We start from the raw sequence: 144179 nt of genomic DNA, 5'->3' as shown, positions 1-144179 counted from the left end.
AGGGTGAAGACTTATTTGCATATGGCTGGGTCCAAACTGGAATGGCATGGTGAGCAAAAAACGATGGATTTAGGCCCAGATCTCTGTACTGGAGTGAATGTATGACATTGTTCTACATTCTGTCCATCAATAGTTCTTTTTGCATTTGTCACCCCGAGTGGGACGGGTATGCTCTGACGTGAGACCTGTGCTCTACATGCCACTGGAATCAAGCTATCCTGGCTGAAGAGGGGTGAAACCCTGAAACCGGTCCTAAGATGCTTGTTTTCAGTCCAGGGAGGACCTGGCCTGGCAGTTCGGTCTGGACTTTTCCCATTGGGCACAGGGTCAAGACTGATTTGCATATGGCTGGGTCCAAACTGGAATGGCATGGTGAGCAAAAAAACATGGATTTAGGCCCAGATCTCTGTACTGGGGTGAATGTATGACGTTGTTCTACATTCTGTCCATCAATAGTTCTTTTTGCGTTTGTCACCCCGAGTGGGACGGGTATGCTCAGACGTGAGTCCCGTGCTCTACATGCCACTGGAATCAAGCTATCCTGGCTGAAGAGGGGTGAAACCCCGAATCTGGTCCTAGGATGCTTGTTTTCAGTCCAGGGAGGACCTGGCCTGGCAGTTCGGGCTGGACTGTTCCCATTGGGTACAGGGTCAAGACTGATTTGCATATGGCTCGGTCCAAACTGGAATGGCATGGTGAGCAAAAAAACGATGGATTGAGGCCCAGATCTCTGTACTGGGGCGAATGTATGACATTGTTCTACACTCTGTCCATCAATAGTTCTTTTTGCATTTGTCACCCCGAGTGGGACGGGTATGCTCAGACGTGAGTCCCATGCTCTACAAGCCACTGGAATCAAGCTATCCTGGCTGAAGAGGGATGAAACCCCGAAACCGGTCCTAGGATGTTTGTTTTCAGTCCAAGGAGGTCGTGGCCTGGCAGTTCGGGCTGGACTGTTCCCATTGGTCACAGGGTCTAGACTGATTTGCATATGAGTCGGTCCAAACTGGAATGGCATGGTGAGCAAAAAAACGGTGGATTTAGGCCCAGATCTCTGTACTGGGGTAAATGTATGACAATGTTCTACATTCTGTCCATCAATAGATCTTTTTGCATTTGTCACCCCGAGTGGGACGGGTATGCTCAGACGTGAGTCCTGTGCTCTATATGCCACTGGAATCAAGCTATCCTAGCTGAAGAGGGGTGAAATCCAGAAACCGGTCCAAGGATGCTTGTTTTCAGTCTAGGGAGGACCTGGCCTGGCAGTTCGGGCTGGACTGTTCCCATTGGGCACAGGGTGAAGACTTATTTGCATATGGCTGGGTCCAAACTGGAATGGCATGGTGAGCAAAAAACGATGGATTTAGGCCCAGATCTCTGTACTGGGGTGAATGTATGACATTGTTCTGCATTCTGTCCATCAATAGTTCTTTTTGCGTTTGTCACCCCGAGTGGGACGGGTATGCTCAGACGTGAGTCCCGTGCTCTACATGCCACTGGAATCAAGCTATCCTGGCTGAAAAGGGGTGAAACCCCGATACCGGTCATAGGATGCTTGTTTTCAGTCCGGGGAGGACCTGGCCTGGCAGTTCGGGCAGGACTGTTCCCATTGGGCACAGGGTCAAGACTGATTTGCATATGGCTGGGTCCAAACTGGAATGGCATTTTGAGCAAAAAAACGATGGATTTAGGCCCAGATCTCTCTACTTGGGTGGATGTATGACATTGTTCTACATTCTGTCCATCTATAGTTCATTTTGCATTTGTCATCCCGAGTGGGACTGGTATGCTGAGACGTGAGTCCCGTGCTCTACATGCCACTGGAATCAAGCTATCCTGGCTGAAGAGGGGTGAAACCCCGAAGCCGGTCCTAGGATGCTTGTTTTCAGTCCAGGGAGGACCTGGCCTGGCAGTTCGGGCTGGACTGCTCCCATTGGTTACAGGGTCAAGACTGATTTGCATATGGCTGGGTCCAAACTGGAATGGCATGGTGAGCAAAAAAACAATGGATTTAGGCCCAGATCTCTGTACTGGGGTGAATGTATGACATTGTTCTACATTCTGTCCATCAATAGTTCTTTTTGCATTTGTCACCCCGAGTGAGACGGGTATGCTCAGACGTGAGTCCCGTGCTCTACATGCCACTGGAATCAAGCTATCCTAGCTGAAGAGGGGTGAAACCCCGAAACCGGTGCTAGGATGCTTGTTTTCAGTCCAGGGAGGACCTGGCCTGGCAGTTCGGGCTGGACTGTTCACATTGGGCACAGGATCAAGACTGATTTGCATATGGCTGGGTCCTAACTCGAATGGCATGGTGAGCAGAAAAACGATGGAATTAGGCCCAGATCAATGTACTGGGGTGAATGTATGACATTGTTCTACATTTTGTCCATCAATAGTTCATTTTGCATTTGTCACCCCGATTGGGACGTGTATGCTCAGATGTGAGTCTTGTGCTCTACATACCACTGGAATCAAGCTATCCTGGCTGAAGAGGGGTGAAACCCAGAAACCGTTCCTAGGATGCTTGCTTTCAGTCCAGGGAGGACCTAGCCTGGCAGTTCGGCCTGGACTGTTCCCATTGGGCACAGGGTCAAGGCTGATTTGCATATGGCTGGGTCCAAACTGGAATGGCATGGTGAGCAAATAAACGATGGATTTAGGCCCAGATCTCTGTACTGGGGTGAATGTATGACATTGTTCTACATTTTGTCCATCAATAGTTCATTTTGCATTTGTCACCTCGATTGGGACGTGTATGCTCAGATGTGAGTCTTGTGCTCTACATACCACTGGAATCAAGCTATCCTGGCTGAAGAGGGGTGAAACCCCGAAACCGGGCCTAGGATGCTTGTTTTCAGTCCAGGGAGGTCCTGGCTTGGCAGTTCGGGCTGGACTGTTCCCATTGGGCACGGGGTCAAGACTGATTTGCATATGGCTGGGTCCAAACTGGAATGGCATGGTGAGCAAAAAAACGATGGATTTAGGCCCAGATCTCTGTACTGGGGTGAATGTATGACAATGTTCTACATTCTGTCCATCAATAGTTCTTTTTGCATTTGTCACCCCGAGTGGGATGGGTATGCTCAGACGTGAGTCCCGTGCTCTACGTGCCACTGGAATCAAGCTATCCTGGCTGAAGAGGGGTGAAACCCTGGAGCCGGTCCTAGGATGCTTGTTTTCAGTCCAGGGAGGACCCGGCCTGGCAGTTCGGGCTGGACTGTTCCCATTGGGCACAGGGTCAAAACTGATTTGCATATGGCTGGGTCCAAACTGGAATGGCATGGTGAGCAAAAAAAGGATGGATTTAGGCCCAGATCTCTGTACTGGGGTGAATGTATGACATTGTTCTGCATTCTGTCCATCAATAGTTCTTTTTGCATTTGTCACCCCGAGTGGGACGGGTATGCTCAGACATGAGTCCCGTGCTCTACATGCCACTGGAATCAATCTATCCTGGCTGAATAAGGTGAAACCCCGAAACCGGTCCTAGGATGCTTGTTTTCAGTCCAGGGAGGACCTGGCCTGGCAGTTCGGGCTGGACTGTTCCCATTGGGCACAGGGTCAAGACTGATTTGCATATGGCTGGATCCAAACTGGAATGGCATGGTGAGCAAAAAAAGGATGGATTTAGGCCCAGATCTCTGTACTGGGGTGAATGTATGACATTGTTCTACATTCTGTCCATCAATAGTTCTTTTTGCTGCTCTCCCCTGTGGGCATGCAGAAAAAGTGGAGGGTTGGAGCCCATTCCTGGCATGTGACACGTGTCATTCTGTCATGTGCCAGATTTTTTACATGGTCTTTCATGATTATCAGTTGATGATTTCCAAAGGACTATCTTTCACTCTGCTGAAATAAAAAAATTATTTAAAAAAAGAAAAACAATATAAAAAAAGAATTTCCCCAGGTGGGGTTTGAACCCTTTGTCAAAAAGCATTCAGAGCCCCTGTTGGCTACCACTAGACCCTCCATTCTGCGCTGGTTTACTTTGCCCAAAGCCTTTTTGTCATGAATAAGGGTGACGTCCTTCTTCTGTTTCTATGCCGTTTTTCCTTTTACATGCCACTAATCTACACTTGATTTTCGTTATTTATAAACAAAGAGCCCTTCCTTTCTCTTACTCTGGCACTTGGCCCATGCATTTCTTTTTCTTACACAACCATTCCCAAAGTCTCATTCCACAAATTATGGGATTTCTTTCATAGCAAACCTTGCCCCCCTTCCACGTGCCACAGCATGTCACATATGTCTGATATGCACTGGCTTGACTAAAAAGGCCACAAATCTCCCAGACACTGCCAGGGGTGATTTACAAAAGGGCAACTTTCATTTGGATAAGATAGAAAAAAAAATAGAAAAGAATATAAAAATCGATTTTCCCCAGCTGGGGTTTGAACCCTTGTCAAAAAGCATTCATAGCCCCTGTTACCTACCACTGTACCATCTGTCCTGCAGGGATTTCTTTTGACCAAAGCCTTTGTGTCTTGGAAAAAGGGTGATGTCCTTCTTCTGTTTCCATGCCGTTTTTATTTTTACATGCCACAAATCTACACTTGAATTTCGTTATTAATAAACAAAGAGCCCTTCCTTCCTCTCACTCTGGCACTTGGCCCATGCATTTCTTTTTCTTACACAACCATTCCCAAAGTCTCATTCCACAAATTAAGGGATTTTTTTCATAGCAAACCTTGCCCCCCCTTCTATGTGTCCCAGCGTGTCACAAATGTCTGACTAAAAAAGGCCACAAATCTCCCAGACACTGCTAGGGGTGATTTACAAAAGGGCATCTTTTATTTGGGTAAAATAGAAAAAATGGAAAAGAATATCAAAATTGAATTTCCCCAGAAGGGTGTGGCTTGGCGCCGATGGAGTGAACAGCACAGCTCGCAAGCTGCTGTCAGCCAGCCGCCATCGAATGCCATCCTGACCCCCTGAACGGGACAGCTTCTGCAGCGTGCCCTCATAATCATACAGAGAGTGAGGTGTGTGTTAGAGACGGAGAAACCCGTCCCAAAGACCTAAAACGGGGGAATAACAAAATCTGAACATAGCCATAAGGTGAGCCAGATGGCAGCGCCCATGATGATGTTGCAGAGCTGAGAGGAAAACCCAGCCGACAGCACTGATCAAGCGGTAGTGTACTGAGATCTAGAGTGTCCCCTTCTGTCCCGCTACAAGCCCTGGAACAGGGCCTGGAGACTCCCCAGGGCCGCACCATAGGAGCAGAGCGGTTGTGGACGCAGAACTGCCAGGGATCCCACGTGGTAGGCCTGAGTACAGAGCTTGATAATCACTGGGGAAAGCGAGCGGGGCAAATCCTGGGGAACGTGGAGCTGGTCCCCAGGAGGTGAGCGGACTGCAGCGGTATGGATGTGACCAGCAGAGGCAGAGGAGGCCTCCCCTCTCCTTCAGTGCGACAGAGCGAGTGCGGCCCTCGAAACTTTGGTGGGCGCTCGAAGGAGAGGGAGGCCCAGAGAAACCAGGTAAGAGCAGCAGAGACAAGGGATCAGGACGGCGCTGTAGAGGGGCCTGAGCATCCTGGAGACTGGGGGGCGCCCGAAGATTTTATGGGAGTGAGCCCCTGCGGGGATCCTAGAAGCACATTCAGAGCCCCAGCACAGGCAACTGGCAATGAGAGTCCAGAGAAGCGGCAGGCCTCCCCAAGTAAGCCGTGAGCAGCAACTCAGGCATTGAGACCTGGGGAGAAGGGCAGACAATCAGCCACACCAACAAGGAGGCCTACTATAGCGGAGTGGGCCCAGTGGCGTTGACGAGGTCGGTGAGCGGGCCTGGGGTTCGCCTATGCCAGGGACTAAATATGCAAAACAGGGGAGAGACCCCCAGGGCACGCGACCTCAGGGATCATGCCGGTGGAACGCAAAGCCCCGCAGGTGGGGAAGAAGGGTGAAGCAAGTGTAGCGGGCAAGCTAACTAGAGTGCGGCCTGAGAGCTTGAGGTGGTGCAAGCGATAACCTGAACAGTGCATAATGGTGCATAAGGCCAGAACACGGCATAATCCGGAGCCCCTTGGCAGACATTGAGGAGAGTAGACTCCGGCCCACACTGAGAATATAAAGTGCGCTGGAAAGGCCTGGTGAAGAGTGGCGGGAACATTAGGCAGAAACAGATGCGACTAGCCTAAGTGTGAGTCGGACTACATAACAGAACGTAGAGCGCTCACCAGAAGAAGAGAATCCACGTACAACGAGGACTACCTGGAGCGTCCTATGAGCACACGCTGAACCAGAAGCGCCGCAGATCAAGAGGACATGATAGGGAAGATTCCCCAAAAAAGGACAGATAATAGGCTCCAACCGAAAAATCAATGAGGGAGAGGGGAATACCCAACCACAGGCGGAGCACTCTGGAGATCCTACGCTGCAGGACATTCTACAGGCCATCACCTCCTCTAGCGAGCGCCTGTAAACCAAAATTGACTTGCTGGGTCTAGATTTGGCCCTGCTCAGAGAAGATCCCAAAATGTTGGCAGACCGCGTTAAGACAAACGAGGGCCAATTATCCGAGACTCTGCCGGACATAGTCATAATGAAGCAAAGATTAGTGGCGCTTGCACATTGGAATTCCGAGCCAAAGACTCAGAAAATACATCGCGAGGAAGCAACCTTAGAATCATAGGTCTACCGGAAAAAATAGAAGGCCGCAACATGATAGACTACCGGGAAAGATGGCTGCGAGAGGGAGTAGCGCCAGACGGCCTATCTAGCTTCTACGCCCTGGAGAGGACGCATTGAGTACCTGCGAAACCACCTGTACCAGGAGCGCCGCCGCGGGTGGTGATAGCGCAGCTCCTCCATTACAGGGACAGGGACCACATCCTTGCCCAGGCACGCCACAAAGGGGACATAGCGGTGGGTAATTCAATGGTGCAAATCTTCCCAGATTGTAAACCGGGAGGTACAAAGATAGAGAGGCTCCTACCGGGATGTGAAACCGAGGTTGCAGCAACAAATATGTAACGCAATACCGGGCCACATTAGGAGTAACCACGGAGAATGGTATGGAGTTCTTCAAGACCTCGCAGGAGACATCAGACTGGCTGGAGAACACGAAGGGATGGCACCTCTATGGGATCCGGAGAGGAGAAGAAGAAGAGAGAATAGCATCCGAGGCCGGGAAGTCTAGAGAGAGACTCTAGCCCCCACGCATGAAGAGGCACAGCTTGCGCGTTAAACTTGATCCATGTGGTGGCGTTGATCAGTGGTACAGGGAGAAGCCCAGCACCCCCTAGGAGCAGTGAGACTGCAGCAGATTCTGGCACGGAGCAAGGGTCCAGTGACTCAGAGGCACAGAGTGTGGCACTACCAGACGTAATTCCGCAGATGGCGGACGATATCACCAAGATGAAGAGGGCTGAGACCCACTACGAGCAGGTCTGGAATAACACTGGACGCACCTGACCCAACAATGAGGTACTGGGGTTGATGGAGGGGGAGCGCTGTGGGGGTTCCTTTGGGACCACTGAACTGAAGGGCAGCTGTAGAGACTGGGAGAGCGGCGGACGAGCAGCCTTCACCCTTTGCAATTGACTGATAGGACTTCAAGCAGTCCCTTGCAGACTTATAAGCTTAGTTTGGATGGGGGGTGTTTTCCTGCTTATCCTGGGGAGTGAGATTTGGGGGAAATGTTTAAAGTTAATATGGGGTGGACACCTTGAGTTGCAGCACACAAAGTGCTATATGGGATCGAGTGGAGAGAGGAGGCAGATGATGGTGCATTGGGAGGGTGGCTGGCCAAGAATCGTAACATCATCTAATGGCTGATGCGCAAGAGTACAAATGCATGACTTGGAATGTTCGAGGTATGCACACAATGACGAAATGCCATAAAGTCCTCCTATACATTAGAAGGCGGGGAGCCCAGATAGCCCTATTACAAGAGACACACTTAACACAGAAAGAGGCGGTGGTGGGGCCTGCTCTTTTATACTACCTACTCGGATATGGATCCAAGCAAGGGTCCCATTCCAATTGACGGACTCGCTGATAGACCCAGAATGCCGCTTCGTAGCCATAGAAGGACCGAGAAATAAGTATAATTAGCATATAAGCCCCCAATGCGGAACAACCAGCCTTCTTTGCGAGACTGAATTACTGCCTGATACAATATCTGATGGGCAATACCCTAGTAGGGGGCGACTTTAATAGTGTGGACAACAGGCTCCTAGATAGATCTCAGCCTCCACTGTGAAATTCCCAAGCAGCGCGCATCTCGCATGCGTTCACCACCTGGAGACAGAGTTGGGGACGGATAGATGCCTGGAGGACCTTACACCCCCAAGATAGAGACTACTCCTATTTCTCTGCGGTGCATGAGGCACATGCGCGACTAGACACTTTCTTATGTGCAGCAGAAATCCAACGCTATGTTGTTGCTGCGGAATATCTTGCATGCACGATATCAGATCACAACCCAATGGTCCTGTCCCTGAGATGGAGGCAGCCTGTATCAACGATCCCCACATGGAGGCTCCGCCCGTACACCCTGGAAGACCCTGGAAGACCAGGTCTTCTGAGAAGAGATTAGGGGGGAGATAGCGCACTACTTTGAGGCCCATGCAGGGATGGCCTCTTCGCCGAATGCAGAGTTGGATGCTTTTAAGGTGGTCCTGTGGGGCCAATGTATAACGCGTACCACCGGGGTTAGGTGCGTTATCCTGAGAGAAGTAGAGGGAGCAGAGACAATCCTTAGGGGACAGGAATGTAAAAGACCAGAACACCCTGAGCTTCAGCAGGCAGTTTTAGAGGCCAAGAAGGAGGTGGCAAGACAGAGAGACTTAGATGCTTCGACTATAAGAACTATCTTGAGAGCACCCACGCAGAGCAGGACAAATCGGGATCACTCCTGGCGTGGTTGCCAAAAGTGGTGAGCAGGAGCCTGCCGCTGGTGGAAATAGAGGATGAGGAAGGGATCAGGCACTATACGCAGGCGAAGATTAATGAGGTCTTCGCCCGCTACTATGTAAAGCTATACAGAAAGTCGCAAGAAGGTGAACATGCGTAAGCAAGGGAATACCTCGCAGGCCTGCAGATGACGAAGCCGAACCCTGAGGAGGCAGAAGAGCTAGGAGCGGACATTACACAGCAGGAGGTACGAGCCGCCATCAAGGGCATGGCAAGGAATAAGACCCTGGGCACGGATGGCCTACCGGCAGAATTCTATGCAACCTATGTGGAGGAGCTGGCCCCCGACTGGTCACAGTGTACCAGGAGGCTCGGGAAGCAGGCATACCGCCGGAGAGCACTAGGGAGGCCCTCACTATTCCGGTGTCTAAGCCAGGGAAAGAGCTACACGACTATACAGCCTATAGATCTTTATCCATGCTAAACATGGATTACAAAATCGTAAGCAAGGTCTTTGCGATGCTCCTTCTCCCCCACATGCCCGAATTGGTCCACGCAGACCAAGCAGGGTTTATCCCGGGGCGGAATACGGCCATAAATATCAGACGACTCCTAGCTGTCATGGGCTCCAACGAGTACGACAGGCAGGAAGCGGCGGTGCTCGCGGTAGACATAGAGAAGGCCTTTCATAGCCTTGAGTGGCCCCACCTCTGCGAAGTACTGACCAATATGGGACTGGGAGGAGGCTTTCTGGCATGGGTGCGACTACTGTACACATCCCCACGGCCTATGTGCCACACGGAGGACCATCTCACCCAGACAGGGGGTGGAGAGGGGTATGAGACAGGGATGCCCCTGGAGTGCAGGGCAAGGAGTGGGCAGGACTATAACGGCCTGGGGACAGGAGCGGTACAACATTCCATAGCCCTGTACGCAGACAACCTCTTGCTGTTTCTCAGTGACACAGCAGGTGAATTGAGAGGGGCGTGGGGCATGCTAGCCAGGTTCGGTACCATATCTGGGCTCAAAGTTAACTAGTGGAAATCCAGCTTATATGCTATGATGCCCAATGCCCTTCCGCCACTTCTCACTGAACTACGGCCAAAAACAAGGCGACAGGGAAGTTTCAAGACCTGGCCTATGTTCTGGCCAAAAGAGAGATTGCCAGGAATTGGAAGGCACCGGGGGGTGGGGGCGGATTGCTTCCTGGGAAAAAGAACATGAAAAGTGGGCGGGAGCAGAAGGTAGACTACTGCTTAGGGAGGCCAGTCGAGGGATAGGTAAAATTGATAGGGCTAGGGCGTGGGAAAACCTAGTGAGTGAAATGACGGCAGATAGACAGGATAATAGTGGGAAGGGCTCCTGTCAGCTGGTGACGCCTGTGAGAAGGTGGCCTGATATATGCTGTCCACTGGTTCTAGTGGGCACCTTTTATCAGTCCATACAACCCCTTATCGTGAATGGTTAAAGACAACCTTATGTGAAATCTATCCTAGTGGTAGCTATGGAGAGCAGCCTTCAGGCTAAGTCTTGAAGGAATGTAAAGCAGCTTGTTTTACCAGTCTATAATCTCTTGAATGATCAACTGAAAGGACAACCACACCAGGTATATATTTAAAATATATGTATTTAGGTTAACACACACCCCTCTAGTCTCTTTATGAGACTGGAGTTCGAAGTACTTTAGTTACAAGTGATCAAGCATCAGTAAAAGCACAAATACACGTTTGGGCCCTAGGGGCGTACCAAACCATATACCAAAAAAGTGGTATAAGAACCACGACTGGAATAGGCACTAGGCCTATTGCCTCTAGAATCACTGGGACCCCAAGGAACCACCCAAGGTAGTGACACAGGGGACCCACGGGAGCTGTATGCAGTGTGAAAACACAATCGCGGGTTCCTATTATCTTCTAAGGGCAATGACGTAGTTGGAAATTTAAAGATTAGGGACACTTCTAATCGAGTCTAGACCAAACCCTTTTGGACTTAAGAAGTTCTAGGTCTAGCACCCACGAGAGCACCTGAGTACTCGAGTTACCTCACCCAGGGAAGCCTAGGTGTCTTTTGGGTCGGGTCGCGTCGTCGATTCCAATGGAATGAGGAAATATGAATTTTGTGATCAGTTATGTCCCCTATCGTAGACCCCAACGGCTCCATGTGCATGCTATAAGTACATGTATGTTCCCTCCAGTTCCAGTTTTGAAGACGCAAATATATGTGCGTCCACCGTCAACATGTCCTCTTTCAGATCCCCCATGAATGGGTCAGATATTCCATTCCTAAGTATGAAAGGCCACCGACTTTATGTGGTTCACTTTCCACATTTTACAGATTCAGGCGAGTAGGCCCAGAATTCTGTCATCAAGCCTTTTTCCTGCCTTCTGCCTCTGAAAGCTCCAGTCTGAGCCTGCATCTGTATCCATGAACTTTGTCCTACTCCCTGCGCGGCTAACGGTGCCTGATCCAGCATATTGTCTGCCAAAAACTGTATTTCACCTTCAAGATTATCTACTCCGCTCCTCATCCGATGCATTCCTGTCTAGTAGTTTAGGTAAACATTCCTCCAGCTACCGTGCAAAAGGGCCAGGCCTCGCTGTCCTCATGCAAGTAATTCATAGCCCCGTTACCATGGAATATTCCTACCCCCTCGCATCTCATGTAGACACTTAGACGCTTGTACACGCACTAACAGTCAGTATAGAATAGATTCTATCCTAGAGACCTTTCCTTTTGGATAACACAGTTCTTTAAACATAGGATATTAGATATGATTTGGGATTAGGTTGACATGACCCCCAGACTTCTGTCTCCACATGTAGAGCTAAATGTCAAGTCCCCTTCACCCTCTAGTTGCACGTCAATCACACGTCATGTGGCTGCGCGCGCATCTCTGCCAAATATTTCTGCTGACATTGCAGGATTCTTTTATGGATCCACCCACTTGTGACATCATGTATAATGACGTTTATTAAATTACGCCCATATGACCGCCTCTATTAGTTACGTATGCACCTTTTATCTGTACTATCAACTGTTACGCCTCTTGCATCTGTTTCACTGTAATGCATTTTCTATAAAACTGCTTATCTGTCAATAATGTATGCCCTTCCTTCCTGAACTCTCGTGGTGATGGAATAGAAAGCCTACAATTCGAATTGTATTCCTTTGTATAGGAATAAAGCCTTTTAAAAACCTCTAATACCACGGATTCTGCCTCTTATATTTACTGAGTTATTCTTAATAGACTTTACCGCATAAAAAATAGTACCGGTAATGAAATATTTACCACATAAATTGGCGCCCGAATAGGGACACTTTCTCATCTCACGCGCCGGAGGTGCGTTGCAGGCCCGGTCTCCTGCCACAGCCGAACGGACAAAAACGCGTACCTGCAGGATTTCCTGTATCTCCCTCCGGCCAAGCGGGGGCAACTGAGGCTGCGATCAACACCCAGACGAGGCGGTGAGAAGTGCGAAGTATCCCGACCAGAGCCTAGCTGAGAGAGCAAGATCCGAGGTATACAGAGGACCACCAGGTTCCGAAGTTCCGAGTCCAGTCGAGTCGAGTCCAGTCCGGTCCAGTTTCAGTTCCGTTCCGAGGCCTTCCGTTCCGAGCTACCCGGTGAGTACCATTACCGGGGAGGCATTTTACGTGCACATAGTCTGTGCCGGTCAAGACGGGTTTGGGTACACAAATCCGGTCTGCACTGTTTCAGCAGTGTATCTGTACTGTTTAGCAGTATATATAGTATGTCTTGCATATAAATAAGTATTATCTAGTGTCAGTATTATGTCAGTAACTAGTTTTCTATTAGTTATCATTGTTCGTTAAAACTGTTAAATGTTAAATGTTTTAATACGTTCTATACATTGTGGTGTGAATAACTGTTCATTATTGTGTTTATTGTATAAAGTGTGTTCTAGTAATAAGGTCTAAAAATGCCGCTCTTTTCGAAACTAAGACAGATCAAAACTAGAAAAGGTGTACTCGAAGAAGCTGTTCCCATCCCACCTAGGGACACTCCCGGGTACTTTATGTATCATAAGCATGGCCTAGATGCCGTATTATTTCTTGATTTATGGGTGGACTACACCAAAGAATTACCAGAGAATCAGAGATGGCCCGCAGCGGGGACCTGGGATGCAGATAGCATCATGAGAGTAGAAGAAGAATTATGGAAAAAGAAAGCCAGACAGTCACAGAAAGATGCCATTGAATTATGGCGTAAAGAATCATATAGACGTACAGAAAAAGCGCTCAGACAGGAAGAGAAAGGTAGAGAGAATTCAAATAAAACCCGAGAAAATCTATTACTTGAGGAAGGTACCCGAGTAAACTCAGAACAAGTAGATAGACAAAGAAACACTCTTATGAATGGTATGTATCCTCTTCTGGCCGAAGGGTTACCTAAGGCTACCCCGGAAATACCAAAAGACTTAACTCCTCCATTACTCCCGATAAAAGCACATCCCAAAACACATCCCAAAACACATCCCAAAACAGCAAAGGACGTTTTCCTTTCTTCCTATTTAGATGACGTAGCTCCCGAGTATGCTAATGCCATGCCACCCACACCGCTTGCCGATGGTGTTCTACACCAAGAGCATCCGTCTGTATCCCCGCAACTACAAACTCCTACACAAATTCCCACAGGTCCGTCCGTTTCTACAGTTTTTCCCACATCTACAATCTCTATCCTACGTCCAACGAATCCTTTCGTGCCTAGCACCTCAGACGGTACTACAGGAGGTACGACAGACATGTTTGCCACCCCGCTGCGAAACAAACAGACCCTTAGAGATTTAGCACTCCAACGTACACCCCAATTAGCGACGTCCGACATGTTTAAAGAACAGCTTGTGGATTGTAGATACGATCCAGTACCAGGTAGACAGGACAAATTGCTCATATCATCACTACGTATACGACGAGCTACATTATATTTAATGACGATACCAGGAATGGGTGAACACCTAGACGAAATATATCGCTTTGTCCAAACAGGACGAGGGTCAGAAAGTATTAACGAAGCTATGGAATACCAGAAAGTGGATGTACAAAGACAACTACTACGTTTTTTCATAAATTGTGTAATTAGGAATCAAGACAGGCCCGGGGCAGATCACGATACCATGCAAAGACTTGTCAAATGGGGTCAGAATATATCAGAAGAGAAACATGATAGACAGGCGTGTATAATCGCCATGTGTCGAAAGATCCGCAAGGAAGTAGAACGAATACATAAAGAAAGACGAGAAACAGACAGAGTAGAATCAGAAGAAGAGGAGGAGCAAGAATCAGAACAATTGGAAACGATAGCTTATGTAGGTAGAGGACGACCCCATAATAATACTAGAGGCTTTAATGATCAGATACGTCCAATACGTCCAGAATATAATAGACATTTTCCAAACCCTATGTTAAATACAAAATCCCCCGAACACCTATTCCAAGCCGCTGATAAATTACTCCGAAATCGAAGGGGATACCATATGCTCGATTCCATGGACGAACAAGAATTAGCCAGGTCAGCAGTACAATGGGCTGACAGTCCCTGCGAATACAATGATGATGTACTTGCACACACATTTCTGAATCTTGACCCCTACGAACAGCGTTTAGCTAGTATATACATGATTCAACACCTCCTTATATTATATAAAAGCCAACACTCCGATCCAGGACCCTTACCTGACATACTGACAGAACTACTCACGAACATATGGAGAGGGTCAGGTACTGATTTGATTAGGGAAATTCTAGAATTCCGAAACCAATATTTAAATTTCGTATGCCCAGAACACGTTCCAGTTCCCATCATGGGAAGAAAAATGTATCACATAGATAGACAGAACCCGTTACGCGAAGTGCACCCAATCAGAGGTGACGGTAATAACTTTACACGCGTGTTTGTGTACACGCCTATAACTAAACTGGAATTATTAGAAATGAAGAAAGTAGTACCCAGCCATGACAAGGATCCAGCAGGTTTCCACCGTGAAATAAAAGACATGTTACTCATGGGAGAGTATACCTACCCCGACATTATGAAAATATTAAAAGTCCTATTACCCGCCGGTGTTTATGAGAAACTCAAAGAAAAGGAATGGGAGGTGGGAGACCAAAAGATAGATTGGACAGCATTAGAAAACGAAGAAAGGGCCCGAGCTGCAGGAGCAGGACTTGGGGAAAAGACTACAGCACTAGCAGGGCTACTAGTGCAGGTACTGCCACGTTTATTGACTACGAAAAAGGAAGACTGGGGTGCAATATCAGCCTGTAAACAAAAGCCAGATGAAGACACTAGTGATTTCTATTCCCGATTTGAAAAATGTTTTGGTATAAATAGTGGCATAAAAGCCAGTAGTGAGTCATATCCACATCTGTTTGTGACAAAATTAGTTGAAAATTCTCTGCTACAAGTCAAGAATAGAGTATTGAAATTCGAAAGTACCTGGCAAGGTAATACCCCATCACAGATGTTACAGATGTTACAATATCACCATAATAGAATTAGAGAGGAACAAGAACACGAACAAAGACGTATGAAAGATACAAAAATGAAAATGCTTGTTGCTCAGTCAGTTCCAGCTGATGGTCATCATAAGGGTGATTCCGCAGGTCCTACAAAAGGGACATGCAACTATTGTAAACAACTAGGTCATTATATACACGATTGTCCAGTCCTGAAACATAATATTGCTACAGGTAGAACCCAGGAGAGACCACGTCCACCTAGACAGGATCAGAATCAACAACAAATCCCTCAGCATGCACAACGTAGGTTAGCTCCGCAACAACTAGCTCCGCAACAGGGAGCTCCACAACAGACCGTAGCACCACCACAAGCGCAGCCTATTGCTGCAACACAAGCAACAACACAACAGATGTATCAGTATGCACAAGCAGATTATCCCGATTATCAGCGATATACATGACATAGCCTAGAGAGGGAAGTTGGCTTACCCCTTATAGAGGTTCCTGTAGACCAAGAGGGACCTTATGTACATAGTGAACTATTAGGGGAAGACAGAAAGTTTTTACTTGATACAGGGGCAAGCAGAACAACTATAAGACGCAGTGAAGTTCCAGGGGCACCCCTCTCAGGCTCACAGAATATTTCCCTTGGATTCTCAGGAAAACCCATAATTAATGACGTAACACAACCTCTTCCACTTACGATCGGTCCATTGACACGTACTACAGATTTATTGCTTACTAAATCATGTCCAGAAAACTTGTTAGGTATAAAAACATTGAAAGCTCTAGGAGCTATAATATGTTGTTCTCCGGAAGGAGTACGATTATTTCTACGTGACTTCAAAGGTCACTACGTGTCCAGAGATATGGATCACCGACTGGAGAATTTACCTACACATTTATGGGCACAAGGCCCCACTGATGTTGGTTGCATGAATATTACACCATATCGTGTCACACTAAAAACAGGAGTAATACTACCACGAATGCGACAATACAAGTTACCACCCGATGCTGTTGTGGCTTTGCTGCAAATCATTGACGAGCTCATTGCACAAGGAGTGGTTGTCGAAACCGACTCCAATGTATGTAATTCCCCGATAATTCCGATTCTTAAAAGAACGGATCCAAAAGCACCACCAGTATATCGATTAGTTGTTGATCTGCGCGAATTAAATAAATGTATTGTACCACAATACCCTGTGGTCCCAGATATCTCTTCATTACTAACAGCTATTGACTCAGAAGCAACGTTCTTCACTGTAATTGATCTCAAGAATGCTTTCTTTAGTGTCCCAATCGATCCGGAAAGTCAATATCTGTTCGGATTCAGTTTAAATGGACGAAGTTTTAAATTCACACGCGCACCTCAAGGATTTACAGAAAGCCCTAGCATCTATAGCCAAGCACTGAAACGAGAACTTGACAGTATCCACATGCCAGTTAACACCGCCTTGCTTCAATATGTCGATGATCTGCTGATCACCGCCCGAAGCGAACCTGAATGTGAAACAGCGTCACTGACGGTTTTAAAATTTTTGGCTGACAAGGGACACAAGGTGTCCCCTTCTAAGCTGCAATTCTGTGTCCAGCGAGTTGTTTACCTTGGGCACTCGCTGTCCAAGGAGGGAAGGCAGCTTACACCCGACCGCATCCAGTTAATCGCTAACATGCCACCACCCAAGACACAAAAGGAGGTGCGGGCTTTTATAGGCCTCACTTCATACTGTAGGCAGTGGATCCCTCAATATGCATTTCTAGCAAAACCACTCATCCAGTTGACAACACAGGAGGCAGCCACATCGACTGTCCTCCCTTGGACTCAAGAACATACACACGCCTTTGAAAGCTTAAAGAAAGCTTTATGCCAAGCACCTGTTTTAGCAACACCATGTTACAGTAAACAGTTTACACTCTTTGTTACAGAACGCGAAGGTACTGCTTTGTCAGTACTCACTCAGGAACAAGCAGGATCACACAAACCATGTGCTTATTTCTCTAGTACATTAGATCCAGTAGCTCAGGCTCTTCCTGCGTGCCTGAAATCGGTGGCAGCAACAGCTTTAGCAATCAGACAAAGCGATGCCATAGTGTTAGGACACCAATTGACAGTACAAGTACCACACGCAGTAGAGGTTCTTTTGAACCGCACACAAACACAACACTTGACTATAGCGAGACTCACCGGTTACGAATTGACATTGTTTCAGCCACACATAGAAATCAGACGTTGTAATACGTTAAATCCTGCCACACTGTTACCAGTGGGCGGAACAGATCCATTGGCACATGATTGTGTCGAAATCATTACTATCACGACGAAACCCAGACAAGACTTGACAGATATCCCTTTGTCAGATCCAGACTTGACATTGTATGTAGATGGGTCATGTATGAGAACAAGTACAGGAGAGTTAGTGGCCGCTTACGCAGTCACAACAGACACTGAAGTCATTGAAACAAATTGTATTAACACTTTGTCAGCTCAAGCAGCAGAGCTCATCGCTCTGACACAAGCCTGTATTCAAGCCAAAAATAAGAAAGTCAACATATACACAGATTCACGTTATGCATTCGGAGTCGTCCATGACTTCGGCGTACTGTGGCGAGAGAGAGGTTATTTAACTTCTCACGGTGCCCACATCCAGCACGGACCCCTCATTCAAACCCTATTGGACGCGATTCATCTACCTACTGCAATATCGATTATGAAATGCAAAGCCCATACCAAAGTTACCGACATCATTTCTCAGGGTAATGACCTAGCTGACAGAACAGCTAAACAGACTGCTCAGAATCAGACTCACACAACTGACATGACAAAGACAATAGTTCTGACACCAACACATTGCATGACAGTTAAGGATCCCGCCCTTGATGTAATTGACATACAGACACATGCTACACCAGATTAAATAAAGAAATGGACTGAATTAGGAGGGATCCAAACGGATCAAGGATGGATGACGAAGGAAAAATCTATATGGTTTCTTCCCGACTCTATGGTTTAAGTCATCATTAACACAATACATAGTCCAGCGCACCTAGGAGAAAAAGCTATGCTAGACAGCATTCAACACATTTGGTTCAACAAACACTTGCGAGCAGCAGCTAAACAGAAAGTTCGTACCTGTATGATATGTTGTCAGTTCAATCCAGGTAAAAGCATCCCCGTAGAGCAGGGTGGATTTCAACCTCCCGATCATGCTTTTGAAGTCCTCCAGATGGATTATATCCAGATGGAACGATGTCGAGGATTCAAATATGTTCTCGTAGTTGTCTGTGCTCTTTCCCGTTGGACAGAAGCCTACCCGGTCTCAGATTACACCGCCCCGACTACTGCCAAACAGTTAGTTCGAGAATTCTTCCCACGGTACGGTTTACCACGTGTTGTCTACTCAGATAACGGCCAGCCGTTCACATCCGAACTAATGAAACACGTTTCCCTTTTGTTAGGCTACCAATGGAAATTCCACTGTGTCCGACATCCCGAGGCAGCAGGTCTCGTGGAACGCCATAATCAAACCCTGAAAATTAGATTGTCCAAAATATGTAGGGAAAAAGGTGTCGATTGGATAGTAGCCTTACCAGTTGCGCTCTTTTACATGAGAATGGTAGCACATTCTCGAACAGGGCTATCCCCGTATGAGGTGATCTTCGGTAGACCACCAAATATGTGGGGGACGCCTATACCTCGCAAAATCACTGATGTTGACTGTAATATGCTGACAGATTACCTGGCTTCCTTGATGTCTGCACTACAATCTTGTCGTTCACAGGTAACCGCAGCTTTTCCCGATAATACTGAGGGGAAGCCCCATGACGTGGTTCCTGGTGACCTGGTTTTGGTCAGGAATTTCGACCGGAAGACCCAACTGGAGCCTAGGTGGAAGTCGCCTAAGTTGGTTCTACTCACTACAAGGACAGCCGTGAAGATTGAGGGTCGCAAAGGGTGGTTGCACTCGAGTCATATCAAGAAATTTTATGGACTACCATCCAGTGTGAATACTCAACCTTGTATTCCCTCACAGACAGACTCAAAGCTCCCCTTGGTTGAGCAATCAAAACCAGAACTGTACAAACTAAAATTGAGGTCTAGCAAGTCAGACAATTTGATTGTTTAAGTCCTCTCCAAGGTGAATCGGTTGAATTTGTCTCTGACATGTATCCTCTAGACCGGAATAGAGAAAGAAATCAACAGATACAGCTGAAAAAGCATGCGTATTGTAAATCACTTCGTAGTCACTGCATAGTAACATTATTAATTTTGTTTTTTCTAAGTCTTCTGATCATTATTTCTAGCATACTATTGCATATGTATTACCCTATTCTTAAGCATGTTTACAATATAACTGCAGAACATTCTTTTAGCGAATTACCTCCGCATGAGTTGTCCTATAGATTTGCGCTGCGCAACAACACATTCATTAGTATGTTACATCATTCCCATCAAACCAGCAATGCCACAAATTGTTGGATATGTGGCCGACTCCCTCCCTATCAAAACTATAAGGGAGTTTTGCCCCTCTTTCCATATCCGTTCACACACAATGGCTCCTGTGGAGCATGGTTTAGTTTGATTAATTCCCTAGATTCGAATTCCGCAGCTTATCAAGACTACTGGGTGTGGGGAAACCTGAACCTAGTTTTGCTTAAAGTCTGCTACCCTAACAAGGAGGGACTCCCCAAAAGAACAGGAACTGATCTAGAAAATGAAGTATATGGATTAGGTAATTTTACACTTAACCTCATGATCCTGAACGTTGAATCTGAAGCTACACCAATCTTGCCTGCCATGTCAGTATTCCCAGTAAAAGGGGAATTATGTGTAAGAAAGAATGGTTCCATACACATGGGCCATAGTAAATGCAACACTGTAATAAAATTCAGTGATCAAGGCAAGTCTACATTTAGAGCTTCCCATCATTCCTACTTCATATGTGGCCAGACCGCATATATATGTCTACCTTTAGATTGGGATGGTACCTGTTACATAGCATTCCTTCTGCCGCCTGTTTTCCTAGCCCCTCCTGATTATCACAGAAATACCCATTTAGTACACAATAGACAACAGAGAGATCTCCCAATTGTCGATTACACTGAAACAGCATGGGAAAAATACACAGATTTCAATAAAGGGTTCTTTCCCTATATAGGTACAGTCACTAATAGTAAGCTGATACGTAGATTAACCAGAACCCTTGAAGCAGTAGTGAACGAGACTATTTCCGCCTTAGGCAATTTAACAGAAGAGCAGTCTGCTATGCGGATTGTTGTGCTTCAAAATCGTCTTGTCCTTGACGTCATCCTGGCCGATAGGGGCGGAGCTTGTAGGGTCATCGGATCAAGTTGTTGCATTTTCATACCAGAAAATTCGCCGTCAGTATATAAAGCCATAACCCGCCTTCATAAGATTATAAGCCAGATACACCAGAGTCCAGGCACCTGGACTTGGTCCGGTTGGTTCTGGGGCGTGTTGTCAGCCTGGGGATGGAGAATCCTATCCTTCCTAGGTATTGGCTTTCTCATACTATTCAGTTGCTGCTTATGTCTACAATGTGGGCCAGCGATTTGTGGTCTGTGTGCCACATCGTGTATCCCACATCCAAGTTTTCATTCAAGATCCCTGAAGAAGAAAGAAGAACAAATGATGCTATATGAACAGATCGATGGATTGATGAAGATCGATATCTCCTGAGGGTCCGTAGGGGACAAGGAGGGAATGAGGAAATATGAATTTTGTGATCAGTTATGTCCCCTATCGTAGACCCCAACGGCTCCATGTGCATGCTATAAGTACATGTATGTTCCCTCCAGTTCCAGTTTTGAAGACGCAAATTTATGTGCGTCCACCGTCAACATGTCCTCTTTCAGATCCCCCATGAATGGGTCAGATATTCCATTCCTAAGTATGAAAGGCCACCGACTTTATGTGGTTCACTTTCCACATTTTACAGATTCAGGCGAGTAGGCCCAGAATTCTGTCATCAAGCCTTTTTCCTGCCTTCTGCCTCTGAAAGCTCCAGTCTGAGCCTGCATCTGTATCCATGAACTTTGTCCTACTCCCTGCGCGGCTAACGGTGCCTGATCCAGCATATTGTCTGCCAAAAACTGTATTTCACCTTCAAGATTATCTACTCCGCTCCTCATCCGATGCATTCCTGTCTAGTAGTTTAGGTAAACATTCCTCCAGCTACCGTGCAAAAGGGCCAGGCCTCGCTGTCCTCATGCAAGTAATTCATAGCCCCGTTACCATGGAATATTCCTACCCCCTCGCATCTCATGTAGACACTTAGACGCTTGTACACGCACTAACAGTCAGTATAGAATAGATTCTATCCTAGAGACCTTTCCTTTTGGATAACACAGTTCTTTAAACATAGGATATTAGATATGATTTGGGATTAGGTTGACATGACCCCCAGACTTCTGTCTCCACATGTAGAGCTAAATGTCAAGTCCCCTTCACCCTCTAGTTGCACGTCAATCACACGTTATGCGGCTGCGCGCGCATCTCTGCCAAATATTTCTGCTGACATTGCAGGATTCTTTTATGGATCCACCCACTTGTGACATCATGTATAATGACGTTTATTAAATTACGCCCATATGACCGCCTCTATTAGTTACGTATGCACCTTTTATCTGTACTATCAACTGTTACGCCTCTTGCATCTGTTTCACTGTAATGCATTTTCTATAAAACTGCTTATCTGTCAATAATGTATGCCCTTCCTTCCTGAACTCTCATGGTGATGGAATAGAAAGCCTACAATTCGAATTGTATTCCTTTGTATAGGAATAAAGCCTTTTAAAAACCTCTAATACCACGGATTCTGCCTCTTATATTTACTGAGTTATTCTTAATAGACTTTACCGCATAAAAAATAGTACCGGTAATGAAATATTTACCACAGGAAGCATGCAAAGAACTGCTGCTGCCGTGAAGAGAAGTGTCCGAAGAGATCCAAGCCTGGATCTAGGATGTAAGGAACCTGAAAGCAGAGGGGACAGAGTCTGGGTCACTAGCCAGTGACCGAGGGCAGGATGGACCAATGCCCACAGATGTTGGGTGCTTCAGGTGAGTTGATGGGTGTCTTGACTCTTCAGTCACGAGGTCCAGGAGGTGTCGACGAAGTCCACGAGCCGGATTCGATCCGTGCCGCGAAGTCTGTTGAGTGCTGCAGTGTCAGCGACCAGAAAGGACCCAACAAGCCTTGGCAACGGCAAGTCACTGGAAATCAGAGAAAGGACTGCACTGCAGACCAGCAAGGTCTGAGATACTCACCCAGCAAGGGTAAGTGAGGGCACGTCTGGAGCAACCAGGTAAGCCCAATCAGGAAAGGAGTTGCTTTTGTGGGGACCTGCTAGCCAATGGGCTAGTGATCGCAAAGGAGCCTCGAACGATGGAACTTGAAGCTGGCCCATGGGTCACTCGTGAAGTGGAGGCCAACAATCTTCGGTGCAGGAGGTGCTCAAGGTTGGAGCTACTCGGAGCCTAAAGCACAACTTCGAGGAGGACCAGGAAGATAGTGTTGCTGCAAAAGTTCAGGGTGTCCAGGGGTCACGGTTCCACGTCACCCACGATAGCCACGGGCCTCAGCTTTGCTGTGGACTCAGGGTAGCCCCGGGGAAGTCTGGAAATCCACCTCTGGGAATGCAGAGACTTCGGCGTCCGGTGGGAGCTTCAGAATTGCAGACCGGGGGCGTCACTCCTTGACCCCAAGGGAGATTTCTTCAGTCTTCTAGTCAGGATAGAACGTCGAAGGTCCAGGATGTACATAACAGAGTTTCGCCCAGGGTAATCTAAAGTCCTAGGGACTGAATTCATATACTTATACTAAGTTTAGGGGATGGGCTAACTCTAAGGCCCCACCTATGGGTGGGCCAGGAAAGAGGGGTGGTTACACCCATTTCCTTTGTCCAGTTTCGCGCCAGAGCAGGGGCAGGTAGCCCCTGCAACCGGTTTGAACTGGAGTATGCACAGGGACACCAAGGTTGCCCCAGTGCAGGAATTCAAAGCACCAGAGAGTGTTCCCGCCCAGCCCCAATACACATCAGCCTGTCTAGGGAGGTGGGGACACCTCCCCTCGACAGGAAACCTATTGTCCAGGCCTCCCCTGCTGGAGTTACGGTCAGCAGCAGGAGGCCAGACCCGTGTCTGTGGCAGAGGCATCCATTTTGTGATGCCAGGGCTCAGGAAAGTCCGACCGGGTTTAGCTAGTGTGAACATGTCTCTCCCTCTAGAAGGATGGAATGCTACCCCCACCACCAGGACTGGCGGGGGGGGTAGTATTCCAAAGCGTTTGACACCAAACACTACATGTTTTGAAGCAGCCATCCCAAAGTTAGCATTTACCGCGAGGTTATAATGCACTTAAGAGTATATGGTATGGCTATATCACAGAACAGCCATAAGGAAGTATTTCCGAAAGCTGCAGCGGGGCTCAGCTCATGCTTGGGTACCCTCTCACATAAAACCAAGCACTCTGCCTTCAGTATTGTCAAGGCCTACCATAGGAGTGGCTTATAGGTTTATATGTGTCTGTATAAGGTAGTGATATAGGTAGCCTATACCACTGTAAGGGGTGCAAGCACACCCTTGCCCAGGCTGCAGTAGCAGACCTGTGGTGTCATTTTGGAGTGCTTCCCAGGGGTGGCATAATATATGCTGCAGCCCCTGGTAGGCCTCTGAGGTACCTATGCCCTAGGTACATAGTATACCATATACTAGGGGCTTATAAGGCACTCCAGAATCCAATTAGATATGTACCTAATGTACATGCAAACCATTTTACAGAGAAAGCAGATAGACTGGGGCCCTGAATAGCAGGATCCCAGTCCAACTAAGTCATAAACCAGCAAACAAAACAGGCAAAAAGTGGGGGCAACCATATAGTCAGATTCCACCTTCCTACATAACCCCCCTGCCCAAACAAAAGGAGTTAAGCTTAACCTTGGCCAGTTGAGCCTTTATTGACTAAGTGGCCATATAAGGAAGCACCTGCACTAGCATGGTTGCCCCCTGTCTTATGGTCTACTAAGCTATTCCTCACCCTAAGGGCATTAGAGGATCTCCACCATGGGGAATTACTACCTGTGGTGTGTTTTGGCTAAGTAGAAGGCTGGTGAGGTGTCTGAGTAGAGAAGTGAGGCCCTACTAAAGTTGGCCTCAGCTTCCTCAGATCACTGGTCATCATGGATGCCTTACTTTCCATGACTGAGTTGTTCTTTGCTCTAAGGGTCAACCTCTGGCTGCCTACAGCTGGGGGTTGGGTCCCTTTGGTTGGAACACTGGAGGGGCTGGGCAGGTTTGGAACCTTTGGGTCCCATGTTTGCCCTTGCCCAACAGAGTCCTGCTGGGGGAGGTCTCTACACAATGGTAATGGGGATCCCTCAGTGTGTTGCTAGGGCTACTAGACTGGGTGCCCCTAATCTGCTGATGGGGGGGTTCCTCTGGACAGGGGGCCCTGTGGGGTCCACTGACCTTCCTGACCTCTGCAGCCCTGGGCTGACTGAGGCAGGGTAGAGAGGGGCAGGTTACCTGCCCCAGACTGGGTACCACCTTGGAAGATTCCACTGCCATCAGGGGTGTTGCCAGGCCAGGCCTGACTACCTCTGGGGCAGTTCCTTCATAAGGGGTAGGATAGCTCCCTGAGGAGGCTGACCCTTACCTATTTTCTGGGGGGAAGAAGACTTTTCTTCAACCCTTGTGCTCTCTTGTGGAGAAGAGTGGGCTATTATTTCAGGCTCCATCACTCCAAACATTTTCTGGGTTTGGGCTGTGACCATCACAGCCTCACTAACTCTTTCAAGGATGCCCAACATTCTTAGATGAGTTTGGTGTTCAACTTCAGCCCAGGCTGAAATTTCCAGATCATTGCCCATCAGGCAATCTACAGGCAAGTTTGGGGACACTGCCACTCTTTATGGGCCTGTGAACCCTCCCCAGCTGAGATTGACTATGGACATGGGGAGATCTGTTCTGACACCATCAATGTTGGTTACCTGGTATTTAAACTCAGGTAAAATCTGCTGAGGGGGGACTAGTTTCCCTGTCACCATGGTGACACTAGCCCCTGTGTCCCTGAAGGCCACAGCTTTCTGACCATTAATCAGTGGCTCCAATCTGTACCTGCCCAATGCATTGGGACCTATGGTAAAAGTGGCAAATCCCATGCCACCATCAGAGTCCGAGGAGTCAGGTGAGGAGGCCCTTCCGAAATTGGGGCATACCTCTGTTCCACTTGCAAAAGCACCTAACGTTCTGGGTGCACTACTCCCAACTGGGGGATTACTACTGGTAGTACCAGGAAGGGTGGTAGTGTTAGTTGGCGGAACATTTTCTTTATTGACAATCCTGGGGCAACTGGGATCAGTTTTCCAGTGCCCAGGCTTTTTACAGACATGGCAATAGGGTTTCTTTTCAGGAGAGGAAGGAGTTTGGGACTAACCCCCAGAAGAGGACTTTTGGGGCCCTGTAGTGGACTTATCTTTAGATTTGTCCCCACCTTTCTCTTGGGGCTTGGTAGAATCCTTCTTCTGGTCACCCCCCTGATTCTTAGGCCTTACCCTGGTTCTGACCCATTTGTCTGCCTTCTTTCCCAATTCTTGGGGAGAGGCCAGATCAGAGTCCACCAGGTACTGGTGTAAAAGCTGGTTTTGACAATTACTAAGGATCTGCTCCCTCATAATCAAATTGTGCTATCCTGAAAAGTCATGCACTTTGCTGCAATGTATCCAACCTTCCGGAGCCTTAGTAGCACAATCAACAAAGTCTACCCAGTCTTGAGTCTGAGCTTTTTGGGTGTCTCTGAACTTCAACCTATACTGTTCAGTGGTTAGGCCAAACCCATCAATCAGAGCACTCTTCAAGACCTTGTAATCATCAGCATCCTCTTCTCTTACAGTGAGGAGCTTGTCTCTACCTTTGTCTGCAAAGGAGAGCCATAAGATTGCTGCTCACTGACCTTGAGGGACCTTCTGTGCTTTACAGGCCCTCTCCAAGGCAGTTATCCACTTGTGGATGTCATTCCCACTCTGGTAGGGAGGGACAATCTTACTTAGGTTTCCATGGTCATAAGCCCTCTCCCTATCTCTAGGGAAATTGCTGCCACCAAGGGACTCTAATCCCTCCTTTTTACTAGCTCTGTAGAGCTCCAGGGCTTCCCTATCTAAGGCCATCTGCTGCTTTCTGAGGTTGAACTTGTCTTGATCATACTTCAGCAGTCTCTCTCTCCTCTCCTGGGAGGTTTCCCTCCCTCTGTGAGAAGAAACGGAGGTTCCAATAGAGGAGTTCGACTGGATAGATCTCCTTGTCAGAGATCTATCCCTTCTAGCCCTGTGGTCAGGCCTACCAGGAGGAATAACGGAAGTGGCATTATTGTCATCCTCCTCATCCTCATCCTGGTGGTCTGTGTTCACCAGAGTCTGGTCATTGTCACCAGTCTGGTCAGCATTAGAGTTAGGGTCAGGGTAGTTTCCACCCCTAGACCCACCCTCAGGTGCTGCCCCACCCACACTGTCTACATCATCAGGCCCACTAGGACTTGTGATATCATCCAGTTTCAGTATCTTTATGAGATGTTGGGTGGATGGACTTTTGCCTGTCTTCAGCTTCCTAATGGTACATTAGGCCCTAAGCTGAGCAAAGGAGAGATCCTCATATTTATAGGGAAGGAGCTCACTGGTTCCTGGTAGGGACCCACTGGTTCCTGGCTGGTTAGACATTACTAATGTGGTGTGGTGTATTGCACTACCTACACTAGTGTGGTCTACTAAACTCTCTTGAGTTGCAGAAAGGGTGTGCTATCCCTTCACACACAACTCTAAGTTCAGTAGAACTTACTGTAGCTAAACTTGATATTATATGTACCTCAGGTACCTTTAGTGGTTTTCAGTTGATCAATTCAATTGAGATTATCTGGTAAAAGAATAGCAAGCTGGAATCCCACACGCTGCCACCAATGTGAGAAGGTGGCCTGATATATGCTGTCCACTAGTTCTAGTGGGCACCTTGTATCAGTTCAAACAACCCCTTATGGTGAATGGTTAAAGACAACCTTATGTGAAAGCTATCCTAGTGGTAGAGATGGAGAGCAGCCTTCAGGCAAAGTCTTAAAGGAATGTAAAGCAGCTTGTTTTACCAGTCTATAATCACTTGAATGGTCAAATGAAAGAACAACCACACCAGGTATATATTTAAAATATATGTATTTAGGTTAACACACACCCCTCTAGTCTCTTTATGAGACTGGAGTTCGAAGTACTTTAGTTACAAGTGATCAAGCATCAGTAAAAGCACAAATACACGTTTGGGCCCTAGGGGCATACCAAACGATATACCAAAAAAGTGGTATAAGAACCACGACTGGAATAGGCACTAGGTCTATTGCCTCTAGAATCGCTGGGCCCCAAAGAACCACCCAAGGTAGTGACACAGGGGACCCCCGGGAGCTGTATGCAGTGTGAAAACACAACCGCGGGTTCCAATTATCTTCTATGGGGAATGTCGTGGTTGGAAATTTAAAGATTAGGGACACTTCTAATCGAGTTTGGACCAAACCCTTTTGGACTTAAGAAGTTCTAGGGCTCGCACCCACGAGAGCACCGGAGTACTCGAGTTACCTCACCCAGGGAAGCCGGGTGCATAGGTGTCTTTTGGTGTCAGGTCGCGTCGTCGATTCCAATGGAAGCCTGCAAAGGACTGCTGCTGCCGTGAAGAGGAGAAGTGCCCGAAGATATCCAAGCCTGGATCTAGGATGTAAGGAACCTGAAATCAGAGGGAACAGAGACTGGGTCCCTAGCCAGTGACCGAGGGCAGGATGGACCAATGCCCACAGATGTCGGGTGCTTCAGGTGAGTTGATGGGTGTCTTGACTCTTCAGCCACGAGGTCCAGGAGGTGTCGACGAAGTCCATGAGCTGGATTCAAGCTGTCCCACAAAGTTTGTCGAGTGCTGCGGTGTCGGCGACCAGAAAGGACCCAACAAGCCTTGGCAACGGCATGTCACTGGAAATCAGAGAAAGGACTGCGGTGCAAACCAGCAAGGTCTGAGGGACTCACCCAGCAAGGGTAAGTCAGGGCACATATGGAGTAACCAGGTAAGCCTAATCAGGAAAGGAGTCACCTTCGTGGGGACCTGCTAGCCAATGGGCTAGTGATCGCAAAGGAGCCTCGAACGATGGAACTTGAAGCTGGCCCACGGGTCACTCGTGGAGTGGAAGCCAACAATCTTCGGTGCAGGAGATGCTCAAGACTGGGGCTACTAGGAGCCCAAAGCACAACTTTGAGGAGGACCAGGAAGATAGTGTTGTTGCAAAAGTTCACAGTGTCCAGGGGTCCCAGTTCCACGTCACCCACGATAGCCATGGGCCTCACCTTTGCTGTGGACTCAGGGTAGCCTCGGGGAAGTCTGGAAATCCACCTCTGGGGATGCAGAGACTTTGGCGTCCCGCAGCAGGAGCTTCAGAATTGCAGACTGGTCCGTTGCTTCTTTGGTGCCTGCCAAGCAGCGGAGTCACTCCTTGACCCCAAGGGAGATTTCTTCAGTCTTCTAGTCATGATAGAACGTCAAAGGTAAAGGATGTATGTTGCAGAGTTACGTCCAGGGTAATCTAAAGTCCTAGGGACTGGTTTCCTATACTTATACTAAGTTTAGGGGATGGACTAACTCTAAGGCCCCACCTATGGGTGGGCCAGGAAAGAGGGGTGGTTACACCCATTTCCTTTGTACAGTTTCGTGCCAGAGCAGGGGCAGGTAGTCCCTGCAACTGGTTTGAACTGGAGTATGCACAGGGACACCAAGGGTGCCCCCAGTGCAGGACTTCAAGGCACCAGAGAGTGCTCCCGCCCAGCCCCAATACACATCAGCCTGTCTGGGGAGGTGGGGACACCTCCCCTCGACAGGAAACCTATTTTCCAGGCCTCCCCTGCTGGAGTTTCGGTCAGCAGCAGGAGGCCAGACCCGTGTCTGTGGCAGAGGCATCCATTTTGTGATGCCAGGGCTCAGGAAAGTCCTACCGGGTTTTGCCAGTGTGAACATGTCTCTCCCTCTAGAAGGGTGGAATGCTACCCCCGCCACCAGGACTGGCGGAGGGGGTAGTATTCCAAAGCGTTTGACACCAAACACGACAAGTTTTGATGCAGCCATCCCAAAGTTAGCATTTACCGCGAGGTTATAATGCACTTAAGAGTATATGGTATGGCTGTATCACAGAACAGCCATAAGGAAGTATTTCCGAAAGCTGCAGAGGGGCTCAGCTCATGCTTGGGCACCCTCTCACATAAAACCAAGCCCCCTGTCTTCAGGATTGTCAAGGCATTCCATAGGAGTGGCTTATAGGTTTATATGTGTCTGTATAAGGTAGTGATATAGGTAGCCTACACCACTGTAAGGGGTGCAAGCACACCCTTACCCAGGCTGCAGTAGCAGACCTGTGGTGTCAATTTAGAGTGCTTCCCAGGGGTGGCATAATATATGCTGCAGCCCCTGGTAGGCCTCTGAAGTACCTATGCCCTAGGTACATAGTATACCATATACTAGGGGCTTATAAGGCACTCCAGAATCCAATTAGATATGCACCTAATGTACATGCAAACCATTTTACAGAGAAAGCAGATAGACTGGGGCCCTGAATAGCAGGATCCCAGTCCAACTAAGTCATAAACCAGCAAAACACCAGGCAAAAAGTGGGGGCAACCATATAGTCAGATTCCACCTTTCTACAACGCCGGAACGGGAAAGGGAGAGAGGTGAGCACCCGGAACAGGGACAATAGGCACCACATCACACTGAAACTAAAAGACTAACTCACGAGAACCCAACAATACCTAGGGATTACATTATGACCACTTCAGCGCAACACAAGGGGGGACTGTTATGTTAATAGGGGTGTTAAATTAAATATACCAGAGAGTAATAATCTTGCGTAAAGTATACTGGATATGATATGAATAATGTTTATGTATGTCAATGAAGTCTTAAAACTCAATAAAATCTGGTGGTGAAAAGAAAAATTGAATTTCCCCAGCTGGGGTTTGAACCCTTGTCAAAAAGCACTCATAGCCCCTGTTAGCTACCACTGTACCAACTATTCTACGTGCAGTTACTGTGCCCAAAGCTTTTGTGTCATGGAAAAAGGGTGCTTTCCTTATTCCATTTTCAGGTCATGTTGCTTTTACATGCCACAAATCTACACTTGATTTTCGTTATTTATAAACAAAGACCCCTTCCTTTCTCTCACTTTGGCACTTGGCCCATGCATTTCTTTTTCTTACACAACCATTCCCAAAGTCTCATTCCACAAATTAAGGGATTTCTTTCATAGCAAACCTTACCCCCCCTTCTACATGCCACAGCATGTCACAAATGTCTGACATGCACTGGCTTGACTAAAAAGGCCACAGATCTCACAGACACTGATAGGGGTGATTTACAAAGGGACATCTTTAATTTGGCTAAAAAATGGAAAAGAATATAAAAATCGAATTTTCCCAGCTGGGGTTTGAACGTTTGTTGAAAAGCACTCATACCCCCTAAGAGCTACCACTGTACAATCTATTGTCCTAAAAGAATGTTTTGGCCCAAAGCCATTTTGTCATGGAAGGAGTGTTGCCATCCTTCTTCTATTTCTATGTCATTTTGTTTTTACATGCCACAAATTCTATGTCATGACCGGAGGCTCTGATTATGCTTCTCATTTCTTTACTACTAATTTCAGCAGCCATTCACAATAAAGTAAAACACAAACTACATAACCCATGTTTCCCTGTACCTCCCATGTCACATGCTCCAATTATATATGAGCTACCTATATAACTGTAGACGTCACCATTTTGTGTCCTCTTTCTTTGCTGCTTCGCAGCTAGATAAGTGCAGTTTAATTATTTATGCTTGTACTGTCGTAATTATAGATATATCATATCCCTATTGCGTAGAATGTTTCTTTTCTATATGCTTGTTATGCCGTAATTATAGGTATTTCATACCTCTATTTGCTGTGAATGTCATGCTTTCTACGTGTTGCGGTTCTATGAGGGCAGGAGTGGTAAGGTTACCAATCACCCACTGCGTCCCACTGGGACTCTGCCTTCATTTTTTTAACACAGCAGTCGGACTCCGACGCTGCTTGCTGCCTCAGTGGAGCGGGGAGTGGACAGCGCACGTCTCGCTGATGTGCACAGCATCTTTTACTTGTAAACAAGGGCCACACAACACGCATGTGCAGAAATCGAATGCGACGCTCAGGGATATTGATCAGAGCGTTTGCTGGCTTTTTCTACATATAATGTGACCCGGCTCTGTATGTGGTGGCAGGGGTGAATGCTCCCCTACGCCCTGTCTCACAAGTGTGTGCAGGGCTGTATACATTTGCATAGGCTCTGAATAGAGTGGATTTTTTGGTGCAGGCAGCTCCCTCCACATTTAAATTAAGGCACAATCCTTGGCCTGGCAGGGCTTTTTCCACTCCCCCCTTACTCTCTCAACTCCCAGTAAATTGAGTGTGCATGCAGAGAGAATTGCACAACGGGAGCCCTATATGGTGGAGGCAGACAACTACCATGAAGAAGGTGATGACCAGCTAGAGCTGGATTTTGTGGATGCGCTGGACTGCAGTGTACAGCGATCTGTGAATAAGGCCCTGGTACGGGCACTAGGTCCCATCACGGCGCAGCTGTGTGAGTTTGCATGCCAACAAGGCTGGCAACCCCAACTTCCTCCGGCCAACAATGAGGTGGGCCCATCAAAAAAGAGCAAAGTCAAGAGTAAATCACAGCCAGAGGTACATGGAGATGCTTTTGAAAAGCTAAGGGGCAAGAAAGAGACTGAACACTATTATTGCGCCAACCCACAGGGAGAGTCCTCTCAGTCTCACAGCTCACAGTATGCAGAGGCCCTAGACTCAGACTGCTCATCCCACACTGAGGACAGTGATGAGGGTGAGAAGACAAGACCCAGTAAGAAGAAATGGGCTCCAGTCCATACCCATCGGGTGCTCCAATTCGAGCCCACCGAAGTAGGTCACCCCAGGGAGTCAATTTATTTATTTTTATTTATTTAGCAAGTTTTATATAGCGCGAACAAGATCCCGAAGGATATCTGAGCGCTTTACAAGAAGGATGGAAGGAGGGTGATACATACATTATCAACCTTAAGTAGTAATAAAAACAAGAATAATCACATAATTCCAAGAAGAATAGGTCAAAGTAGCGTAATACAGTAAGCAGGTACATAGCAGACTAAACGGGGGGAACACAATGAGATAAAGAAGAGCATCATCCAAAGATGGTCCAATGGTTGTAGGATCAATGACCTAGTGCAGGTGACCCTAACCCAATTAAGATAGGAATTTGTTCATTAAGAATCTTTTGACTTCCCGTTTGAAAGCAACCGTTGAGGAGATTCTGCGTATTTCCGGTGGCAGAAAGTTCCATATCGTTGGGGCGCACCGGAGAAGGCTTGCAGGCAAGTTCTCTTTTTCCTAAAGATTCGAGGTTTCAAGAGGAAAGTGTTAGTGCTTCTTGAGGCTCTCCCCCGCAGGATAATTCAAGTTTTTGCGCTAGGTACCTGGGAGTCTTGAAGTGTAGGGCTTGGTGCGCCAGAGCGGCAATCTTGAACTGTATTCGAGCTTTGTAGTGCAACCACTTAAGAGATTTTAGGACTGGGAATATGTGCACATTTCGTTTGGTACCAGTAACCAGTCTGGCCGCAACGTTCGGTGATACCCTTAGTGGAGCCATGGTGTATTTGGGAATGCCACAGAGCATAGCGCTGCCATAGTCTGATCTCGGTAAGATGAGCGTTTGAACCACCTGCTTGAAATCTGTTTGTGGAAGGAATGGTTTGATATCTCTAAGTGTCCTTATCAAGTGATTTGTTCCTCTACACATGTTGCTGATATGATTATTCATGTTCAGGTGATTGTCCGGGGTGATTCTGAGAGATTTGGGTGAGTCTATAATGAGGGGGGTGCAGTTGAAAGCCGTGAGGTGATTAATCCAAAGGTCTAGTTTGGGGATGTGGTTCGGAGGAGAGATGAGAAGGAATTCAGTTTTTGAGATGTTGAGCAGGAGATTGTTCTCAGTTAACCAATTTTGAGTAGATGATAGGGTAGAGTTGAGTGAGCTGATGTTATCCGGGGGGGGAGATTTTCAAATAGAGTTGTGTATCGTCCGCATACATATATAAGAAAATGTTCATGAAATTTAGTGAGTTTGCTAATGGTTCCAGGAAAAGGTTGAAGAGTATAGGAGACGGGGAGGACCCTTGGGGTACACCCATAAGAACTGGGGAGGTCTGGGAGAGAGAGTGGTTTGCCTTAACTCTTTGTGATCTATGGTGTAGGAAGGACGAGAACCATTGTAATGCCCTACCAGAGAAGCCCATCCTGTTCTTCAGAATGGATAGGAAGTTGTCGTGATTGACCGTGTCGAATGCGGAGGAAAGGTCGAGGAGCATTAGGAGACAGGATTCATTTTTAGTCAAGTATTTTTAAAATGTCATCCATAACGTGAGTGAGAGCCGATTCAGTGCTGTGCCCCTTCCGAAAGCCAGATTGATGCTGGGTCAGGATTTGGAAATTCTCAATGTGAGCACAAAGTTGGGATTGTACGCATTTTTCTTGGAAATTGGCTAGGGTGGGGATGTTGGAGATAGGGCAGAAGTTATTGAAGTCAGCTTTATCTCCGTTAGTTTTTTTTAGTATCGGTGATACCTGAGCTGCTTTTAGACAATCTGGGATCATGCTTTGTGACAGTGAAGCGTTTACAATCCTTGTCCAGGTAGGGATGAGAACTTTCTTGATTTCTTTGAAGATAGCCGTGGGCAGGGGGTCGCTGAAAGGGTTAGAGGGGTTGATATTCTGAAGAATCTTGTTGATGTCTTTTTCACTGAAAGGGGTAAAGGTGCCCCATGATGCATTGTTCTTGGTGATCAGACTGATAGGTTTGTGGTTTTCTAAAAGGTCAAGGGGTGGAACAGACCCAGAGGATGGCAGAAGCGCCTTCTTGGAGGCGAGTTCAATGTTGATAAACCTTGATTTTTCAGTGAAGAAAGCAGCCAGTTTGTCGCATGAGGGTGGGCTGCCTCCGGTAGGGTGGGTTCCCCCTCCAGAGGTTGCGGAATACCTTCATACCCATCTATGGTGGAGCTTTGATAAAGAGGTACGTGCATGCTTCCACATGGAGTGCCCCCGCCCCGACCTGGCGGGTAAGGTTGCAGACACGCCAGAGGTAGATCCTATCATGGTCACTTTTATGAAAAAATACGCAAGGGATCTGAAAAAGGGCCTGGATCACTCATTTCGGATGTGCCAAGATAAACTACTTGACCTGACAGGAATCTTGACTAAGATCTTAGACTTAGCATACTAAGCCAAAGAGTCCAACTCCCCAGTAAGTACTGACGATCTGATTGGCTGGGCTCAGTGAGCAGTCTGCATGTTAGGAAACACCAACTGCACCATGTCTACGGAGCGTCGGAAATTTATCGTGATGAGAATAGATCCTAAACTCAATGATCTATCCAATTCGTAAGCCAACCCAATGGCCGACAGCCTATTATTCGGGGACTCCTTTGTTAAGGAACTGTCCAGATTTTGTGCCACCTACTCGACTACATACAAGGTCCAAATGTCGCTAAAAAGAGTATTCTGGAGAGGCCTTTTTGTCAGGGCCGGGTGACAAGGAGGGTGCGCCAGGCTGTAGATCCCACCAAAGCTCTCAACAAAGTTACTATACCTACGGCAATGGTGGTTGGTATAGAGACCAACCAGATCCCACATTCTATCCCACTCAATCCAGAGGTGGCCTCCCCAGATTCTGCCACAGATCCAGACACGGACAATAGAATGCAATCCAGGACACAAGATATACTGGTATGAGTTATTCCCTTCTCGGAAGTGATATTGGGAGGAAGAGTGTCGCTATTCACCACAATTGTAAATGCATATCCATGGACCCATGTGCACTGGAGATCAATCAGGGCTTCAAACTGGAATTTTACGAATCTCCAACTCAGTCTGGCCCCCCAAGACAAACCATTTTTTTCCAAACACAACAGGTTTTTATATTCAAACTCTCCTAGACAAAAGGGCAATATGCCTGACAACTCCACACCCCAAAGGGTTCATGAGACCCATCTTTCTGTTCGAAAAGAAGGGCAGAGGTCACTACTAGTCCTCAACCTCACAGATTTCAATGTCTGGATAATGTACAGACATTTCAAAATTGCAGAAATTCTCTTATTAAGAGATATTCTACAGGAATGCGACTGGATGGTCCGTCTGATCCTGGAGGATGCCTACCTCTCCATCCCCATATTCCCACCTCATAGATGGTTTCTACAGTTTATATGACGGGGACAGTGCATGGAATTCAAATCCCTTCCATTCAGTCTCTCATGGGCCCTGTGGTGTTTCACTAAATTGATGAGACCAGTCGTAGAAGCACTGAGGGCTTGAGGAGTATGTCTAATTGACTAGACAGCCTCCTGTTGATGGCCCAGGACCTTCAGACACTCAGGACTCATCTATCATGGACTATACAACTTCTTCAGAGGCTGGGATTCCTGATCAACTCCCAGAAGTCAGTCCTGTCGCCAGTCCATCAAATTGTATTTCTGGGTATCCAGATAGAATCAGCCCGAGCACAATTGCTCCTTCCAACCCAAAAGATTTGCAATATCAAGAGGGAATTGAGGTCTGCGTTGTGCAAACAGACTGTATCATTGAGGTAGATTGCCAGAATCATGAGACTCCTGGCTTCATCGATACAAGCCATATTTCAAGGCCCACTCCATTACAGAACCCCTTCAGATATTAAAAATCCAACACTTATGGAAGGGTCTATCTTACACAGAACAAGTCCCACTGATAGGCAAAGCCAGAACAGAGATAACATGGTGGTTGGACCACATGGAATCCTAGAATGGTCGAGCCATTTTCGGCACCTCGCCAGAAATAGGGATCGAATTGGATGCCAGCCGGTTGGGTTGGGGAGTGAGGTGCGGGACGATGTCGACAGGGGGTTGGTGGTCGGAGGCAGAGCTCAGGCTCCACATAAATTGCCTGGAACTCCTGGCAGGCTCTTTCGCTATCAGAAGTCTCTCCCCGATAAAGACAGACTATTATATCTTACTGAGAATGGACAACATCTCAGCAGTCCGCTAAGTCAACAAGACGAGATTGCCAAGGACTTCTGTCCCTTCTGACTCGATCATTGCATCTCCCTCATAGTGGAGCATCTACCACGCAAGAGGAACACCATAGCTGACTGGAACTCCAGACACTTACAAGATTTCAGCGACTGGAAACTAAATCACTCAGTTTTCCAAGCTCTGAACAGACTGTGGGGCCCGTGTGAAATAGATCTGTTCGCATCATGACTCAATCGGCAACTGACACATTTTTTGAGCTTGCGCCCAGATCCAGATGCCCAGGCAACAGTTGCATTTATCCAGGACTAGGATCAGTTCCGAGGCTATGCCTTTGCCCCATTCCTGATGATTCCCTGTGTACTGTCACAGATCAGTTGACAAGGAGCAGAATTCCTTTTGGTGACACCTTACTGGAGAGAGTAACCTTGGTTCCCAGTAGCTCTAACTCTAGCGAGTGCGCCTCCAGCTCAATTCCCAGTTCAGCCGGATCTCCTCCTAGACCCGGAAGGTATTCCTCACCCATTGAATCTATCAGGTCAACTCAAGCTGATGGCTTGGATGGTTTCAGGCAAAAACGGCATACCCAAGGCATTTCACAACAAGCTGCATCCTTCATCAGGCAGGCCTGGCCAGATAACACCCATAAAAGATATTCTTTAGCTTGGAGGAGATGGTGTGCTTGGTGCAACACATGGAGTGTTGATCCCGTGGGGGCACAACATTGTATAGTAATAACATTTCTATCAGAACTAGCATCTTCAGGTTTAGCATACCAAACTGTTCATAACTTCAGATCAGCAATCTCCGCAGGACACCTCCCAGTAGATGAACACCCTCTAGTCTGCAAATGGATGAAAGGTATCTGTATGGTCAACCGTCCGAGACCCAAGTATACACCCATTTGGGGCGTGAATGTTTGTGAGAAGTTGGCCTGGCATATGCTGGTCACTAGTTATAGTGGCCACCTTGCACCAGTCCAATTCGACTCTTGGTAGATAGGTTTAAAGACAACCTTTTAAAGAAAGCTATCCTAGTGGTAGCTGTGGAGAGCAGCCTTCAGGCTAAGTCTCTGAGGAATGTAAAGCAGCTTGTTTTACCTTATAATCTCTTGAATCACCAAATGAAAAGACACCACACAGGTATATATATCAAATATATATGTATTTATTTCTAAATATACTCTACTAATCTCTTTATGAGATTAGAGCCAGGTAAACATTCAAAATATCAACAGTTCTCAACAAATTAAGCACAAATATGGCTGTAGCCCTAGGGGCGTACCAGACCATATACTAAAATAGTGGTTTAACAAACTCGACTTGCAATATGAAGATTCCTAGGGCCTTGGGAATCGCTGGGGCTTCACTTCTGCAGCATTAGCAGGTAAGTAATCAGCCCACAGGAGACGCGTGCAGTGTCTAAACACACACGCGGGTTTCAATGCGTTTCAATGGCAAATGTCGCGGTTTGTAATTTACAGTTCTAGGGCACTTCGGAGTGGACAACAAGCAAACAACTTACAGGGTAAGTACTTCGATAGCCAATGCACACTTGGGCACCATAATGCCAGAGTTACCTCACCCAGGGAAGCCGGGTGCATAGGTGTCCTTTGGTGTCGGGTCGCGATGCTGTTTTCAATGGAGATCGGGGAAGTCTTGCTGCTTGTGTCGTCGAGAGAAGTGTCCGCTTGAATCCGACGATGGATTGGAGTTGCAGGAGACCTAGAAATTGAGGGGACAGAGTTCAAAGTCACTTGCCAGTGACTGGTGGCCAGCAGGATAGATGACCACAGCTGTCGCGTCTCTTCAGGTCGCTGATGTCATTTTGTCTCTTCATTCACGTGGACCAGGAGGGATCGATGAAGACCAGCAGCTGGATTCCGGAGGTCCCACGACGTCTGCAGCTGTTGGCGTTGTCGGCACTCGGATCGGAGTCAACAAACCTTGGCAACTGCAAGTCTTGTGTGGATGGAAGATTGTCGATGGATCAGACAAGCAAGGTCCAATGGACTTACCCAGCGAGGGTAAGTGAGGGCAGGCCCAGAGCAACCAAGCGAGCCCTTGAAGAGGATGTGGAAGTCTTCTGGAGGGCTACTAGCCAACGGGCAATCAACCGCAAAGACGCCTTTGCAGGAAAAGTTTAACAACAGCCCACGGTCACTCGGGACGGGGTAGGCCGCTGAAGTTTGGTACCAGACTTGCTCAGGACTTGGACAACAACTGGTCCAAAGCACAACTTCGTTGGACGTAGTTTAGGGCTTGCACTCGAAATCAGTGGCATCGTGGGGTCCAGATGCCACAGCTTCGCTGGGGACTCAAAATGGCCAACGAGAGGTCAGGAAATCCACTTCAGGGGACGCAGGGACTTCGGGCTCCGGCGGGAGCGGTAAAGTTTGCAACCGTAGTTCAGTAGTTTTGGTGCCTGCCAAGCAGGGGAGTCACTCCTTGACTCCAAGGGAGATCCTTCGGTCTTCTAAAGATAGTAGAACGTTGAAGGGCCAGGATTCTTCTTCGTAGAGCGTCATCCAGGTGTAATCTAAGTTGCATTGGCAAGCTTTGGTATCTTATAGTGAAAAGATGGGAGGGACTAGCTCTATGGCCACTCCTCTAGGAGGGCCAGGGTAGTGGGTGGTTACACCCACTTCCCTTTGTCCAGTTTCGCGCCAGAGCAGGGGCAGGTAGCCCCTGAACCGGTTTGAGCTGGCATATGCACAGAGGAGCCTACTGCTCCCCCAGTGCAGGACTTCAAAGCACTCTAAGAGTGCACCCACCCAGCTCCAATACACTAAATCCTGTCTGGGCGGTGGTGACACCTCCCTGTGACAGGAAACCCTTTGTTGAGCTCCCTCCACTGCGAGTTTCGGTCAGCAGCAGGAGGGCAGCCCGGTGTCTGTGCTGGTGGCATCCATTTTGTGATGCCAGGGCTCTAGATGATTTCTACCGTGTAGTACAGTGTGTACATGTCGTCCCCTCTAGAAGTGTGGGATCCTACTCCCACACCAGTTACTGGTGTGGGGGTAGAATTCCAAATTGTTTGACACCAAACACGACATGTTTTGATGCAGTCATTCCAAAGTTAGCATTTACCGCAAGGTTATAATGCACTTAAGAGTATATGGTTTAACCGCATCCACTAACAGCAGCAGAGAATAGACTCTGCCAGCTGCAGAGGGGTCCTGCTCAGGCAGAAGCACCCCCTCACATAGTAAACCAAGCACCCTGCCCTTGGGATTGATAGGGCCTACCATAGGGGTGACTGATAGGTTTATATGTGTGTGTATGGTGAGATATAGGAACCTATACCTCAGTGAGGAGTGGTAACACTACCTCACACAGGCTGCAGTAGCAGGCCTGTGGTGTCAGATTGTGAATACTTCCCAGAGGTGGCATAATACATGCTGCAGCCCCTGGTAGGCCTGTGAAGTACCAATGCCCTAGGTACCTAAGGTACCATATACTAGGGGCTCATAAGGTACCACAGTATCCAATCACTAGTGCATCTAATATGCACACCAATCATTTAAGGGAGTAAGCAGATAGGCTGGGGCCCTTGTTTTCCAGGATCCCAGCCAGACTAGTCAAAAACCATTCAAACACCAGGAAAAAAGTGGGGGCAACCATATAGTCAGATTCCACCTTCCTACATAACCCCCCCCCCCCCAAACGAAAGGAGATAAGGCTAACCTTGCCCAGTTAAGCCTTTATTTCCTGAGTGGCCATATAAGGAAGAACCTGCACTAGCATGGTTGCTCCCTGTCTCATGGTCCACTTGGGAAATCCTACCCCAAGGGGTTTTGGAGTTTCTCCAAAGTCTAGGGAAATTACCTGTATTGTTTTCTGGTACAGAAGTAGGCTGGTGGGGTGTCTGAGTGTGGAAGTGAGGCCCTATTTGGGGTGGTCTCAACTTCCTCAGCACACCGGTCACCATGGAAGCCTTTCTGTCCATGACTGTGTCATATCTGGCCCTAAGGGTCAACCTCTGGCTGCCTACAGCTGGGGGTTGGGTCCCTCTGGTTGGAGTAGTGGAGGGCATTGGAATGTTTGGGGCAACTATGCCCCAGGTTTCCCTGTGCCCAACAAAGTCCATCTGGGGGGTACCTGTACCTAGGGGTAAGGGGGATCCCTCAGTTTGTAGAGGAATATTCACCTGGCTGGAACTACTCTGCTGGGTGTCCCTAATCTGCTGATGAGGGGGTTCCTCTGGACAGGGGCCCATTAAGGGTCCACTGACCTCCCTGACCTCTGCAGCCCTGGGCTGACTGAGGCAGGGTAGAGAGGGGCAGGATACCTTCTCCAGACTGGGTGCCACCTTGGAAGGATCCCCTGCCATCAGAGTTGTGGCCAGGACAGGCCTGACCACTTCTGGGGCAGTTACTTCACAAGGGGCAGGATCAGTTCCCTTAGAAACTTGACCCTTACCTTTAGTCTGGTGGGGGGAGGACTGTCCCTCACCCCCTATGCTCTCTGTTTGTGTGGAGTGATCCATACTTTCAGGCTTCACTCCCCTTATTTTCTCCTGGGGTGGAGGTGAGGCCCTCAGGGTCTCATCCACTCTCTCAGGGGTGCCTAACATTCTTAAATGGGCATTGTGATCTACCTCAGCCCAGGCTGAGATTTCCAGATCATTCCCCAGTAGACAATCCACAGGCAAGGTTGGGGACACTGCCACTCTCTTTGGGCCAGTGACCCCTCCCCAGCTGAGATTTACCACTGCCATGGGATGGTCTGTCCTAATTCCATCAATATTGGTCACCTGGTAGCTAAACTCAGGTAAAGGCTGTTCTAGGGGCACTAGTCTCTTTGTCACCATGGTGACACTAGCCCCTGTGTCCCTGTAGGCCACAGCCTTCTGACCATTGATCATGGGCTCTTTCCTGTACCTGCCCAAGATATTGGGACTCATGGTAAAGTTGGCAAACCCCATGCCACCATCACAGACTAGAGTTGCTTGTGTAGGGGACCTGGTTAGGCCAGAGTCCACCTGAGTTCCCCAAGAAAGCCCAACTAATTTTTTGGGTGCACTCCCACCACCTGGGGGATTACTACTGGTAGTAACAGGAGGTGTTGGAGCTGCAGAGGGAGGAACATTTTCTTTATTGCCATTCTTTGGACAGCTGGAGTCAGTTTTCCAGTGTCCAGGTTGCTTGCACACATGGCAATATGGTTTCTTATTGGTAGAGGAAGGATTTTGGGACCCACCCCCAGAACTGGGTTTTTGGGGCCCTTCAGAGGACTTTTCTGTTTTATCATCCCCACCTTTCTCTTTGGGCTTAGTGGAATCTTTCTTCTGGTCACCACCTTGGTTCTTGGGCCTAACCCTGGTTCTGACCCATTTGTCTGCCTTCTTTCCCAATTCTTGGGGAGAGGTCAGATCAGAGTCCACCAGGTACTGGTGTAAGAGTTGGTTTTGACAATTATTAAGGATCTGCTCTCTCATAATCAAATTATACAATCCTTTAAAGTCAGTGACTCTACTGCCAACTATCCAACCCTCCAGAGCCTTGGTAGCACAATCTACAAAGTCCACCCAATCCTGAGTCTGTGCTTTCTGGGTGTCTCTGAACTTGAACCTGTACTGTTCAGTGGTTAAGCCAAACCCATCTATTAAAGCACTCTTCAGGGATTCATAATCATTAGCATCCTCTTCTCTAACAGTGAGGAGCTTGTCTCTACCTTTATCTGAAAAGGAGAGCCACAAGATTGCTGCCCACTGTTTCTGGGGGACCTGTTGAACTTTACAGGCCCTCTCCATAGCAGTTATCCATTTGTGGATATCATCCCCACTCTGGTAGGGAGGAACAACCTTGGACAGGTTCCTATGATCTGGCATGTAATCTCTGCCTCTAGGGACACTGTTGCTGCCACCAGGGGCATCTAACCCCTCCTTCTTTGAAGCTCTTTGGAGCTCGAAGGCTTCCCTATCTAAGGCCAATTGCTTGGTTCTGATCTGAAGGCAAGCCTAGCTTCCTCATACTGGAGCATCTTGAACCTTCTTTCAGAGGAGGTCTCACTGGGAAAGTTGGAGTTCCTCTGTGGAATAGATTCTCTTCCAGAGTGGTATGACCTGTCAGAGTCCCTTGAGAGGGACCTAGGCCTGTCTCCCACTTTGTCAGTTCTCTTAGGGAGATTTCCTCTATTCTCTTCAGACCCTTCTGGGTCTGGCCCTTCACCCACAGAGTCCAGGTCATCTTGATTGTCATCATCAGACCCAGAGACTATGTGTGACCCACCCCCTGATGCAGACCCACTAGCTCCTAGAGCTTTTCTCAGGTCATCTGCTACTAACAGATCTATCAGGCGTTGCGATGAGGGACTCCTGCCCACCCTCAGATTTCTTTCAAAGCATAAGGCCTTCAGTTCAGTGTAGGCTATATCTTTGTACTTTGATGGGGTGGACCCACTGGCTCCACCCTGGTGAGGCATACTAGTGTTGTGCAGTGTTGTATTACCTACACTAGTTGAGGCCTACTGGACCTAGCTTGAGCTGTAGCAAGGGTGTACTTGTCCCTTCACAAACAGCTCTAAGTTCAGTAGAACTTATTGATACTAGCTTGACTTTATATGTACCTTGAGTACCTTAAGTGGTTTTCAGTTAGTAATTCAAATAGAGATTTTCTGGTAAAACAATGGCAAGCTGGAATCCCACACGCTGCCCACCAATGTGAGAAGTTGGCCTGGCATATGCTGGTCACTAGTTATAGTGGCCACCTTGCACCAGTCCAATTCGACTCTTGGTAGATAGGTTTAAAGACAACCTTTTAAAGAAAGCTATCCTAGTGGTAGCTGTGGAGAGCAGCCTTCAGGCTAAGTCTCTGAGGAATGTAAAGCAGCTTGTTTTACCTTATAATCTCTTGAATTACCAAATGAAAAGACACCACACAGGTATATATATCAAATATATATGTATTTATTTCTAAATATACTCTACTAATCTCTTTATGAGATTAGAGCCAGGTAAACATTCAAAAGATCAACAGTTTTCAATAAATTAAGCACAAATATGGCTGTAGCCCTAGGGGCGTACCAGACCATATACTAAAATAGTGGTTTAACAAACTCGACTTGCAATATGAAGAGGCCTAGGGCCTTGGGAATCGCTGGGGCTTCACTTCTGCAGTGTTAGCAGGTAAGTAATCAGCCCACAGGAGACGCGTGCAGTGTCTAAACACACACGCGGGTTTCAATGCGTTTCAATGGCAAATGTCGCGGTTTGTAATTTACAGTTCTAGGGCACTTCGGAGTGGACAACAAGCAAACAACTTACAGGGTAAGTACTTCGATAGCCAATGCACACTTGGGCACCGTAATGCCAGAGTTACCTCACCCAGGGAAGCCGGGTGCATAGGTGTCCCTTCAGAGGACTTTTCTGTTTTATCATCCCCACCTTTCTCTTTGGGCTTAGTGGAATCTTTCTTCTGGTCACCACCTTGGTTCTTGGGCCTAACCCTGGTTCTGACCCATTTGTCTGCCTTCTTTCCCAATTCTTGGGGAGAGGTCAGATCAGAGTCCACCAGGTACTGGTGTAAGAGTTGGTTTTGACAATTATTAAGGATCTGCTCTCTCATAATCAAATTATACAATCCTTTAAAGTCAGTGACTCTACTGCCAACTATCCAACCCTCCAGAGCCTTGGTAGCACAATCTACAAAGTCCACCCAATCCTGAGTCTGTGCTTTCTGGGTGTCTCTGAACTTGAACCTGTACTGTTCAGTGGTTAAGCCAAACCCATCTATTAATGCACTCTTCAGGGATTCGTAATCATTAGCATCCTCTTCTCTAACAGTGAGGAGCTTGTCTCTACTTTTATCTGAAAAGGAGAGCCACAAGATTGCTGCCCACTGTTTCTGGGGGACCTGTTGAACTTTACAGGCCCTCTCCATAGCAGTTATCCATTTGTGGATATCATCCCCACTCTGGTAGGGAGGAACAACCTTGGACAGGTTCCTATGATCTGGCATGTAATCTCTGCCTCTAGGGACACTGTTGCTGCCACCAGGGGCATCTAACCCCTCCTTCTTTGAAGCTCTTTGGAGCTCGAAGGCTTCCCTATCTAAGGCCAATTGCTTGGTTCTGATCTGAAGGCAAGCCTAGCTTCCTCATACCGGAGCATCTTGAACCTTCTTTCAGAGGAGGTCTCCCTGGGAAAGTTGGAGTTCCTCTGTGGAATAGATTCTCTTCCAGAGTGGTATGACCTGTCAGAGTCCCTTGAGAGGGACCTAGGCCTGTCTCCCACTTTGTCAGTTCTCTTAGGGAGATTTCCTCTATTCTCTTCAGACCCTTCTGGGTCTGGCCCTTCACCCACAGAGTCCAGGTCATCTTGATTGTCATCATCAGACCCAGAGACTATGTGTGACCCACCCCCTGATGCAGACCCACTAGCTCCTAGAGCTTTTCTCAGGTCATCTGCTACTAACAGATCTATCAGGCGTTGCGATGAGGGACTCCTGCCCACCCTCAGATTTCTTTCAAAGCATAAGGCCTTCAGTTCAGTGTAGGCTATATCTTTGTACTTTGATGGGGTGGACCCACTGGCTCCACCCTGGTGAGGCATACTAGTGTTGTGCAGTGTTGTACTACCTACACTAGTTGAGGCCTACTGGACCTAGCTTGAGCTGTAGCAAGGGTGTACTTGTCCCTTCACAAACAGCTCTAAGTTCAGTAGAACTTATTGATACTAGCTTGACTTTATATGTACCTTGAGTACCTTAAGTGGTTTTCAGTTAGTAATTCAAATAGAGATTTTCTGGTAAAACAATGGCAAGCTGGAATCCCACACGCTGCCCACCAATGTGAGAAGTTGGCCTGGCATATGCTGGTCACTAGTTATAGTGGCCACCTTGCACCAGTCCAATTCGACTCTTGGTAGATAGGTTTAAAGACAACCTTTTAAAGAAAGCTATCCTAGTGGTAGCTGTGGAGAGCAGCCTTCAGGCTAAGTCTCTGAGGAATGTAAAGCAGCTTGTTTTACCTTATAATCTCTTGAATTACCAAATGAAAAGACACCACACAGGTATATATATCAAATATATATGTATTTATTTCTAAATATACTCTACTAATCTCTTTATGAGATTAGAGCCAGGTAAACATTCAAAAGATCAACAGTTTTCAATAAATTAAGCACAAATATGGCTGTAGCCCTAGGGGCGTACCAGACCATATACTAAAATAGTGGTTTAACAAACTCGACTTGCAATATGAAGAGGCCTAGGGCCTTGGGAATCGCTGGGGCTTCACTTCTGCAGTGTTAGCAGGTAAGTATTCAGCCTACAGGAGACGCGTGCAGTGTCTAAACACACACGCGGGTTTCAATGCGTTTCAATGGCAAATGTCGCGGTTTGTAATTTACAGTTCTAGGGCACTTCGGAGTGGACAACAAGCAAACAACTTACAGGGTAAGTACTTCGATAGCCAATGCACACTTGGGCACCGTAATGCCAGAGTTACCTCACCCAGGGAAGCCGGGTGCATAGGTGTCCTTTGGTGTCGGGTCGCGATGATGTTTTCAATGGAGATCGGGGAAGTCTTGCTGCTTGTGTCATCGAGAGAAGTGTCCGCTTGAATCCGACGATGGATTGGAGTTGCAGGAGACGTAGAAATTGAGGGGACAGAGTTCAAAGTCACTTGCCAGTGACTGGTGGCCAGCAGGATAGATGACCACAGCTGTCGCGTCTCTTCAGGTCGCTGATGTCGTTTTGTCTCTTCACTCACATAGACCAGGAGGGATCAATGAAGACCAGCAGCTGGATTCCAGAGGTCCCAGAATGTCTGCAGCTGTTGGCGGTGTCGGCACTCGGATTGGAGTCAACAAACCTTGGCAACTGCAAGTCTTGTGTGGATGGAAGATTGTCGATGGATCAGACCAGCAAGGTCCGATGGACTTACCCAGCAAGGGTAAGTGAGGGCAGGCCCAAAGCAACCAGGCGAGCCCTTGAAGTGGATGTGGAAGTCTTCTGGAGGGCTACTAGCCAACAGGCAAGCAACCGCGAAGATGCCTTTGCAGGAAAAGTTTAACAACAGCCCACGGTCACTCAGGATGCGGTAGGCTGCTGAAATTTGGTACCAGACCTGCTCAGGACTTGGACAACAACTGGTTTAAAGCACAACTTCATTGGATGTAGTTTAGTGCTTGCACTCGAAATCAGTGCACGGTTCCCTGGTATTGCCGTTCCTCGTCACTCGTGGAGTCCAGATGCCACAGCTTCACTGGGGACTCAAAAATGGCTGACGAGAGGTCAGGAAATCCACTTCAGGGGACGCAGGGACTTCGGGCTCCGGCGGGAGTGGTAAAGTTTGCAACCGTAGTTCAGTAGTTTTGGTGCCTGCCAAGCAGGGGAGTCACTCCTTGACTCCAAGGGAGATCCTTCGGTCTTCTAAAGATAGTAGAAAGTTGAAGAGCCAGGATTCTTCTTCATAGAGCGTCGTCCAGGTGTAATCTAAGTTGCATTGGCAAGCTTTGGTATCTTATAGTGAAAAGATGGGAGGGACTAGCTCTATGGCCACTCCTCTAGGAGGGCCAGGGTAGTGGGTGGTTACACCCACTTCCCTTTGTCCAGTTTTGCGCCAGAGCAGGGGCAGGTAGCCCCTGAACCGGTTTGAGCTGGCATATGCACAGAGGAGCCTACTGCTCCCCCAGTGCAGGACTTCAAAGCACTCTAAGAGTGCACCCACCCAGCTCCAATACACTAAATCCTGTCTGGGAGGTGGTGACACCTCCCTGTGACAGGAAACCCTTTGTTGAGCTCCCTCCACTGTGAGTTTCGGTCAGCAGCAGGAGGGCAGCCCGGTGTCTGTGCTGGTGGCATCCATTTTGTGATGCCAAGGCTCTAGATGATTTCTACCGTGTAGTACAGTGTGTACATGTCGTCCCCTATAGAAGGGTGGGATCCTACTCCCACACCAATTACTGGTGTGGGGGTAGCATTCCAAGTTGTTTGACACCAAACACGACATGTTTTGATGCAGTCATTCCAAAGTTAGCATTTACCGCAAGGTTATAATGCACTTAAGAGTATATGGTTTAACCGCATCCACAAACAGCAGCAGAGAATAGACTCTGCCAGCTGCAGAGGGGTCCTGCTCAGGCAGAAGCACCCCCTCACATAGTAAACCAAGCACCCGGCCCTTGGGATTGATAGGGCCTACCATAGGGGTGACTGATAGGTTTATATGTGTGTGTACGGTGAGATATAGGAACCTATACCTCAGTGAGGAGTGCTAACACTACCTCACACAGGCTGCAGTAGCAGGCCTGTGGTGTCAGATTGTGAATGCTTCCCAGAGGTGGCATAATACATGCTGCAGCCCCTGGTAGGCCTGTGAAGTACCAATGCCCTAGGTACCTAAGGTATCATATACTAGGGGCTCATAAGGTACCACAGTATCCAATCACTAGTGCATCTAATATGCACACCAATCATTTAAGGGAGTAAGCAGATAGGCTGGGGTCCTGGATAGCAGGATCCCAGCCAGACTAGTCAAAAACCATTCAAACACCAGGAAAAAAGTGGGGGCAACCATATAGTCAGATTCCACCTTCCTACAATGTTGTTCTCAAATTCTTGGAGCATTCGCCTGCAAACAAATACTTGTCGTGCAAACAGCTTTCGGGCCAAGCTCACAATGTTATTATGTCTGATTTCCTGTAAAAGGCTATTGGACTTACGAGCATTGGATCTATCAGATTTCTCTCCAGAAGGCATTTCCTGTACCATCACACGCTGCACCAAATCTATTTCCATGTTGGTAACCTATCTAAGTTTCCCAAACAGTAGTAAATTAAGTGTGGTGCAATGCTTAAAGGATTATGAAATCGCTACTTGTGATATGAGATAGGAGGCTGGAGTACAACTACTTATTGCCTTACAAAACCTAAAAACCAGTGTTTGCAGCTACCTTAGCCAGGTGGATGAAATGACTACAGGCAGTAGCAGGCGTCAACATTTCTTTCTTTGTGGCACATTCTGCCAGAGGAGCCATGGCATCCAAATCATATGCTCTCGGCTCTCATATAGAAGACATCACAAGAGCAGCAGACTGGATCTCTGAGTCTACATATAAGCAATACTATTATAAACCTATTGTAGATGTGGCATCTGTGGTGGTAACACAACTTTAAACTAGCATAATCGGAGCCTCCGGTCCTGACATAGAATTAAATTGTGTCTAGATGACGCATCAAGAATTTCCAATTCTATTAAGTACACGGAGGCAAGGCTCACCCTTTGGATGCAATTGTTTTTGAACTATAATTCAATTGTTAAAATTGTATTTTGTAGCTAATGTTGATACAAAATTGAGTTGTTTCTGTCTTATTTCTCCCACCTGGTGATTTTTGGCAATAGTCTATGCTTTATATTTATGATGCCAGATTTTACTTTGGGGATCTCTCTCTATTTCAGGAAATGCCCAGAACAGCTGTGAGGTGCACTCTCTTTGGAATGCTTTCCTTTGAGAGGAGTTATATATGGCGTGTTGACTCGCTGCAATTTTAATCCCATTGCAGAGTTCAGTCACGGGCTGTGGTTGAGGCTATACATCCCTGTTGGATCAACTGGAAGTTTTGAGTCCACGTTGGGCTGTATGGATCTTTGGTGACTTTTACCCTGTTTCCGTTTGGAATATTCTGTTCTTATGGACTAATCTAACAAAGAAAGAGGACACAAAATGGTGACTTCCACAGTTACATGGGTAGCTCATATATGATTGGAGCATGTGACATGGAAGGTACAGGGAAACATGGATAATGTAGTTTGTGTTTAACTTTATTGAGATTGGCTGCTGAAATTAGTAGTAAAGAAATGAGAAGCATATTCCTCACCTCCGTGCCCTTAACAGAATTATTGATGCGTTGGCTATAAAAAAATGTCATCCACACTTGTTTTTCATGCTTTATAAATAAATAGCCCTCCTTCTCTTTCATTCTGAGACCAGTCCCATAAATATGTTTCTCACAAACTCTTTCTGTATAGCTTCTGCCACAATTTCATATGTATTTTGCATGCCTCAAAAACACTTTTACTTTTCAAGACTGTTAGCCACAAAATAGCTATTCATTTTTCTCTGTGTGTTCTCTATAGTAGGATTGCTAAATATTTTCAATTATGTAAGAAAAGTGCATTTGAAACATTCTACTGGTCAGACTAGAACCCTGGATAACAACCAAGCAGCTTCTTAGTTCCTGTATTTTGCCTAAAGGATTTTGCATCCAATAACATGAGTGAGGTCATTTGCGCTGCTGCTGTACGCTATCCCATTGTTTGATTTTATGACGTTGTCTTTTTAAAATTTTAACTGGTGGCTAATTACCATTTACTTTTGTATTTTTACTTGATGGGCTCTCACCTCCACACGCTGGGGAATTTCTCTTTCTTCCTGCTTCCGCTCCGTTTCGCCGCGGCTGTGTGCCGATTGGGTGGAGGGTTTCCCGAACCAACCAGACTCGCGTCTCGCGGCATTTCCGGGTTTTTCCTATTTAAACCCATGCCATGGCGGGTGCGCCGCTGGTGCGCCAAAGGCACGCCTAAGGCTAGCCCGTATGCGCACGTCCGTGTCCGGCCTGGACCAGCGGCCAGAACCCCTGCTCGTTTTTGCTTGCAGCCACAACTCACTTCCTTCTCTCAAGGTCTTAGGAGTTTTAAACTCACCCTAATGATGTTTGTCAGGTTCTTGCCCCTGATGCCAGCATCAGGTTCTGCTCTCATTGTCTATTTGATAATATCTTCCCCACTTATTCCCGGCATGGCCCCCACCCTTCTTTCGAAGGAGAGACTTCCCACCTTTCCAGAGTTGACAATTCTGGCTCACATTCATCTAGGGTTTTCCGCTGTTTTAGTCTCAATTGTCGCTCCCTTCCCAAACACCAGTTGCACCCATTTCACATCCTAGTTGACATGGATGCAGATGTGTTTTTTTAACACAGACCTGGGTCCACAACAGGTCCATACCAGATGTGATTGCGGCACTACCACATAATTTTGCTCTATTAGGTATAAATAGACCTCTGAAAACTGGTGGAGGAATTGCAATTATATAAAAACGAATCTATAACTGCAAAATTGAGGCACTCACGATTCCCAACTGTGAAGCCCTACTTTTCTCTTTCCCATTCTCCCCAAATCTTACCTTTTCTGGTGCCCTCATTTACCGTCTCCCTGGCCCATCTAAAAAGTGGGGTTCCCTGTTGACCAAATCACTTGCCCCTCTTGTTCTTTGTGTGGCAAATTTTCTGTGCTTGGGGACTTGAATTTTCATTTTGATGATCCTAGTAATAAATCTGTTCAAACTCTTTTGAACAATCTGTTGACCCTGAATCTTTCACTCATCAATTCTTCACCTTCTCATGTAGCAGGTCATCTTTTGGACCCTATTTTTTCGAATTTTCCTACTGTGTCCACTGCTCCTCCCATTCAGCTAGGCTAGTCTGATCACCTTGCCATTCCTTTCTTTATTGATTTCTCCTTGGCTTATTCGCCTCGCCCTCCCACCTTGTCAAAGAAAACTCAGAACTGGTCTCTACTTGATATGAATGCACTAAATGAGCTGCTTTGGCAGACTGTTCCTTCCATTTCATCTCAACTGGACTAGGACAAGCTACTTGTCGATCACTGGTTGTCTGAGGCTATCGATTCCATTCTTCCCCTTTCTACTAAATCCCAATCTAGAGGGCTTCCCCCCGCTCCGTGGTTTACTGACTCCCTTAGAGCTGGAATAAAACAATGTAAAGTTTAGGAGAGACTGTGGAGAAAGCATTATGCGCCAGAGGCCAAAGCCACTTATCTGAAGGCACAAAAAAACAATATCATGCTCTTTGCAGATCTGCTCGTGCCTCCTTCTATACGGATAAAATTACGTCCGCCCAAAATTGTTAGAAAACCCGATTTAAAATTGTGTCCGAACTTTCTGCATCCAATATGTTCTTGCCATCCCCCTCCCTTCCATTACACCATTGCAATGAACTCGCACAGTTTTATCATAATAAAGTTGTGACTATTCATCATGACCTTGAGTTGGATTCCCCTTCTCATGACAACTTCATCTTTCATCTTTCCCACTACTCAACTTTCTGACCATGTTGTGACTGTTCCCCCTGATTTTGCATCTGATGAATCTTGTCAAGTTAAGGCTTGGCTCCCAATTGATTGAATTCCTTAGATAAATCTAATTGAAAACATCAAGTCTGACTTCCCACTTGATCCTCTCCCTCCTTCCAAGCTCAGATGCCTGGATTGAGGTGATTGCTCAGCATCTCAATTCCTCCCTAAATCTGGGCCAGTTGCCTCGCAGTTGGAAGCACACTCTGGTGCTTCCACTGTTGAAAAAGACTGGTTTAGATCCCCTCTGCTGGTCTAACTACAGGCCTATATCTCTTCTCTCCACCTTTTCCAAATATTAGAAAAACACGTTAACTCTCAACTTTCTGCACATGTGGCGAAACATAAGCTATTTCATCCGTCTCAGTCTGGCTTTCGTCCTGGTCACAGTACCGAATCAGCTCTGTTGGGGGTCATAGAATACCTTAGGCAGCAGCTTGATTGTGGGGGCTAAGCAGCGCTCATCCTTTTGGATTTGAGCGCTGCTTTTGATACGGTATCCCATTCCATTCTGGTGTAGCGTCTTGTAAGCTCTGGTATTGTAGGTGTAGCCTTGCAGTGGCTGATTTCTTTTTTGGAGGATCGCTCCTTTCAAGTCTTTTCTCACACCGTGAAATCTAACTCTGTTGCCTTGACTTCTGGAGTTCCGCAGGGTTCGTTCCTGAGTCCTCTGCTTTTTAATCTGTATGTTCGCCCTTTGGAAGACATCTGGGTTGACCATCTTTTCATACGTTGACGATATGCAGATTATTTTTTCTTTATCATCTGCTCAACACCAAGATCCTTCTTCACTTAAACATGGTCTGTGTAACATCTCCTTGTGGATGTCCAGCAAAGCTTTCAGGCTGAATGGTTCTACAATGGAGGTGTTCATCCTGGGGAACAATCCTGAGCTTTGGGGAGACAACCATTGGCCTGTATATCTGGGACCTTTACCCACCCCGGTTCCTAAGGTTAAGAACCTGGGATTTTCCATCGATAGCAAGCTCTCTCTCACTGCTCAGGTCTCGGGAGTCACCTCGGCCTGCTTTGTGGTCCTCAAGAGGTTAAAGAAAATTCTCTGGCTAATTCCACCTGCTGCTCAGAGTACTGTCTTGCAGTCTTTGGTGATCTCCAGGCTCAATTATGGTAATGTTTTGTATTGTGGTGGGGACAAGACCTCTTTATGCCGTCTCCAGCTCATTCAGAATGCAGCTGCCCGCCTACTTTATAGGTTGCCTCGCCACGCCTCTGTCTCCCCTTTGCTCTATCAACTCCACTGGCTCAGGGTTGGCAAGTGTATTGAATTTAAGGCTCTCTGCTACCTGTTTAGAGCTCAGCACGGCCTGGCCCCTGCATACATACCATATCTTGTGAAGCCCTATCGACCTTCTTGCAATCTAAGATCTGCAAATCTTTTCCTTTTCTCAGTCCCTAGAGTACGGCTGGCCCGTATGGGTGGCCGTTCATTTTCTTTCCTATGGCCAGAATTGTGGAACTCTCTTCCGCTAGAACTCAGGAATTGTCAGTCCCTCTTTGCCTTCCGTAAAAAGCTCAAGGCTTTTCTTTTTAGCCCAGCCTAATGCCAACTGAGCTTCTATCATGCTTGCTCCGCTGTCGGCGCCAGGAAACTCTGTTGGGTATCTGCGCGCTTTATAAATCTTTAAATTAAAAAAACTGCAGTCCCTTTTCTATTTCAAGTATTAGGGTAATTCATTGATAGGCCTTCCTCTATGCCATGAGACACCCCTGTTTAGCTCCAGTTATTTTGTGAGGTTGTTTTCGAATATATTGCCATACAGTGGAATAATTTACCTCTTCTACCTTCTTAAGCAGTGAAAAGTGCCACCTTTCATATGCAGGTTGTGTCACTCATCCTGGAGAATTGCTGACAGAAACAGGATTCTGACATAGCCACTCCACATTGTGCCATTAAGACAGGGTAAGCAGAAGCACGGGCCTGGATCAAGGTCCGTGGGGCCTTAAGATCACTGTCCAAAACCTTCCAAATCACCATGTAGTTACTGTGTAATATGTCAATGTCCTAAATGTGTTCCTATCAAAGACACTTTGTCAAACGAACACTGAAATTTGCTCATCGGTGCTTATTGTAAGTCTGTCTAGAAAGGAAACAATGGCTCCTGTGGAATAATGAACAACTATATGATAAAAAAATAGTGGCTCACACTTTGCTCGTGGTCAGTGATACACTTTCACACGGTGATTACGGTGTCTACGGTCACCGTACCATACAGGGAGACGGACGCCTCTCTGGTCCATTAACCAGCGGGGTGTTGAGACACCGTAATCACTGTGTGAAAGTGTATCACTGACCACGAGCAAAGTGTGAGCCACTATCAGGCCATTCTGGGTTCATATCCCAAAGTCCCTCCTCCTCCCCGCATCCAGAGCGCTATTATACGCTTAATGGCTAACCAGTATTGATTACCACGACCTTTGATTGTAACGGAGATCCACGCTGATTCTCCCGTTTGACTGCCTGATACCACCCTCACAAGGGTACCCGGCCGGGCACTTTGTGAGTTCATTTCTTTCACTATATTCACGGTGTCACTGTCTTTACATATCAGGCAGCGCTGACCACCGTTCAGGTGTCCCTACATTTTAAGGTCCTGAAGAGACCCTTTATCCTAAATAGGGTTGAAACGCCGTCAACAGTAAATAAGGGCGAATCAGTACTCAACACTTACGACTAACGAGTGTTGTGAATTGTATTGCTTTATTCTTTATGGTCGCTCTTATGCTTGATAATTGAAACCTTTTACATATGTCACATGTTATGTCACTTTTAGCTTAGGTTCAATCACTTTTTCACTGGGACACTTTTTATAATTGTTTGTTAATTCGTAGATTGTATGTAATTCTATTGTGTATTTATACACTGTTTATTTGTTGCTTATCAAAAATACAAACAATATTACTATGTATTGACTTTCTGATGTGTATAGCCAATTTTCTTTCTGACTCCGTCTTAAACCCTATATATTGCCAATGTGCCTTTTTTATCATATAGTTGTTCATTATTCCACAGGAGCCATTGTTTCCTCTCTAGATTTACTGCCCAGGCTCCATGTGAGTAGGGTTCCCTTGTTTATTGGTTCCAGTATTGTAAGTCTGTGGCACGAGGTGGGGCATAAAGCGACTCTCTTTTTGGTGAAAGGGAAAATATTTTTAATTGGGTTTTGGCCCAGAGAGAAAGGTGAAAACCCAAGGAAGGAAGAGAAAGACAGAAAATAGTGAGAAAGAGAGAAAGCAGATATGAAATGGAACCTGCAAGAGTGATATAAAGAAGCATGAAGTGTATGTTGGTAGATGAAACAGACATGACTTACAGTCGGCAAAATCACTATAGGATGAAGAAAAGCTTTGGTTTTCTGATTGCTTAGCAAGTATACATACATAAACATACACAGATGATAAGACATGGGTGCTCAGTTAGCGTAATTAAGTATTACTACCAAACACAATTGGCGTTTACTTCAGCTGCATGATGATGATGATACATGGTGATGCACAGAAAAGCCTAAGGAGAGCACTAGTAGCAGCGCATAATTCGTAAAATACTGAGTGCTAGTACCTGCAACTTTCATGAGAAGCCCGTGGGCCGTGCAATTAAAAGTTGGTGCGTGAAATACCAAAGCTGGTTGTCTCAAATCTCACGATGCACCTTAACTCCACTGACACACATATACCTGCCCATTTATTTCACTCTTGCCTATCCTGCTTCCTCCCTTTGTGATGTTCTCATTTTTCTCTTTCTCTATCCTTCCCCTTTTTTCCCTCTTTTGCCATCTTGAAGCAACAGATGCGAAAAAAAATAAGTGCTGGTCCCCAAAAATAAGTGCTACTGCCCCACACCAGCAACCACCTGCTCAATTTAAGCACTGACTGGTAGAAGGATAATCTAACTTTGGGTATTAAACAACTATCATGGGGCAATGAACGATTGAGCTCAAGCAGCTCTCAAAAAGCAAGTGTTCTGTAGTATACTGCCCATACATAGAACTTTATGGTATCTTGTAGTGTTATGACACACAACAGCAGTTAGGCACGTTTAGTATCTTATGATGACACACTTTGTAGTTCATGGGCATGGATTTGTTAATCATTCACATTTATGATAAATTGCGCAAATAACACACAATATAGGAAAGATTGCACAAATTGGTATTTTGTAGCACTTGGATTCTTCCTCCTATTTGACTTATTAAATCTAGCTTGGCCAATTATTTATACCATGAGTTACGCTTCTTGTCAACATATTTATATGATTGTTTACATGTTACATTCATGTTGGAGCTTGTAATACTTAAGCAGCGCATAAAGATACACACAAATCCTGCCTTGTTTAGATATACAATTTCTAAACATCAACTCTTTTGCAATACATGGAACATAAATAAGTTTCACAGCTTGTTGTTTTCTTTGGTTAAAGTTGAAATACTAACAGTGCAAAAGAGGTCTTGAGCTTGAGCCGAAATGCACAGGGGACTGGGGTGTTAAGAAACACAGAGGTCCATTAGGATGTAGGGCGGTGCTCAAAAATGCCTTTTTCCGCACGCTAGCAGCGGACATCACGCTTGCCATATTAGTATGGTCAAACATAGGCCAATTCCCGACTCCTGTGGTGCGACGTGCACCGCCATCAAAGTGCGCCCGCCACCGCGGCGGTGGCAGCCAATGGAGACCCTCCGGCGTGCGGAATGACGTCCGTCCCGGTCCACAAATTAGGATGACTCAAGCAAGCAGACGCATCGCAGCGGAGACACCGCCCAACCAGAGAAGGCGGAAACTCGACAGCAGAGCGCGAAACCAGAGTTCCAGTCCACACCACCCGGACACGACCGCAATGGACCAGCTCTACACGTCTTTCCGGTGCTGTACCTGCTACATCACCAGGAACTCATGGACCGCCGCGGACGCCGCCGCAGGTACTCAATAACACAACACACAACACACAACCCACGGCCTGACACAGGGTCCAAATCCACATCAGACACCCTAGGGGGGACAGGGACACATCCACAAGGGCACCCACACATCACCTACCTGCCACAAAGTCACCCCGTTGCATCCTGGACACACAGCTACCGCCACCATGAAGCAATGTCCCGGTCACGTCACCGCAGCGGCGAACACAAGCAAATACAGGTGCACAATGCAGAAGTCAGGGCCAGTGCCAGGCATAGGCAGGGCACAAAGACCACAGGGACACACCCACTCCCACCACACACTAGCACACCCCATGAAGGCACATGCCATGTGCCTCCCGTGTGCACCCCATGCACAACAACAAGCCAGGGCAATACATTCCCTGCACCACACAACAAACAATCATGGAGACACACAATGCAAGAGTGGCTACACAGGAACACTCAACACACAGCACAGTAGCACAGGGCCAGGGAAACACACACAACACCACACTTAGGGAAAAAGCAATGAGGACAAGCAACAAATCAGCACACACAAGGAATAAACATCCAAATGGACACACAGCCTGCACAGTCACACATACATATCACAGACTGACACACTCACACATACACACTACACATGCCAACAGCAATGGAGCACAACACATAGGGAAACAAAAGTGGGCTGCACATAAATGGAAGGCCATGGAGACACACAACAAGCATGTGTACATCACATCAACACAAGGAGCAGAGCACAACACCCTCACACCATCAAAGCACACATGGCTGGCACAGTCAGTGAAATCAAACCACAGACAGCCCAGTGCAACAACACAGGGAGACAGCAAGGCAAACCATGTATAGGCACAAGCATGAAAGGATGAAAGGAAGGCCCTGAAGTCAAACTGGGAAAAGCCACACATCCATACAACTACTTCACAGGAGTACACCAGCAGCAGTACACACAGGTACCATCTACACACCTCAGGACTGACAAACACCAGTAAGAATCTACACACATTACCCCCTCACACCAGCAGCACACAAAACCAGTGCCAAACACAATGAAGGCTGGCAATACTTGACAGGCAATACACACACAAACAATCACACACCCTGGGCCTAGCCACACACATCACACACACACACAGGCATGCCATCACAAATGTGGAAACAGACAAACACATAAAACAACAGAAACACACACAGAGCCACAATATCAACAACAGACATGCCCTGTGCAGCTAAACTGGGGAAAGGCAATGGGAGCACAGACACCACAGGAGTGCACAAGCTCATCACTCAGGAACAATGCACAGACAACATATCACAACACACACAAAAAGTGCACCATCACAGAACAACACAGCCACAGCAAACAAACAACAGATGCACAGGCAGAACAATCACATGGCAAACATAGCACGACATCAGGGGATACACACCAGGCAATTACAAGGCAACAGACACACACAGCACTGCATGCACAACAAGCTGTGTGTGCACACCAAGCATACCAGACAAACACAGACATCAGTGACAGAACAGCAACCCACACAACACCATACAGCACAGCAGAAAGACAACAGCACACCCAGGAAGTGAAGCAATAACACAAACAACACACATACATCCAACACAACACCCAATAGATGCACAAGTCTGGGACACAAAGGTGGAAACAACTTGACCACAGGACTGGGCAGCACACACACTTGAACTGCATTTCAGCAACCATGACTGACCAACAGCACCAGAACATCACACATGTCCACAAAGCACAGTGGCACAAATGAAGTCATGGGGAGGCACACACACATACAAATCAATGGGACAGCTCACACCAAAGTGAAGTGTACTGCATGTCGGTAGGGGACATGGCAGGAGTGTACCATACACAAAGAGAGGGAGTGCAGACCCACAATCGGTAGGCAGCTAAATCCCAGTTAGGGGATGGCATGACAACACAAACAACATGCCACACTGGAGGCAAGAAGGCACCATGAGACAGCAAGATTCAAATAATTGGGGGTATACCCATCAATCACCCTCCCATAACCTGGGTAAGAAAAATGCAATATAGAGAAAAAATGGTATGGAGGAATAAATAAAGCTGTCCCAACATCAGATTTTAAATGCTGCTTTCCTTGTCCTGAAAAGGCCAAAAGGAATTGATTGGCTGAAACGCGACCGCGTCGACATTTTGGTTTCACAGAGGGCCCCTAAAAAATTGGAATGTGTTGGGACTTTAGAACTTTGCATTGCGTTTGAATTTGTGGAGATATTGGTTTCCTTATGCAATGTATATGCCCTCTGGGATGTCCACACTATTGAAAGGTGGATCCACAATTTAAAATCTGATGTTGGGACAGTAGCGTAGTTTCGTTTAATGTATATTAATGTATATAAGTTTTGTTTTGTAAATATATGTCTTTTGTATATGCTCAGCAAAAAATGAAAAATGAGATGTGAATTTACACACATATGGAAGGATAATTAAAAGTGTCCTTTTCAAAAACATTGCTTTATTTATTCCTCCATACCATTTCTTCTCTATATTCCATGGGACAGCAAGGCATGAGAAAACACAACCACAATGGCAGTGTGGAGCAGCAGGTCTGCACAGACCCCACAAACAGCCACCAGACACATGGATGTGCAACAGAACACAACACTGAATTGCCACTAACACCCTATGCATACTCACAAGTGACAAAAACAACAAGTAGGAGTCAGACAGAACTGCAAGAAGACACCAACACACTGCACACTGCACAACATACAACTCACACAAGGGCATACAACCACATCCACAGGGATGAACAATCAAAACAACAGGCACACAACTCCTGGGTTACATGTGTGTATTTGACATTGCACACATCAACACTCCCCACAAACTCACCCCCTTCACACTGCACACTACCTGGCCATCCAAGAGCACACATGGAAAGTAAGCCATGGGACTAGGGTGCCTGGCCATCAAAAGATGACCACACACATACACCACTGGGCACACATATAGGAAGAACACACACATGATGACCCTGGACAGCCTGCCTACAATACTGTGTGCAGAAACCCACCCTGTGCTGACAGTGCCCCCCAACCTGACATGTGTACAATGAGAGCCAACATGAACTAATCAAGTAAATGACAACTGCAAACCATTCGAAATTGATACCGTTGCCACCACAAGCATCTCTGCCAAGAAGAACTGAAGACCCCGTCACCCCTGAAAAAAAGAGAGCAAGTGAGCCCAAACATTGACCATGTTGAAGTGCCACACAGACTATGTGGCACAGTAAACCATTTACACACAGCAAAAGAACTTTATTCAGTAAGGACACTGACAAAAGAGACAATTGGAGCAACTGTCTTTATTCACAAACTGCACAGATAGCAACCATGAGACGAGAAGAGTAAGGCACAAAAGGCAGACCAAGATGTCTAGCCCTCCCCAATATGGGTGCATGCAATGGACGCATTGATGTACGCACAGTCAGATTGGGCACACTGCCGTTCCCTCCCATGGGATTCCCAAGACTACACCAATGCAGGAGAAACCTGAAGAGCACAACTCAGAATGTAATGTGAAGGCACAGCATCCCAATCTACTTTGCAAGTACAAGTAGGGCAAATGCATGCCACAGGCACCCAGGCCACAGCATCACACTACCAACATCACAGAGGCCAGCGCTGGCACAGGCTCTGTACACATGCAACCAATCCCATCCAAAGTCAGACTCCCCAAATGCTCACCCCTGGCTTGCTGCTGATGCTCCTTCAAACGTGCATCCAGCTCAGGCTGTGTCACCACCAAGATGCGCCCCATTAGTGGTGTAATGCTGCGCCGTGCCAGACGCCCAGTGCAAGGAAGCAGCCCCAGGGTCTTCTCCGCCACATTCTTTGCCAGCCGGCTGATGTCGTCCCATCTCTTGTGGCAGTGGGTGCGCCATCGGTTTGAGACCCCCAGGACTTGCACCTTCGCTGCAATGGCCCTCCACACGGCCTTACGCTGGTGTACCTTGAGCTGCAGGCATGGGAGACAAGAGTGAGAAATGATCAGGGACACAGTGCCATGTACCGACATCTATCAGTATGGCAGCAAGATACATCATCACATATCCAACGATAGGTCAATCAAAGACTATAGTACAGCCGACATGGGACCCCTACATTGGAAAAGCTGATGTTAAAGCATGCAGATGTGAGGGGGAACACAGTCCCCACACACATGCAGGATGCCAGCACTGAAACCTGCCTGCCCACATCTGTAGTCAATTGTTGGGTTGAGCAACACATACATCACATATCAACCTGTGTTTGGGGGTGACCCACTGTGTCCAAGACTGTGCAACCCTCAATGTCCCTGCCCTGTGAATAGATAACTGTGTCATGGATGTCACTTTGAGGGACATGATCTCACAAATACAAAATGCCCTTTACAAGGGCGGCTGTGTGCAATCTACAGTGCTGAGATGGCCCATAGCTGGAGTGCAATGTGAAGAGACTGATGTCACACTCTGTAAGTGAAGTGATGTGTCCTTGTCTTTGTAGATGGGGAGTGTGCTGTCCATCTGGGCTCACACTGAGATGGACTACAGGGGCACACACAGCCATCCAGCCAAGCAATCACTGTCCTGACTACAGCATGAACAACCTTCTGTGTCACTGTATGGCTGACAACACAACACAGGTCACTCATACTTACATGTGCAGGGAGGGAAAGCTGTGGCATTGGGTACACACACCCTCCCACTGGAGACAGCATGTCAGGTAGTGCATGACACTACCCCACACTCCCAGGCATCATTCCACTACATGTGTGGCCCCCCTGCCCTACCACCCCACTGTTGAAGACTCACCACGACATGTGGGGCACCATATAGCATTGGGTACTGTGTGAGCACCTCGTCCACCAGGACCTCCAGCTCCTCGCTTGTGAAGGGACTGGCACGGATCTTCTCTGTCCTTGCCTTCACTGTGGATGTGAGACAACAGCATGGGATTTTGGTGGCGAGGGTCCCCAGGCAGCAGTCCCTGGAGGCAGCAGCAGGTGAGGGGTCTCAGGCAGCAGTCCCTGGAGGCAGCAGCAGGTGAGTGGTCTCAGGCAGCAGTCCCTGGAGGCAGCAACAGGTGATGGGTATCTGGCAGCAGTCCCTGGAGGCAGCAGCAGGTGAGGGGTCTCAGGCAGCAGTCCATGGAGGCAGCAGCAGGTGAGCGGTCTCAGGCAGCAGGCTCTGTGAGCAGTGGCAATGTGAGGCTCACTCCCACATATATAGCCCTCTGGGGTCGTTTCAAAGGTGCCAAGCTGCAGCAATTGGTGGTCCATGTTTGCCTCTTTCAAATGCATCCAATGACCGCTTCCGCGGTGGCGGAGCACGCCTACCGCGATCTTCAAAATTGCATTATGTCACCACAATCATGGCTCCCATTGGCTGTAAGGGCGTGCTCCATGGTGGTGATACAACGCTGGGGCCCGGGGTGCGCTACCGCGATGGTGCATCTTTCAAATGCAGCCAATGACCGCCTCCGCGGTGGCGGAGGACGCCTACCGCGATCTTCAAAATTGTATCATGTCACCACAATCATGGCTCCCATTGGCTGTAAGGGCATGCTCCATGGCAGTGATACAACGCTGTGGCCTGGGGTGCGCTACCGCGATGGTGCATCTTTCAAATGCAGCCAATGACCGCCTCCACGGTGGCGGAGCACGCCTACCGCGATCTTAAAAATTGCATCATGTCACCACAATCATGGCTCCCATTGGCTGTAAGGGCATGCTCCATGGCGGTGATACAACGCTGGGGTCCGGGGTGCGCTACCGCGATGGTGCATCTTTCAAATGCAGCCAATGACCGCCTGCGCGGTGGCGGAGCACGCCTACCGCAATTTTCAAAATTGCATCATGCCACCGCTATCGAGCTTTGCATTGGCTCTAGGAAGAGCTCCATGGTGGTGTAACACCGCAGGGGCCCGGTGTGCGCTACAGCGATTTTAGTGGCTGGGCATGCCAACCGCCATTCCCATATGTCTCCATGCCTATGACTACTGCACTTGTGTGAATGGGGGTACTTGTGACACACCGCGGGTGCCAGGCGGTAGCTACCGCCAAATGGGTGCCATGCATTGACATGAGGCTCCGCCATTCTGGCGGCGGAGCATGCCAACCGCCATTTCCACATGTCTCCATGCCTATGACTACTGCACTTGTGTGAATGGGGGTACTGGTGACACACCGCCGGGGCCAGGAGGTAGCTACCGCCAAATGGGTGCCATGCATTGACACGAGGCACCCCCATTCTGGCGGCGGAGCATGCCAACCTCCATTTCCACATGTCTCCATGCCTATGACTACTGCACTTGTGTGAATGGGGGTGCTGGTGACACACCGCCGGTGCCAGGTTGTAGCCACCATGATATGGGTGCCATACAATGGCGATGGCCATCTGTCAAACATCAACAGTGCATAGTGCCAACATGTTCAGTGGCACATCATTGTGCACACGATGCCAATGTTCAATTTACTCTGCTGATGGCTACACATGCTATGTTTGTGTGTGTGTAACGTACATTTGTCTGTACCCACTCACATGTCACGTAAGAATTTGATGTTGGTGTAGGCAGGACAGTGTAGTCCTGGACTGTACAATGTGTACACATGTCAATGTGTTGAGGTCCAGTGACAATCACAGCAATGCTCGTCTCGAAGAATGCGGATCTATTTAGCATTGCCTCTCATGTCTGCTCATGAACACATTCATCATTCCAGTTCCGACTGTAGTCATTGTGTGGTGAATGTGTGCCAGGTTGTAATGACGCATTAAGGTGTGACCGGTACAGCAGCTGGGTAGGAGACAGTGGTTTTGATTACTTACACATATGCTGGATGCTAGACTCCCAGGTGTGCACATGTGTACTGTGGCCATATCCCTATGTGCATTCACATAGCCAAAGGTGGTGTTTGAGGTACTTGTCTTGTGTAAGTTGACACGTGTGCCCTTGGGTAGCTGAAGGTGTCCCTCCAAGTAAGCTGGTCTGTTAGTCACTATAGATGTCAGTCATTGTTGTAGTTGTGTCATCCAGAACGTGATATGCTGTGCACATCTCTTGGTGTATTGTATTGACATGTGTCCACTATCATCTTCAGTAGGAGGAGGCCAAATTTGATTCGTCACTTGACGGTGCTGGAGGACATGGAGGATGTTGCGATCATACGCAAATGCCGGCTGGACAGAGCCACCCTGAAAACCCTTTGTGATCTGTTGGAGCGCCACCTGCAGCCACACAGGACATATCCAACAGCTTTCACCCCTCCTTATAAGGTGATGGCAGCCCTGCATTTTTTTGCCACAGGATCGTTCCAGGAGACTGTGGCCAGCGCTGGTGGGATGTCTCAACCGATATTCAGCATGGTGCTGCGTGATGTACTGTCCTCCATGATGCTATACAAGGACAGATATATGCATTTCCCCAGGGGTGCTGAACTGCCAGCTGTGAAGGTAGACTTCTATCCCCTTGGACACATCCCCAATGTTGTTGGGGCCATTGATTGCACCCCCTTGTCGCTCTTGTGCCACCACAGGGAAGTGAGCACATTTACCGCAATCGCAAGCATTACCACTCCATCAATGTGCAGGTGGTGTGCCTGGCAGATATGACCATCTCGCAGGTGTGTGCCAAATTCCCAGGCTCGGCCCACGACTCCTACATCCTGAGGAACAGCATAGTGACCCATCTGATGGCTAATCTTCCAGAGCGTGCATGGATTGTGGGTGAGTATGCCTAGTCGTGTGGCGTGCTGTGTGTGTAACCTGCTCCCCTGAGACTCTGCGATGTTGCAATGTCTATTTGTGTTTGTCATACCTAGGTGACTCTGCATATCCCAACCGTCCCTGGTTGCTGAGCCCACTGCGGAATCCCAGGTCCCCGACTGAAGTCCGCTACAATGAGGCCCATGGGAGGACACGTTGTGTGGTGCAGCGTACTTTTGGCCTGCTCAAGTCACGTTTCCGGTGCATGGACAAGACCGGAGGTGCACTGGCATACTCGCCCGGGAAGGTGTGTCAGATTGTTGTGGCATGTTGCATGCTCCACAACCTAGCCATTCTCAAGGAGATTCCCCTGCTTCTGGATGATGGTGAGGACCCAAGGCCCCAGCCGGCAAACCAAGCCATGTCCAGTGATGAGGACAGTGGAGAGGAGAAAGGTGTTGACCTGCATGAACAGCTCATCACCCGCTACTTCACTTGATGGTGGGTGTCAATGTGCAACATACCCATTGTCTGATGATATTGCTGTTGTCGTGAAGGGGCATGTGAGAATTGTAGCATCAGCCAGTTGTAGACTCAGTGGTGTTTGGAAATGTTTCTAGGACATGTCATTTGGGATCATCAACGGGACGTGTATGCTGACACTTGGGGGCCATTGTGACATGTTGGGTTTTCCTGGTTTTAGGGCTTGTGTGATGTCTGTGATGCCACACCCAGACGAGTGACAGTTGTTCTGTTGTGTTTCCCTAGGTGCCTTTGACTTCTCCTTGCCTACATACAACCCATAGTCCTGGTACATTGTGATCATGTTGAAGACTGTACACTCTGCAATAAAGACGGAGCAGACACAACAACATGTGTGTGAGGATATTTTATTTACTATGGTGATATGTTATGTTATGTTATGTTAAAGCGATTTATAAAGCACGCGATTACCAAATTTGGTGTCCTGGCGCTAAACTACTTCTCCCAAGAAGTACCGGGCAAAAAAGGAATTAATTCACAAACAGCCAGGTCTTAAGCGACTTTCTGAAGCATAGCAGATTATTAATGTTTTTCAAGTACAAAGGCAACTTATTCCACAACTTGGCGGCGCCAAAGGAAAAGCTGCGCCCGTCCCATCGAGCCTTTTTTATCCAGGGGACAGTGATCAATTTAGCTTCAGATGAACGTAGCAGGCGCGGTGGGGAATACCATTGAAATAGTTTTTTTAGAAAATCCGGGCCCTCATCATGTAAAGCTTTAAAAACCAAGCAAAGTGCTTTGAACTGGACCCTGTTTTTAACTGGAAGCCAGTGCAGGTCTTGAATAACGTTAGAAATAGGAGCAAATTTGGGGGTACCTGTCAGGAGTCTCGCCGCAGCATTTTGAAGCATCTGCAATTTGTGCAATAGATTTTGCTGTAGGTTTAAGTACAGGCTGTTGCAGTACTCCAACCTGGATAATACCAGGGCCGTAACCACCGTTTTACGGCAGTCGAGTGGTAGTAGAATCAAGATTTTTTTCAATATTCTAAGCATGTACCCCGTTTTGGAGGCTACCGCCTTAACCTGGGCGGCCATAGAGAGTTTTACATCAACCACAATCCCTAGGTTTTTAACCTTCTCAACCGGGGTGGGGAGAACCCCCAAAGACGGCGGCCACCATGAGGGCGTCCAAAAATTAGGGTTGTTTCCAAACAGCATGACCTCGGTTTTATCCGAGTTCAGCCTGAGGCAGTTACTAGCCATCCAGCGTCCTACTTCCGTCATACATGACTGGAAATTAAGATCCAACCCCTTCTCCAAACCTGGAAGTAAAGACACCACGATTTGTGTGTCATCCGCGTACGAGGTAATCCCAAACCCGTAGCGCCTGATGGTTGGAGCGAGGGAGGTAACACACGTTAAAAAGGGTAGGACTTAATGAAGACCCCTGTGGAACGCCACAAGGTAAGGAGAAGGGTTGTGAGTGAAAGTTTCCCAGTGCGACTATTTGGCTTCGGTCCGTAAGAAAAGAATTGAGTAACTCCCATGCTTTCCGTTGAACCCCACATTTCCTTAGACGGTCCATCAAGAGCCCATGATGGACCGTATCAAAAGCGGCCGAAAGATCCAAAAGGATCAGAGCCGCCCTGCCTCCCTGATCCACTGCTAACCTAATTTCCTCCGTGGCTTTAATCAAGGCAGATTCAGTGCTGTGCCCTTCCCTGAAGCCGTATTGGGACGAATCGAACAAAAAGGACTTCTTCAGAAAGGCACTGAGTTGCCTATTCATTGCCTTTCCAACCAGCTTGGCTGGGAGAGGCAGGTGAGAAATGGGTCGGAAATTATTCGGATCAAGAGGGTCCAGACTGGGTGTTTTTTAACAGCGGTAGGATGGAGGCCTTCTTCCACAACTTTGGAAACTGGCCGCCTTCAAACATCTTATTAAAAATGGGGGTGAGATAGCAAGCGATAGGGGCAGGGGCCAATTTAATGATTTTCAAAGGGCAGGGGTCCAGGGGGGAACCAGATTTAGCATTGGCTAGCAGTTCCAATGTGTCATGCATGGTTAACGACCTGAAAGACTCCAAGGTTCCTGCCTGCATGACCATGTATCCCCGTTCCGTCACTGTCTCTAGTCCAATCTTTATCGGATCACAAAGGCTGGAAAAGATATTGGTGACTTTGGTTTGAAAGAATAAGGCAATCTGTTCACAGAGCTCTGTACTGGACTGGACGGAAGCTGGCCTGAGAGAGGACAGATTGGTAATCGTATAAAAAAGCTCTTTGGCAGAGTTTTTAGCAGCCTCAATTTGAGCTGCATAGAAATTCTGTTTAGCCAGTCGAACCATTTGTTTATACGTAACCATGCTAGCTCTATATATCAGCTTCTCTTTGTCGAGGTAGCCTTTCCTACAGATCCGCTCCAGTTGTTTGCACGTGCATTTTTGCAATTTTAATTCCTCCGAATACCAAGGGGCTGAGGGTAAAATTCTTTTAAGCACGACCGATTTAGGAGGTGCTAGATCTTTACACGCCTGCGTAAGCCATCTTGTATACGAGGCGGCAGCCTCCTCAGTTCCACCAGAACTGGGGGTGGTAGACAAAGTCAATACCATGGACAGGGTCTCTGCTTCCACCCTATTCCAAGCTCTGGTTTCAATCTGTTCCCGTGCGTCCCTACCTTTAGGCTTGTGGGACTTCACATTGAGATTAAACAAAACCCCAACATGATCTGACCATGCCAAAGGCAAAAGGCCCATGAAGGATAGCCCTGGAAGGTTGGAAAAAACCCCGTCCAAGGTATGACCTGCTTGATGGGAAGGACCTTTCACATGCTGGGTGTTAGAAATGGGATTTCTGGTTGGCTAGGGCTTGCGCCTAAGCCAGGCAGAAACCACCACTTCAGTCAGGGCAAGGAAGGTACACGCCAAAGATAACCCCTGCTCACCCCCTTGGTAGCTTGGCACGAGCAGTCAGGCTTATCCCTGAGGCAATGTGTAAAGCGTTTGCGCGCGCACCCAGCAACAACACCCAAGGCCCACCACAAAGGAAACTCCACACAAGGTATTATATAAAAATAGCCTTTGTATTATACCAAAACACATTAGATAAAAACACACACTTTACAATGTGCCAACAGGCACGGGCAGAATTTACAAGGGATTATATATACAGGGACAGGGCCACATGGACCACTGTCAGGAATTAGCACTTTGTAGAAATAGCACTGAGAACGTAGGAATAATACTTTAGAACATAGCACATACAATCACTGTAGCACTAAATAGAAAATGTAGCACACAACCAGTAACTACTGGTAACAAGTAAGTACCACCTACGCAACCCTAACCACCTTAGGAAAATATTACGCAGGGAATCAGGACCTCACTAGTACCACCTGTACTAGGAGAGAAACAACCACCTAAGTATCACAATACCTGTAGGGGTCTAAGCACATAAACACATGATGCATACAATTCATTCAGCGGTGTAGAACAAAGACTATAGCGCATAAACTCACATTAGCCACCACCTGTGGCAGTCCCTAGGCCAACTGGCCTTGAAGGGGCAAGGACGCCCTGTGTCCAGCAGAGTCAGGGCGCTCTTGCGCAGGCTGCGTAAACCAGGGCGCACAAAGCACAACCTACACGTAGCAGTTGCCCACTAAGTGCTGGGCAACTGGAGACATGCTGGGGCACCACTGTGCCTTCTTAAAAAAATATAGCAGGGGTTGGAGCCTCTCCTGGACTCTAAATGCGCAACACTTGTGGCCCCCTAGAGCCTGTCAGGGCTTTATGGAAGTATTGCCCCTGTCGTTGGAGCGTGCAATGCGCTCTGAACACGCACACAATGCCACCTATGTTTGGAGTCTCCCTGGGCTCGTAAGCGAAACAATGTGGGCCTCGTTGGAGCCTCTCGGGGCTCGGGAACACGTTGGGGCAGCCCGCTGCCTTTCGGGGCTGCCGACACTCGCACTGCCCCGGTGCCTGCCGGCACGACGGAAGTGCCCCCACCGCCGGTGGAGCCCTCTCGGGGCTCAAGAAACAAATGAAATGCCCCCTAGAGCCTTGGAGCCTCGCAGGCTCTCAATCACAAATGCCCCCCTCAGCCCCACGGGGACACCACACACAAGGACGCCTCACCTGGGCTCCAGGGTGCTCCCACTGGGCTTCCGCGGTGTCGTCGGGCTTCGGGGCAGCGGCCCGCACGGGACGGACACGGAGCCTGCACTGCTCCGTCCTCTCAGTTCTCGCGGTCTCTCCTGACGCCGGGACTTCCTGCCCGCTCTGCGTTCCAGTGACGTAGCGGTAGGAGTCCCAGTTGCCAGGCAACCCTCCGGCTTCTCGCGGCGCCGGCGGCAGCGGCGGAGAACTTTTCTCCTTACCGAAGCGTGGGGTGGGCTCCCGCCTTCGGTCCAAATGATAATGCAACGATGGCTCCACTGTTGAGGCACACAAAGCGGGGTGGGCACCCGCGAAGGCTGGCAATACGGGGTGGGCACCCGCATTCGTTTGTAAGGCCAACGGGACGTAAATAAGCGGGGTAGGCACCCGCTATGGCGATAACAATGCGGGGTAGGCACCCGCTATAGAGACAATTAATTAAGCGGGGTGGGCACCCGCCGATGACCACGGCAATGTCCCTGGCAGGGTGGGCACCTGCCAGGGGACCTCAGGATCAGTCCAGAACGGGGCAAATGCCGGGTGGGCACCGGTTTGCAGCAACAAAGCGCTCCTGAGCGCTGAAGGAAAATAAAAGCGCTTCCAGGCGCTTAGGGATGCCCATAGACACCAAGTCCAGCAAAGTTCTCCCCTGCATGCAGCCAGGCAGGGGTGGGGGGGGCAAGGCTGGACCCAGAGCCAGCTCACTGGGCCTCCAGGCAGGGAGGTAGTCCAAGTGGCGGTCCTCTGGTCCAGCAGCAGCCCCCCTCAGGTAGGATCCTGGAAGAGAACAGATTCTGTGGGGACACAGCCCCATTTTTATACAGTAAAGCCCTTTGTTCTTGGTTCAGGGTGAGGGGGAAAACCAGTCGCAGCTGGTTGGGGAGCACCCTTGATGTGCTCAGCCCCTCACTCTATTCACTGGCAGGGCTAGGGTCATCAGTCGCACCACAGGGGGCGGAGCCAGCATTGTGTGGGGAAAGCCCTGCCCTATTCAGGTCCAAGGTGCACTCCTCCCCAGCCATCAGCATGCTAATCTCCCTATTCACCACCGGGTGACTCCTCCTGACTCTGGGGAATCCCTAGCCCGTCACATGACCTCAGCCAGCCAATCACGCGACAAGGCACACATTTTACACTGCACACCTAAGTGCCCACTTCTAGAAGTGGCACTTCCATACTAGCTACACGCACGCCGCACGCATCATTGCGCAGCATTTAACCACACGAATCTGTACATACCAGACTCGACCATGCACACCCCACGCATCAGGAACTACCAGGGACGCATACATTCCCCATGCATTCCTATGGGAGGGCAGGCCTATCTCACCACATGCACTCAGAGTGCGCACGCACTTTACCCTGGGACACAGGGAAAGTGCGCAGAAACCAAAAACCACTATCACCAAGTCACCAATAAAAGCAAAAAAATTCAGGGGTGAACCTGCCAGAAGGGCCAAGTCCAACACAACCCCCTTCCAGCGAAAAAACGCAGGGCAGACCAATCACCACCGTGATGGACTTCCCTGCTTGGGGCGATAGAACACGGACGCGGGCCCGCAACTGCAGGGACACCCTCCGGTTCTACACCACGGTGAACCCATGGAATTCCTTCTAAACCCACTGTCTGGACCAACTGGGCTACCCCACTGGTACTCCCAAGCTGTCCGCGGCCAAGACCAGGCCCTAGGCCACCCAGGTGCCACCGGTCCTTGCCTAACCACAGAGTGGGGGGTAGTAACCCCTGGCACATAGCGGCCATTCTCCACTCTTCCTGTCTGCAAGACAGGACTAGACTGCCACTGGTTCTCCAGCCTAGGCTCTACACCCTCAGGCGGACCAGGAGTCTCAGGGAAGGCTCTCCTCCCCCTACCTCTTCTCCTAGGGTTCCTCCTCCTCCGGTGAGGGGTACACCTAGTACGCCATTCCAACCCAGGGTTTAACCCCTCAGGTTGCACCGGGGTCAGAGGTGGGCTCTTCCACCCTCTGCACCCCCTTCCAGAACCCTGCTCCCTACCAACTCTGGCGGTACCTCTGGAAGAAGAACCGGTCGGGACGCTGGTTAGAGACGTCCCACCCTTCAGGTCAGGCTGATCCCAGACCTGGCCTTCCAACCTCCGGCCTAGAACCTTTGGTGGAATAATTGCCTGGCACTCCAGGACTTCTGGGGACTTACCCTCCATCCCCCTTAGGCTAACAAACGACACATATGTCGAGTGACTGTCTGTCTGGCGCTGATCTCCCGTCCCCTGTCCACCTGACAGTGCGCGGAGATCCCCGAACAGAAGTGGTGTCACCCTGGTCACTACACGGGATCCTAGCCCAACTGGGAAGTTCCTGACCCACCGGCTCTTCCACTGGGGAACTCATCCCCCAATCACTCTTTACGCTGGACTCCTGTACCCTCCCTACCGGAGCGGTACTGCCAGACTCTAGAACCACAGGAGCCCTGTTTACAGGCGCTCCAGGTCCTCTACTCATTAAGAGATCTTCCTCAAGTGGACTAACAGGACAGCCTAGGTCCCCAACCTGGTGTTCCCTCAAGGAACCATCCAAGTCCTGTGGCAGGGTTTCGTGCGCTTGGGGACCCTCGGTCACCCTCTTACTCCCACTCCACTGAGCCAAGCAGTAAGCCCCTACACCCTCCTCGCTATCCTGGGACCTAGCTGGGCTACACTGAGCCTCCTCCACCACACTGGGCTGGAGGATCTATGACCCACTATTGTTGGAATCACTCACTAATGACTCTAGAGAACCTCTGGCCCTTTCCCAGCGGTCTGCTTCCTCTGCAAGTTCCCATGGACAAAAAGAGCCATACCTCAACAGGTGTTGGCGCAACCCTGGAGAACAACTACTGAGCATATGCTCTTTGATAACCAGATCATACATGGCGGAATAACTGCGTTCCGGGCTAAGATCCACCCAACCGTCCAGTGCATCATCACATTCATCCGCAAACTCCTTCCAAGTCTGGTAAGACAGCTTCCTACTGCCCCTGAATTTCAACCTATACTCCTCTTCTTGGGAAACAGGTACCAGACTGGGTGAACTGGGAATGGGACTCTCTGTACTGCACTCTATATCGCTGCCACCACTGGACTCCACCCTCACTGGGGAATCCAGAAAACTACCACTGTGCTCAGGGGACAGGGAAAGGGATGAGGCGCTATCTCCTAAGCTGGACCCAGCAAGGGACTCCCTACCTACGGGGTCCTCACTCTCTACTGGCGTCCAGGTACTGTCATCTTCTTCTGAATCTTCAGGGCTCCCCACAGACCCACCACCCTCCAGGTGTGAGGCCCGGGCCCTTTCTTCCTCACTGCGCTCACGTTCCCATTCATCCGCTTGCCATCCGATCATGTGGTTCATCAGTTCGTACACAGTGTCTGACTCTCTCACCCCTATGTCTCTCTCTCTACAGAACCTTTCCAAATTATGCATACTGTAATAAACTAGATCACTGAGATCGAAAGCAGACTCCATTCTGGCAGACGTTCTGGTGAAAAGATTACACAGGGAATCTAGGGGTCTGAGCTTAACAGGAGTACACAATTCACAAAAAGGGTTCAGCAAGCTCTCTATCCCAGAGAACTCACACTCACTCGTCTAGTGCCACACACCATTCATCCACACACAACCCTCCCCTCGGACTGGTAAGGCAGTTTCTACCACCCCTGATTCCTCAACCTGACCACAAGTGACACAGGTACCAACTCTGGGCGCAGGGCGGGGGACAAATGTACTGGACACTATTATGCTGCCACCACTGGATCCCACCCTTACTGGTGAATCCAGAAAACACAATGCACTAAGGGGGATGATCTACCCTCCCGAGCTAGGGACACCTAACTCACAGTGCACAAGAAACACATTTCCAAAGAACTGACATTTCAAAACAAACTTAGCACAATAATCCCTATACCATGTGATTATCTAAATGCCAAGTTTTGTGGTGCAGCCAGTTGCCGCTGCAGTACAGCGCAAACGCAAGTCCAAATCCCACCGCTGATCACCAATGTTAGAAATGGGATTTCTGGTTGGCTAGGGCTTGCGCCAAAGCCAGGCAGAAACCACCACTCTAGTCAGGGCAAGGAAGGTACACACCAAAGATAACCCCTGCTCACCCCCTTGGTAGCTTGGCACGAGCAGTCAGGCTTATCCCTGAGGCAATGTGTAAAGCGTTTGCGCGCGCACCCAGCAACAACACCCAAGGCCCACCACAAAGGAAACTCCACACAAGGTATTATATAAAAATAGCCTTTGTATTATACCAAAACACATTAGATAAAAACACACACTTTACAATGTGCCAGCAGGCACGGGCAGAATTTACAAGGGATTATATATACAGGGGACAGGGCCACATGGACCACTGTCAGGAATTAGCACTTTGTAGAAATAGCACTTAGAACGTAGGAATAATACTTTAGAACATAGCACATACAATCACTGTAGTGTGGAAATATGGATTTTTATGATCAGTTATGTCCCCTATCTTGGACCCCAACGGTTTCATGTATAAGTCACAAGTACATGTATGTTCCCTCCAGTTCCAGTTATGAAGACGCAAACACATGTGCGTCCACCGTCAACATGTCCTCTTTCAGACCCGCCATGAATGGGCCGGATATTCTATTCCTAAGTATGAAAGGCCACCGGTTTTATATGGTTCATTTATCCCATTTTACAGTCCAGGCGAGTAGGCCCTGATTCTGCCATTAAGCCTTTTCCTGCCTTCTGCCTCTGAAAGCTCCAGTCTGAGCCTGCATCTGTGACCATGAACTTTGTCTTACTCCCTGCGCAGGCTAACGGTGCCTGATCCAGCCCGTAGCCTGCCAGAAAACTGTATTTCACCTTCAAGATTATCTCCTCCGCCCCTCATCCGATGCATTCTTGTCTAGTAGTTTAGGTAAACATTCCTCCAGCTACCGCGCAAAGGGCCAGGCCTCGCTGTCCTCATGCAAGTAATTCATAGCCCTGTTACCATGGAATATTCCTACCCCCTCGCATCTAGTGTAGACACTTAGACGCTTGTACACGCACTAACAGTCAGTATAGTCAGTATAGAATAAGATTCTATCCTAAGAGACCTCTCTTTTTGGATAACACAGTTCTTTAAACATAGGATATTAGATATGATTTGGGATTAGGTTGACATAACCCCAGACTTCCGTCTCCACATGTAGAGCTAAATGTCAAGTCTCTTTCTCCCCCTAGTTGCACGTCAAATCACACGTCATGCTGCCGCGCACGCATCTCTGCCAAGTATTTTTGCTGACATTGCGAAATTCTTTCATGGAACCACCCATTTGTGACATCATACCTAATGACGTTCTTTAGTTACGCCTAGTTACACCCATTTTAGTTACGCATGTATGTTTTATCTCTGTTATCGACTGTTACGCCTCCTGCATCTGTTTCACTGTAATGCCTCTTCTATAAAAATGATTACCTGTCAACAATGTGTTGTTCCTTCCTTCCTGAACTTTCGTGGTGATGGAATAGAAGGCCCATAATTCGAATTATGTTCCTTTGTATAGGAATAAAGCCCATTCCGAACCTCTAATACCACGGATTCTGCCTCTTATTTTACTGAGCTATTCTTGTTAATTTTCCGCATCAAATTAAGTTCCGGTAATTAAATTATTTACCACATATATGGCGCCCGAACAGGGACACTTTCTCATCTCACGCGCCGGAGGTGCGTTGCAGGCCCGGTCTCCTGCCACAGCTGGACGGACAACAACGCGTACCCACAGTATTCCCTGTATCTCCCTCCTGCCGAGCGGGGGTAACTGAGGCTGCGATCAACACCCAGACGAGGCGGTGAGAAGTGCGAAGTATCCCGACCAGAGCCTAGCTGAGAGAGCAAGATCCGAGGTATACAGAGGCCCACCAAGTTCCGAAGTTCCGAAGTATCGAGTCGAGTCCAGTCTGGTCCAAGTCCAGTTCAGTTCAGTTCCGAGGCCTTCCGTTCCGAGCTACCCGGTGAGTACCATTGCCGGGGAGGCGTTCTGACGTGCACATAGGTTGTGCCGGTCAAGACGGGTTTGGGTACACAAATCCGGTCTGCACTGTTTCAGCAGTGTATCTGTACTGTTTAGCAGTATATCAAGTATGTCTAGTATATAATTCAGAATTACCTAGTTAGTGCCGAGTATTATGCTTAGTGACTAGTTCCTTAAATGGCCATCATTGTTGTTCATTAAATGTTAAATGTTTTTAAATACGTTCTGCATATTGTGGTATGAATGACTGTTCATTATTGTGTTTTGTTGTATTAAACGTGTTCAAAATTAGGTCTCAGATCAGTTCTCAATATGCCGCTCTTTTCAAAATTAAGACAGATCAAAACTAGAAAAGGGGTACTCGAAGAAGCTGTTCCCATTCCTCCTAGGGACACTCCAGGGTACTTCATGTATCATAAACATGGCCTAGACGCCATATTATTTCTTGATTTATGGGTAGACTACACTAAGGAATTACCAGAAAGTCAGAGGTGGCCCGCAGCTGGGACCTGGGATGCAGATTGCATCATGAAAGTAGAGGAAGAATTATGGAAAAAGAAAGCTAGACAATCACAGAAAGACGCCATTGAATTATGGCGTAAAGAATCATATAGACGTACAGAAAAAGCACTCAGACAGGAAGAGAAAAGTAAGGAGAATTCAAATAAAGTCCGGGAAAATCTATTAATTGAAGAAGGTACCCGAGCAAAAGCAGAACAAGTAGACAGACAAAGAAATGCCCTTATGAATGGTATGTATCCTCTTCTGGCCGAAGGGTTACCTAAGGCTACTCCGGAGATACCAAAAGACTTGCCACCTCCATTGTTTCCGATAAAAGCACATCCCAGAGGGCATCCCAGAACTGCAGAAGATGTTTTCCTTTCCTCTTATTTAGACGACGCAGCTCCCGAGTATGCTAATACTGCACCACATAGACCGCCTGCCGAGGGGGTTCAACGCCAAGACCCTCCGTCTGTACCTCCGCAACAACAAACTCCGACACAAGTTCCGGCAAGCACATCTGTTTCTACAGCTGTACCCACACCTATGGTTGCTATATCACGTTCAACGAATCCTTTCACATCCAGCACCCCAGGCGGTGCTACAGGAGGTACGACAAACATTTTTTCCACGCCACCCAGAGTAAATAAACTTTCCTTTCAAGAATTAGCCCACCAACGTACGCCCAAACTAGTAACCCCCGACATGCTTAAGGAACTTCTAGTAGATTGTAGATATGATCCTGTGCCCGGCAAAGAGGACGAAATGCTGCTGGCATCATTACGTATCCGACGAGCTGCAATATATTTAGGGAGGCTAGCAGGAATGACCACACATTTAGAAAATATATATCACTTTGTCCAGTCAGGGCGAGATTCTGAAAGTATTAATAGAGCCATGGAGTACCAGAAAGTGGAGATACAGGGGGAACTGTTACGTTTCCTCATAAATTGTGTGATCAGAAATCAAGACCGACCAGGGGTAAATCCGGAAGAAATGCGAATTCTTACCACATGGAGTCGGAATATATCAGAGGGGAGACACGATAAACTATTAAGTATAGTAGCTATGTGCCGAAAGATCCGCAAAGAAGTAGAACGAATACACGAAGAAAGATTAGCGGTTGACCAGCTTGAACAAAACGAGGAGGAGGAAGAATTTGAACTGCCCACAGGACAGTTAGAAACGATGGCCTATGTAGGTAGAGGAAGATCTTGTAATAATACTAGATGCTTTACTGATCCGATACGTCCGATACGTCCAGATAATAACAGAAATTTCCAAAACCCTATAATAAATATAAGGTCCCCCGAACATTCGTTCCAAGCCGCTGACAAATTACTCCGAGAACGAAGGGGTTATCATGTACTCGATTCTATGGACGAACAAGAATTAGCCAGGTCAGCCGTTCACTGGGTTGACAGTCCCGGAAAATACAGTGATGATACATTAGCACACACGTTTTTGAACCTCACCCCAGATGAACAGCGTTTAGCTGGTATCTACATGATTCAACAACTCCTTATATTATATAAAAGCCAACACTCCGATCCTGGTCCCTTACCTGATATATTGACTGAATTACTCACGAACAAATGGAGAGGTTCAGGTACTGAGTTAATTAGAGAAATACTAGAATCCAGAAAGCAGTACATTCTTTTTGTATGCCCCGAACATGTCTCACTGCCCATCAAGGAAAGAACGACGTATTATATGGATAGACAGAATCCCTTACGCGAAGTGCATCCGATAAAAGGTGATGACAATCAGTTTAAACGTGTGTTTGTATACACACCCATATCTAAAATAGAACTATTAGAAATGAAGAAAGTGGTACCCAGTCATGACAAAGACCCAGCGGGTTTCCACCGTGAAATTAAAGACATGTTGCTCATGGGAGAGTATACCTATCCCGACATTATGAAAATATTAAAGGTATTAATGCCTGCGGGCATTTACGAAAAACTCAAGGAAAAGGATTGGGAGGTGGGAGACCAAAAGATAGATTGGACAGCATTAGAAAACGAAGAAACAGCTCGAGGTCCAGGTTTAGGGCTTGGGGAAAAGACCAAAATACTACCAGGTTTATTAGTACAGGTACTGCCACGTTTATTAACTACGAAAAAGGAAGACTGGGGTGCAATCTCAGCCTGTAAACAAAAGCAAGATGAAGACACTAGTGATTTCTATGCCCGATTCGAAAAATGTTTTGGTATAAATAGTGGAATAAAAGCAAGTAGCGAATCGTATCCACATCTGTTTGTGACAAAATTAGTTGAAAATGCCTTGCCCCAAGTTAAGAATAGAGTATTGAAATTCGAGAGTACCTGGCAAGGTAACACTCCGTCACAAATGTTACAAATGCTACAGTACCATCACAATAGAATTAGAGAGGAACAAGAACATGAACAAAGACGCATGAAAGACACGAAAATGAAAATGCTAGTTTCCCAGACAGTTCCAGCTGACGGTCATAAAAAGGGTATGACACAGTCCAGTGTTTCAGCAGGTTCTGTAAAGGGGACATGCAACTATTGTAAACAGCCAGGTCATTATGTACACGATTGTCCAGTTTTAAAACATAATATCGCCATAGGTAATACAAAAGAAAGACCACGGCCACTTAGACAGGATCAGAACCAACAAGGAGCCCCGCAGCATGCACAGTCCATGCCAGCTCCGCAACCGTCTATGCCAGCTCCACCACCGCAGCCTATTGCTGCCACACAAACAACCACACAACAGATGTACCAGACCGCACAGTATGACTATCCTGATTATCAACGATACTCATGAAACAGCCTAGAGAGGGAAGTTGGCTTACCCCTTATAGAGGTCCCTGTAGATCAAGAAGGACCTTATGTACACAGTGAACTATTAGGCCAAGATAGAACATTTTTACTTGATACAGGGGCAAGCCGAACAACCATAAAACGTAGTGAAGTTCCAGGGGCACCCCTCTCAGGCTCACAGAATATTTCCCTTGGTTTTTCAGGAAAACCTATCATTAACGAAGTATCACAGCCTCTTCCACTTACGATTGGTCCCTTGACACGAACTACAGATTTATTGCTTACTAAATCATGTCCAGAAAACCTGTTAGGTATAAAAACATTGAAAGCTCTAGGAGCTATAATATGTTGTTCTCCGGAAGGAGTAAGATTGTTTTTACGTGATTTCAAAGGGCACTATGTGTCCTGAGACATGGATCACCGACTGCAGACTTTACCCACACATTTATGGGCACAAGGCCCTACAGATGTTGGTTGCATGAACATTACACCATATCGAGTCACACTAAAGACAGGAGTGGTACTACCACGAATGCAACAATACAAGTTACCCCCAGATGCTGTAGTGGCTTTACTGCAAATCATTGACGAGCTTATTACCCAAGGAGTGGTTGTGGAAACCGACTCCAATGTATGTAATTCCCCGATAATTCCGATTCTTAAACGAACTGATCCAAAAGCTCCGCCAGTATATCGATTGGTTATTGATCTGCGCGAATTAAATAAATGTATTGTACCACAATACCCCGTAGTCCCAGACATTTCTTCATTACTGACAGCCATTGATTCCGAAGCAAAATTCTTTACTGTAATTGATCTCAAGAATGCCTTTTTCAGCGTCCCAATAGATCCGGAAAGCCAATACTTGTTCGGATTTAGTTTAAATGGACGAAGCTTTAAATTCACACGCGCACCTCAAGGATTCACAGAAAGCCCCAGCATCTATAGCCAAGCACTGAAACGAGAACTTGACAGTATCCACATGCCAGTCAACACTGCCCTGCTTCAATATGTCGATGATCTGCTGATCACCGCTAGAAGCGAACCTGAATGTGAAAAAGCCTCACTGACGGTTTTACAATTTTTGGCCGAAAAGGGGCACAAGGTGTCCCCTTCTAAGCTGCAATTCTGTGTCCAGCGAGTTGTTTACCTTGGGCACTCGCTGTCCAAGGAGGGAAGGCAGCTTACACCCGATCGCATCCAGTTAATTGCTAACATGCCAATACCCAAGACACAAAAGGAGGTACGGGCTTTTATAGGCCTCACTTCATATTGTAGGCAGTGGATCCCTCAGTATGCATTTCTAGCAAAACCACTCATTCAGTTGACAACACAGGAGGCAGCCACATCGACTGTCATCCCTTGGACTCAGGAACATACACAAGCTTTCAAAAACCTAAAGAAAACTTTATGTCAAGCACCTGTTTTAGCAACACCATGTTACAATAAACATTTTACGCTCTTTGTTACAGAACGCGAAGGTACTGCCTTGTCAGTACTCACACAGGAACAAGCAGGATCACACAAACCATGTGCTTATTTCTCTAGTACATTAGATCCAGTAGCTCAGGCTCTGCCTGCGTGCCTGAAATCAGTGGCAGCGACAGCTTTAGCAATCAGACAAAGCGATGCCATAGTGTTAGGACATCCATTGACAGTACAAGTACCACACGCAGTAGAGGTTCTTGTGAACCGAACGCAAACACAACACCTGACTATAGCAAGACTCACCGGTTACGAATTAACATTGTTTCAGCCACACATAGAAATCAGACGTTGTAGTACATTGAATCCTGCCACACTTTTGCCAGTAAACGGAACAGACCCACTAGCACATGATTGTATTGAGGTTATTACTGTCACGACGAAACCTAGACAAGATTTGACAGACGTCCCATTGTCAGATCCAGACCTGACGTTGTATGTAGATGGTTCATGTATGAGAACAAGTACAGGAGAGCTAGTGGCCGCGTATGCAGTCACAACAGACACTAAAGTCATTGAAACAAATTGCATAAATACCTTGTCAGCTCAAGCAGCAGAGCTCATCGCTCTGACACAAGCCTGTATTCAAGCCACAAATAAGAAAGTCAACATATACACTGATTCACGTTATGCATTCGGAGTTGTACATGACTTCGGCGTGCTGTGGCGAGAGAGAGGTTATTTAACTTCTCACGGTGCCCACATTCAGCACGGACCCCTCATTCATGCCTTATTAGATGCAATACATCTACCCACTGCAATATCAATTATGAAATGTAAAGCTCACACGAAAGTTACTGATATCATTTCCCAAGGCAATGATCTAGCTGATAGAACAGCTAAACAGACTGCTCAAACTCACACATCTGACATGACAAAGACAATAGTTCTGACACCGACACATTGCATGACGGTTAAGGATCCCGCTCTTGACGTAATTGACATACAGACACATGCTACACCAGACGAAATAAAGAAATGGACTGAATTAGGAGGGATCCAAACGGATCAAGGATGGATGACGAAGGAAAAATCTGTATGGTTTCTTCCCGACTCAATGGTCCAAGTTATCATTAATACAATACATAGTCCAGCGCACCTAGGAGAAAAAGCTATGCTAGACAGCATTCAACACATTTGGTTCAACAAAAATTTACGAGCAGCAGCTAAACAAAAAGTTCGTACCTGTATGATCTGTTGTCAGTTTAACCCAGGTAAAAGCATTCCCGTAGAACAGGGTGGATTTCAGCCTCCTGATCACCCTTTTGAAGTCCTCCAGATGGATTATATCCAGATGGAACGATGTCGAGGATTCAAATATGTTCTCGTAGTTGTCTGTGCTCTTTCCCGTTGGACAGAAGCATACCCGGTTTCAGATTACACTGCCCAGACTACTGCCAAACAGTTAGTTCGAGAATTTTTCCCACGGTACGGTTTACCACGTGTTGTCTACTCAGATAACGGCCAGCCGTTCTCATCCGAACTAATGAAACACGTTTCACTTTTGTTAGGCTATCAATGGAGATTTCACTGTGTCCGACACCCCGAGGCAGCAGGTCTCGTGGAACGACATAACCAAACTCTGAAAAATAGATTGTCCAAAATATGTAGGGAGAAAGGTGTCGACTGGGTAGTAGCCTTACCAGTTGCACTCTTTTACATGAGAATGGTAGCACATTCTCGAACAGGGCTATCCCCTTATGAGGTGATCTTCGGTAGACCACCAAATATGTGGGGGACGCCTATACCACGCAAAATAACTGACGTTGACTGTAATATGCTGACAGATTACCTGGCTTCCTTGATGTCTGCACTACAATCTTGTCGTTCACAGGTAGCTGCAGCCTTTCCCGACAACACCGAGGTGAAACCCCATGACGTAGTTCCCGGGGACCTGGTGTTAGTGCGTAATTTCGATCGGAAGACTCAGCTGGATCCTAGGTGGAAATCGCCTCAACTTGTACTACTCACCACGAGGACAGCCGTGAAGATCGAAGGTCGCAAAGGTTGGATACATTCAAGTCATATCAAGAAATTTCATGGACTACCGTCTGATGTAAATGATACACCTTGCGTGTCTTCACCGATTGACTCAAAGCTTCCTTTGGTTGAACTAAGCAATAAGGAACTATACAAACTAAAACTACGGTCTAATAAGTCAGACAATTTGATTGTTTAAGTCCTCTCCAAGGTGAATCGGTCGAATTTGTCTCTGACATGTATCCCCTAGACCTGAATAGAGAAAGAAACCGAAGGATGCAGTTGAAACAACATGCGTACTATAAATCACTGCGTAGTCATTGCACAGTGACGTTATTAATTTTGTTTTTCTTAAGTCTTTTAATAATCACTGCAAGTATATTGTTGCACATATATTATCCTATTTCTAAACATGTTTACAATGTTACTGCTGAACATTCTTTTAGTGAATTACCCCCGCATGAGTTGTCCTATAGATTTGCGCTGCGCAATAACACTTTTATTAGTATGTTACATCATTCCCATCAGACTAGTAATGCTACAAATTGTTGGATATGTGGCCGACTCCCTCCCTATCAGAACTATAAGGGAGTTTTGCCCCTCTTTCCATATCCGTTCACACACAATGGCTCCTGTGGAGCATGGTTTAGTTTGATCAATTCCCTAGATTCGAATTCCGCAGTTTATCAAGACAACTGGGTATGGGGAAACCTGAACTTAGTTTTGCTTAAAGTCTGCTACCCTAACAAGGAGGGACTTCCCAAAAGAACAGGAACTGATCTAGAAAATGAAGTATACGGATTAGGTAATTTCACGCTTAATCTCATGATCCTGAATGTTGAATCCGAAGCTGCACCAATTTTGCCCGCTATGTCAGTATTTCCAGTTAAAGGTGAATTGTGTGTAAGAAAGAATGGCTCCATACACATGGGCCATAGTAAATGCACCACTGTGATAAAATTCAGTGATCAAGGCAAGTCTACATTTAGAGCTTCTCGTCATTCCTACTTTATATGTGGCCAGACCGCATATATACGCCTACCTCTAGATTGGGATGGTACCTGTTACATAGCATTCCTCCTACCACCTGTTTTCCTAGCTCCTCCTGATTATCATAGAAATACTCATTTAGTACACAATAGACAGCAGAGAGATCTCCCAATCGTCGATTACACTGAAACAGCATGGGAAAAATACACAGATTTCAATAAAGGTTTCTTCCCCTATATAGGTACAGTCACTAATAGTAAGTTGATACGTAGATTAACCAGAACCCTTGAAGCAGTAGTGAACGAAACTATTTCCGCCTTAGGCAATTTAACAGAAGAGCAGTCTGCTATGCGGATTGTTGTGCTTCAAAATCGTCTTGTCCTTGACGTCATCCTGGCCGATAGGGGCGGAGCTTGTAGGGTCATCGGATCAAGTTGTTGCATTTTCATACCAGAAAATTCACCGTCAGTATATAAAGCCATAACCCGCCTTCATAAGATTGTAAGCCAGATACACCAGAGTCCAGGCACCTGGACTTGGTCCGGTTGGTTCTGGGGCGTGTTGTCAGCCTGGGGATGGAGAATGCTCTCCTTCCTAGGTATTGGCTTTCTCATACTATTCAGTTGCTGCCTATGTCTACAATGTGGGCCAGCGATTTGTGGTCTGTGTGCCACCTCGTGTATCCCACATCCAAGTTTTCATTCGAGATCCCGGAAGAAGAAAGAAGAACAAATGATGTTATATGAACAGATCGATGGATTGATGAAGATTGATATCTCTTAAGGGCAAGTAGGGGACAAGGAGGGAATGTGGAAATATGGATTTTTATGATCAGTTATGTCCCCTATCTTGGACCCCAACGGTTTCATGTATAAGTCACAAGTACATGTATGTTCCCTCCAGTTCCAGTTATGAAGACGCAAACACATGTGCGTCCACCGTCAACATGTCCTCTTTCAGACCCGCCATGAATGGGCCGGATATTCTATTCCTAAGTATGAAAGGCCACCGGTTTTATATGGTTCATTTATCCCATTTTACAGTCCAGGCGAGTAGGCCCTGATTCTGCCATTAAGCCTTTTCCTGCCTTCTGCCTCTGAAAGCTCCAGTCTGAGCCTGCATCTGTGACCATGAACTTTGTCTTACTCCCTGCGCAGGCTAACGGTGCCTGATCCAGCCCGTAGCCTGCCAGAAAACTGTATTTCACCTTCAAGATTATCTCCTCCGCCCCTCATCCGATGCATTCTTGTCTAGTAGTTTAGGTAAACATTCCTCCAGCTACCGCGCAAAGGGCCAGGCCTCGCTGTCCTCATGCAAGTAATTCATAGCCCTGTTACCATGGAATATTCCTACCCCCTCGCATCTAGTGTAGACACTTAGACGCTTGTACACGCACTAACAGTCAGTATAGTCAGTATAGAATAAGATTCTATCCTAAGAGACCTCTCTTTTTGGATAACACAGTTCTTTAAACATAGGATATTAGATATGATTTGGGATTAGGTTGACATAACCCCAGACTTCCGTCTCCACATGTAGAGCTAAATGTCAAGTCTCTTTCTCCCCCTAGTTGCACGTCAAATCACACGTCATGCTGCCGCGCGCGCATCTCTGCCAAGTATTTTTGCTGACATTGCGAAATTCTTTCATGGAACCACCCATTTGTGACATCATACCTAATGACGTTCTTTAGTTACGCCTAGTTACACCCATTTTAGTTACGCATGTATGTTTTATCTCTGTTATCGACTGTTACGCCTCCTGCATCTGTTTCACTGTAATGCCTCTTCTATAAAAATGATTACCTGTCAACAATGTGTTGTTCCTTCCTTCCTGAACTTTCGTGGTGATGGAATAGAAGGCCCATAATTCGAATTATGTTCCTTTGTATAGGAATAAAGCCCATTCCGAACCTCTAATACCACGGATTCTGCCACTTATTTTACTGAGCTATTCTTGTTAATTTTCCGCATCAAATTAAGTTCCGGTAATTAAATTATTTACCACAGTAGCACTAAATAGAAAATGTAGCACACAACCAGTAACTACTGGTAACAAGTAAGTACCACCTACGCAACCCTAACCACCTTAGGAAAATATTACGCAGGGAATCAGGACCTCACTAGTACCACCTGTACTAGGAGAGAAACAACCACCTAAGTATCACAATACCTGTAGGGGTCTAAGCACATAAACACATGATGCACAAAATTCATTCAGCGGTGTAGAACAAAGACTATAGCGCAAAAACTCACATTAGCCACCACCTGTGGCAGTCCCTAGGCCAACTGGCCTTGAAGGGGCAAGGACGCCCTGTGTCCAGCAGAGTCAGGGCGCTCCTGCGCAGGCTGCGCAAACCAGGGCGCACAAAGCACAACCTACACGTAGCAGTTGCCCACTAAGTGCTGGGCAACTGGAGAAATGCTGGGGCACCACTGTGCCTTCTTAAACAAATATGGCAGAGGTTGGAGCCTCTCCTGGACTCTAAATGCGCAACACTTGTGGCCCCCTAGAGCCTGTCAGGGCTCTATGCAAGTATTGCCCCCGTCGTTGGAGCGTGCAATGCGCTCTGAACACGCACACAATGCCACCTATGTTTGGAGTCTCCCTGGGCTCGTAAGCGAAACAATGTGGGCCTCGTTGGAGCCTCTCGGGGCTCGGGAACACGTTGGGGCGGCCCGCTGCCTTCCGGGGCCGCCCGACACTCGCACTGCCCCGGTGCCTGCCGGCACGACAGAAATGCCCCCACCGCCGGTGGAGCCCTCTCGGGGCTCAAGAAACAAATGAAATGCCCCCTAGAGCCTTGGAGCCTCGCAGGCTCTCAATCACAAATGCCCCCCTCAGCCCCACGGGGACTCCACACACAAGGACGCCTCACCAGGGCTCCAGGGTGCTCCCGCTGGGCTTCCGCGGTGGCGTCGGGCTTCGGGGCAGCGGCCCGCACGGGACGGACACGGAGCCTGCACTGCTCCGTCCTCTCAGTTCTCGCGGTCTCTCCTGACGCCGGGACTTCCTGCCCGCTCTGCGTTCCAGTGACGTAGCGGTAGGAGTCCCAGTTGCCAAGCAACCCTCCGGCTTGTCGCGGCGCCGGCGGCAGCGGCGGAGAACTTTTCTCCTTACCGAAGCGCGGGGTGGGCTCCCGCCTTCGGTCCAAATGATAATGCAACGATGGCTCCACTGTTGAGGCACACAAAGCGGGGTGGGCACCCGCGTAGGCTGGCAATACGGGGTGGGCACCCGCTTTCGTTTGTAAGGCCAACAGGACGCAAATAAGCGGGGTAGGCACCCGCTATGGCGATAACAATGCGGGGTAGGCACCCGCTATAGAGACAATTAATTAAGCGGGGTGGGCACCCGCCGATGACCACGGCAATGTCCCTGGCAGGGTGGGCACCTGCCAGGGGACCTCAGGATCAGTCCAGAACGGGGCAAATGCCGGGTGGGCACCGGCTTGCAGCAACAAAGCGCTCCTGAGCGCTGAAGGAAAATAAAAGCGCTTCCAGGCGCTTAGGGATGCCCATAGACACCAAGTCCAGCAAAGTTCTCCCCTGCATGCAGCCAGGCAGGGGTGGGGGGGGCAAGGCTGGACCCAGAGCCAGATCACTGGGCCTCCAGGCAGGGAGGTAGTCCAAGTGGCGGTCCTCTGGTCCAGCAGCAGCCCCCCTCAGGTAGGATCCTGGAAGAGAACAGATTCTGTGGGGACACAGCCCCATTTTTATACAGTAAAGCCCTTTGTTCTTGGTTCAGGGTGAGGGGGAAAACCAGTCGCAGCTGGTTGGGGAGCACCCTTGATGTGCTCAGCCCCTCACTCTATTCACTGGCAGGGCTAGGGTCGTCAGTCGCACCACAGGGGGCGGAGCCAGCATTGTGTGGGGAAAGCCCTGCCCTATTCAGGTCCAAGGTGCACTCCTCCCCAGCCATCAGCATGCTAATCTCCCTATTCACCACCGGGTGACTCCTCCTGACTCTGGGGAATCCCTAGCCCGTCACATGACCTCAGCCAGCCAATCACGCGACAAGGCACACATTTTACACTGCACACCGAAGTGCCCACTTCTAGAAGTGGCACTTCCATACTAGCTACACGCACGCCGCACGCATCATTGCGCAGCATTTAACCACACGAATCTGTACATACCAGACTCGACCATGCACACCCCACGCATCAGGAACTACCAGGGACGCATACATTCCCCATGCATTCCTATGGGAGGGCAGGCCTATCTCACTACATGCACTCAGAGTGCGCACGCACTTTACCCTGGGACACAGGGAAAGTGCGCAGAAACCAAAAACCACTATCACCAAGTCACCAATAAAAGCAAAAAAATTCAGGGGTGAACCTGCCAGAAGGGCCAAGTCCAACACTGGGAAAGCTCTGCGGATTCCATTAAATCCAATAGTCGGGCCGTCTCAGGGTCATCTACGAGTTCCAAGTAAAAATTTAAATCTCCAAGTATCGTATAGGAATTGCCCAGCAAGGCATCTTCCAAGAGGTTCCCTAAAGAGGGGAAAAAAGAGGGTCTAGCGCCAGGTGGCCTGTATATTAAAATGCCCTTAAAAGAATGATGGTTTGTTAAACTAAAATTAAACGCAAGTGCTTCACATGCGGGCTGATTGGCAGCTTTAAAAGTTCCCTGAACGAACTATGATAAATAATAGCTAAACCACCTCCCTTCTTGTCTGGCCTGTTGAGCACCTCACAATGGAACCCGGGGGGAGTGGCTTTAACTAGATCAGGCCCGGACGCCTCGTCCGTCCAGGTTTCCGTGATAAAAGCAAGATTAATACCATAGCCTTCCAATAGATTGGCGCATTCGATACTGTGTTTCACCAAAGACCTGGCATTAATGAGTATACAGCTAATCGTCTCGTCAGGAGATCCGGCCGAGCAGCCGACGCCCTTCAAAGACCTGATCGGTTCAAATAGCAGTTTGGGGAACAAAGTTCTACAGTTGAGGCAGGATCCTAAAGGAATACTATTCCTCACCTTGGCAAAAAAACGCCCGCAGGCAGCATGCCTTCCCCCGCCTCTTAGTCCCAGTAATGCTTCTCTAGTGTATACATGTTTACTAATAGTACCTGGTATCTCTGGACCAGGGGTTTGGGCGCTGTGCGCAACCCGGGTGCGGACGGGCGCAGACGGGCTTGCCTTAGGCGCCAGCGGCGCGCCCGCTGCACGCGTCCGCTGCGCGGTCGCGCCAGCGCTCCTCTAAATAGGCAGGCGTCCGCACACTAGACTGACAACCTGCCCTCCCCTCAAGATGGCTGCCCCCACCCGTGTACACCGCTCCACAGGGACTGCCTGCTCGGATCGGGACCAGCGCCAGGTGAGGAGAGAAAGACAAGCTTTCAGGAGGTTTCTAAAATAATGTGCAACGGGGTAAAGTTAAAAACACAAACGAATGAGTTAAAAAATCTCGGGAAGTGTTAGAACACAACCCGTGTGCAAAGTAGCAATATTAATATCAGCAGCAGTCAACAACAGCTTTGAGCTGAAAGCGCTCGAATACCTTTAGCGCGAATGCTTCCCTCTGCTCCCGGCTCAAGCCTCAGGAGTAGTAATAGATCGCGGTCGCGCCAGCGCTCCTCTAAATAGGCAGGCGTCCGCACACTAGACTGACAACCTGCCCTCCCCTCAAGATGGCTGCCACCGCCCGTGTACACCGCTCCACAGGGACTGCCTGCTCGGATCGGGACCAGCGCCGGGTGAGGAGAGAAAGACAAGCTATCAGGAGGTTTCTAAAATAATGTGCAGGGGGGTAAAGTTAAAAACACCAAAGATTGAGTTAAAAAATCTTGGGAAGTGTTAGAACACAACCCGTGTGCAAAGTAGCAATATTAATATCAGCAGCAATCAACAACAGCTTCGAGCTGAAAGCGCTCGAATACCTTTAGCGCGAATGCTTCCCTCTGCTCCCGGCTCAAGCCTCAGGAGATGCGAGGGAGGTGTACATTTCCATTGGGGGGGAGTGAGTTGACAGTCGTGGTAGATGAGATGGTCGAGTAGTCACCACATTGCTGTGGTGACCCAGTCCAACAGGCAGATGCCATTCACAAGGCAGTGTGGGGAAGGTCAGTCCAAAGAGTCAATGCAGTGGTGGAGAGGGTTGCCATCATGGCTGGCTCCGTGACTGGAATCTGGCAGGTGCTTGGCCTCCAGATACTCCCAGGGTCTTCTTGGGACGGCCCCTTCGTCGTTTGGCAGGTGGGGGCCTTGCTGCAGGGCCAGTGGGGTCTGAGGACTCACCCCTCTCTGTGGGCGCAGGGGAGGATGGTGTACTGTCATTGTACAGCCCACCAGAGGGAGGCGGAGGTGTTGCCTGGGGTGCATGCCTGTCCCTCAGTACCGCCACTTGATGGCCCAAGGGGTCCACGATGTCCCATGCGTCTGTCGATGGACCTCATCAGCAGGATGAGCTCATGTGTCTGACCGGCCCGTTCGTCCCTGGGCCTGTTCGTATGCACCCAGGACTCTGGTGATGTGTTCCAGGGAGTGGGTCCCAGCCTCCTGGTGTCCCTGGGTGACCCTGCCCCTCCCACCTGCCCTGCTGCCCCGGACCTGTTGTCTCACCACTGTGGGCACCCACATCCTCTCCCTGCCCTCCTCCATGGGTGGTGTGTGCTGGGCATTCTCTGGGACAGGGAGGGTGTTGCAGGCAGCAATGGTGGTAGTGGTGGTGGTGGTGGTGGCGGTGGCCGCACAGGCCGTGACAGCAGGGTCTGCTGTGGAGTTGTTGTTGCCGCAGATGTGGTGGGGGGATGCTGGGGTCCTGGGACCTGTTGCCCCCTGGCACACCAGATGGGCCGGCCTCGAGCTCATCGTCCACGGAATCCTGAGAGTCAACATCCGAGAGTCCTTGTACCGGGGGTGGAGACTGGCTCTACAGGTTGCTGGTGTTGTCCTCAGCAGTGAGTCTTTGGTCACCTGTGGGTCAGATGTGAAATGGTCATTGCAGTGCACCCGGCAAGCTTTGTGTTAGCTGTGTGTCATTCACTTTTTGTACACTGCACAATTGACATATCATCACATTGTTGACTGTGTGCAGTACTGTGCTCCCTGACATGATACAGTGGTACAAGCATTACTTGTCCATGGTGCGAGGTGTCAAGGCATACCATGCGAAATGTGTCCAAATGAGGTTTACTGGGACTTGTTGCCATCTAGGGCCTGGCACAACATGTGTTTAATTGTGGACTAATGGTTTAGTTGTCTGACCTAGCAGACGTCACATCTGGCCATGGACTGGCCATTGTCATCTCCTGCATCCCTTTGTCCTGTCATGTGCATATCTTGATTTGTTCCACCACACATGCTTTCATATTTTTCTAATGGTCCTTCTTGCACTTGCCCCATGGCGATGCACATGTAACTAGTTGCTGTGCATGAATGTGCCCAGGCTTTCTTCTACTTGTTGTAAATTAAAGAGAGAGACCCCTTTAAGACCAAAGGGATGAGGTACTCTTAACAAGTAAAATGCCAGTTCCCTTTGGAACAAATCTGAATAACATATAACATGTATGTGGACACAAAATACGTAACACTTTCAGAAACTCAAGCTAATGGGTTGAATTGAATTCTGACACAAAAACTAAAAACATATTACAAATGTTGCTTTAATTAAAATTACATAAAAATCAATTAATTTATACAAAGAAAATTTCCTCTTGATACATACAATCTGTTTAAAAAAAATTCCCTTTGACATATATAACAAAATATTTACAAAAGCATCAGTACATATAAAAACAAACGAGAAAACACAATTACAGACTCCTATCGTTAGTCTTTATCTGGACATATCATCTATAGCAGTGAATTGATGGTCTGTTGTAAACTTCTATTTGTACAATAACACAACCATATTCCAATAGAGATTATGTAATCAAAGTAGCTTGTACTTGTATTTTGTGTCCACGTACATGGTATATGTTATTCAGATTTGTTCCAAAGGGAACTGGCATTTTACTTATTTCTTCTACTTGTGCATTGGTGTGTCACACTTTGGTGATTGTGACAGTTTCCTTCGCTTACCTGTGTGCACACTGTGCAATGGGGTAGGTATGCCTCTTTGTGCAATGTGAGGGCTGGTGTTGTCATATGGCACCATTTAATTTGGGAACAATTGGTGAGTGCATATACTGGCTACCTACCTGTAAGTTTCTTTGGTGTACTGCAATGGCTTCCAACTGCTCCTGGGTGGGGGAGGGCTCCATCCTGCTGAGGTGTGGGACAGGGGGCATGGTGGGAGTAGTAGTGCAGCCCTCCTTGACACAAACACCCTCCCAGGGAAGAATGCTACCTACCTGTAAGTTTGTTTGGTGTACTGCAATGGCTTCCAACTGCTCATGGGTGGGGTGGGGGAGGGATCCATCCTGCTGAGGTGTGGGACAGGGGGAATGGTGGGAGTAGTAGTGCAGCCCTCCCAGACACAAACACCCTCATTGTAAAGATGGCTACCCACCTGTAAGTTTGTTTGGTGTACTGCAATGGCTTCCAACTGCTCCTGGGTGGGGTGGGGGAGGGATCCATCCTGCTCAGGTGTGGGACAGGGGGCATGGTGGGAGTAGTGGTGCAGGCCCCCCACCCCCAGACACCCTCCCAGGGAAGATGGCTACCTACCGGTGAGTTTGTTTGGTGTACTGCAATGGCTTCCAACTGCTCCTGGGTGGGGTGGGGGAGGGATCCATCCTGCTCAGGTGTGGGCCAGGGCACCTGGTGGTTGTTGTAGTGCTGTCTGCCTGTACACATGCCCCCATGGTTATGTTGTTAGCTATGTTTGGGGTGAATGGGAGTGGGCGAATGTTGGATCTGTGAGCCATGTTTTTGTGAGTGTGTGGTGCAGATGGATGGTATGTGTCCTAGGTGGTGTAGCTTTGTAGTTGTGCAAGGCAGTACATTGCAGAGTGGCGGTAGTCATTTGTTTGTACTTACCAGCCTCCACTCCCCCGGCTACTCCTGTGAGACTCTCTGGATGCAGTATGGCAAGCACCTTTTCCTCCCATTGTGTGAATGGTTTTGGTGGAATGGGAGGGCCACCGCCAGTCCTCTGAGCCAGCTCACGGTTCTTGCTCCTCCTCTCCTTGACCACCCTCTTCAGATCATGCCACCGCTTCATGATCTCCTTTTTGATCTTGGGGTGGTCCCTACTGCATTGACCCTTTGGACTATCCTAGCCCACATTTGTGTCCTTGTGGCTAATGGTATCTGTTGGATCAGGGTACTAAAAAGTTGAGGTTCCACTCTGACTATCTCATCTACCATGACCTTCAACTCACTCTCAGTGAATTTGGGCATTTTCTGTGTGGCCATGGTGTGTGGTGTGCGAAGTGATTGTGGGTGCAGGAGTGTGAGTGGTGGTTGTGGTTGTGCTGTGTATGGTGTGTGTTGTGCAGGGGGTTTAGTTGTGCTGGTTTGGAGGTGGTGGTGGTGCTGTGTGTGGTGTGGCTGGTGATGTTGTGTACTTTGCCTCTCTTGTCAGCTGGGGTATGTGTCCCTTCTCGCCTGGAGTTTTGCAAGGGATTGTGGTCAGGGAAGGGGCTGGTTTTATACTCAGCTATGTGGGTGTATCAAATTGGGGTGTTGCTGACAGGTGTGTTGTCCTGGGATTTGTATTTTTCATTTTACCACGTGGTTGTGTCATTGGGGTGTGTTTTGTGTATTTGGGAGGCATGTCTAGTTTTCTGTGTGCACTTTTTGGCCTTCTTGTGGGGTTTTGGCTTCGTCCGCCATATTTTTGACAGTTCGTCTGCCGTGGTGGCTGTGCTTCAGCTCTTCCGCTGGCTCTACCATTCATCCCATTGTGCGACCGCGGCGGTCGGAGACGGCGGTACGTACCGCGGGACCGTCGGGGATATACTAATTTCTGGGGTGGTGTCTCCGCTATACTTGCGATTCCGACCGCCGTGGACGGATTCTGGCCATCTCCACCCGCTACGGGCAGTTATTCTGGGCCTCGTACTGCCGCGGTCGAATTTTTTTGGTGGCTAATGCTAATTTGGCTGCCGGTTTTCCCACGGGGCCGGCGGGCGATTGTTTTCCGGTTCCATGGCGGTCGGGGTGTTTTTCCGCCCACCATCCTAATGGACCCCACAGTGTCAGACAGTGGTTTGCACCCTGTCCAAGTCGAGACCCTCACTCTAGTCAGGGTAGGGTGATTATACAGCTCAGATAACCCCTGCTCACTCCCTTGGTAGTGTGGCTGGAGCAGTCAAAGCAATTGTAAAGCATTTGTAAAGCATCTGTACATACAAACACAGTAACAGTGAAAACACTACGAAAGGACACAACACCAGTTTAGAAAAATAACCAATATTTATCAGAATAAAAAACCCAAAATCCTGCATATACAAGTAAAGATATCACATTCAAAAGGGTGAACAGTCTAAATATCGAATTATATATATTGAGTTGCCAAAATATCGAATTTTAAATATCGAGTTGCCAAAATATCGACTTACAAAAATATAGTGGTGCAGAATATCGAAATGCAGGTAAGAAATATCGTTTTAAATAATATCAAAGTTAGTAATATCAACAGTCATAATAGAGTTGTTAAAAATATCGACTTTTTGGGGGGTGTTTTAAGTGTTAGTATATGTGTTAAAAGTATATATTATGTTTGTAATGTATGTTGGAATTTTTTTAAAACAATTACATTTATTTTAAATTATTTTTGCGTATTTTAGTTCCGTAGCGGGTTGTGGGTTTATAGGGGAATAGGGTGGGAAGTAATTTAATTATAATACATTAATTAAGAATTTCTTTAATTCATTAGTTATAAATTAATTAATTTTTGTGTAATTTTATTCCGTAGCGGGTTGTGGGTTTATAGGGGAATAGGGTGGAAAGTAAGTTAATTTAAATTAATTCATTACAAATTTAATTAATTAATAATTTGTTATTTAATAATTTATATTGTTAATTGTGGTAATTAATTAATTAGTAATTAATTATGAATTGATAATTTATTGGTAATTATGTTTATTGTGTAAAAAAATATGAATCAGTTATTAATTATTAACAATTAATTTGCTAATATGTTAGGAGTGTGTTGTGGGTTTATAGGGGAATAGGGTGAGAAGTATTTTAATTGTAACTAAGTAATTATTATATGTTATTTATTGGTATTGATAATTAATTTATTGTTAATTATTAATTGGTAATTCATTTTTATTGATTGATTAATTGATAATTATATTAATTCTATTAATTATTATTCGAGCACGTTCTGGGTTTAAATGGGAATAGTGTGGGAAGTAATTTAATTGTAATTAAGTAATTATTAATTTTTATTTTTGGGTATTGAAAATTATTTTATTATTAATGAATTATTATTTGGTAATTAATTTGTATCCATTAGTATGTATTGGTATTGATAATTAATTTATTGTTAATTAATTATTAATTGGTAATCAATTTATATCAATTGATTAATTGATAAATATATTAATTATGTGACATTCTGGGGCCGATTCCAATCCTGGAAAAAGGCCCTACGAATCGTCGTACGGAGCGTTTTCTCCGTACGACTCGTACCCGGTAAATTGTCCCTACAACCTAGGAAGTACGATTCGTACAGATAGCCTATTTCCGTACGACTCGTGCAAAAGACCATACGTGGAAAAAATACCTACGATTCTGATCCGGAACAGCTTGTACGCGACGTCCGGACGTATTCAGGCAGTGGTTTCCGGCCCAGCAAGTACGATTCGTCCCAACGTCACTCCGTACGGCTCTTTTTTTACGGGAGTCATACACAGCCGGAAAAGCAGAGTCCGACGCGAACCGCTACGCAACGGAGCCCCGGTACGTGACGTACACGCCATGAACCCTGTCGTACGTGTCATCCCGGTCCTCTTGGCCTACGACCTGGTGCACCGCACCCGACGCACACGCCGCAGAAGGTGAGAACAACACCCAGGGGCCAAGGTGGGGGTGAAGGGCAGGAAACAAACCCCATACTCAAAGCCAAACCTATAATATGGAGGCCATACATTACCACCAGGGTCTGGTCACTTGGGGGGGCGTGGCCAGCAACCCCTGCGTACCGCAACAACAGAAGTGGACGTGTACGGTGCGTTCCACACGTTCCCCTACGGCACCATTAGAACAGTGATACGGACCGTACACACGCAATGAATGCGTGGGTACGGTGCGTACCGCACGTACCCCTACGGCACCATTAGAACAGCGATACGGACTGTACACACGCAATGAATGCGTGGGTACGGTGTGTGTCACATGTACCCCTACGGCACAGTAGAACAGTGATACGGACCGTAAACACACGCAACAAATGCGTGGGTACGGTGCGTGTCACACGTACCCCTACAACACAGTAGAACAGTGATACGGACCGTACACACGCAATGAATGCGTGGGTACGGTGCATACCACACGTACCCCTACAGCACCATTAGAACAGTGATACGGACCGTACACACGCAATGAATGCGTGGGTACAGTGCGTGTCACACGTACCCCTACGGCACAGTAGAACAGTGATACGGACCGTACACATGCAACTAATGCGTGGGTACGGTGCGTGTCACACGTACCCCTACGACACAGTAGAACAGTGATACGGACCGTACACACGCAATGAATGCGTGGGTACGGTGCGTACCACACGTACCCCTACAACACCATTAGAACAGTGATACGGACCGTACACACGCAATGAATGCGTGGGTACGGTGCGTGTCACACGTACCCCTACGGCACCATTAGAACAGTGATACGGACCATACACACGCAATGAATGCGTGGGTACGGTGAGTACCACACGTACCCCTACGGCACCATTAGAACAGAGATACGGACCGTACACATGCAATGAATGCGTGGGTACGGTGCGTACCACACGTACCCCTACGGCACAGTAGAACAGTGATACGGACCGTACACATGCAATGAATGCGTGGGTACGGTGCGTGTCACACGTACCCTTACGACACAGTAGAACAGTGATACGGACCGTACACACGCAATGGATGCGTGGGTACGGTGCGTACCACACGTACCCCTACGACACAGTAGAACAGTGATACGGACCGTACACATGCAATGAATGCGTGGGTACGGTGCGTACCACACGTACCCCTACGGCACCATTAGAACAGTGATACGGACCATACACATGCAATTAATGCGTGGGTACGGTGCGTACCACACGTACCCCTACGGCACCATAGAACAGTGATACGGACCGTACACATGCAATGAATGCGTGGGTACGGTGCGTGTCACACGTACCCCATTACGGCACCAGTACATTTGGGATACGAGGCGTACACACGCCAGGAATGTGGGCTTAGAGGACTGGCCCAGCATGTTACCTTCATATTGGTGTGTGTGTAGGTCCAGGCCAGCAGTGTACTGCTCCAAGGGGGTGTGTGCGTGGGTGCATATGACTCCCAGCAGTGTCCACACATATGAGGGGTGGGTGCATATGACTCCTAGCAGTGTCCAGACATATGAGGGGTGGGTGCATATGACTCCTAGCAGTGGCCTGCAATATGAGGGGTGGGTGCATATGACTACCAGCAGTGGTCAGAGATATGAGGGGTGGGTGCATATGACTCCTAGCAGTGGCCTGCAATATGAGGGGTGGGTGCATATGACTACCAGCAGTGGTCAGAGATGTGAGGGGTGGGTGCATATGACTCCTAGCAGTGTCCAGACATATGAGGGGTGGGTGCATATGACTCCTAGCAGTGGCCTGCAATATGAGGGGTGGGTGCATATGACTACCAGCAGTGGTCAGAGATATGAGGGGTGGGTGCATATGACTCCTAGCAGTGTCCAGACCTCTGAGGGGTGGGTGCAGAGGACTCCCAGCAGTGGACAGAGATATGGGGGGGTGTACATCATCATCAGATGACCACACCTACATGGTGGTATGGACGCATCCCTAACTTTGGACTATGATTTTAGTGCTATTACAAAAAAAGACTCTGACAGCAGGGTCCCACTCCCAGGACGATGGATGTCTGTCACATACTGCATGACATACCACATGTGGGTGTGAGGACATATAACACATGCATACCCACCCATGGCGGATGCAGCACAATACACAACCTGATTTCATGTCAACAGACTGTATAGTCATGTAACTGCATACAAAACTAAGATAGCCAAAGTGAACACACACTGTCACGCACATCCCAGGAGTGTAAGGAATGTACAGGTGTTGGTCCAGCCACCAAGATGTTGTCTCTCATGGAAGGAATAGGGTTCAATTCCACCAGATACAATGCCCACAATTGTGAGTCAGGTGCCCAAATACCCTGCATAACAAGTAGCATTTGTGTGGTAGGCCGTGATTACACACATGCATAGTGCTGAAAAGGGCCAATTTGTCCCTGAAGGCATTCCTACATACCCAAAACACAAGTACAGTGACTAGCAAGGATGGCACAGACGATTCAGCAGGAGACATCTGTGAGCAGGCATGGCCATTGTTGAAGGGATCCGTCACCAACAAAGGAAATGTGGACACAGGTCAGCACAACAATTGTGCAACTGTTTGCAGGGAAGATGTCAGGTGCCACAGAGGAAGGAACACTCCTTGGGACAATATCTCCAAACTAAATGAACACACACTACCAATGATTCTTTGCAGAGACATTGTGATGGCACACAGATACCATGGTCCACCTCATGACCATCATACAAAAACATTTCTAAGAACCCTAACACATTACCAGAACACCAACTCCCGGAGCCTCATCACCAACATCAAGTACCTGAAATGCAATAGTGTTGAAAGTAAAAGAAAAGGCTTTATTCAGCACCAAAAATAAATTAATGTAAAATATACTATGTACAAAGGCCAATGGCGAGTCCATTTCTCAAGTCCAAGGGTGGACGTAGGGGACGGCGTCCACCCCTACCTTGCCTGCACTAAGGAACCTCAAGGTTTGTCGACCGGGAGGGGGCATCATCTGTGGCAGGACCAGGCACTGCAGGGACATGAGGGGGAGGTGTAGGTGTGGTAGGTGCAGGGGTGGACGTCTTCACCACAGGGGGTGGGGCAGCGCCAAAGGTGGAGGTGAGCATGGCGCTGCACACTGCTGCTAGGGCCTCCATCCTAACCCCTGCACCTGAAGATACCCCAGGGCCAACGGAGGGTGTGGTGGCTGAGGGATGGGGTGCAGCGCTCTTGGGGGAGGGGGTGGACATGGTGGGGGACTCAACTCCCGTGCCCGGGGACTTCCTCACCCGCTTGTGGGGTGGTGGCTCAGTGGGGGCAAGGCCCAGCTCAAACATACAGGTCTCCTTAGGTGACAGTTTGGCCGGGGAGCTAAGGGGAGTGGTTTTGGAGGAACAGGATTGTGAGGACTGCCGACTGCGACTGTGGCTGTGTGTATGTTGTCTGCTCCCAGCCCCTGTGGGTGTGCCTACATCCCCCTGAGTGTGCGTGCCAGGAGGTGTGCGCTGTGCCTTCCTTGGGGGTATGCTGGATGTGTCTGGTGGGGTGCGTGCCCGTGACTGTCTGGGTGTGCGTTGGGCAGGCATGGGAGAGAGCAGTGTGGATGGGTCTGGGGTAGGGGGGTGGACGGAGCGCTGCAGGAAAGAAACTGCTGCCGTCAGGGAAGAGTCCATGGACCGCAGAAACCTGCGTTGGTCAGACATCGTTGCTGACATGCCCTCCATGAACGACACCATCTGTGTGAGCAGTTTAGTGTGTCCATGGAGGACAGTCAGCACCGATGCCTGCCCAACCTGCAACTGACGCATTATGTCCACAGACTCTTCACTGAGGGCAGCAGGGGTGACAGGGGCAGGGGGTGGGGTGCCTGGGACGAAGGAGACATGGTGGGAGCAACTGGGAGGGCGGAGAAGGTAATGGAGGAGGCGGGGACAGATGTGGGGATGCTGCCAGTTGGTGTTGCAGCCTCTCCCTCCTCAGGGAGGTCAGCCTCGGACCCATCGGCGTCGTAGCTGGTATCGTGTCCAGACAGGTCCTCCGACTGACTCCCCTCGCCCTCCGTGCCACTGGGTCCTTCTGATTCCACAGCACTGGTGGCACTGTCGCTGGGTCCCTCCTCCAGGTCCATGCAGGTGTCTCCCTCGGTTGCGGATGATGATGCTGTGGGCAAGGATAAGAAACCGAAATGCATCAGTCACCTGTATACATCTGACACATGAGCACAAGAACAATTGGTCACAGTGCATATCAGGCAATGCATCATGAGTAACAGCTAGATAACTCCGCACATATGTAAGCCCTGTACTGCCCAGTTGGTAGACCCACGATGCCACTTGGACACCAGGAAAAAAAGAACACAAAAGGCCACAACTTGACTGAGAAATACACTGAGAAGCTAGTGTCTGTGAACCGGTGAGCACAACAATACAATGAAGTCATGCCACCTCTTGTTTAACCTGAAAGAAACAGTAGTGGTGCACCCATTGTAAACTAACCCACCTCAATACTCAAGGTGTCACCACACTCAGAGACCTGTAAGTACCTTGGAACACAAAACCAAAAAATGTTGCTACCTTGGGACTCACAATACTTTACACAATCTACATGTTTTGAATGTGCCAATTCGCCATTTCGTGAAAAGAACACTCATGTGCCTGCATGAAATATGTCGCACAAGGCAGTGCACACAAAAGTACATTTACACTGTCATTGAAGAAGCTGGCACCTTTTCTAAGAAGCCACTGTTCGAAATTAATGGTGTTGCAGAAAGTACATATACATGGGCCCACGGAGGTCTGGATGTCTTGAGACTCGTCAGTTTGTATCACCAACAACAAAGGAGTCTCACAAAATCAAGAGCACTGTGGGAACATGTATATGGAGAATCTGCAACACCATTTAATTCTAACAGTGGCTTCTTATGCAGGCACATCAGTGTTCTCAACACAAATCATCAAATTTTCACATTTAAAACATGAAGAACTGTTGACAAGTGCTGTGAGTGCCAAGGTACAATTTTGTAAGTGTAACAACTTGAATTATGTCAGTTGTCACATGGCCATCCGTCACCTGATTACACAGTTGGCTACACATATGACCTACTGCCTGTCATCTGGAGTGGCACACATGTCCACACCCAGGACAATGCATTAGCTAATGGGCCTGCAATTGGGTAGAAAAAAAATCCTAGCTGTACTGTGGGGACACCCTCATGGCAAGCCAGAATGTACACACAGATGTCATCACACAAAGTCCAAACAGCGTTGCATCTGAACCACACACAGGTGCTAAAAATGTATGAGCAGGAATCATGTTTTTTTAAAACTGACACAGGCTGCAAAGCAGGTAAATTAAGCACTGGCTAGCATCACAGGGGCACTGCACGGTGATTCTTTGTACAGCCAAGTATCACACACAAGTCAGACTTGGCAATGAAAAATCAGGGTTGCACATGTATGCCTCTCCTGCACACCCCACCAAATGCCTGAGTCAATGTAATTGATACAGATCAAGAAGTGACACCTCTTATTCAGGGTTACAATAACTGAGCTGGAAAAATAGCTTCATTTGCACAACATCACCTCGTGGGGCTGACAACACATATTTGTGACAAACAACCATCAACAGATTGTTGTGAATAGCCACACAGGCACTGCCCAGTGTGAGTATGCACAAGCAAAATGGTGTATCCCTGTCCAGTGGACACATGTAGCACACATTTGCTAAATACTAACTAGGCCAGGGAACAATGCCACAGAGGCAGACCTATGCTGAACACACAGAGAATGTGCATAGTGTTGGATGACACACATGATTATGAGGCCAGGGTGTCTCAGGGGACTGTAGTGGGTACACTGCTCCGTGGTCCTGGAATGAGCTGACTGTACCATGTTCAACCGTCATGGCAATATGCATATCTCCCACTCATGCACATCATGTCTGAGGCCACAACATTGGTCATGCATGCTGCGAGGGTGTTCATTTTAAAGCTCACACTCCTATGTTGAGAATCATCATCAGTGACAACAAATATTGACCCCCAACATAGTGAACAGGTCATGGCACAGGCAAGGTACCAACACAAGTCATAGACCACCCTCCCACATGATGCCGAAAGCAATGTGCACTTAGATTTACTGGCACCCTAGATGACCATGTGCAAATGTGATTACACACACACCAGGGGACACATGTCAAGGAGGGGAAGGGATGAAAAAGAGCACCAGGTGACATTGGGGAACAGAAAATGCACTGCACATATTAACTCTGGGAGTGTATCCAGGCTACAGAGCACTTCCAAAAGCTGGTGACACATAACACGACAAACAGCCATGTACCTACCCCCTCCTTGCTGCACTCTCTCCTGTAACTGCCTATCGAGCTCAGGGAATACCACCACCAGGACACGTTTCATGTGGGGGGTCAGGCGTCGGCGGCCGCTGAGGGGGCTCGGACTGTCGAGCGCTAGCTGGACTCGGGCGATCCGCCGGGTCCAGCACCGGATGTCCTGCCACCTCTTGCGCACCTGGGGCAGCTGGCGACGACGATCCCCCTCAGATCTCACGGCCCTGACGATGTCTTTCCAGATCACGCCCTTCTCGTAGGCAGTTACCTGTCAGGATGACAAAGTGACACAACATCAATACACCTGCTCCATGTCCCAGAGACACACATTTGAACATCATTGAAATGTTGCACAGGGCATAGGATGCAGACAGGAATTACATCATACACAATAAGATATTGGCCTGTGTGCAAGCACCAATGCACTACATGGCATTGAAAGTCAACAGGTTGGCATGAGGGGTGCGACACACTCACTGATCATGCCACACACTGTGCAGCACATGCAACAGCAGGCTGAAGGGCAGCACTGGCCAAGCAGTCACATGTCCCACTCCACTGACGCACCATCAGCATACTAGACAGACACACCCAAGCACAGATCACTCGCCTGTCATTAACAACAGCGGATACAACCCTCACTCTGCACATGTGCCACTTGCCAGTGGGGTGTCACAGGTGTCATGCTAGCTCTGCAAGTCAGACACACAGCACGGCTTACTTGTCACATCCGATGGGTTGATCTGTTGCCTCCTCCATGCAGCTGTGGTGCAACACTTCACATAGACACTCACCCACATGACAAGGAACATTCACACACATCACTGTCCATGAGGTCGTGCACATCATTTGGACACTCTCACCACAGGGCCACTCAACTCATACACATCTGTGGGTACAGTCACCTGTCACACCAGGGGGACCACTGAATCACCTCAGGACAATAGGAAAAAAAGCCACCAAGGATTTGCCAGGCTGAAAGTGTCATGCACTATGCAGTGAAAGTCACAGTAAGCACAATGCAAGTGAGGAGTGCACACAGGAACTACATCATGCTCTGCATGAGAGACATCAGCATGTCCCCCCCTGGGACCCACTCTAAACAACATTGCATGTCTATCCCACCTGGACACAATATTGAAACTCACACAACAGGTGCATAGGCAAAGTTAGTGGACTCAGCACTCACCTGCTCCCCTGGTCTCCCATACAGCTTGGTGTACTGTGGGAGGAGGACGTCCAGCAAGGCCTGATTCTCCTCCTGGGTGAATGGCTGGGCCCTCTCCACAGTACGTGACATGGTCCAGAGGAAGCAGAGACAGCAGCAGTGTGGTCGACGGGAAAGTTGTGCAGGCAAGTGCCCTCTCATGGGTTCTGGCTGCCTTATATCTGTCTTGCTGAGGGGCATTCATTTAGAGGAGTACATAGTGATTGGTCAGACTCATTCGCATCCTACGTTTACTCCAATCCCTTTAAACATACACCAATGACTTTAAACATACACCAATGACAGCATTCGCATCGTTCAAATTTTGAGCATCATGTCAAGTCAACAACCACTTTGCAACATTGTATTTTGTGGCCAACTGACTGTTCCAGGACACATGATCGACACTTTTCAACTGAAAACTCTGTCTCCATGACAACCAGCATGCATTTAGGGCCTAATACTTGTCCCTTATGTGTCCCCTATGTAATTTTGAAATCCACACACAGGTACGGTGCGTTTCACACGTACCCCTACGGCACAAGTACAATGGCGAAACGAAGTGTACACATGCGATGATAGCGGGTGTACGGTGGGTTTCATATATACGGGTACGCACTAGTAGTACAGTGCGCTAGACACGTACGGGCACGCACTAGTTCACACGTACGGGTACGCACTAGTAGTATAGTGTGTTAGACACCTACGGGTACGCACTAGTTCACACGTACGGGTACGCACTAGTAGTACTGTGCGTTAGACACCTACAGGTACGCACTAGTTCACACGTACGGGTACGCACTAGTAGTACAGTGCGTTAGACACCAAAGAGTACGCACTAGTTCACACGTACGGGTACGCACTATTAGTACAGTGCGTTAGACACCTACGGGTATGCACTAGTAGTACAGTGCATTAGACACCTACGGGTACGCACTAGTTCACACGTACGGGTACGCACTAGTAGTACAGTGCGTTAGACACCTACGGGTACGCACTAGTAGTACAGTGCGTTAGACACCTTCGGGTACGCACTAGTTCACACGTACGGGTACGCACTAGTAGTACAGTGCATTAGACACCAACGGGTACGCACTAGTTCACATGTACGGTTACGCACTAGTAGTACAGTGCGTTAGACACGTACGGGTTCGCACTAGTTCACACGTATGGGTACGTACTAGTAGTACAGTGCATTAGACACGTACGGGTACGCACTACTTCACACGTACGGGTACGCACTAGTAGTACAGTGCGTTAGACACCTACGGGTATGCACTAGTTCACACGTATGGGTACGCACTAGTAGTACAGTGCGTTAGACACCTACGGGTACGCACTAGTAGTACATTGCGTTAGACACCTACGGGTACGCATTTCACACACTTACAATGGTAATACAGGCGCACACATGCCAGGAATGGAGGGCTACAAGTCGCACAAGGATGTCCATCAAGTACTTGTCATTGCATACTGTTATGTGCAGGCCCTAGGTGTGGCAGCCAGTGATATTGACACCAGTATACTGAGTGCACAGCTGAAAATCTTCAGAAAACACTTATAACACTTCCAAGAAAAGTAGAATTGAATTAGCATCAGTTTAAACTCTCTTAAACAACAATCTGATGAGCAATGAAAACAAAAATGTTTAAGAGAAACTCTTTTTATAAGTCAAACATAAGTAACATAGGAACTGCACATAGCATAAATGTTGAAGCGACATGGAAAACAAAAATACTTGAATACATTCAATGTAAAAACTGCGCAATGGCAATAGACTTGATCGTCAGTTCATGGAAAATTGCCCAATGCATTTCGGGATGAGAACCATCCCTTCTTCAGGGGCAGCTGTAGAACAAAAGAAAATTTACATTGAAACTGTATGTACTACGGAAACACATAGTGTAAAACACTGAAACATTAACAAGATGCATCGTAACTGGTACCAAAGAAGAGGGCGGCTGGTCTGAATCAAGCCGAGACAATTCAACGTGCAGTGGGTGTAAAGAGAATAGAACAAACTGTGAACATGTATATAGAACGAGAGCCCATAGTTTTGTGAAGGATAAAGGAGATTGAAATTGTGCGCAAAGTGACATAAAATATCTCAATGAGGTGTTCAGATAAACGTAGTGTGTAAGTAGAGACCCGTGATACTGCCCACTGTGCAAGACATAGAAAACAACAGATTCTCACTGGATAAGAAGAGACGAGCGAAAATGTACATGAAACACGGGGTTCACAATATCTGTTTAGTGGATAAGAAACTTCAACCAAAGTACGCTGAAACACAGAAAATGCTCATTAGACCCCAGACCAGAAAAAACAATTGCATAACAGAAAGCGGAATAAAAGCAAAAACTTACTGGAAACAAGTCCAAAGAGGATAAACAATGAAATGGTGAGGTACTGCAACAGAGCGCAACGAGGTTATCACCGCTCTGAGCGAGGGTACGTCGCGTACTGAAAATGAGGCAGAGACTGAAGAAAAGAAGAAAAGAAGAAAAAGCTCAGAAATCGAAGCCAACGGTATGAATGAAATCACGGGCGAGAGTGACTGAGATAACAGAAAAGGACTTACCATCTAGACGTGAAGTAACAGAACGGAATGATACGAGCTACTGTGGACCACCGGAAAAGACAGCGATACGGGCGTGTGTAACCAGGAAGTCAAATAAACGTGAGCATGATCACGTGGTGACGGAAGAAACAAGATCAGGATAGAAAGAGGATTACGTGACCGAAGAATGTAATGAGCAACCACAAATCTAAGTGATATAGGCACACGTAACAAGGAGGCAGGATGGGAATGTGAGAAATGGTAATACGATAAAGTAAAAAAGATAAAAGAAAAGATCACAGTGTACAACTAGTGGACAAGAAGGTAAAATAAATGAATGGGGGACACCATGAGCATATTAATTAAGACTATGTGACCAGGTGACAAAAAATGAAAAATAAACATGACAGAATGTGCGCGCGTAGAAAGAATGAAGTGTTGTGAAAGCAGAACACTTATGGAGATAAAGTAATCCATGCGTTACTAAAGTGAAAAAATAAAAAAAAAATAAACATGGGTGAAGAGATTAACGGAAATGTGGGTGGGTTAATGACAGGGAAAAACCGAAACAGAAATATGAGTAGAGTTAATGTTGGGGGAGAAAGACAGAGACATAGAAGTCATCTGAAGAGCGTGTATGAATAAAAGGAAAAAACGCAACAGAGAAATGCAGACAGAGACAAGGTGGAACTGATTAAGAAAAACAGGGATAGAAGAGGTTGTGAAGACAAAAATAAAAGGATGAATGGATAAATAAAACAATGATTGTAGAAACGTGGGCAATGTAGAAGAGATTGACAGACAACTGACCCGTGAATCGACCATGCATGACTGGAGGGAGGAAGGATAGTCAGAATAGTGTGACTGGTGAGAGAGACTAGACATCGATGCTAATGAAAGACGTTGTTGAATTGCTCGGACTAAAACAGACGTACAATCTAAGGAGGAAGGACAAGAGGGAAGGGACACAATGACTCACATGGATATTACAGAAAACATTGCATTTCTAATTTGTCATTGAGCCCAAGGGGTAACAGGGTTTGTAAGAACTTGGTCCACCAAACTTCTCTCTGCGCTAAAAGTCTCTCAGTGTTGATTTGGGTGTTACGAGGCATCATTTCAAGGATGGTGAATCTCAATTGTGCAATGGTGTGATGGTTTTCTAACCAATGTGTAGTCAAGGGAGATTTGAGACTTTTAGTCCGAATTGATCTTTTGTGTTCTGAAATCCTAACTTTCACTTTGCGCGAAGTTTTACCGACATACAAAAGACCGCAAGGGCATTTAATGGTGTAAATGACGTTGGTGCTATCACAGGTACCAGTGTATCTAAGATTGATGATTTTACCTGAACAAGGGTGGTGGATGAGATTACCAGTAATAGCATTGTGACAATTCACACAATTATGGCCTTTCTGCATACCTTTGAACTCGTCGGGATTGACTTTAGATGTGACTGACAACATGTCTTTAATGTTTTTGCTACGAATGTAAGCAAAAATGGGATCTGAAGACAACAACCCATTAAAATCTGGTTCATGTTTGAGAATGTCCCATCTATTTTTGATAATTTGACGAATGCGACGGGAACTGGTGGAAAATATAGATACAAAGACATGTCAGTTGTGTTTTTTTTTCACTGAGGGAGTGAGAAGTTCTGTACGTGTTTTGGTAGAAGTTCTGGATATGGCGGACTCAAGAACAGTCTCAGGATAACCCCGCTCTTTGAATTTAATAGCTTGTCTTTGAAGCGCAGGGTCCAAGTGTTGGCTGTCAGAGACAATTCTCTTAATCCTAATGAGCTGGGAATACGGAAGATTACGAATGAGAGACGGAGGATGGAAGCTTGAGTGCAGCAAAAGGTTGTTTCTGTCGGTGGGTTTAGAGTAAACTGACGTAGCCAAAGTGTTAGATTTTTTTGTAATCAATACATCCAGGAACGACAACTGTTCAGTGCTGATATTATGCGTGAACTGGATGCGTGGGTTTTTGAGGTTGAGTTCACCAATTTGTTTGACCAATGAAGCTTCAGAGTTCTTCCAAATCAAAAAGATGTCATCGATGAATCTTACGTAGAATGCAAGGTTATCACTCCATGTGATGTTGGAAAAAACGTAATCATGTTCAAACTTAGCCATGAATGTGTTTGCGTAGGCAGGTGCACCAGAAAAGCCCGTAGATCTGCCGCTTATCTGCAGGTAAAAATCGTCTTTCCATTGTAGATAACTATGTTGTAGACAAAAAGTGAGGAGCTCAAGGACAAAGACTTTATCTGTGGCTATTTCTGGTAATTGAAGTAAAGCCCATTAACTAGCTTCAAGGCCTTCAGACAGTGGGATCGATGTGTATAAGGATGTGACATCGATTGAGCACAGCAACCAGGATTCTGGGAAGTTATTGTTAGCTTGATTGAGAAGGGATAAAAAGTGAGTGGTATCCTTAATGAAACTTCTCCATGTCTGTACAAACTTTTGAAGAAAGAAATCAACAAATTGGCCCCCTGGCATGAAAATAGAAACACACCCAGAAACGATGGGTCTGAATGGTGGATCTTGCAAGTTTTTGTGTATCTTCGGCAACATATATAGTTTAGGTCGTCTAGGATGAGATACTGTCAAAAAACTGCGGATTTTTTGGGTGATCCAAGCCATTTCTTCCGCATGATCGAGAATGTGAGCCAAAGTGTTTTGGAGTGAAGTGGTGGGATCTTGGTCAAGTTTTATATAGGTGGTAGTATCTTACAAATGGAGGTAGACTTTCCTGTTCATAGAATGTGCGATCCATAATTACCAAGGCGCCGCCTTTAGCTGCAGGTTGCAATGTAAGTCTGTCGTCCTTAGCTAATTTGTTGATGATGGCAGCTTCATGTTTTTTCAAATTAGTGGGAAACGGTGGACGAAACTTTAATTTGGAAAGGTCACTGCGGATGAGCGTTTCAAATGAATCAAGGATTTTATGAGAAACTGGAGACATGAAAGTGGATTTGGGTTTGAATCGTTGCATTTCTGAACTGAGATCCTCAGTTTGTCCATCAATAGACTCTTGAGAAGGTACAATGTTGGAAAAGAAATGTTTCAATCTGAGATTTCTCATGAATTTGAAAAAAGATACTTCTACCTCTAAAGGGTTAGTGTGATGGACTGGGACAAAGGACAAGCCTTTGTTGAGAACTTTTTCTTGTGCTGGAGATAAAGAAACAGACGAGATGTTTATGGTAAGGGTTTGCCTTTGCTCCTTAGATTCCGAGCTTCTGATTCCTTTTCTTTTGCCCCTCCTGATTTTTTTGGATCCGGTGGACGGCTGGAGGATGGGCCGCTGGCTAAAAAAGAAGAAGAAGAGGTTGATTGGACATTTGTATCCTTATCCATGGGTTGAGAACTTGTAGTTGGTATCTCATCTGGAAGATACTACCACCTTGGATCACCCAAAAAATCCACAGTTTTTTGACAGTATCTCATCCTAGACGACCTAAACTATATATGTTGCCGAAGATACACAAAAACTTGCAAGATCCACCATTCAGACCCATCGTTTCTGGGTGTGATTCTATTTTCATGTCAGCGGGCCAATTTGTTGATTTCTTTCTTCAAAAGTTTGTACAGACATGGAGAAGTTTCATTAAGGATACCACTCACTTTTTATCCCTTCTCAATCAAGCTAACAATAACTTCTCAGAATCCTGGTTGCTGTGCTCAATCGATGTCACATCCTTATACACATCGATCCCACTGTCTGAAGGCCTTGAAGCTAGTGAATGGGCTTTACTTCAATTACCAGAAATAGCCACAGATAAAGTCTTTGTCCTTGAGCTCCTCACTTTTTGTCTTCAACATAGTTATCTACAATGGAAAGACGATTTTTACCTGCAGATAAGCGGCACATCTATGGGTTTTTCTGGCGCACCTGCCTACGCAAACACATTCATGGCTAAGTTTGAACATGATTACATTTTTTCCAACATCACATGGAGTGATAACCTTGCATTCTACGTAAGATTCATCGATGACATCTTTTTGATTTGGAAGAACTCTGAAGCTTCATTGGTCAAACAAATTGGTGAACTCAACCTCAAAAAAAACCCACGCATCCAGTTCACGTATAATATCAGCACTGAACAGTTGTCGTTCCTGGATGTATTGATTACAAAAAAATCTAACACTTTGGCTACGTCAGTCTACTCTAAACCCACCGACAGAAACAACCTTTTGCTGCACTCAAGCTTCCCTCCTCCGTCTCTCATTCGTAATCTTCCGTATTCCCAGCTCATTAGGATTAAGAGAATTGTCTCTGACAGCCAACATTTGGACCCTGCGCTTCAAAGACAAGCTATTAAATTCAAAGAGCGGGGTTATCCTGAGACTGTTCTTGAGTCCGCCATATCCAGAACTTCTTCCAAAACACGTACAGAACTTCTCACTCCCTCAGTGAAAAAAACCCACAACCGACATGTCTTTGTATCTACATTTTCCACCAGTTCCCGTCGCATTCGTCAAATTATCAAAAATAGATGGGACATTCTCAAACATGAACCAGATTTTAATGGGTTGTTCTCTTCAGATCCCATTTTTGCTTACACTCGTAGCAAAAACATTAAAGACATGTTGTCAGTCACATCTAAAGTCAATCCCGACGAGTTCAAAGGTATGCAGAAATGCCATAATTGTGTGAATTGTCACAATGCTATTACTGGTAATCTCATCCACCACCCTCGTTCAGGTAAAATCATCAATCTTAGATACACTGGTACCTGTGATAGCACCAACGTCATTTACACCATTAAATGCCCTTGCGGTCTTTTGTATGTCGGTAAAACTTCGCACAAAGTGAAAGTTAGGATTTCAGAACACAAAAGTTCAATTCGAACTAAGAGTCTCAAATCTCCCTTGACTACACATTGGTTAGAAAACCATCACACCATTGCACAATTGAGATTCACCATCCTTGAAATGATGCCTCGTAACACCCAAATCAACACTGAGAGACTTTTAGCGCAGAGAGAAGTTTGGTGGACCAAGTTCTTACAAACTCTGTTACCCCTTGGGCTCAATGACAAATTAGAAATTCAATGTTTTCTGTAATATCCATGTGAGTCATTGTGTCCCTTCCCTCTTGTCCTTCCTCCTTAGATTGTACGTCTGTTTTAGTCCGAGCAATTCAACAACGTCTTTCATTAGCATCGATGTCTAGTCTCTCTCACCAGTCACACTATTCTGACTATCCTTCCTCCCTCCAGTCATGCATGGTCGATTCACGGGTCTGTTGTCTGTCAATCTCTTCTACATTGCCCACGTTTCTACAATCATTGTTTTATTTATCCATTCATCCTTTTATTTTTGTCTTCACATCCTCTTCTATCCCTGTTTTTCTTAATCAGTTCCACCTTGTCTCTGTCTGCATTTCTCTGTTGCGTTTTTTCCTTTTATTCATACACGCTCTTCAGATGACTTCTATGTCTCTGTCTTTCTCCCCCAACATTAACTCTACTCATATTTCTGTTTCGGTTTTTCCCTGTCATTAACCCACCCACATTTCCGTTAATCTCTTCACCCATGTTTTTTTTTTTTTTTTTTTTCACTTTAGTAACGCATGGATTACTTTATCTCCATAAGTGTTCTGCTTTCACAACACTTCATTCTTTCTATGCGCGCACATTCTGTCATGTTTATTTTTCATTTTTTGTCACCTGGTCACATAGTCTTAATTAATATGCTCATGGTGTCCCCCATTCATTTATTTTACCTTCTTGTCCACTAGTTGTACACTGTGATATTTTCTTTTTTACTTTATCGTATTACCATTTCTCACATTCCCATCCTGCCTCCTTGTTACGTGTGCCTATATCACTTAGATTTGTGGTTGCTCATTACATTCTTCGGTCACGTAGTCCTCTTTCTATCCCGATCTTGTTTCTTCCGTCACCACGTGATCATGCTCGCGTTTATTTGACTTCCTTGTTACACACGCCCGTATCGCTGTCTTTTCCGGTGGTCCACAGTAGCTCGTATCATTCCGTTCTGTTACTTCACGTCTAGATGGTAAGTCCTTTTCTGTTATCACAGTCACTCTCGCCCGTGATTTCATTCATACCGTTGGCTTCAATTTCTGAGCTTTTTCTTCTTTTCTTCTTTTCTTCAGTCTCTGCCTCATTTTCAGTACGCGACGTACCCTCGCTCAGAGCGGTGATAACCTCGTTGCGCTCTGTTGCAGTACCTCACCATTTCATTGTTTATCCTCTTTGGACTTGTTTCCAGTAAGTTTTTGCTTTTATTCCGCTTTCTGTTACGCAATCGTTTTTTCTGGTCTTGGGTCTAATGAGCATTTTCTGTGTTTCAGCGTACTTTGGTTGAAGTTTCTTATCCACTAAACAGATATTGTGAACCCCGTGTTTCATGTACATTTTCGCTCGTCTCTTCTTATCCAGTAAGAATCTGTTGTTCTCTATGTCTTGCACAGTGGGCAGTATCACGGGTCTCTACTTACACACTACGTTTATCTGAACACCTCATTGAGATATTTTATGTCACTTTGCGCACAATTTCAATCTCCTTTATCCTTTACAAAACGATGGGCTCTCGTTCTGTATACACGTTCACAGTTTGTTCTATTCTCTTTACACCTACTGCACGTTGAATTGTCTCGGCTTGATTCAGACCAGCCGCCCTCTTCTTTGGTACCAGTTACGATGCATCTTGTTAATGTTTCAGTGTTTTACACTATGTGTTTCCGTAGTACATACAGTTTCAATGTAAATTTTCTTTTGTTCTACAGCTGCCCCTGAAGAAGGGATGGTTCTCATCCCGAAAAGCATTGGGCAATTTTCCATGAACTGACGATCAAGTCTATTGCCATTGCGCAGTTTTTACATTGAATGTATTCAAGTATTTTTGTTTTCCATGTCGCTTCAACATTTATGCTATGTGCAATTCTTATGTTACTTATGTTTGACTTATAAAAAGAGTTTCTCTTAAACATTTTTGTTTTCATTGCTCATCAGATTGTTGTTTAAGAGAGTTTAAACTGATGCTAATTCAATTCTACTTTTCTTGGAATTGTTATAAGTGTTTTCTGAAGATTTTCAGCTGTGCACTCAGTATACTGGTGTCAGGTCACCAGCAGTTTATATGTTATGTTGCGAGGTGGGCTTCCTCGTCTCTGAGTTGCACGCTTCATGTTTTCGATTGTACTAATTGCTTCGGTTACTACAATAGTTGGTGTGCGCTAACTTATATACATTAGCCAGTGATATTGCACATGTCATCTCATCTAGTTGCACAATTGATGTGTGATGACCTGTGGACACATGTCATGTGTGATGGGGCCCTATGTGGCACACATCACCTTGCCACTTGCCACGTGTGTCTGTAGTCCAACTGTGTCATGCACAGCAGCAGTGGGATGGCACAGTCATCACCACCCGCACCTGTATCCTGATGCCAGGGACAGGGACACTCTATCAACTGACATGTCACGATCTGCGTGCCCCTTTGTGACTATGTCAGGTGTGTGTCATGTGTTCCCATGAGCTTGATGTCAGTGTTCCGTCAACTGCATCTGCTGTTGGTGCATCCAACATGGGTCTGTGTGGAGATGGGTATGGGACACATCTATGCACACCATGCCACATGTGGATTCCCACCGCTGTAGGGTCTGTGTGCATCGGACATCATATTTTCCCAGTCATACATGTCTGCGTTGTCTCAATGGCTGTGTCTTTCTCTTGTCACGTGTACCCCTTCATCGCAATGTGTTTGATATGTACATTTGATATTCCTTGTGACCTGTGCATGTGCCTTGCAGTCAGCTGTGTGGATGAGATGACATCCTTCCAATGCAGCTATGTGGTTGTGTGTCACTCCGGTGATATCTGTGGCTCTTCACTCAGACTGGCCACCAACTCATTTCAGGGCATGTCATGTAGACTTGACAATCAACAGGTTTATCTGGCTTTTTGTAGGAGTGCCAGCAAGCTGGCATATGTGCCCTGTATGTATTGCACACACCCGACTCCATAGTTACCTGATGTGTATTAGCAGTGTAGCATGTGCTATGTTAATTGACATTGATATTGGCAGACTCTCAATCTTCATTCTTACAAACAATGTCTTGCAGGGCACCGCCTGTCCCAAGACCAATGCCAGACTTGGGTGCCATGAGGGAACGTGCCTGCATCCGACGTTACAGATTCACTCAACAGTTGATTGAGGACTTGGCCGACAGGCTGGCACCACACCTCCAACCGCGACACAGGTATCCTACTGCACTGACCCCAAAGATGAAGGTGATGGCAGCCCTACATTTTTTTGCCACAGGTACGTTTCAATTCACCATAGCTGATGTTGGTGGCATGTTACAGACAATGTTCAGCCGTGTCCTGCATGATGTTTTAGCAGCCATGTTGGAGCACCTTGATGAATTCATCGCATTTCCTACTCCTGAGGAGTTGACAGATGTCAAGGGTGATTTCTATGCACTGGGAGGGATGCCCCATGTCATTGGGTCCATTGATGGTACACATGTGGCTTTGGTACCACCACAACAAACAATTGATGGACGGAATGCTGACAATGCAGACATTCTCCCCCAGTCATGAGATCTGGGTTAAATCCATTGTTCTTTTGCCCACTACACCACCCCAGTTTAGACATGGCCATATGCAAATCAGTCTTGACCCTGTGCCTCATGGGAACAGTCCAGCCCGAACTGCCAAGCCATGTCTTCCCTGGACCGGAATCAAGTTGGTGGGCATACTCTGTTTGTCCTGTGTGTTGCGGTATCTTTGGCTCTTACGGCATCTCGTGACCCACTTTTTTACATGATGTTTCCATGTAGGGGACTCTGGATATCCCAACATGCCATGGCTAATGACACCTCTCCGCAACCCAAGAACAGCTGCAGATCACAGGTACAACAATGCACACGGGCAGACCAGGCGAGTGATTGAGAGGACGTTTGGCCTCCAAAAGAGCCGATTCCGGTGCCTGGACAAGACAGGCGGGTCCCTCCCTTATGCCCCGGAGAAGGTCTGCCGAATCTTCCTCGTGTGCTGCATGCTGCACAACATGGCAGTTGAGAAGGCAGTGCCACTCGTCCTGGATCCGTATGAGCAGGAACATCCACCCGTGGAGGATCAAGGGCTTGCTCACGAGGCTAGTGATGAGGTGGAGGAGGAGGATGATATCCGGAGTCAGCTCATACGCAACTTCTTCTCATAATGGTGAGTCACTGGGTATGAGTGTTCAAGCTTGTAGCATTGAGTGGCATGTGTTGCAATGTGTGTGTCCAGCTGACTGAATGCAAAGTGACTTTGATGTGTGTTCTGATGTGTCACTCGAGTGATGATGTCATGCCACACAGTTTTGTGGAGAGACTTTCTTTGAAATTTACATGTGTCCAACATTGTTCATGTTTTGTAAATGTCCCTGTGTGCGGCGAGAATTGTTTTAGATGACTTCTTGTGTGTCTGTCATTCCCTGGTTTTTGAGCCTGTTGTCTGCTCGTGTCATCTTTGTCCTCCTGCTATTCCTCATGAGGATTGCAACGTGTGCTGAATCAGCGTTCCATGCACGGACATTTGGAAATGTCAGTTTGGGTAAGGATAGCAGCAAAGCTTTTTGGTGGTGGTACGGGTTGGGAATGTGTGGGCCTGCTTCTGTGCATGTTGGGGTACCATGCATACATGTCTTCTCACCATGGAGCATATAACATGTAGCATCACTCCCATGACATGCTAGTCACCCTTCTTGACTGTCATCTGTAGTGGAGTGTGGCGTCTGATGAAGGCATCAATGTGTGTAAACATTGCCTCTGAAACATTGCGGATGCTACGGGTGGACATAGTGTGGGACATCACAACAACAGGTTCTATGGGGAATTGCAGCCTCTCCGTGTGCAGCAGGATTTGTTTGGCTCATCCCCTTGACTTGTGTGCCTGTTCATTGGGATTGACATCATCCGTGTCGTGAAGGGGGGGTCCAGCGTATGTACCACATGTTCTGTCAACTGACCTGTGAGTCTGTTCACATGGATGCATTTCCCTTTGTGTGTGTATGTGGAATAAAGGTGTTCCGCACAATCCAAAGTGCCTCATCTCTGTCACTGCAGCTCTCTTGCCAGTTTGCATGCGTCATCTATGGCATACTTGTCAAATAATGAGCATATGTGTATGTCTACTTTGGCAACATGCATGCAGTTCTTCATGGCTAATAATATCTATTGTGCATGAAGTCCCTGGTTGTGTATGTATTTGTGCAGGTTGCTCCACACAACGGGACGTGAACACGTGCTGATGGTGTGTCTCCTGTGTGCAGCTACGCATTTTGTTACCTGACCCTGTGCCCGTCATTTTTGGTGATTGGTCATACATTTTCTCGTAGTGACCCATGAGTTACCTGACACTCCTTCCTTTACATACACCTGTTGCACTGTGCCTTTCTGACCTCCTTGTCTTTGTGTGCTACTTTTTGCCTAGTTTCTCACCCCTTCCGCCTGCTGCTGCCTCACCTGTGGCACCGCCCCGCCGAGTGCCATGATTCTGCAACCCACACACCTCCAAAATGCTCCTCCCTTCCCCCCTCCACCCATTCTTAATGCAGCCAGCAGCTTGCCTGTGCCACTGTTGCGCCAACGCCGTGCCAAAGGCAGGACCGTGTGCGCCTGCAACGTGCACAGTGCCCGATCCTCTGGTCTTTGCATGACCCACGTCACACAACAGGCTCATGCTGCAGCCAACCTCCAAGCAATGTCCTCCAGACAATCATCTGCCTGCTATCAGGCAACCCCTAAGCGCACACACGATACCTTCGCATGCTGAGTGTGCAACTACAACTGCCTACACAGCGCTGCCCAGCCTACCAGACCCTGTCAGAACAACCAGGTCATGTGCCTCCTACTCCACACCCGCTCCATCCACCAGCACGCCATTGGACTCTGTTTCCTCCTCAACACAACAGGGCCACTCATCACCTTCATGACAGTAACCTGGACATAAGCATCCTCAGCACACGACTTCTTCATTGCCATCTCAGACGGATACAAGATCACCCGCAGGGATGGCACCAACAATCCCGGAGGATGAATTGCAATTGATTCACAAGTACACCCTCAGAGTCACAAATCCGGGTTTGCAGCAACTCCCTGGCAACCCTCAGAGTAACACTCATCTACAGATATCCAGGCCTACATCCACAATTGCGCTCAGCCACCAACACGTACATCTGCACGCACTCCCTCCCGTCCACAGGCTACATGTGTCTGGGGGCCAGTAACTTCTTGCTGGAGGAGAACCACACCACCATCCATCATTGGTCCATCAACATTTTAATCGACGTCTCCGACAAGCAACACACTGCCCCACACCCTGCTAACGATCCTCCAAAGATGCTTGATGTAAGTCACCACAGACAAGCTGTGTGGGACACTCAAAACAACACCAACGCAACACCCTGAAACCTCTCTAACTGGATCAGCAACTGATCCAACAATCTTTCCACATTGACGGACTTTCCTGTGAAGCACAACAATAGTTAAGGCACCTGGGACAAGGCAGACCTACTGGACTCCTACAGACGTAGCTGGACTCTTGTGCACACCTTGCAACACAAAGAGCCATCATTTACCTTACAGGCCTGGAAAAGACCACACACAGCCATCACCATATCATCAGCAAGGACAAGTGGAGATCCTTCAGATAGTGCTGAGACACCAAAACACACGACATCAAGGAGCTCATCAGCATTGTGAGTGAACTGACAGCAGATCTCCATCCAAGACACCCCACCCTTACAAGGCAGATCACATCCCTTGCAACTTTGTACCACTGCTAGCTCAAGGCCATACACAACAGCCTTGGCACACAGAGGCAGACAGCACTGTTATCCACAGGACAAACCCCCCTCAAGTTCTGGACTCCCGTCAGCAGCAAGTACACCACCTGGCTCATGTGCACCATCCACTCTGGCTCTCCATCAGGCCCCTTCCCACACAACATCTCAACCACATCATTCCCCATCCTTGAAGCCCATGTCCAGCGCGTCCTGAATGTCTCTTTTGAGTTGGCCACATTCCATGGGTGCTGGAGGCATGCAGAGACCCAGGCCCTTCTTAAACAACGGACGGCAGTACCGCAGGATCTCCTGGTACATCACCCTGCTTCCCTACCCAGCAAATGTCATCCGGAAGACACTCAACAAGCAACTGACATATTTCCTCGACGCAACCAGCTCCAGGCAACCGGCACCAGAACATATTCCACAGTAATCACACCACTGCAACCGTCATCATTGCCACCACCAACGACAACTTTGCCCTGCTCAACAATGGTGAGACCACCCCCCTTGACCTCTCAATGGCATTGTACACCATGTGCTACCACACTGTCAGCTCACACATCTCCAACACTGGTATCCAGAGGAGGGCCCAGGATTCAATCAGAAAGTAGCTCACCAGCAAGGTCCAGGGAGTCTGCCTCCACCCTGCAGCATGTAGTACACAGGGGTCCTGTGGCACATGCCCCAGGGCTCTTCTCTCAGCGTGACGATCTTCAATGTCTCCATGACCCCCTTCTCCACCATCACATGCGCACACGACCTCATCATCATCTCGTATGCCATTGACACCCAGCTGCTCCTCAAACTCACCAAAGAGCCAGCCATTGCCAGATCCAAACTTCAAGAAGGCATGAGATCCGTTGACGAATGGCTGACCATCAGCCACCTGAGGCTGGACTTGGACAGGACTGAGGTCATCATCTGAGGATTGTCCCCTTACAGCTGTGTCAACTCCTTGTGTCCCACTGGTCTGGGCACCGCACCAGCACCCAGTGGCCACGCACGCAAGCTGGTGTTCATCATGGACCCATCGCTGACAATTACCATGCAACTCACCACCATCTGTACCTCATGCTGCAACACCCTCCGCATGCTGTAAATGATCCACAGATAGATCCACTCCAAGGCAAGACAGACCGTCCCCCAGGTCCACGACACCAGCCGGCTCAACTACAGCACCGGCCTCTACCTAGAACAACAGCAAAACTGCAGGAGAAGTTGTCCACATCCAGGGTGCATCCGCACACCTCATCTTCAACATCCCCAGCCCCAGCCACATCACCGTCCACCTGAGATAGCTAGAATGGCTCACTGTCTGCTGCAGGATCACCTTCAGACTCCTCAACCACACTCAGGAGGCAGTCCACAACCCCAGACCCAAAACAAACCTTGGACGTTTGTCATCCAACACCCCGTTGGCCCAACTCCGTGCAGCCCACCTTGCCCTGGCCACCATTAATCACATCCACATAAACACTGCATGCAGGAGATAGTTCTCCCACCTCGCCAAACAGACCTGGGACTCCCTCCCCGGGCACATCACCATGACCCATGACCTCTACACATTCATGATACTCTTCCAAATTGGTCTGTCTGAGCAGTATTGCAAGCCCCCCCTCAGCAGCTTGAGGCCATCACGGGTGAGTATTGGGCTCCATGTCTGTATTTGGTGATACATTGAGACACATGTGTGTCCTCAACCAGACTCAGATCCAAGTATATGGATGGTTGGAGTTAGTTCCACACTCAGGCATACTTTGACATATCCCCACATGTATGTTGTGGACTCATGCTAAATGACTGCAACATCAAATTTCACGTATTAATTATTTAATTATAGGTCTGGGGCGTGATTTGTGCACTGAAAAAGGTGCAATGCAGGGACCATAGAATCCAAAGTTCACAGGGGGAGATGGGATCCTTGGCATTTGAAGTCATCAGAGTCCAGACCACAGTGTTTGGCATCATTAGTCAGACTGTGACCAGCAGGTCCATGTGGCAGATGATGTCAGTCAATGAGGTGATGCTGTCGCACATGAAGGCCAGGTGCCAGGCCAGGTGACCTGGGAGATGTGGATGGTCCGCTGCCTCTCACGGTCTTTTCCGTGGATGACCCACCTTCCTCCGGGGACCCTCAGATGCAGGCCTTGACGATGCTTGGGACGCTCCGTTGGACGAATCCTCCTCCTCCGCCTCCTCCCTCCCTGTGGCTGGTGGTGATCTCCGCCTGGTGGCACAGGGAGGGTTGCCCATGTTGTCGGTGATCCGACGGAGTGAATGGCTTATGTCCCTTTGCACCGCCAGGAGGTCAGCCAGTCTTGCCTCCATCCATCCTTGGTGTTCTTGTTGACTGGCGTGTTGCTCGGCCTGCTGGTTCTTGATCTCTGTGAGGGTCAGCACTACATGGCTGAACTCCCTGGTGTCACGCCGGTATGCCTCCATGATATTGTGTATGTGTGACATACCGGTCCCTTCAGCTGGCTGGTCTGGTTCTCGCCTCTGCCTGCCTCCACTCCCACCACCCCTGCCCACACGAGCCTGGCCTGCCGTTGTGGGCACATCGGGTCTACGGGACCCCTGAGGGATGGCAGTGGCAGTGTTGTCTGCCTCCTCCTGGGTGCCCGGCGCTCCTTGTCCCTCCTGGTCAGACTGGCTCAGTTGTTCACTGCGGGCAGGGCTCCTCGGTGTCTCCTGGGATGTGGCAGGAATGGGGGTGGTGGTTGGCACAGATGGACCTGAACCAGGTTCTGCAGGGGCTTGGACACCAGAGGGTCCAGGTCGGTCGGGGGTCATCCGCGGAATGTTGAGAGGCGTCGCTGCCGGTGGGATCAGGTTCCTCCCGGGCCAGGGACTGTGAATCTTCACCCCCATTGTTGGGGGTAGATTCATCACGTTGCCCTGTGTGTGAGAGACAGACAATGTTAATGCTGTTTCATGCAACATGCATGTATCATACACATTCAAGTTGGCACTGTTCCTCCAGGTAGTTGTATGTGCCTAGCATTCACCTCAATGTTCACTTGTGGATGGGTATGTTGCGGGGGACAGATTGATATGTTCTCCTGAGTCTTTGACATGTAGATTTTTGGCTTGGATGCTTCTTTGGCTAAGTATTGGTGTTGTTGTGTTACATGTCCATTGTGACAGTGTGTAAATCCATTGCCTGTCCCGGGGGTGTCTGCTTGTGTAAGGGGTGTGTGTGACAGGGTCTGCTGGTGGGTGTAGTGTGATTTGGCAGTGGGGCTCCCAGGTAATGTAGCTGTCCCCCCATGGAGCATGCTGCCATGACAGTGAGTGTGAGTTCCTGTCCTAGATATCTAACCTTGTTGTCTTGGTGTTTGTGTTTGCCCTGGTCACAGGAGGGCCTTGTGCTGCATACACCCGGGCCGAGTGTGAGCTATCTTGTCAGTACTTTCCCAATCCCTGTGTATTGTGCATGGTGCATGGGTATGTACCTGGGCCATATGGGATGAGGGCAATTGTGTCTGATTTGGAGTTCAACAATGTGTTTTGTGCCACCCACCCTCCCAGCATACGGGACATCCATTCTTGGGTTGCTGCTTCATGTAGCATGGGACATAGCATGGCCTTGCTTTCTCAATGGAGCATACATATGTTAGTGGCATTAGCGTTATTTTTGACTGTGGTTCTGGCCGGTGAGGGCTTGGGGGTAGTTGCGTGCATTTTGTGTAGTTGGGTTGTGGAGGCCATTACCCCCATGTTACGTAAGTTGTTTGTGTACTTACCAGACTCTGGAAGTCCTTGCAGTACATGTACTCCCACCGGCGGAAGCAGGGCCATCACCTTCTCCTCCCAGGGATGGTAATACACTGGTCGCACCACCTCCAGTGATGTTGCTCTGGGCTTAGTCATCATTCATTTTGCGCTTGACCGCCCTCCGCAGATCGTACCACCTGGCTTGGCATTCATTCCTCGTCCTTCTGATGGGTGCAACAGCATTCACCCTATCGACAATCCTCTGCCACAGACGTGATTTTTCAGCTATGCTGGTCTGTCTGACCAATGTTCCAAACAGCTGTGGCTCGACTCTGATGACTTCATTGACAAGGATCTCCAGCTCCTCTCTTGTGAACTTTGGATTCTTGTCTGTGGGCATGGTGTGGGGTGGGGGGTGTGGATGGTTGTGGGTGTGTGGGTCTGAATGTGACGTTGTGGGTGTGAATGTGTAGAGGGGGTATGTGTGAAGGAGGTTGTGTGACGGTGTATATGTTAAGGTGGATGGGTGCAGTTGTTGGTGTGTGCTCTCTAGCTGCATCCTTTTTGGATGTGTCCAGGTCAGCCATTTCCATTTTTAGTGCACTGTAGACGTGTTTTGTGGTGTTGTGCGAGTCGAATAGACCCTCCTTGTGCTGTTTTACAGTGTCCGTGGTTCAGTACGGTACAGGGGTACGAGTCGTACAGGCACACACTCCCCATGCGTTGTGTATGTACGGTGCATACACGGCCATTGCTATGTACGGTACGTACACCGCCATTGCATATGTACGGTGTGTACATGGCCATTGCTATATACGGTGCGTACACCGCCATTGCATATGTACGGTGCGTACACCGCCATTGCTATGTACGGTGTGTACACCGCCATTGCTTATGTACGGTGCGTACACCGCTATTGCTATGTACGGTGCGTACACCGCCATTGCGTATGTATGGTGCGTACACCGACATTGCGTATGTACGGTGCGTACACCGACATTGCATTTGTACAAGTCATTCCCCGTGTACGGGGCGTTTTCCGTACGAATCGTAAATCGGAAAGCCGGTCCAGATCGTACTTGTACGCTCGGACTGTCTTTTTACAATTCGTACGGATAAGTGTCCGGGTCCGTCTCGTACAACTTTTCCCGCTACGATTCGTACGGATCGGGCCGATCCGTATGTACTTTTTCCCGTATGAATTGTACTTCGCGGGTCGGACGTGACTTGTACGATTCGTACGGAAAAAAATACGGATACGAGTCGTACGGGAAAAAAAAATACAGGATCGGAATCGGCCCCTTTATGTGGAGTGGGTTGTGTGTTTATTGAGGAATAGGGTGGGAAGTAATTTATTGTTATTAAAGTAATTATTCATTTTTAATTATTGGTATTATTAATTAATGTATTGTTAATTTATTAATAATTCATTATTTAATAAAGAAAATTTAAAAAATGTATAAGTATGTTATTTTTAACCTTCATGCTATCCAACACTTTCCCTACTGTTGCACTCTCTGGAGTGGGAATAGTAATTTTTACCTCTACGCTATCCAATGCTTTCCCTACTGTTGCACTCACTGGAGTGGAAATAGTAATTTTTATATATTTGCTATCCAACACTTTCCCTACTGTTGCATTCACTGGAGTGGGAATAGTATTTTTTACCCACCTACTATCCAAAATTTTCCCTACCGTTGCACTCGTTGGAGTGGGAATAGTAATTTTTACCTCTACGCTATCCAACACTTTCCCTACTGTTGCACTCTCTGGAGTGGGAATAGTAATTTTTACAGTAAAACTCTATACAACACTTTCCCTACTGTTACACTCGTCGGAGTGGGAATAGTAAATTTTACCCACCCGCTATCCAACACTTTCTCTACTGTTGCACTTGCTGGAGTGGGAATAGTAATTTTTACCCACCCGCTATCCTACACTTTCCCTACTTTTACACTAGTTGGAGTGGGAATATAAATTTATACCTCCCCGCTATCCAACATTTTCCCTACTGTTGCACTCACTGGAGTGGGAATAGTAATTTTTACCCACCCGCTATCCAAAACTTTCCCTACTGTTGCAATTACTGGAGTGGGAATAATAATTTTAACCCCTTCGACACCACTACCACCATACCCGACGGATACAAGAGGAAGGACCGTCTCAACCTAGCTGGGAGGAGGACTCGCCATTGCACACAAGAACTCCCTCCGGCTCACCACATCCAGCACAAACAACTCCTGGACCCCCACAGAACATATCCATTTCCAGATCCAGACCAACCCTAGAACGACCCTATGCAGCACCCTCAACTACAGACCTCCTAGACCATGAACCGTGTTCGGTGCAACCATCACCGACCTCATCGTGCCCCACACCATCATCTCCATGGACTACATACTGCTCAGAGACCTGAATTTCCACCTCAGCAACCCCCAACTCCACCACCCTCCTGGACAACCTTGCCAACATCGAACTAAAGGAGCTTGTCACCACCCCCACCCACAAGGCAGGACCCACCCTCAACCCCCATCTTCGCAGAAGTGAACAATATCCCCTTCAGCCACACTACGCAACTCCTCTGGATGGACCACCACTGCGTACACTTCTCCTTCTCTAAACCCACTGCACACAAACCTACACCACGCCCCCATGCAGGAATTGGAGCAAGGTCACCGAAGAACACCTCAACTCCACCCTCAACCACGCGCCCCCTCCCCCTACGACCGACATCAATTCTGCAGCCCACAAAAAACTCCAAAAATGGATCACCGACTGCGCAGGCAGGCTCGCTCCCCTAAGTAACTCCAACAAACAGTGCCCATGAAGGCCACCTAGTTCACCAACAACCTTTGAAAACCCAGACGTACCTGGAGACGTCTCGTGAAAGTCTGGAGAAACACCAAAGCCCTGGAAGCATGGACCAGCTTAAAGAACGCCATGACAGAATACCACCAACGCATCAGATCCACGAAAAGGAACTTCATCCAGGACAAGATCCTCGCCAACACCAGCAACTCCAATGAGCTCTTCAACATCATACAGGAATTCACCAAACCCCCTAGCGAAGGCTCAGACTTCCCGCCCTGTGCCACGGTATGTGGTTCTTATCTACACTACATTCTCTCACCCTGCTATGCAACTGTTGGATTGTCAGAGTTGCCAACAATCTCAGAGTTTGTGAAAGTTTAATATAGGCTGTCCTAAATCCTGCCTACACACACCAGTGCATAGCAACTTTAAACTCTTCTGCAAAACAACAAGGAAGAGAAAAGCTCCAAAACTTTATGCAAGAGCACTTTACAAGCTCTTCAAAGTTCAGGGTTTACACCTAGAATGAAGTGTTAGTCCGGGAGCAGAGAGAATATTGGTTGTATCCTGTCTAAAAAGGTTACATTGTATTCATTTGATGACTGTGTCTTTCATTACATAACAAATGTAACTAATATGTCGCATAAAGTCAGAGCAGGACTAGTGAAAGATCTTTGAGCTTTAAGGGCCCAATGTATAGTTTGATAGGCGGTAGTCTGTCAGTCAGGGTGGTGGAAGAAATTACATACGCCACTATGATGAACTACAGCACACCAGATTTAGAGTTGACCTCCAGCCCAGCAATGATCTCTTCTCTGTACCTTTAGAGGAACAGCTGTCACAATGGGTCCTATGAAGGTACAAAAAGCATTGTGAACAACGGACATTGTTTTTCACGGCCACCCACCAAACTCCAAAAAGATATAGGGGCTCATGAGAATGTTGGGCGTTATCACTCCCGCCCGACACTGACTCAGTTATGGGACCGACCGACACCCAGTCATCGGCCCTACCACCCCATTAGGATGCGACCAAACACTGTTCTGTCTCATTCCTATATTTTACTATGGGAGCATGCATTTCAGCCGTAAACCAGCCGTAATGCATGCTCCCGTAGTAAAATGGAAGGTGTAGTTCATCCCTGCACCCCTGATAGGCACCTCAAGAGATCCTTGCAGCCTCAAACGGGAGGCCATGCACCAAAGGGGGCCCTGCTGGGGCCCCCGAACACGCTTTACAACATGTTTTCCATCTCCGACAGACCGGCATGGAAACCATGTCAGAAACCATGATCATAATCTCAAGGGCGAAAAGAGCCAACCATGAGATTGTATGCCGCATTCCGACTGGCAGACGAGCTCTCCAAGCCAGTTGGAAGCCAGCCGGAATGACCGGTCTGATTCCATTCCGACCATCTCCATCAAAATGAGGCGGTTGGAAAGGAATCCAACCGGCCCATTACGATGTGGCTCGCCATCCGAGCCGTATTGTAATGGGCCCCTTAATGTCATGGCTATGGTGTTGTGGACCCTCAGCTCATATGCTAGTAAATAAAGTGACACAGGTTACATCATGGAACTTGCCCTAGACTTGTGCACCCAGCCCCTGTTATTGGCAGTGTCACCTACCTGGTGATGCATGAAATGGATTGGTGTCAGTAAAACCGCTAAGGAACGGTAGTTAAGTTCTGTGTTCAGCAGAACACTGCAATGGCAAAGATACTAATACGTGATATATTGTGGCCAGGGTTAACCCATTAATTCAGAGCCTTTGCTTATTTTTCTAACTCTTGTATTATCCATGTGAAAGTGATGCACTTGGAAATCACTAACTGGCACAGTGTGAGAGGTTTATTACATGATTAGATACAAGAAAGCATGTCAGAACTATTTTACATGTACTTGATTAGTGTGAAAGTACTGGTTAGCTCTCTTTGAAGCCTAAAAAAACTTGAGAATTTGGGGCATGTAGAAATCATAAAATATGGTCTTTGCTGTGTCTTACCAGCCCAGTTACTCGCCAATAACTATGCCACACAGGGAGACTTTATTCTTGTATGTGCAACTGCAACTCACTACACTGAAACAGCAATCGATGCATTACGCTCTAACACTTACTTCACGTTTCTAGGGAGACAATCAGGATCCAAAAGGGTTCTGTCACTATTAACTCACAGGATACTACAGTCTGTTCAAGTAAATTTTGCCAGAATGTAATCATTATAAAACTGCTACATTTATGTAAAATCCAATTTATAATGAAACTTTTTGACCCTCCGAGGAAGATCTGAGTTTTGTTTTGTCCTTCTTGTGTCATTTCCCCTTGTTTCTTTCTCTCTATTTTATCACAAGGGCCCTCAGTTTGCCGTTATGCTTTTTGACCAGAGTCCTAGCCTCTCATCTATTTTTTAAATTCTTAATTACTTTCCTGATGTGAAAGTGAATGTCTTTGTAAACACTCCTGAACAATGTCCGAAAAATTTGTGGCCTATTAACTTATGTCAATCCATTTTTTTACATGTGTTTATTGGGTTCTTCAACTTACATAGAAACATAAAATACATCAATGCAGTGTATAAATGCACAGCACAGACAATAAGCATACCTACTGCTAGAGGTAATTCTGCGATGTAGTATCTACAGCGGATCGCAATAGCATTTTAACAGGCATTTGTTAATTAAGCACAGACCTTCTCTATGATATGGGCACAACATTCCTAAGGACACATAGGCAGACAAATGAAATACACTTATCGTGGGTTCCTCCCCACCCGCATGGCCCCCAGCTGAATATCCAGTTTGTGCACCCAAACCCAAAGCACACAGGTTCAGATCGAGTGTTCCCTCAGATAATCCACCAGGGGCTCCCAGATGTCTCTTGTGCAAGACAAGGCTGGCAGAAGTTCCGCATAGTTCATTAACTGATCCTTACAATAAATAAGGCCTGCTTGCCATTCCTTAAATTTGGGGATCCGCCCTCTGCCCCATCTGCACGCCACCCTCCGTTTGGCCAGCAACAGACTCATTGCTACAAATTTTCTGTATGATGCTTGTACTTCAGCTGTGTAGCCCAGAAGTGCTAGTAGGGGGGACACGGCAAGAGGGGTGTCTATCGTTTGGGACAGAGCAGCAATCACCTCACGCCAATACCCATGAACTTTGCAACACTGCCATGCAAGGTGTAAGAAGTCGGCCCCCGCTTGACGACATCTCTCACATAGGTCATCAGTTCTCAATTTGTATTTGTAGAGCCACTTGGGTGTATAGAAAGTTTGATGCATGTATTTGAAGTGTATGATTCGTACGCAACTGCTTGCTGTAATAGCTTACGTCTGTGTGCAGCAATATGTCCACCGCCCGTCCATCAAGGACAGCTCCAGGTCATGATCCCACGCCTCTCTGACCCCGTGTTTTGGTGGTGTCCTCTCGAGCAGTGTGGCCCGGTATATGCTGGAAATCGCGTGCTCCGGTCCAGCCATTTTGAATAGGGTGTGTAGTGTTTATAGAGTTGGGGTTTCCTGAGGGAATCCCAGGACATTGGCCCTAAGTTTGTGTTTCAGTCTTATATAAAGAAATATCTCCAATGGAGTGACATCCCCAGTCAATAACTCCTGCCTTACCCTAAACCCAACCCCCGGTAAAGGTCGCCCCAGCAGTTTAGGTCTCTCCTACGGAGCATCTCGCGGCATACAGCCTCATGTGTGACTGGGGCAAACGAGAGGTACCGAAGAGGCACAGGTGGGGAGTACAGTCTCAGTTTGCCTACTATTTTAGCTAGGCTATACCAGGCTTGGTTAGTGCAGGTTACTGTGTGATAGGCTACTCCAGGGACGCGCGTTTCCAAAAAGTAGGTTGTGGGCGTAGGAGCCATATATCCCTGCTCGATGGCCAGGTGTGGCATGAAGGGTGGCAGACGGAGCCAATATATTGTGTAGTGGGCTTGAGCAGCCCAAAAATATAGTTCCATATCTGGGGCCTCAAAACCCCCATGGAGGCATGGTTGCGTCATGGGCCGCCATCCCACTCGGGGTTGTTTCTCGCCCCATGCTAGTCTGATGAGTAATGATCGGAGGGTGTCGAAGAAGGAGCGTCCCGGGTTAAAGGGTATATTATAGAATAGATACAATAATTTAGGTAATAGGACCATTTTCATCAAGGCCAATCTGCCAGCCAATGAGAATGGCATCGTGATCCATCAAGACACCCAGTTAGTGATGGTTTCAAGCGCAATGCCACAGTTTGCGCGAAGCGTTTCTTATTTAATTCTTGTTATTATCACGCCTAGATATTTTATTTCCATTTCGCACCATTTCAATGGGAACTGAACAGTGCTGGGCGTGAGTGGGAAAATCAGTGATTTACTCCAGTTGATCCCTATCCCAGAGAGGAAACCAAATCTGATGAACGCTCTTAGGATCGGTTTGAGGCTAATCTGTGGGTCCCATAAATAAAGGGTGACATCGTCGGCATATAATGATATTAGTATCTGATGTGAGGGGTATGGTATAGCATGCTCTCAATGATGTTGCCGTACCTTGGCCACGAGGGGTTTGATGGCGAGAGCAAAAAGCAAAGGGGACAGAGTGTAGCCCTGGCGTGTGCCTCGCATAATGGGGGTTGGATTGGAGTATAGACCGTTAATCTGTATAATGGCCTTAGGCCAGCCATACAGCAGCTTTATCCATGCCAGGAATGGCTGGGGAAGGCCCATTCTACCCAATATTATGAACATGTAATCCCATTCCAGGGAATTAAAGGCTTTAATGGCATCTAAGCAGATATCTGCTGAGCTGATCTCCGGGTCAATGTCATGTAGTAATGCGAATGTTGTGCGCAGATTATAGGAGATGGCCCTGCCAGGTATGAAACCTGCCTGGTCTGGGAGGACCAGGTCCTCCATCAGCAATGTCAACCTATTTGCGACGACTTTAGCTAGGGTCTTGGAGTCACAGTTGATGAGTGACAGGGGTCTGTAGGCCTCAAAGCTGCTGGCCTTTCTGCCTGGTTTGAGCAGGGATGTGATCATGGCTTACCACAATGTCATGGGAAGAGTCCCAATCTCTCTGGCCTCCTTGAAGACCTGCTTAAGGAAGGGGGCTAGCTTGTCTATGTAACATTCATAAAAGTCCACCGGGAGCCCATCGGGTCCCGGGGCCTTGCCGGAATGCAGACCCATTATTGCGGCCCGGATTTCGTCCTCCGCTATATCGGCAGACAGAAACTCTCTGCGAGAGTCGTTGTTCCACCCAAGAGCAGTGTCCTCTAAGTAGGACACTGTATCAGGAGGTACTTTTCTATGCGTGCGAGTTTTGCATAGTCGGCAGTCAAAATATTAAGGATCTCCTGCGATTGGATATGCCTAGTGCCTTCCTCGTCTATTATTTACAAAATCTGATTAGCAAATCTAGGGGATCTGGTTGCCTCAGACAGAGTTCTGTCGGGATACCTGCCGTCGCCGAATGATCTGGCCACATGATATTTAGATTGGAATTTAGATTCACGTTCCGCCTCATTGGAATATTCAATTAGTAGATCTTTAAGCTGAGCCCTTCTCTTTGGGCTAGGGGCGGAAGTTAGGAGCTCCTCTGTTTTTTTGATGTCTCTTTATAGTCTATCTAGTGTTCCCCTGATGGAGCGTAGGATCCCTCTGCTTTTGGCTACACATAGCCCCCGAATGGTGACTTGAAGCTTTCCCATACACATGCAAGTGTTGAGACACTGTTTTTATTGCGAGGGAAGAATTGAAGAATTTCCTGACGTATTTCTTCACAAAAAGCTCCATCTAGCAAGGTTGTGGGCTGGAGTCGCCAGGAACGATATGGAGATTCATTGTCCGGCGGGTATAGTCTCATGAGCAGGGGGGAATGGTCTAGGGAGGTTTGAGCCAAGTGCGTCACAGCCTGGATCCAAGTGTTAAGTCCCTTCGACAGCAACCATAAGTCTATTCAGGACCAGCTGGAGTGCACACTAGAATAGAAGGTGCCCTCCCCTCATGATGGATGGAGGGACCACCAGGGGTCAAATAGCTGGTGATCTGTCATGATTCCCGTGAGGTGTTTGATTGCCTGCAGTTGTGAGGATGAGGTGCCATGTGAGCAATCGGAAAGAGAGTCTAGTGCTAAGTTGAAATCAGCTGCCCATATAATGAAAGTGGAACCTATTGCTAATATGCGACCCCATACCTTGTCAAAGTAGCTGGCATCATCAATGTTGGGGGTGTAGCAACTAATAAGGGTTAATGTGTGTCCCTCTAATCTGCCCCACATCACGATGAATCTGCCCTGTGTATCTTGTAGTGTCCCTAGAGGGCAGTATCTTATGCTATCTTTGATGAGGATTGCTGTGCCTCTAGCATATGTCGAGTAGGAGGAGAAGCAGCTGTGTGCTACCCATTTCTTTCCAAAGGTGGGTGCTGATTTAGGGTGCAAGTGTGTTTATTGCAACATAGCCACCTGCACTTGGTGTCTGTTTAAGTATCCTAGGATCTGCTTGCATTTGCGAGGGTCTCGGAGTCCACAAATGTTGCATCTCAGGATGTGTAGACGTGGGTCTTGTCTCCTCTTGGCTCCGCTATATCTGTCTTGTCCTCTCTGGGACCGGAGGGGTCAATGTGTTCTGCCATGGTGAGTTTGTATGGATCGTTCTCTATGCTTTTGTACTTGTATGTGCTCAGTATTAATCCGTGCAGCACCGCCGTGTGTATCAAAAGTAAGACCGCCCCCCACCCATACCTGCAGCCCAAACCCATAGCTAAATAGTATCCCTCCCAAACCCCCCATTATGTGTTCTGCCAGCCATGTTGGGCAAGGATGGATGTTGGCACCTCCAGGAGAATAGACTCATTAATGACAATTTAGTAACATGCAAGAGATGTGTCTTATACAAAACTAAGACTGGTAAAAGCAGTATACTAACAATTAATTAGTAACATAACTTCAACATACTACATCATTCAGGGAATTCCCACTGGGGGAATGCACCAGAGAGGCTATCAGAGCACCTCGCAGGAGCGAGGATGCATGGGAAGTCATTATTGCTTGGCTTTTTAATTAGTCCTGGCAGTACTGCCCATGCAGGCTCCATCAGGGTCCGTGTGTGGCCATTCCCCCCAGGGCCGGCGCATATTTTCAAACCGATTAGCAATGAAATAGGGAATGCATAGTCTTACCAGTGATGCAGGTGACCAATTCCATACAATGTCCTGGCCTTAGTCTTCTTCAGGAGCAGGTGGCGTCCGTCGGGAGCCGGGATCACCATCCCAAGTTATGGGTGACCGTCTCTTAACAGTTTTTAAGAAATCTTAAACTTGTTGCATGGTGTTAAAGATGTGTGTCATCCCATGGTAAGGGATTCGCAGTCTGGTGGGGTAGAGCATCAAGTACTGTATGTTGGTTTGCTGGAGTTTCCGTTTGACGGGTAGGAACTTCTTGCGCGCTTCTTGTACTGCCGTGCTGAAGGCTGGGTAGATCGAGTGTTTGTTCCCTTCGTAAACCAGTTCTTGCTTTTCCCTTGCTAGTCTCAGCACCGTGTTGTGGTCCTTGTAATTGAGTAACCGTGCCAGTATGGGCCGCAGAGGCGCACCCCATGGCGGTCTGGCTGCAAGTGAGCGATGGGCTCTCTCCACCACTAGAACTCTGGAGATTGCCTCCGCACCAAAGATCCCAAGCAGCAGTCATTCTACACAGTCCTCCATGCAGCCAGTTGCGGTAGACTCCGGGATCCCCACTATAAGCACGTTGTTCCTGCGTGAACGCGCCTCCAAGTCTTCAGTCTTTAACAGTTTATCCATCTCTTGGAGTCGTTCACGGCACTCAGAGGAAGAGTCTTTGAGGGTGGATATCCGCTGTTCCATTTCGGTAATGCGGCCATCATGCTTCTCCAACCTTTGTGTGATGTTGTCAATGTGCATATTCATGGCGTCCATTTTGGACTCGATGGAAGTGAGGCTTTGGCACATCATGAGGAGAAGTTCTTTTATATCTCTATCTTGTGGGGTAGTTGATGCTGTGCTTTCCTCTTCCCGGCATGAGTCTGTGTATTCAGTGGTATTGGTAGTGCTTATCCAGGCCGGGAAATGGAGTTTGGCCTGTTTGCCATCCGTTGGACCCATGATTCTCCCCTCTGCGTGGTATGGGTGGGCACGGTATGCCTTTCAGGAAGATCAGGAGGAAGCGGCTAGCTCTGCTTGTCCCTCAGGGTGTGCAGATCCCACTCAAGTCAACAGGCGCCAGTTTGTGCCTTCAGGTGGTTATACAGGTCAGTTTGTGCCTTCGTGCGCTTATTTAGGCGAGCCCTAGCTCTGCCACGGCCCAACTCTTCACCCTCCGCCCTGAGTCTTGTGTTGCTGAAGAGGGCCCGGGCCCACAAAAAGCAGCGTGTCTTGCTTGGGATTTTGCAGGTAATGTCCACTTCAGCCTGTCTAACCGAGTATTACAAGGCAGCAAGGCTGCTTTGCACACCAGGATCAAGGCCTCACCATTCCATGCGCCGCCTCCCGGCGCTGTACAGGTCGCACAGGTCTATCAGTGCCCTTCTAGCAGCGCATCTCAACAGAGTTCTCCTCTCGACCCTTTCAGGCCCCAGGTGAGTGTGCGAATGGGGATCGGGGAGCCAGCCGCATCAGCAATCTCTCAACTCACATCAAAGCAGCCCATCTCCTCAGCCGAGGCCCAAGGTCGCTCAGGGGAAGCAGCGTGGGCTCAGCCCTGCCTCAGCCGGTCCCGATCTCACTCAGCGGGAGACCCTCTCCCCGTAGTGTAGCTCCGCGTTGGGCAGCTCCTGGTTCCTGGCAGTGGTGCAGCCGGGGTCTCTCCGCGGCAATTCCGTAGAGCAGGGCCAGGTGATGCAGACCCGGTTAGCTCAATCCCGTTGCCGCCATCTTGAACAGCCGCAGGCCGCAAAACAGGGATGCACTGCGTGTGATCACTTAGACGGTGTCAGCAAGTCCGCACTCGTCTCATCAGCTCCCTGGTGAGTCGCGTTGGGCATAACGTGTTTAAAGGCAGTTTCCGCCACTTTAGGAAGGAAGATTCTGGCAGTTTATGGTACTGGGCTAACAGAGCCTCACTGCAGTGTGGCCATCTTGCTCGTTGGCTCTCAAGAGCCCCCTAAGTCATGCCAATCCATGTAAAAAATGTGTGACATGCTGTGGCACATGGGAAGAAGAAAAAGTGTGGTGTAAAAACAATTGTGTGTTGTATACTTCATCATGGTTATAGATGGTGCACTGGTCATTACTGAACGCAAAACATATGTTTTTACAAGAGTTCAAACCCCACCAGGAGAAATTTGTATTTATAATATTTCCCATAATTTTCTATTTTACCGAAATGAAAGATGTCTCTTTGTAAATCCCCCAAAGTAGTGTCTAGAGAGATTTGTGGCCTTTTTAGTCTAGCCAGTGCACGTCAGACATTTTTTACATGCTGTGGCATATGTAAGAGGGGCAAGGTTTGCTATGAAAGAAATCCCTTAATTTGTGGAATGAGACTTTGGGGATGGTTGTGTAAGAAAAGGAAATGCATGGGGCAAGTGCCAAATTGAAAGAAAGGAAGGGCATTTGTTTATGAAGTAGGAAAAGTAAGTGTGGATTTGTGGCATGTAAAAGCAAAACAGCATGAAAATAGACGAAGAACCAGCACACTGTTTTTAGGATAAAAAGACTTTGGGTAACAAAAGCCCAACAAAATAGATGGTACAGTGGTAACTCACAAGGGTCATGAATACTCTTTGACAAGGGTTCAAACCCCACCTGAAAAATATTGAATTTAATATTCTTTTCAATTTGTTTTCTATTTTGCACAAATGAAGGCTGCCGACCGAGATGGCTTCGCAGCGCGGAGGCTCCGCCAGCAATCCCAACATCCGAGCACATCCTGCCTTCCATCCTGGCCGCTTTCAGTGCAGGACGACTGGCCTAAACGCACAAAAGTGCCCACATGAGTTGGAGCAGTCCAGGGCGACTGAGGGCCTGAAATATCGCATGCGGAGGCCTCTGGGAACGCGAGGACGGCGCTGGAGTAGGGAGCAGGGCCCAGCCGGAGGTTTGGTCGTGTGAAATACAGCGACGGTTCGTGGCACTCCGTCAGCTTTACTCGACGGAGAATCGATCAGTTGGACCCCGCTGGCCATTAGGTGAGCGTGCTCTGCTTGCGTCCCCCCCCCCCCGCTTTCAGCCCCCTCATGCACCTACAACTGCATTCCAGCCCGTCCTGCTCCCGGAGGCCCCGCAGTGAGAGGGACCTCGGGTGAGACTGGGGGCCAGCCATCCGGCTGTTCGGGCCAGCCGGGTTGGCAGTGGGGGTCGTGCCTACCAGGCTGTGCGTGTGCCTGCCGAGTGATGTTTTCTATAACAGCGATAAACAATGAAGTGCGCAACTCTGGCCTAGCATTGTGGTGGTGAAAGTTCCTGCCCACCGATGCTCCTTGATCCAGCCTTAAGCAGCTGCACATAATTCTGGGCTCAAATTTCAGTGAGACTGTACTTGCAAGGTGCTGTGTAAGTTGTTTCAGAGCCTGTGACCCTTAAGTGGTTGTCTGATACCCTGCCATGCTGAGCTGCCTGTTGTGGGGCCCGAGAAGGAAATTGGGTCGCAGTGGGCCAGGTTTACACAAGATTTTGGCGGCTGAAGGCTCCGTTTGGGTCCCGAGGGCAGGCTGGCAAACAACGAGCCTTGCGGGGATGTAAAGGGGCGTAAAGACCTCAAACAATGGCTACTCCAATTTGGCAAGCCTGCTGAGCAGTCTGTGGAGTCTGGTTGTAACATGGCCGAGGGGGACTCAGAGGAAGCCAACCTTAGCGATGCCCCTGCAGGGTCGGGAGCACTGCTCCTTGAAATGAGAGCAGGCTTCAAGGCCCTCGATGGCCGCTTTGACACCCTCGAAAAACGCTTGGACACTATGGGTGCCACATTGGACAGACATGAGAAGCCCCTAGATACTGTAGAGAGCAGGGTGTCGGACCTAGAAGATGGCACAGCACAATCCACCAAGTGCCTAGACCGAATGGAAAAGATTCTCAAAGACGTCGCCATAAAGAATGAGGATATGGAGGCGCGCAGTAGGCGCAATAACGTCCACATTTTGGGCGTCCCTGACTCGTCCATCACAGTGTGTATGGACCTATTTGTGGAAACCCTGCTTACAGACATCTTTGGTAAAGAGGCCTTCACCGCCACTTTTCTTGTAGAAAGAGCTCATCGCTCGCTTGGCACCCACCCCAACCTGGGTTGTCCACCTAGGCCCATCATGGCCCGCCTTTTAAATTTCCGAGACAGAGATACAGTGTTAAAGCTGGTGAGAGAGCTGGGTTCCATATCCTGGCAAGGTTCAACTTTGGGGCTGTTTCCGGATTTTACTATCATGGTGCAAGAGGCCAGGCGAAAGTACACCAGTGTGAAAGCAATACTGCGCAATCTGGGTCTTCGATATGGCATGTTATATCCAGCTCTCCTCCGAGTGGATGTTGAGGGTCGTTCTCACATATTTGATACCCCTACTGTGGTGCAAGAATTTTGTAGGGACTATAAAGGAAGCAGCAGCCACAAGAACAAGGACACATCCAGGGCCTCCTCCCTAACAGTGGTTCGGTGGCCAGCATGGACTGATTCTCCAAAGAGTAATCAGTGTAGCCTGCACTGAAGAGCTGCAGCTAAATTTTTGAGTGACCTTTTATTTTGGGGCGAACGATGTGACTCTAATGATCATTACAAAGTTGGGTAACTAGCATGGTGTTGCCACACCCCAAGTGTTGATCACTTTGCGTTTGTTTCTATAGTGAAAATGTATCTAGTTTTGCTCCTTCTTTATTTGCTAGGGTGTTTACATGATGCATGTCTTCACGTGTTAACTGGGGATATTCCATGCAAAAGGGTGCGCAGGGATGGGTGGGGGGAGTTAGGACGGATTGTCAGCATTTTTGGATAACCATTATTTCTAACCTTGTTTATTCACTGCAGCATGGTATGCTAAAACTGGGACGCAGACTTCAAATGACTGTTACTATGTTGGGATGTCGGAGCGGGGGGTAGGTTGTCAACATTTTCAGATCTGACACTGATCACCTGGAATGTCCGGGGGATTAAAAATGCTAGGAAGGAGAAGCAGGTCTTGCATTATTTACAGCGTCACAGGGTGGACATTGCATTCTTACAGGAAACACACCTGCCCAAAGCTGCCGCCAGCACTTTCGCTTCGGGCTGGGGACCGCATCACTACTTTGCAGGGTATAGCACATATGCGTGGGGCACGGCTGTCTTGATTCATAAACCTCTGCCCTTCCAATTTTTAAAAGCACACATTGATAATGATGGTCACTACACGATGGTGGTGGGTCACTTGATGGGACATCATATGGCATTCATCTGCGTATACGCGCCTAATGTGGATAGCCCAGAGATCTTCCAAGGCCTTCACACACAGCTCCTATAATTAGATGCAAAATGTATATGCATGGGCGGAGATTTTAATCTCCTGTTGGACCCTGCGCAAGATAGTACGTCCAACTCGTCGGACACCAAACCCCGTGCATGCCACGTTTTGCTGGATATGTGCAATTCTGTTGACCTGGTGGATGTGTGGCATCAGCGCAACCCGGGAGATGCCGCGTACACCCATTACGCTGCATAATATGGTACTTGGACCAGATTAGATTATTGGCTTGTCTCCCCCAACTTGGCAGCGTGGTATAGGGCATCCCATCATCTCCCTAGCACATATTCTGACCACTCCCCAGTGGTATTGCAAGTATGCGTTCCTAGACCAGGGGGCTGTGAGAGGATGTGGAGATTCCCCAGGCAGGCACTGAGGGATGAAGTGTTTAGTTCCGTACTTTGGGAAGCTACAGTTGAATGCTTTGAACTGAATAAAGGATCAGTGAGCTTGTGGGCCATACTCTGGGAGGCATTTAAAGCCTTTATGCGTGTAGTATGCATCTCTAAGCATTCTGGGGTTCCAAAAGATTTGCGTGGTACGATTGCGCATATTAAGAAGCAATTAGATATGCTAGATAGAGATCAGGGTGCAAGGCCTGACCCCTCTCGGCTCAGCCACCGACTAACACCCTTGATGGAGTTCAGAGAAGCAGTGGAGCGTGAGATTCCTTTTTTAAGCAGGTATGCTATTGCAAGGCGCTATGGGGAGGGTGACAGACCTGGGAGCATGTTGGCGCGGCTACTGAGACCCTCGGCCAGGCGTTCATACATCACCTGCATCTGTTCCTCAACCGGACAGACCCTAAACGATATCCCAGATATCCAAGATGAATTTTTAGCATATTATTCCACATTATATGCAACACGGGTGACGCATAGCGAGAGAGACCGTAATGGCTACCTTGTAGAGATTGCTATGGTGTGGCTCAAGAAGTTTATGCAGCAGTTTCTGGCTGAGCCATTCTCCACGAAGGAAATAAGTAGCGCCATAGATGCCATGAATGGCTCGACGGCCCCAGGCCTGGACGGTTTTACTAATATCTTTTATAAAACCTATAAGAACATATTAGCGCCCTACCTATTAGAGGTTTATAATGAAGCACTCGAATGCAAGGAACTTCCCCCCACTTTGCGTGAGGCTGTAATAATCCTCCTTCCAAAAGCCGGGAAAGATCTGCTTCTATAAGGCTCTTACAGGCCGTTATCACATTTAAACCACAACTACAACATTTTGGCTAAAATGATTGCGCTAAGATTGGCCTTGTTGCTGGACCGCATTATCTCCCCGACTCAGTTGGGCTTTGTCTCCCATAGGTCGACTGCTTTAAACCTGCGCACATTATTTGCAGTAATACATAGGATCGCTCCGGAGCTCCCTGCAGCTGCTGTCCTACTCGATACCGAAAAGGCCTTTCTTAGCAGTGATGAGAAAGTTGGGTATCTCTAAGGGATTCATTGACCTAACTTCATTGCTTTACACCGTGCCTACCGCTAGGCTTTAGTTTAATGGCACACTGTCCCCTTCGTTCGCTCTCACTCGCGGCACCAGACAGGGTAGTCCGCTGGGCTTCATATTGGCGCTGGACCCTCTGGTTCACCATTTCCAGCAAAGACACATGCACAGAGATCACCAGTTCAAAACAGGTCCTCTACTAATTTCCCTATATGCAGATGATATCATCCTATATGTCCGAAACCCCCAGGGAAATTTGGAACCGCTTATCAGAGAAATTATCCGGTTTGGGTTTTTTTCAGGGCTGGGTATAGATTGGGGAAAATCCTACATTTTCCCCCTGGCGCCGATCACTGTTCATTGGGAATGTGAGTTCCCGCTGACGTGGTGTGAGGAGTCGGCCAACTATTTGGGTATTCAGAGCCACAGAGAAACCAAGCAAATTATTAGACTAAACTACATGTTTTTGTATCTGTTTCACAACATTGCTATCCCGCTCCCCAACACTTTTTTATGCACTTTGTGTTCTTATCTCATCAGATTGGTCTGGGAGGGAGGAAGACCTAGAGTTAGCTGGGACACCATGTCCTTACCATATGAGAGAGGTGGTTTTGGGATCCCCAATCTTCAGATCTACTATTTTGTTGTTCAGTGCAGTTTCGCACACTCCTGGTATCACCCGGACGCGCGTATCCCTACACTAGATCTCAGCCTGACCTGGTGCTCCCGGCGCCCCTTTGTACGGTGCTGCCGTGGGGCTTTGCCAGGGATCCCAGGGATGGGCCTGGCATAAGTTGATGAAAGTGATTGGAGGTGGCACTCTATACTCATCGAAGATCCCTGTCAATACTATTACGGAAGAAAAACTGGCACTGCGTACACTCACTACATATTCAATAATTAAGATTGGGGATCTGTTCCTAGGGGGCTATGTTTTTTCTAGCACAGACGGCGGGAATGTTCAGTGAGGCAATGTTAGAAAACCCACTCCCACTCTGGAAGGGTGGTGTTGGTCTCCCAGACACACTGTGGTAGCTTGGCTCGAGTGGTCAGGAATCAGGCACCGTGCTCAGCATACGACATACCCATACAATAACCATGCGTGCATCCGTTCCAAAAACGACTCTACACCGTAAAAAATTATGAAAATATCTTTCTTTATCTTCCTTTTCTCTTAGTTGCTGATTAGATAAATAATAACACAATCACAATATACAAGGCTTTTTAAGTAGTGCAGGTCAAATAAATACTGTCTTAATGATTCAATAAATAGGGGTGATCATAAATAATTAAGGCATAAATATAAGTGCAATACATACAGGCAGTTAAATATTCTGAGGCAATAAATACTGTAAACCAATAAATACAGTGAAGCAATAAATAGGTTAAATACAATAAATACAGTGCTCTCAATAAATAATTAAAAGCTGACAGTGACACTCATAGAATCAGATCACATTTAGATTTCTATGGGCTGATTTGGCCCAGGCACAGCTTGTGGTTAGGTGGATGGCTTGAGGGTGTCTACTCCCTGGCTTGGACAAGGCTGAGGCCTAAACTGAGGTAGATCAAGGGGGGAATACTAGAGACCTGGCTCTCTCACTCTACACAACCCCTCTGAATTAGTCTCAGCTCACCCCTGGCACAGTCAAGCTAGTTCCAGCACCTCTCTAACCCCTAGGGTAGTCTCTTAGGATTCCACAGGGCCTTAGGCGCCCTCTATTCCACTTACTGCCCTTTTTCTGAAGCTCCGACGCCGCTGGAGTCGTGTCGACGCCGTGAGGCGGTTCCGGTTCGATGTCGGCGGCCTCGGCACAATGTCAGTTCTTGACGACGCCGGTAGGCGGTTCCGGTTCGATGTCGGCGGCCTCGGCTCGATCTCGACCTCCGATTCGATGGCGTCGGGCAGTCTTGGCTCGATGTCGACTTCCGGCGGCTCCGGAGAGCGATCCTCACCCCCGACCTCCGGTGCTCCTCTCCTCGGGTTCCGGCGACTCCGGAATGCGACCTCACTCCCGACCTCCGGTGCTCCTCTCCTCAGGTTCCGGCGACTCCGGAGTGCTATCTCCACTCCCGACCTCCGGCACGCTTCACCTCGGTCTCCGGCGACTCCGGAGGGCGGACTTCACTCCCCCGTCGACGCCGCTCACTCGACCTCGGGTGACTTCCTCCTCGACCTCTGGTACTTCTCCGACCTACGTCGGCGCCCTCTCTCGACCTCTGGCGGCTCCGGGTACGACGTCTGCTTTTCCAGTCAGCGCCGCTTCTCCACCTCGGGCTCCAGGTCTCCAGGCTACTCGACGTCAGACTCCAGGGAAACCAGTATCCAGGTCAGGTTCTTGCTGTTCTTGGATTCTAAGGCCTGTTCCTGCTGTCCAGGTCCTTAAGATGGTTTTTCTTGCTTCTTCCCACACAGGGCTCCAGGCTGGGCTCAGTCAGTAGGGACTAGTATCAAGGGTGGGTTTATGGACCCCACTCCAGGCACAAGTTTCCACCCCTGCTGCCTCACTCCTTCCTCCTTCAGGTTTCTGCTGCTCTCTCTTCACCAGTCAGGTGCCAACTGCCAGCTCCAACTGCCAACTCTCTGTCTTAGCTTCCCAACATTCTAAACCGCCTCCAACTGTCACAGGGTTCTGGAATGTTCTGGAAGGTGCTAGTAGGTTCCAGTGGGTGCTGGTGATGTCACAGGTGGCCACCATTTTGTGCTCCAGTCCCTCAGACAGAAGTTCCAGGGGTAGCTAAAATGGCTCCCTGAATCTGCAGCAACACTAAAAAAATCTGGTGGTTCCCAAAAAGGAAAAATACCAACAGGGTTTGAGGCAAAAGTGGGACAAAATAAATAATGATGAGGAGGGACCACCCAAAGGGCTGACAGGTCTAACACGCGTCCCCCCCAGCTGAAAGTGGGGAGAGCTACCCAACCCCTTGGGAGTTCTCATCACTAAGGCGGAAATATCTTGAGAGACCGTCTGCATTGGCGTGGTCCACTCCAGGCCGATGTTCCACCTGAAAGTCCATTCCCTGTAGGGAAATAGACCACCTCAACAACTTGGGATTCTCCCCCTTCATCTGCATCAGCCAACGAAGGGGTCTGTGGTCGGTCTGAACCAGGAAGTGCGAGCCAAACAGGTATGGCCGCAACTTCTTCAGAGCCCATACCACTGCAAAGGCTTCACGCTCTATTGCACTCCACTTCTGTTCCCTGGGAAGTAGTCTCCGGGATAGGAAGACCACGGGTTGATCCAGACCCTCTTCATTGAGTTGCGATAACACTGCCCCAATGCCATGTTCTGATGCATCTGTCTGGACAATGAACTCCTTGGAAAAGTCTGGGGCCCTTAAGACCGGGGCCTCGCACATGGCTTTCTTCAATCTCACAAAGGCCTGCTGACAAGCCTCCGTCCAGACTACCCGTCGAGGTTGTTTCTTGGACGTGAGCTCCGTGAGGGGGGCTACGATGGTACCGTACCCCTTCACGAAGCGGCGGTAATACCCTGTGAGGCCCAGAAAAGCTCGGACCTCAGACTGTGTCTTGGGGGGTTCCCAGGCCATGATGGCCTCGATCTTCGCCTGGAGGGGTTGCACCGCTCCCCTACCCACCAAGTGTCCAAGGTACACTACCGACCCCTGCCCGATCTGGCACTTGCTGGCGTTGATCGTCAATCCAGCTTGTCTCAGGGCCTGGAGAACAGCTTGCAGGTGACGCAAGTGATCCTCCCAGCTGTTACTGAAGACGGCTATGTCATCCAGATAAGCAGCAGAGAAACTCTCCATTCCGGTGAGGATCTGGTTTACCAGGCGCTGAAACGTGGCAGGTGCGTTCTTGAGCCCAAAGGGCATCACACAGAACTGGTAGTGGCCATTGGGCGTGGAGAAGGCTGACCTTTCCCTTGCTCCATCAGTCAAAGAGATCTGCCAGTACCCAGAAGTAAGGTCAAAGGTACTTAGATATTGGGCAGCTCCCAGCCGGTCAATCAATTCATCCGCCCTAGGGATCGGATGAGCATCAGTTTTGGTCACTGAATTCAGTCCCCGGTAGTCCACACTGAACCTCAGTTCCGGTTGGGCACCCGGTGGTGCAGCTTTTGGTACTAGTACCACCGGACTGGACCAGGGGCTGCTAGAAGGTTCGATCACTCCTAGCTCCAGCATCTTAGTGACTTCACTGTTAATGCTGGCCTTCACCTTGTCTGACATCCGGTAGATCTTGGACTTCACAGGTGGGCTGTCTCCTGTGTCCACGTCATGGACGCACAGGTGAGTCCTACCCGGGACAAGGGAGAACAACGAAGAGTACTGCCCCAGGACCTGGCGACAGTCCTCCTGCTGTTCAGGAGTTAGAGATGGGGAGAGAATCACTCCCTCCACCGACCCATCCTTCTCTTGAGAAGCAAACAAATCGGGGAGAGGCTCGCTTTCCGCGTCCTCTGCTCCGTCAGTCACCATCATCAAGATGACTTCGGGCCTCTCGTGGTGGGGTTTGAGGCGGTTGGCGTGCAGCACCCGTAGGGGCTGACGAGGGGTCTTCAGGTCCACCAAGTAGGTAGCCTTACCCTTCTTCTCCAACACCTCAAAGGGTCCTGACCAGCGATCCTGGAGGGCGCTAAGCTCTCCTGGTTCGATCACCCACACCTTCTGGCCAGGCTCCAACTCCACCGGGTGAGCATTGTGGTCATACCACGCCTTCATCACTGCTTGGCTGGCTTCCAAGTTGTCAGAAGCTTGCTTCCACAACTTAGCCATTTGGCTCCGGAAGGCCAGCATGTAGCTCTCCACATCCTGGGGAAGCTTTCTGGGAGTTCTTTCCCATCCGTCTCTCACCAGGTTGAGAGGTCCACGTACAGGGTGCCCATACAGAAGCTCGAAGGGGCTGAAGCCCACTCCCTTCTGTGGCACTTCCCTGTAGGAAAACAATAGACAGGGTAGGAGGACGTCCCATTTCCTCTGCAGGCTTTCAGGCAGACTTCTGATCATGCCTTTCAAGGTTTTGTTAAACCTCTCCACCAGACCATTGGTCTGGGGGTGGTAAGGAGTGGTGAACCGGTAGGTCACTCCACACTCCTTCCACATGGCCCGCATGTACGCTGACATGAAGTTGGTCCCCCTGTCGGACACAACTTCCTTGGGAAAACCCACTCGGGTAAAGATTCCCATCAGGGCCCTAATGCCACAACAGGTGCTGTTATGGTCCTCAGAGGTATTGCCTCTGGGTACCGTGTGGCATGATCCACCAGGACCAGGATAAACCTGTGACCAGCTGACGTTGGCGGATCTAACGGACCCACAATGTCGATGCCCACCCTTTCAAAGGGGGTGCTAACGACAGAAAGTGGTTCCAGGGGAGCTTTCAGCTTCACTCCTGTTTTCCCACTGGCTTGGCAAGACACACATGTCCGGCAGTAGGTATCGGACGACACTTTCATTTGAGGCCAATAAAAGTGTGGGACAAGACGGGCGAAGGTCTTGTCTTGCCCCAGGTGTCCTGCCAAGGGGATCTCGTGAGCCAACTCCAGAAGGAAGGCTCGATAACGTTGAGGGACTACCAAGGCTTGTGACGATCCGTGTAGGGGTGCCTTGGGTTCACTGTAGAGGAGGCCATCCTCCCAGTAAACACTGTAGTTCCCTTCAACGTTCCCTGCTGCCTGGGTTTGGGCCTGACGCCTTAGCCCCTCAAGGGTAGGGCACTCCCTCTGGCCCTGGCAGAATTCCTCCCTGGACGGGCCTCCCTCCACGTGCCACTCGACCGGGATGGGTAGGTCCTCCAGTTTGGTAACATCCCCCACCGCAGACTCCTGGTCCACCACCTCCGGTGGCCTATCCGTCCTACGGGGTCCGGACGCCGAGGCAGGCTCCTCCTGTCCTCGGTTCCTCCCTTGACTGGCAGCTGGCTGGGCCTTTGTTCCAGGCTCCAGCCGAAACGAACTCCCTCTCCGGGTAGTCGCGGACCTTGTGCTCACACAGGCCCAGTCAGGTGTGCCCAGCATCTCAGTATGAGTCCGGTATTCCACCTCCTTCCAAGCGTTGTGCTCCATGTCATTCCCCAGCAGACAATCAACTGGCACGGCAGGGCTTACGGCAACTCGAAGTGAACCTGCAACCCCCCCCCATTCAAAGGGAACCTCGGCCACTGGATAGTGGCCTGTTCTGCCGTCAGCCATCGCGGCTGGGTGGAGTACATCGGGAATTACCTGCTCTGGAGACACCAGTTGGCTACGCACCATAGTCATACTGGCTCCTGTGTCTCTCAGAGCCTCCCCTCTTTGGCCGTTGATGGTGACCCACTGCCCATACTTGACAGTATTTGCGGGCACCTGGATCTTAGGAACCATCTCCCGTTCTCCCAGGGACACTAAAGTGACACCCGCCCACTCCCTTCCCTTAGTTAAGGGCATCTCCTCCCCGAGCACTGCACTAGCTACTCCGGGGGTCTTTCCTCCAATGGGAGGGGGTGGTCGTTTCAGGCACTTCGGATCTCCTTTATAGTGTCCAACGCCACCGCACTCGTAGCAATGGACAACCCTTGGCTGCTGACTCTGGCCAGGATTAGGGTTTCTGGGTGGGTTAGCCCTAGGGGTGAATCCTGTTCCCTTTCCTTGGAAATTATTTTGGGGGCCTTTGGAGAACTCCTTTTTCTTTTCCCCTCCCTCTTTCTTCTGAGGGGCGCCCTGTCCGGCCTTTTGAGTATCCCCTCCAGTCCCCCTTGTGGACACCCGGGTACTAGCCCAAATGTCCACCTCCTCAGCAAGCTTCCGGGGACTGGTCAGCTTGCTATCCACCAGGTGTTGACGCAGTTCAGGGAAACATTTCTCGAGCAGGTGTTCCTTCAGTACTAGATCAAACAACCCCTCGTAGTTCCTCACTTCACTGCCCTGAATCCAACCCTCTAGTGCCTTCTTTGCATAGTCCAGGAAGTCCACCCAATTCTGTGTGCCCAGTTTGTGACTACCCTTGAACTTCTGTCTGTACTTTTCGGGTGTTAGTCCAAACTTTCTTATGAGCGCCAGTTTCATGGTGGGGTAGTGGGTCTGCTCATCCTCCTCGAGGGCCAATAAAGCATCCCTACCAGCTGGAGGCATGTACCTGTACAATCCCCCTCCCCAGTACTTCTCTGGAACCCCATGGGCCCTTAACGAGACCTCATAGGCCGCTAGCCACTTGGCAATATCGTCGCCCACTCCATAGCTAGCTACTATGTCCTTTGGCAGGTAGGGTTTGGG

The 144179-nt window shown here is 48.0% G+C and overlaps 1 pseudogene; it reads left to right on the top strand.

Annotated features, from left to right (window-relative positions):
• The first annotated feature begins 31888 nt into the window (after window positions 1–31888).
• LOC146870337 (uncharacterized) lies at window positions 31889–104727 on the top strand (annotated as a pseudogene).
• The last annotated feature ends 39452 nt before the right edge of the window (window positions 104728–144179 follow it).

The sequence above is a fragment of the Triturus cristatus genome, chromosome 1_1, assembly GCF_964204655.1.
Source record: "Triturus cristatus chromosome 1_1, aTriCri1.1, whole genome shotgun sequence".
NCBI lineage: Eukaryota > Metazoa > Chordata > Amphibia > Caudata > Salamandridae > Triturus > Triturus cristatus.
This window is presented reverse-complemented; position numbering and strand designations above follow the sequence as displayed.